Below are 144,179 nucleotides of genomic sequence, written 5' to 3'. Positions count from 1 at the left end.
GTTATTTCTAATTTTTTTTTTATTTTTAAGAAATATTTTAACTAAGTGTCAGTTATAAATAATTACCCACTTTATAAATATGTAGCAATGTGTGTAATCGAAATTAAAGTGTTTTTTATTATAAATTTTTAGATCCACTGAAAACATTTATAAGTGCGATTTCGATATCACCGTCCTTCTTGTACTTTACTTGCGGCTGTACTTAGTATTTAAAATGTCAAAAAATTTCTGTTTGAAGAAAAATTAAAAAAAAAAATGTAATAGTGTCTTACTGTTATTTACGCATAATGATAGATATAAGGTGCAATTCGATGGCTTGTTAAATAAGTTCCTTCTCAGCTGATTCTAAGTTGCTGGAACTAGCTTGTATTTTTTACATCCAAAAGTTATTCTTTTAGCAATCAAACCCCCAATGTAGTTCCCTGAGTGGTATATTAGTTTATGTTACTCTGGTAGATACTTGAGCCACGCGTATACCACTTTTGGCCATTAGCGATACCAGATGTACGCCCCTTATGTAATTCGAGAGAAGAAGTCATCCTTCAGGATGCCAGCACTTGCCGGGAATTATAATAGGTTCTGCAGCCATGCCATCGTTTCCTCTTTCATTATCCCAGACTGTGAACGCCCAAATGCTTGAAGCGTTTTCTTACTAATGCAACACAAGTGCGCAATATATATATGCTTTATTGTTTCCCGCTTTGAGAGTGACATTTCCTGCAGCCATCTCAATCGGTCAGAGCCATTCTGCAGGTGTCTGCCGTCACTAGACTGTAACCAGTGATTATTCCAATCATATTTCTGTAGTCTTCTCTACCAAGAGTGAGCAGGAACTTTGTGTATTTTTGGCCTACCGTTTTGCTCATGCATTTAACAGTTTTACATCCCTTTATATCATTCTATCGAATTTTAATCTTTCTTGCCATGATCTGGTCCATATTTTCGTAAACACAAAGCATGGATTTATCAAGCATTGCACAACAGCTTGGCGTATTTGGTTGACGGTTTGCGTAAATTCTTCTTCACTTAATTTCTTTGAAACACGATTAATTGTAGATTATGTAATAAAACTGAATACATCAGCAAAATTTGGAGAAAGTGGATAATGGTTTGGCAGCAGTACGTCCATCAATGATCATGGCAGCCAACGCGTGGTCACGCTGTTAATTGCTATTGTCACGCTTATGATTTTATCTCTTCCATGTTTAATATTTTATTTTATCTTCATCTTCAGTTTATAAGAATTATGATTAGTAACTCATGCGTGAATCCGGCGGCTGTATGGCACACCTTTATTCGTCATTATTTAACGGTGTACCAAATGCAAGGTTTTAATTAAGGGGCCTGGCCAACACATAGTTTACATTACACATGGTTTCGGCAGTATAATATTATTTATATATGTAAGTTTTCATTACTTTATATAATGGAGTGTTATACAAATATCTATAGTATATACATATAGCTAAAAGAAAGTTGTGTTAGTTATAATATTTATAACTCGAAAGTTAACGACTACGTTCGTGCAATCGGAAACAGTTTCCAAAACAATGTGGCGGCAGTTAATACATTCCAAAAGTCGTAAGTATTATGAATAGAGACTACTTTTGGGGGTACCGTTGACCTTACAACAAAATTTGTTTTTCTTTATTTCTCTTCAGAAATCATATATTTTGATCGCGTATAAATTATGATGTTAATTTCGCTATTCATTGATCAAAGTCGCACTGATGAAGAGAAGACGTACACCCCTGCGGTGTTTTGACAAATTAGAGGTTGTGGCCAATCACTTTGAATTTTGCACACTTGACGACACTTCACTTCGTTTTGTAACTTGACACCCATGATGCTTAGACAATGGAAAAAAACTTTTTGTATAAAATCATAAATATATAAAAATAACAAAAACGTCGCCTTGTTTGGAAATGAATTCACTGAACATACGAAGACATGGAGTTAATTGTTATTGAAATATGGGTAGACAACATACATTTTTATGTGGAAATTTAAACGTTTCCTTAGTTTTTCCAAATAAATTATCATATTTTTAATTTTTGTATACTCTTACAACATGTTGCTACAGAGTGTTTTGCTCACTAACGACTATCATATATCAACTATAACTAACCTTCAGTCGAGTTAATATCACATATCACATTTAAAGAGTATAAGTTAGTATAATTAGTTATTATAGTTAGTATAATTTTAGCTGACGCAAACTAAAATATAGCAATTTTGATGGCCTTGATTCCTGTAAGTTGCAAGAGTATAAAAAGTTGGGTTGCATCCAAATTTAGCTCTTCCTTATATGTTTTTTAATCTCTCTCGCTTTCGCTTTGAATATGAATAATGTGAGAATATTGCGGAAATTAAAAGTGTTTGTAGCCAGACAGTTATCTGGAATCGTGCCGAACACCATAATGCTCACGCTTGTTTGTTCGCCTGTCGTTATATGAGTGGTTGGTCATTTAACCCATTTTGAGTGCACTTGTCCGCTGAGCTAGGGGTAGCTCTGGGACGCATGACGTGTTGGCTTGCGGCAAAAGATGCGCGATTTTCATGCCAATGCCCACACGCCATACACAAAATGCTCTTCGTTTCATACGTTGGTGCACATGCCCAAAGAAAATATGGCAATTAACATGTCTGAAATACGTTTTGCATTTTAGGTCATCGAAATTTCAGTTTATATTTGCCAAATATGAAAATAATTTAATTATTTACATAATTTTCAGTTTCACTCTTTCGCCTTAACGTTAAATGAAAAAAACTATAACTTCGGCCGCATCGAAGCAATTATTACGTTCATTTTTAATAGGATGAAAAGATTTTTTCCGATTTTGATGGATTGGTATAAATAGTTATATGTGATCTAAACAATTTGTTCGTAGATTATAGTGATGTCGTGTATAATAATCTGTACCAAATTGTAGATTCCATATAAGCACTTGATTCCGATTATTCTGTTTATATGGCAACTACATTCTATAATGGTCCGATATCGGCAGCTTTTTGTTGAGAAAAAGGCTTCTGCAAAATTTTAGGTCTGTATCTCAAAATTTGAGGAACTATTTCGTGCATAAACAAACGGACAGATGGAGACGGCTTAATCGACAAAGCTGATCACACTGATCATTTATATACATATATTTAATAGAATATCTTATCTTTCCTGTTTGGTGTTAAAAACATCTGGGCAATCTTAATTACCCCTTTTCAGCGTATATAAAATATGAAAGGGATAGCATTTGTAGTATATGTAGGTGAGCATTTATAAACCCAACCAAGCTTTATTTGTGACTAAATTGTAGCATTTTATATTTTTTCGATAAACCGAATTTGTGTGAGTGGAAATGGCCCGATATTGTTTATTTGCAAAATTAACTTCCTCAAAATCTATTAATTTCTACAGACAAATCCCTTGAGATATGAAGCATAGTTCATGTAATTTGTGAATAATTTGGGTTCAAGGGGAGTATTTTTATAAATACTCTTGTTTTTGTAACTAGTTTTATTAAAGGGTTAAATTTATAGTTTTATTTATATTAATCTTAGTCAGAATGGAACGCATGCAATATCCAGTATCCAGAGAAGTATTTTCTGTCCTAACTTCGAGATCACTAGATACATGATGTTAATTATGATTGATTAAGGAATTAAGTATTGATAATTTTTCGGGATGGGATCGCTATAACATGCATTGAATTTGATTTATATCAAAGGCGGTTGATTCCTGCGCATAGCAAAATTAACCTTAATATTGGCCAATTTTACAATTTACTAACAAAAAACTGATAGATTGCTATGAAAAATAATTGAGATGACTTCGAGTTCAACACACAGCATAATTTGTTGCAGTGATTGATTGCCACATATTTTCATTGAATTGCCTGAGAAACGCAATCAATATCTACAAAGGAAAGTTTGGTGTACAAATGAGCAAATCATGCGCTCAAATTACAAATTGCTGATTTGCTCATAAAAAGTAGTGGCAGTACAACTAGTGCAGACGGAAAGGCTGGAAAGAAAAACTTCTAATAAATGATATAGTACACGGGTATTTTGCACCGAAATTTGTAGAGCATGCAAAAATTGTCGACACCTCGCCACTGCTGATTTTGCCACACCATGCCTATCTTCATTTGCATACAAGTAGTATGACCGTACATTAGCGACTCTTATGATGGATGTATGTGAATACATCAGTGCAAATGTGTGGCTGCGTGAACGAGTAATATGAACGTCTGTTAATTGCGCAGGAATTTGGCGTAAAAATTGAAATGATCTGATATTTGCAACGTAATTTGCTCGCACACTTTTCCACATTAGCACACACATTTTTGTAGATAATAGCACTATTTGTATTTTTATAGCACCATACATGTAATTTGGCATATGCATTAGCTCCGCAGTTTTACGCATGCGCAGATACTGGTAAATTGAATTTTAGCTAGTTGCTGTAAATTATTCAAATTACGGCAATTAACTGTGAAAAGCCACAACTTTAACGCTAAATTTCAATTTAAATTTAATAATAATATTATCATTTTCCATCTTTAATGCGATTACCTGTGACTTCGCAAATCTTCAAGTTGAAAGTTAGTTTTCCAATATCATTGGTTCCGCTAAATGGTTGGAGAATAGAAACAGTCGACATCTTTTATTGATCAACTCAACAATAATTTGGCTATGAAGCCGGTCAATGCCGACCAATTTCATCTAAAACTTCAAGTAGAAGAAAACTTTCTAAATAGCAATTTATTCAAATAACCCCACAAGAAATAGTCTAATGGTATTAAATCACAATTTCTTGGAAGCCATTCAATGCCACTGTTTCTAGAAATAATCGAATCTCCAAACATTTCTCGCAATAATTCGGATGTTGCACGTGCTGTGTGGCACGTAACTCCATCTTGTTGGAACCAGATCAAATTTTTCGGTTGCGTCCATATTAAGTTGGTTATCATTGATCTCTATAACTCTCCATTTACAGCAACGGTACCACCAACTTCAGTTCCAAAGAAGTAAGAACCCAAGATTTCCCCAGACTAAAAACCACACCAAACTGTCAATTTAGGTAAATTTAATAGTTGTCTGAACGAAATTTATTTATATTGTGTAGCCTCTAATTCATTAAAATGTTTGTCCTTATGTCATATTACTTGTTTATTTACTAATTTTTTCCATTTATTCCTTCCAGGAAATCGTAACGTTGCACCCGTTCACTAATTCGTTACCCAATAAAGTGATACAGAGGAAACATTGAAAGCTCAACTAATGTGGTAACCTTTGATCACCCAACGGACATAAAGAAGGAGCTCTTCGGTAGTTTTCTGCAGTTCTTGTCATTTTCACGAATGAGCGACTCACCTTTCAGCCATTGCATATTAAGAAAGTCCAAGTCTTCATCAATCATCGGCTATTCAAAATACTGGAAAAAGACTGCTCAGTCCGCGGCAATCACTGAGTAAGATGTTGGATGGGGACTATAACACACGTCAAAGCCGCGATTGTCTGCGAGTGACAAATGAGAAGTGGCACGAAGTGGGCGTTCGAAGAGGCACGGAAGCTGAAAGAAAATTCAATAATTAAATAATTCAATGTATTTAATTGTTTTTTAATATACCAAAAACTATTAATAAAGTAAAGATATCATAATTGATTAATTTTAATTTTGATATAATTCTTTTTTGTCGAATAGTCAAACAGTTAGTTTTTGTCGAATAGTCGAACAATTTGTTTGGAGATGGCTAGTGGACGCTAAAACAACTCATACTAAAATATTCCTGAACCGTCAATTTTTAGTGTTTGTTTTTCTGAATTTGGAGCTTAAACTTTGCGAATAACACATAATATATAATATGTGGTAAATCTTAAGTCTTAGTATAAGTCATTCTATAATATAATTGCGGTATCAGTCTTACATTGAGCTAAGAAACGTTGAATAACTCGTAAAAAGTTAAACTGGCAGACACTTATTCGTTCGAATACTTTCCTTCAGAAAAATACTGATCTTTCAGAAAGAAAGTACCTCTACTTAGATCACCCGTTATCTTTATAAAAAAAAAAAATTTAAAGCATATTTACGAGTTTTTCATCGATTAGGATGGCATATTGGTGCCGTGATCAATTTTTTGAGTCACTGTATTTCGGTGCATTCCACCAATTGGCAAACGTTAACAGCCGCCACACCGGCAATGTGCCATTTTGCACACTTCCACAGCTGGTCTATTACCGCGTTCACCGACATGAGTTGGTCGTGTCGTGTCGTGTTGTTGTCGACGATGACCTGTTTTGACACTTTTATACTCTCGCAACAAAGTTGCTAAAGAGAGTATTATAGTTTTGTTCACATAACGGTTGTTTGTAAGTCCTAAAACTAAAAGAGTTAGATATAGGGTTATATATACGAAAGTGATCAGGGTGACGAGTAGAGTTGAAATCCGGATGTCTGTCTGTCCGTCCGTCCGTGCAAGCTGTAACTTGAGTAAAAATTGAGATATCGTGATGAAACTTGGTACACGTATTTCTTGGCTCCATAAGAAGGTTAAGTTCGAAGATGGGCAAAATCGGCCCACTGCCACGCCCACAAAATGGCGGAAACCGAAAACCTATAAAGTGTCATAACTAAGCCATAAATAAAGATATTAAAGTGAAATTTGGCACAAAGGATCGCATTAGGGAGGGGCATATTTGGACGTAATTTTTTTGGAAAAGTGGGCGTGGCCCCGCCCCCTAATAAGTTTTTTGTACATATCTCGGAAACTACTACAGCTATGTCAACCAAACTCTATAGAGTCGTTTCCTTCAAGCATTTCCATATACAGTTCAAAAATGGAAGAAATCGGATAATAACCACGCCCACCTCCCATACAAAGGTTATGTTGAAAATCACTAAAAGTGCGTTAACCGACTAACAAAAAACGTCAGAAACACAAAATTTTACGGAAGAAATGGCAGAAGGAAGCTGCACCCAGCTTATTTTTAAAAATTGAAAATGGGCGTGGCGTCGCCCACTTATGGACCAAAAACCATATCTCAGGAACTACTCCACCGATTTCAATGAAATTCGGTATATAATATTTTTTTTAACACACTGATGACATGTACGAAATATGGGTGAAATCGGTTCACAACCACGCCTTCTTTCAATATAACGCTATTTTGAATTCCATCTGATGCCTTCTCTGTATAATATATACTTTAGGAACCAATGATCATAGCGGAATAAAACTTTACACAAATACGGAATTTGAGCTGAGGTATCCCTTGTGGAAAAATTGTCGTGATCGGAATATAACTTTTCAAGGTCCCTGATATCGAACACGAAGAACTCAGTGCCTAACCTAACCTAACCTAATTTTCCACCGAAAATATCGGTAAATCTCTCAGAATTTAATTCTAAATAATTTTACAGCAAAATAAAAAAATATGTAAAAGACGGATAATGAAATCTCGATTATCACTTTATCATGCGAGAGTATAAAATGTTCGGTGGCACCCGAACTTAGCCCTTCCTTACTTGTTACATTTTCATTTATTTTTTTTGTTTCGTAAGATAAGAAACGCAGTACCATCAATAGGAGGTTGGCATAAAGTTGTATGCCGCTTTTGCAAACATTTACTCTTCCTCTCCAACCTTTGACCGATGCTGACTTTCTCCATACTCATGCGACAAGTAATTACGCCTCATTGGGCTTGGCTTTGTTGAGTTCACAATCGGTCGTGGTCTCTTGTTAAATCATCTGTACTATAGATATATGTTTCTTTTCTGGTATTCACGTTAACAGTAACCAATTGTCTCGTAAACCTGCTTTACTGTTATGCCACATACATATGTATATAGAAATTTACGAAATAAATCATTCAAACACGTCCACACACGATCATCTCTAATATATTGAAATTCGCTACTTACAAAGCAATGCCTCCCGATAGCAGCAGGTATACATACTTCTGTTGTTTATTTTTTTTTTAAATAATGCAAAGCCAGTTACACCACTTGAGTCAAGTTTAGGCCAGATGACGCTCAAGAAGTAGCAATAGAAAAGTTGCCACAAAACTGTGATTGACCCTGGATGTCACCTCGGCGTAGTTTTACCATTTTGCACGTTATCCTCTGATTGAAATAAATTTCCCATTACGTGTTTTCATTATTCCGCTTTTTTACTGTGCTTTGTAAGTGTTTTCGCCGCATGCGCCTATGCGCATCTACAAACGGGAAATAGCATCAAAAGCGCTCAACAAATGACAATGACTACTAATAATAATCAAACGCAGCAGATGTAAGAAACAATTAAACCGGATTTATTGACATTACTTAAGGTTATGATTTAACGGGTAATCCAAGTAGAAGTACCTTTTTCAGTAGCTTTTTTCTTGAAAAATCTCGCATGAGTCGTGCCAAGATGTGACGTTAGTTTTGTTTAGTATTATTTGGAATTTCATCGTGGAACGTCTTACGCCTAAACAACGTTTACAAATCATTCAACTTTATTACGAAAATTCACGGTATGTAAAGAATGTATTTCGCGCGATTCGCTCAACTTATGGTCAACATAATCGGCCTTCTGAGCGTACAGTAAAGAAAATATAAGAAGCGTAGCTGAGAGTGTGCACGAAAACCTTTTAGAGTCTTCGCGCAGTTCGGAGCAACTTGGACTGATGTATGGCGCATTTAAATTCAAATCGCACAAAATACAGTTTTCGCAAGAACTGATTGCCGCGTTTGGGACGAAAAGCAACCTCTTCCATCCATCAGACGAAATGCTCGAACGAGTCACCGAAAATTGGACTCAACAGTGAACAATCTGAGACGTAGTTGGGGCTAACATTTGAAAGAAATAATATATTTAACAAGTAAGGAAGGGCTAAGTTCGGGTGCAACCGAACATTTCATACTCTTGCAACTTGCAAGATTCAAAGAAAAGGAAATACATTATGGTGTTAAACCAATCACATAGAATAAAGTCAGCCGGATGTTCGAAAATCCTGAAATTAGTTGTATAGAGGCTAAGTCAAGTTTTCACTCAAATTTATCTATTTTAGGCACAAAGGTACACTACGAAGCTCTCTTATTTTCAGTCGGATAGCCCGATATGTGCGGTACAAACTCACCTGGAAGTTCGAAAATCTTTATATTAAGTTTCAACCCATTTTTGGCATACGGACATATCATTATAAGAGAAGGTTATCCCTTAATTTCAGTTATATATTTCACACATTGACTGACATTTTCGACCAAAAGTAAACTGTAGACCGGGATCTAAAAGTACCCTGATAATTTATACATATATATATAATTTATATATACCGTTTAGTTTTCGGTGAAACATACAACCGTTAGCTGAACAAAACTATAACACTCTGTACCAACTGGTTGTCAGAGTACAAAAATGTACTGACTTTTAGGTCCACGATCACAACTTAGTCTTGAAAATAAAGTTCCACTCCCCAAGTCAACACTTAGAGCAGTAAGCAATGCAGTTATTGTGCACGGCGAGTATATACTCGTATGACATTGAAATCCTCCAAAGATATTAATCTAAAATTTTATGAAGTATTGTTAGTATTCCTTGGTATATAAGAAACTTCGAAATCCACAAAGACTTAAATGTACCTTTTGTTAAAGACGAAATCAGCAAAGCCTGTGGAAGATACCCGGACAGACTTCTTTTAATTTGACAATTTTTGTAAATTTATTTACCGTAGCATATATGTTCCGTTCATTATTTTTACAATAAACACAATTTTTTTCTCCATTTCGTTTTAGGATATAGACCTTTTTTGTATCACTCTCATTTACTCCATTGCCCACAACTGAGTGACTAAAGGATCAATACTCCACAAAGGTCAATGAAATATATAAAATAATGTCAACATTACGTGATATCACCGACAGCACCTCGAACAGCAGCTGAAATGTGTTTCCTGACTTCCAAGGGTGAAACCAATAGAGCTAAGGCGCACTAACTGCATACTTGTCTATCGTTTGATTGCTTGTTGGCATTGTCGAAAGGAAATTTGACGTGACCTTTACACCGATGAATGCAATGTCAACATGTTTCTGCCATTCTGGAGATGGCAGATAGTAGTTTTACTACAATTAATAATCGCTAAACCTGTAATAAGTTAGAGCGACAACGAACCGAGAGAATTCGGGATACCAAAATACTATTATTTTTAAAGATGTATAAGAATATGCAAAAGTGACAAAAAATAATTCGAAGTTCATAAAAGGAAGATTTCCAATAAATTTCAAATAGAAGATATAAAAATAATGATTTCCTATATGGCAAATGTTATTTATGAGAATTATTAAGGTTTACTTGAAGCTTTATGAATAAAGTACCTAAATCAATCGACTAGATTGGTACATAAAGTACTTTTGGGACTTGTTCGATTTTTGTTGCCATTCGACTTTTCAATAACTTGTTTTGTGTTTTTGTTTTGCAATTGCGTGCTTTACACTTCCTTATTTAATCTTTGAAGACTTGATAGGCATTCTGTTAGTCAAACTTCTAGTTTTGATACTCTTGCAACATGTCGCTACAGACTATAACAGTTTTGTTGACTTAATAGTTTTTTGTTCATCAAAACTAATCGAGTTAGATGTGGAGCTGTATATAAGTAAAAAAGTGATTAGGATGAAAAAACGATTTCAAATCCGAGTGAATGTCTGTCCGTCCACGCTGTATCTTTGTGCGTAAAATGGGAAAAATTGGTCGAAAACTTGACCTAGCTCCCATATAACATGCGATAGACTTTAGTCCATATGATTGGTAATGGAATTTGAGGTACCTTAGTGAAATAATTACATTCTTTCCTGGATTTTCTAATACAAAGAGACCCCTTAATCTATTTTGGCAAAAATTTAAACTGCATTGTTCCATGACTTGCAAAGCTTAAAAGAATTCCTGATATTCTTCTACATATAAGAGCACTTAACGCTGAGTTCGCTCACGGATATATGTAGATAGTTGTGTGCATAAGAGAAACCTATAAATGCCAACAGCCTCTGCAACGGTAGATTATCGATTTCGTATGCATCTTCAGTGTGTCTACTACCGAGTTAAAGAAGGCGATTTCAGCGTGCCGCATGCTATAAAGTCAAAACTCTGTCCTCTTAAGTACCATGTGTTTTTACTGCTTGTGTGGCAGGTTATCTTGTCTCTTGTTGCCGTCAACGACCGTTTTCGGTTTGTTTTTCAGTTTTGCGTCGCGTGGAATGATAGAAGCGTGATCAGCTACAATAGTTCGCTAGTATTGTTGTTGACAACAATTGTTTTTCTTCTCAGCTTTTGCCAAGCTAACGAAATAGGAAATTGCGCTTCAATTGGGGTTGGCTATGCGGTCTTCAAAGTTGATCATATTCGTTGATTATGTGTAATAAAACGCGACTGCTGTATAATTGTATTTGTTCCTTTCAATTTACTGGATAATACAAGTAGGTTTGGAAAGAAAACAATCGTATGCGAAACCTTGATTTACCCTTTTGTTTTGGAGCGCGGTACAATTGACTAGTCGTGGCAGGTGCCATCTTGCACAATTAATCAATGCGTCAACCAAGTTTCGTCGTCTGACTGTAAAGGAAGACGAATTTCCGTTAATTGTCACTTGAAAAATTGGCGGTTAGACCTGCTTTTCCTAGATCTGTCGTCTGATCTAGGCAACATATAAGTTTTTGTTTAAGAATTTTAATATAAGGAGATATAAAAGTGGATAAAATTATTTTCCGAAGCAGCGCTGTAGTTAACTTCATTGTCCCCAAGTTCGTTTCCAAAATCTTTTGTTTTCTTAAACATGGGCTTGCATAACTCCGTATTAACATTGGAGTGAATTAAGCGTGAACTAGTGAGCAAACACATCATTTATCTTGCTTACTTGAGGTTTGCATCATGCCAAGGACATTGTTATGCAGCAATAAAGAATAAATATGCGAATATGAAGAAATGATTGTGAGAAAATTAAGCATTACAAACTTTAGTGGCTTAAAAGAATAATAAATTATATATTTATTTAAATCATTTACTTTATTGCAAACATTATTCTATCTGATAACAAAGAAATTGAAGAAACCCATGAAGGCTACTTAAACTACTTTCAGAATATTTGTGACTAATATTAACAGTTGCTTTTGCGAAATTTCTTTCCAAGTAAATGTAGATAACTTAATGATAAGCCCAGAATAATTCTTGCGTCTAAAAAATTTCTTAAAGTTTGTCGAAAGCGTTAGCCCTTTGAATGTAAGCTAACATCTCATACTCTTGAAACATTTAAGAAGCAAAGGAAAGGAAATACCTTCAATCTTCTTTTTATTAAGATAATTGATATATTTGAATATATATGCGGTATAAAGTGGGGCTCTTAAAATTATTCCATTAACCTGAAAACTAATTATTCGAATAACCGCTTTGTAACCATTTGTAACTTTGCGATTATTTAAATAGTTGTTCAAATGCGAGTTTTTAAGAAAAGACAATTGTTTAGAATGCAAGCAGCCTTTGATTTTTGCTTCCTTTAAATTTGAGGAAATGTCAATTGCGCGCGGTTATACCACAAAGTTTCTATAACCTTATGTACGTAGAAAAAGTTTGAAGAAGTTCAAATAGTCGACGACTTGCGACTATCAGGATACGGCGAACCGATTATTACTATTAGAATAATACTCTATCCGGTTAACCTGGTTTTTAAGTAACCTTATAAATGAATATCACTCACACTGGCCGACATATTCGCCATAGGGTGTGTTACAAAAATATAACAGTTATATTAGGTTGTCAAAAAAGTCTTGCGGTATTTTCGCTAGTTGGCGCTGAAAGCGCGTAGTTCTAGTTTTAATCGTCGCACGCTATATATATATGAAAGCTCATTTCACGCGCTAACACGTGTTTGATTGATTGTCGTTTCTTTTAAGTCGTTCGTGAATTATAGCGTCGCAAACATGGAGCAAAATAAAGAGAAAATACGGCATATTTTACAGTACTACTACGATAAAGGCAAAAATGCATCTCAAGCCGCCAATAAAATTTGTGCAGTTTATGGACCCGATACAGTTTCCACTTCCACCGCACAACGATGGTTTCAACGTTTTCGTTCTGGTGTAGAGGTGGTCGAAGATGCGTCACGCTCCGGAAGGCCTGTCGTCGAAAATTGCGATGAAATCGCTGAATTGGTCGAAAAAGACCGGCATAGTAGTCATCAAACCGTTATATACCATTTGAAGAAGCTTGGAGTCACTAAGAAGCTCGATGTATGGGTGCCACACGAATTGATTCAATAAAAATACCGCAAGACCTTTTTGACAACCTAATATGTAATATGTGAGTGCAACAGGAGAGTAACAATCTCAATTGCCTCATTTGAGAGGAAGAGAAACCTGAAAAGATTCAAGAGCTGATATTTCATGCAGAAAATAATGGTTTGGTGTGGTTTACGGGCCGGAACATCGTTCTATATTTTTTCAAAAAATGATGTCGGTGAGAACGTATCCGTTAATAGCGACCGTTTTTGTGCCATGATAACCCTTTCTTTAATGCCTGAAATGGAAGCTCGTGATAAGACGGCTCTACTGCCCCCATAGCATATCAATCAATAAATTTATTGAGTGAACACTCCGGTTATCAGAAAATTTCATATTTTAACATCGTGCCTTCGAACAAAACGTGTGATACGTGTCATTCGCCAGTTATCACTCGAAATGCTCGAAGTAGTCATTGAAAATTGGACTTAACGGATGGGCCATCTGAGACGTTGCCGCGGACAATATTTTAAAAAATTAATCTTAAAAAAATAGATGCCAAGAAATATTCTGTATTATCATTACTAAACGTTTGCCATAAAATTTGGAGTTTATACGTTTTTTCTTTAAAATTGTAAGGAACCTCCAGATGGATCACCCTTTGGTATGATCTTTTCTTTCTAACGCCACAAAATGGTATCTTATCTCGTTTGTACAACATGAGATAAATATTTATAAATTAATCTATTGGAAAAAAATACATATTTACTTTAACGGAACTATACTCTGTTTCATCTTATAAACAATTTGGACCGTTTGATATTAAGAAGGATAGAGCCGTTGTTTGGAACTCCTTCAGTTGCAAACAGATCACCAAATTTTTTATTATTATAAATTAAATCACCTTTCTCATTATTTTTGTGACGCTATTTTGCAATTGTACTATTATGTTCCCTATATCTGTAATATCTTTCACTTATAGCAGAATAAGATATATCATTTGCTATGCTTACTAATTATTGTTGCGGCAAATAAAAAGTGTATTTGAATTTGCAATTCATGAAGAACATAAGGGGGTTCTAAATTTGGCTGTTGCCGAACATTAAACACCTTTACAATTTTTATAAATTAAAGACGGATGAATGGTACTAGTCTGCTAATGTGTAATTATTTCGATTATGACTATGCCCGCTTAATGGCACATTGATTTTAGAAAACTTCCATTGTGTATTGGCACAGGTTCATAGGGCTTAGTGCCGAGCAGAGTAATACTCTTTGAGTTTTTATACTCACTTTTTTTCTACAAATAAAACTTGAATGAAATAAGCGTATAGCTATTTATATAAACATGTTCGTTTCATTAAATAGTCATCAAACCAACACGCACGCCTGCTCTCATTCAAAATAACATTTTCTTAATTTTTTATGCTTGGCAGACCATTATTTTCAGACTTCGGCAAACCTCTGATATACCTTATAGTGTTTGTTACAAAAAGTCATCAAAAACCACTTTACGTCTATCCGTATAACAAGCTCATCATCTTATGTAATACCTAGGCGTATATGCGCGGTTGTCTAAAGAAAGGGAGGTGTACCTTTTGGTTTGCAAGCAGAACTAAATACCACATCGAAACGCTTATTTCTACAAGTATGTTTAAGGCGAAAAAAATTGTTGCTGAAGTACTAACATTGGTAGACATGTATATTGCGCTTTTTATCCAACCGGAGGCAACTTCATTTCAGTGATGTATATATACTTTTATATATATTTATTATACTATACTTTTTCAGTAGTCCTTTTTTGAAAGATATTACGAAAATTCACGTTCTGTAGAGAACTTACCTCAAGTTATGGTTAACATAATCGGTGTACTGAGTGTACTATTCACAACAACCTCTTCCATCTTGAGACTAAGTATTCATTATTGGATAATATTCCACCGAATAGACCACGCCCAGTACGCAGTGAAGAAAATCTAGCAGCAGTAGCTGAGAGTGTACACGAAGACCATAAAGAGTCGATTTGGCATGTTTTCAAGTCAAATTTGGTTAGGCGATGATTCCCATTTCTGGCTGAATGGGTATGTAAACAAGCGAAATTCCCGCATTTGGGATGAAGAACAACCTGAAGAGATTCAAGAGCCGATACTTCATCCAGAAAAAATAACGATTGGTAGTAATTTGTGGGCCGGTGAAATCATTAATCGTCAATGGCAACGGTGCCATTATAACCGATTTGATGCCTAAAATTTAGGCTCGGTTCCACTTTTCAAACGTCGCATCAATCAATGGATTTCTTGATAGAACACTTTGGTGAGCATATAATTTCATGTTTTGAAGAACTCCAAAACTGATACTGAAAACAGCGGTCACCTGGAAGATGTCTTAGTAGGTGAATCTCATTCAGGTCTTTTAATTATAAAGTTCCGAAAAAGAGATGAGATCGGCTCCCCTAGACCCCACCTTCCACATAATTTTGTAAATACTTACATGTTGGATTTATACCATGCTTATCGATCAAAATGTGGTATATTTTATTAAAATTAAGTTGATATTATCTCGATCTCGATGTATAAACCTCCAGAAAATGACCTAGCTGCACACATTCCAAAAACTATATTTTTCGACCTTTTAGTTGGCTGTAACATATATTCTCCATTTTCTCAAATTTGCTCCTTTGGTTGAGTTTACTTCGCAAATCTTTCAATAGAATTAACTGAGAATATTTCAGTTAGCGTTGGGTGTGCACATAATACGGGGTTATTATTATGATTACAGTGATTTTTGCTATTTACCCTGAGAATAGCTCGATCAACGAAAGTGTTTTAAGCAATATCTGTTTATTTCGCCACTTTTAGGTAAATAGGTTGATATTCGTGAGACAACGAAAAATCCCACTTGGACTGCTAGAGACTCTTGTCCATTGCGATGCAAAGGATTCCTAAGTACGGATCGAAACGACCGTCATATCAACAAGCACCTAGAACCAGACACAAGTTTATTGATCTAGCTGATATCTATTACAGCTAATTCGCCGGGTTCGTAGATAGAAAGTGTCTAAATGTTTCCATCTCATCTTCCTCCGTGCAATTGTGATAAGTTGCGTCGTCAAAAATCTCTAGTCTCCCCACGTTGGTGCCAATTCAATATTGTCCAGTTACGACATCTTACGGCCATGTGAACCGTGCTTAGTGCTGATAGTTTTATGGTTCTTTTTAGTTCCACTTTGGGCCAGAAGACTTTTGGAACATGCAAATGCTGGTTGCTGACCAACGGTTGCTGCATTCGTGCGAAGCGCAAGATCAAGAGTCCGAGTGTACCACGCCAGAGGCACACCTTTTTGTTCCCATCCTAATAGTACTTTTGTAAGGATGAAACTTATAGTGAGCTCATTGGCCTTACAGTTTCCGGCGATTCCGCTATGACACCCAGACATGTTTAATACGGAAGTGGCCTTATATCAAAGATATCGAGGTCATGTATTCCTTGACTATATTTGAGCTTACGGTCTAGTATAGTATCTCTACAATCGGAGTGGATGCAAGAAAATGGCAGGTCGTTTAATTACAGGGTTTGTCCGGAAAGTAATAGGACTGAATTTCTTTCGCCGCGACTATACTTCGAAGCGTGTGTGCATCGACTGTATTCGGTAGAGTTCCTAGTTAATGAACGAGCGGCTGGTCAGTTGTCTCCAAACACTTGAAGAGTCAGGACAAACCTTTTCGCGTGACTTGTTTTTGTGAGTGGTGCAAGCCAAAAATGCAGCGTTCGTTAGATCGGAGATAAAATTTGTGTGAAACTCGGTAAATCTTCGATAGAGACGTTTAATATGATCAAGCCCAAATGTTGCTTTAGCAAGAAGTGGTGTGTTTCGGTGGCGCCAGGCCTTTTTGGAGGGCCGGGAAGAGGTCGCTGATGAAAGAGTAAAAACAATGCTCATTGTATTTTTGGACATCAAAGGCATCGTCTACCATGAATTTGTTCCTCCTGGACAAACCGTCAACATAAAGTTTTACGTGGATGTCCTCAAGAGACTCAAACAAAGGGTTAATCAAGTCCGACAAGACATCGCTGCCAATTGGAAGTTGCACCACGAAAACGCCCCAGCTCTCACCGCCTTTCTTGTGAACAGCTTCCTAACCAAGACCAGCATCAGGAAAGAATCAACATCATCTGCATAGGCTATCACCCGTCAGTGTCGTCCCTGTGATTCTTTCAATAGGTCATTTGTCCCTAATATCGAGAGTAAAGACGACAGACCCCACCTTCTTGTGCAAATCTACTACCCTTTTCGTAGCTTGATTTGACCTCAAACCTCTGCAAAGCGCTAATGACCGCTTCTGGCCTGATATTATTGAATGCTCTCTCAATGTCGGGAAATGGTACCATCGCATATTCCTTATGCATAAGGGCTACTCCAGCCATGAGACAACGCTCGGGTAGAGGGGCGTCTACCAACCTACCTTTGATGTAGGCGTGCTGTGCTGTCTCTCAGCATGTTGCTCCTGTTATACAGCTTCATTAACCTCTCCAGCGGCTTTAACTAAAACAAAGAGAGGCTGATAGGCCTAGATGATAAGATCAGATCCCGGAGAGTCGAATTTAACGCCCATGTTTGGTGGCGCTTGCCCCGAAGATCTTGAATTCCTTCTAGGGAAATTCTTCAGTGGATCGTTTCCTTGAAAAGTGAATTTCAATGGGTTCTCGAAATGGGATCATTTTGTGTAACTTTCAGACTATATTTGAGTTTTCTCGATGAAAGTGGGGGAGCGTATATTGATTAAGACAATGTATGTAAATTTGAGCGAAAACTTTACCTAGCCCCCTTAAGATTATTACCAGGATTTTCGAACGTCCGGCTGACTTTGCTCCATATGATTGAACTTAACTTTTCCTTACTTATTTATTATAACGTTCTTCTATTCAAATATTTTCTTTCAATTTTGCATTTATACATATTTGCATTAGCATCTTGTTTTCGTGTACGCGTCAATGAGTATCTATCAGTTGACTTTTCTTTTGTCTGAAATGTGTTTCTGGATTTGTTTTCTCTTTATATCCAGCAACATTCTCTTCGGCATCTTTTGCTTCTCAACACTTGTTTCACCATTTGTTTCAGGGACATTTGCTTCAGAAACATTTGTATTGACAACATTTGCTTCGGCAACATCTTGCCAAATCATTGCAAAATTTGTTGCTTTTACTCATGCTCTTGCAACATTTGTTTCACAATGTTGCTGGTCGATCGCTCAACTCTTTCGTGTTGCTCGCAAACATTGGACTGCTGCGTCGCTGCAGCATAGCCGCTGCAAAGCGCTTGCGGCTGTTTGGCTGTTATCGCGTGCGTTTTCAGAGATGCGCTCGTCACCCAGTCAGTTTGCAACGGGTATTCATTTGGTCAAGACGTCTCTTTCGGTACAATGAGTCAAACGGCGTGGTTTCGCTGAAACATACTCTGTGACCTAAACGCTAAAGAGCTACTAAGTGCTATATCGGGTGCACTTAACATCGTGGTTTAACTGTTAATTGCATAGAGTGCTTAAATAAAATATTGGAATTTTTTGTTTTTGACTCAGGGGAATGTTGTGTATGGAAAAATATTAATTAAATACCAAAACAATTTGCAAAGCAGAAATTACAAACCAGCAAGTAAAAATATCTTTTTTATTTTTAATTTGTGTTAAATATTTAATTTCGTGTGAAGTTTATTCTTAATGGAAAAAATAAAAAGGACACCAATAAAATTTTGCTTTTTTATTAATGCAACGAAAAACTAATTGTTATAAAAAAAAACTTGTAATAGAAAGTATTACATAAACTGAATAAAACAATTCGTCAAAGGGCATTTTTTACCTTCTTGTCTTCATGTCTTCATTAAGGATAACTACATTTTGCAATTGGAATTCAATAAAATGAACTTGGTGAGTTTAGCAACCCTTTTCTGCTCACTATTTTACTGTAAAATAATTATATTTTTGTTCATTTGCTCATTCGTTTTAAGAAAATTATGGAAGTCCGTATTAAAATGCTTCTTTCTGAGTTCAAATTTCCAGAGTAATTGAATTCCATACACATTAATTCAACAAGATGGAGAAAAATAAACTATTTTCTTATATCAAGGTAGTGAGAAGTAGCCAAATCGCCGACTTTTTTGCTTTAAAGCTGTGTCTCTGAAAATATTTTGGAAAAGTTTGTCTAAATTGTGATAACAATAATATTATTTCCTCATATCGAAGATTGAAAATCGAAAACATTATTTACGGCATAATTTACTGTTTTACCATCAAAAGGTAAATTAAAAGCATAAGTTAATTGCATCACTTCGAATTGCAGCCAATTACTCAAATCACAAAAATTGTGTAAATTTACATTGGGAAACAAAACAAAATAAAGATCGCTGGAAAAGATATCCAAAGGAAAGATTACGCTAAAACTATTTTCCCATACCGATTAAATGAATTATTTCAATGGCTTAAAACAATGGCTGTAAATATTGGCAATATTTTTAAAATTTTGACAATTAATTTTACAAAGCAAAGAAAAGTCTCTCTTTAAAATTTTTTGCTTGAAAAGCGAAATGAAAAGAAATTTTTCATACAAAAGCACTGTTTGGCAAGTGTAAATGGCTGCCCTTGCCTAAAAAGAAGAAGGCAAAGAGTAGATTATATCTTAATAAAAAGGTGAATAAATTTACTTTCTTTATTCAACGACAGCCAAATTTCCTTTTCCACTTTTTAATTTCATGTAGGTTGAAACTCATATCTTAACAGATTTCATGTGCGACTGTTAGGATAATCAAAATTTTCTAGATTTACCAATAACAATAAGTAAATACATTGATTTTTTTCAGTATTTGCACTTTGATCACTCAAATGATACAGGGAAAATGGCGTGAGGCTTAAAGCTTAAATTAAATTAGCTTAGACACGCAAAGACCAAATCATACATATGAATGACATTGCTTAGTTTGCTCAATAAAATTAACGTAACTCCATTTGAAGCCTGTTGATCATCATTTCAAGGCACCGGGGTCATCTCACAGCAAGTTCGTTTCTTAAATCTTTTGTGTTGAAGTAAGATGTTTTTCAATAAGCCTAAACCAACAATAATGTATGTACAGATGTGAATATGTGTTTGAACTAGTGAGAAGTCAGATAATTTAACTTGCTTACTTAAAGCATATAATACAATGTTTATGCAATAAATGAAGAAGAAAATAAATTATTGTGAAAAAATATTCAAGACACAGTTCATTGTAATTTTTTATACGAACTTAAAAAAAGGACAAATATTATTTTTTTACTTATATCATTTTATACTTTATAGTTACACTTATTTATTGATGTGTTTTAACCCCAAATATCCAGTTATTCCACAGACATATATATTTGTATGAAAGAAAATACAAATTGCATAAGGAAAGATGTTAAACACATCTGCAATGCACATAACGGCAGAAGCTGCAAAAAAGACAGTAATGTCCGCAACCGGACAGGCATATGCACATTCGCACTCACATATGTACATATGTATATAAGTAATTTGAAGATGCACTGACAACCAGTCATTCAACTATGCCACACACAGACGAACTGTGAAACTGTGGAGTGGACATACAGTCAATTAAAAGACGTGTGGGTACTTACGTGCTCATGAGTTTACAGACAGACATATTTACAAATATTGCATAATAAGATAAGCTCTCAAAGAGTGAAAAAGCGTAAATACCAATTTCCACTTGCAAAAAGCTTGAAAAAGTAAATAAAATGAAGTGAAATCGGTAAAGACCTCAACACTTAAAACAAAAAAAATCAACTCAATAAAAAAACAAAAAAATTGATGAAAAGTGCAATAAAAACTAAAATAACTGAAATTTCCGTTGAAGATGCTGCCTCACAGATGAAAGTGACATTGCGCGCACTATTGTAATTGTTGTTGTTATTATCTCATTTATGCGGCGGTTGCCATTGACATTGGGTTGCATCAATTGGTGGCATAAACATACTTACGAACAAAAACCTCTTAATGCATATTAATACATATACATATGTATATGTATATTAAATAGTACATAGTATCGTCTGTGGTTTATTTCTTTCGTTTGGGTGTGTATGTGTAATGAAACATGGTGGTTCATTGACGATAACAAACAATGGACTGCAACTAACTGCTAACTGAACAACAAAAGACAAAATGAAAAAACTCGACGGAGTAGAAATATAAGCTATATTTAATGACAACAAACAACGTTAATTCCGGCTACATTGAAGCTATAGTACCCTTCCCTGATTTATTTGTGCAACATGAGAGGGTATACAAATATCTTTATTCTGATTTGGTCGGTTTGTTTGAATGATAATGAGATTAAAGCGTTGCCTTGGATAATAATCTGTACCAATTTCTTGAATAAACTACGTCCAGTTAAACAAATTGTTATGCACACACTTGATTCCGATCGCTCAATTCATATGGCAGCTGTATGCTATGATTGTCCGATATCGGCGTTTCGGATAAATTAGGAGTTCTCGGTGCGAAAAAAGTCAACGTTTGTTTTTGGGAATTACCAACATCATGGTAAACTTAATACAACCTGTTAATATAATAGTAAAGAAAATATTAGGTTGTCAAAAAAGTCTTGTTTATGGACCCGATACAGTTTCCACGACGATGGTTTCAACGTTTTCGTTGTGGTGTAGAGGTGGTCGACGATGCGCCACGCTCTGGAAGGCCTGTCGTCGAAAATTGCGATAAAATCGCTGAATTGGTCGAAAGTGAGTTATCAAAAATTCATTTCAATTTCAATAAAAGAAAAAAAATTCAATAGAAATACCGGAAGACTTTTTTGACAACCTAATATAAGAAACATTTGCAGTTTTTTGCCGTTGTAACCGAAAAATGTATAATAGTACATGAACCAAAGGTAATTGAAGCTTTTTATTTGGTGATCGTCTTCCTTTGAAAACATTTGAAGAAAGGTTTCAATGTTGGAACTATAGTGCAAGGTGAATTTATTAATCGTTACATCGTTTTGCAAAAGTGCTAATTTTGAGAAAAAATTAAATTCTTAAAAGAGGCTTATGCCTTAAATTTTGAACAGTTTGAGATACTTTTTTTCACCGCACATTCTTGTCGATGTGCCATACGTACTACTCTGTAGTTGCCACATCATTGTCGGAAGGCAAAAAATTACAACAAAACTTTGCAACAAATACACACAATGAAACGATTAAAAATTGCGAGACTTATCGCGCCATAAAAATTTGAATGCGAAACGAGCTTTAATGAGTGTATGCAACTTTTTGTCTTTGTAGTTAATAAGAGTGTTGTAAGCGTTCTTTGAATTGTTCACTTCGAAGACTTCAATGTGCATACCGTGGCGATAAGCGCTCTTAGCGCTTTGTTGCAAAACAGTCCGTTTCATATTTCGAGGCTGGCCAGTCTTTTGGACAATGGATGTAGAGCATAAAGCAACCGGATGAAAATCGCAATAACTCATATTTTGGAGATTTTTTCATTTACTTGCCCATCGAAACCCGAGGCCACATCTTACACCTCGAGTTACTTCATGTAGATAAAAGCATGGTTGCACTCACAAAAAAATACCGCAGAGTAGGAAATTGTAAAGTGGGTCAAAAGCGCTGCATCGTGACTGCAGCAATATCCATAGGCATATAAACACATATGGTCCGATGCATATAACAGTGTAGATATTAAGTTTTAATTTCTTGCAACTCACATCAAGCCTATGTGGCAATTGCTGTTGCTTAAGGCAGTGGCCTTTGCTAAAGCAATGAAAGCCGTCACCAGTCATACTCGTAGGTGCCTGAAAGAAGAGCTTCAATATTATTATAATTTTTTTTTTGTTTTTAGGAAATATTTTCACTGTTAGTTATAAATAATTACCCACTTGATAAATATGTTGCAATGTGTGTAATCGAAAATAAAATGTTTCTTATTACACATTTTTCAAAGCCAATGTTTACAAATAACGATAATATCTTATGTACTTGAAGTCCTTTAATTATGGCTGTACTTAGTAATTAAAATCCCAGCGATCAAGCTCTGTTAAGTTCCCTGAATAGTATATTAGGTTAGGTTAGATTACTGATGGCAGACTTTAAATTATGGGAGGATGGAGTCATGTGTAGAAGTTCACGCAAGTGAGGAAAGTTCTCTGATCGCCATTCACTTGGGAGTGGCCAGAAACGATTCTTTTACATATGACTCAAGCAGCTCACGACTTCTGGTCTTTGACCAAGTGTCCTCTGGGTAGCCTAAGAACATCCGTTTGAAGGCGAGCTAAAGTGAGAAGGTGAAACATCCCCTGCATAGGGTTGTGCGCTGGGTTTGGGACCCGCTACTTAAAAAAACACCCCCAATGAAAAACAACAAACAGCCTCGGATGAGAGACCCCCCTTTTGATGGCGACCATGGCAAACGAAATAAGGACTATGATTTGAGGGCATGCACCTGGAATGTCCGGTCCCTTAATTGGGAAGGTGCCGCTGCCCAGCTGGTAGATGTCCTCGTAAAGATAAAAGCTGACAACACCGCCGTCCAAGAAATGCGATGGACGGGACAAGGACAGAAACGAGTAGGTCCTTGTGACATTTACTACAGTGACCATATAAAGGAGCGCAAGTTTGGTGCTGGATTCGTGGTGGGAGAGAGACTCCGTCGCCGAGTACTATCATTCACTCCGGAGAATGAACGTCTAGCCACAGTCCGCATCACGGACGATGTGACCAAAGATGCTTTTTATGAGTGCTTGGAGCGCAGTTATGAGAGATGCCCCCGCCACGATGTCAAAATCGTGCTTGGCGACTTCAACGCCAGGGTGGGCAAAGAAGGTATCTTTGGTACTACGGTCGGTAAATTCAGCCTCCACGAGGAAACATCCCAAATGGGTTGAGGCTGATCGACTTCGCCGGGGCCCGAAATATGGTTATCTGTAGTACTAGATTCCAGCATAAGAAGATACATCAAGCCACCTGGCTGTCTCCGGATCGAAAAACCACCAACCAGATCGATCATGTTGTGATAGACGGAAGACACGTTTCCAGTGTTTTAGATGTGCGTGCGCTCCGAGGTCCTAAAATCGACTCGGACCACTCGTATTGTTGCAGCCAAAATTCGCACCCGCCTCTGTGCAGCAAAAAACGCACGCCAACAAACACAAGGAAGGTTCGACGTCGAGAAGCTGCAATCACAACAGACAGCCGAAAGATTTTCGACTCGGCTTGCACTCCTGCTCTCTGAGAGCACTCGTCAACAACTCGGTATAAGGGAACTGTGGGACGGCATTTCAAACTCCTTACGTACTGCTGCAACCGAAACCATTGGTTTTCGGAAAGTGCAAAAGAACAGCTGGTACGACGAGGAGTGCCGTGTCGCAGCGGAGAGAAAACAGGCTGGCTACCTCGCAACGTTACGATCGACCACAACACGAGCGGGATGGGATAGATACCGAGAGTTGAAGAGGGAAGCGAGACGCATTTGCAGACAGAAGAAGAAAGAGGCCGAAATGCGTGAGTACGAACAGCTCGATAAGCTGGCCGACAGGGGTAATGCTCGAAAAATCTACGAAAAAATGCGGCGGCTTACAGAAGGTTTCAAGACCGGAGCATACTCCTGTAGAACCCCCAAAGGTGATCTAGCCACCGATGCCCAGAGCATACTTAGATTATGGAGGGAACACTTCTCCAGCCTGCTGAATGGCAGTGAACACATAGCACCAGGAGAAGGCGAACCCGATACCCCAATCGATGACGATGGAGCAGACGTTCCATTGCCCGACCATGACGAAGTTCGAATAACAGTTGCCCGCCTGAAGAACAACAAAGCGGCAGGGGCCGACGGATTGCCGGCCGAGCTATTCAAACACGGCGGCGAAGAACTGATAAGGAGCATGCATCAGCTTCTTTGCAAAATATGGTCGGATGAGAGCATGCCCAACGATTGGAATTTAAGTGTGCTATGCCCAATCCATAAAAAAGGAGACCCCACAATCTGCGCCAACTACCGTGGGATTAGCCTCCTCAACATCGCGTACAAGGTTCTATCGAGCGTATTGTGTGAAAGATTAAAGCCCACCGTCAACAAACTGATTGGACCTTATCAGTGTGGCTTCAGACCTGGTAAATCAACAACCGACCAGATATTCACCATGCGCCAAATCTTGGAAAAGACCCGCTGCTTTCGACAGCACGAAAAGGAGCTGCCTTTATGCCGCGAAGTCTGAATTTGGTATCTCCGCAAAACTAATACGGCTGTGTAAACTGACGCTGAACAACACGAAAAGCTCCGTCAGGATCGGGAAGAACCTCTCCGAGCCGTTCGATACCAAACGAGGTTTCAGACAAGGCGACTCCCTATCGTGCGACTTTTTCAATCTGCTGCTGGAGAAAATAGTTCGAGCTGCAGAACTCAACAGAGAAGGTACCATCTTCTATAAGAGTGTACAACTGCTGGCGGATGCCGATGATATTGATTAGGATTACTCTTGCCAACAGGTGCTACTTCGGACTGAGTAGGCAATTGAAAAGTACTCGTAAAGTCCTCTCTCGTCGAATAAAAACCAAACTCTATAAGTCGCTCATAATTCCCGTCCTGCTATATGGTGCAGAGGCTGGGACGATGACAAAAACCGATGAGTCGACGTTGCGAGTTTTCGAGAGAAAAGTTCTGCGAAAGATTTATGATCCTTTGCGCGTTGGCCACGGCGAATATCGCATTCGATGGAACGATGAGCTGTACGAGATATACGACGACATTGACATAGTTCAGCGAATTAAAAGACAGCGGCTACGCTGGCTAGGTCATGTTGTCCGGATGGATGAAAACGCTCCAGCTCTGAAAGTATTCGACGCAGTACCCACCGCGGGAAGCAGAGGAAGAGGAAGACCTCCACTCCGGTGGAAGGACCAAGTGGAGAAGGACCTGGCCTCGCTTGGAATATCCAATTGGCGCCACGTAGCGAAGAGAAGAAACGACTGGCGCGCTGTTGTTGAGAAGAAGAAGACTTTAAATTATAAACAGAATTATTTGCTTATTTGACTGATGGTTTGCGTAAAATATTCTTCACTTAATACTGAGTTCCTCCTAAAGCATTTGAAAAATGGTTTTTTCTAAAAATGAGAAGATGGGATATTGAATCTTTAGACTACTTCCTAAAGATTCAAAATCTCACTATAATTACTTTCCACCTCCCAAAAATTGCTCGAAATACTCAAGGGAAACTTGAACTTATCAAAATTATGGCAATGACAAGTTCCGTGCAGCGAGAAATAGTTCCCACAAGGTTATTTTAGTGTCACCTATTCGATACAATTTTTCATTGACTTCTTGCGGGCCGCTTTGAACACTGTGACAGCAGCTTCTCTTTAGACATCACATATTTTTCTATCGCGTATGAATTACGATGTTAATTTTTCCATTCATTGATATTTTGATCAAAACCGCACTGATGAATAGAAAACGATCTGCACTGTGGTGTTTTGACAAATTATAGATTGTGGGCAATCACTTTGGATTTTGGACTCTGGTCGACACTTCATTTCGTTTTGAAACTTGACACCTATGATGCTTAGACAATGGAAAAAACTTTTTATATTTGCCTAGTTTGGAGATGAATTCATTGGATATATGAATACATAGAATTAATGGGTTGTATTGTTATGCGATTATGGGCAGATAATATAAATTTTTATGAGCAAATTTACATATGTATACCCTTTATACTTTCAAATAGAGTTGAACAAAAGTATTTTGCATTTTAAAAATTTTTTTGATTTACGCGTGTTAAAAAAAATTGGCGAATGAAATTGATATACATATGTAAATTGCATATCATAGTAAGATTTTGAAGGTTTTTCAGCAGATCCATCACGACTCTAGATATACCATATTCCCGAACCACTTATATTATACGCGGAAGAGGGTATAATAAGTTTGGGACGAAGTTCCGAACTATTGTTTAGATCGGACTAAAAGTATACGAGAGTTGACGATCAAAAGCAAAATTACGATCTTGTCATGCCTTTTTATGCAATACAAAGTAAGGAAGGGCTAAGTTCGGACGATATAATTGACTTTACTCCGTATGATTGGTAATAGTATGGGATGTACTTTAAGTAACAGAAGAACAATTTTTTAGTAAGTGGCATGTTAATAGGAGGTTATATTGCTCACGCTTGTTTGTTCGCTTATCGGTATATGAGTGGTTGGTCATTTAACGTGATTTGGCGCAAACACAACCTATTTTGTGTGCACTCGTTGAGCTAGCATCGCATAATAAGTCGACTTGCGGCAAAAGGTGCGCGATTTTGATGACAATGCTCACACGCCACAAAACAAATACTCTTCGTTTCATACGTTGGTGCACATTTCATCCAGATCATCCACTAGATCACCTCTGGGAGTTCTACAAAAATTTTACAATTTGTTACAAAAAACACGGATTGACTGCTATGTGGAATAATTGACGAGGCTTCGAGTTTTACCCTGTACCGCATAATTCATTGCAGCGAATGCTTGCCACACATTTTTATTGAATTATCCGAGGAACGTATTCAATATAGGAAAATATGGTCTACAAATGAGCAAATCATGCACCCAAATTACAAATTGTTCATCTGCACAGTGACAGTGCTAGTAGTTCAGAGAGAAAGGCTGGAAAAAAACCTCTAATAAATGATATAATACACGGGTATTTTGCATCGAAATCTGTAGAGCATGCAAAAATTGCCGACACCTCGCCACCGCCGGTCTTGCCACACCATGCCTATCTATGCCACATTCATATTTTCATTTGCATACAGTTAGTATGGCCGTACATTAGCGACTCTTATGGTGGATGTATGTGAATACATCCGTGCAAATGTGCGGCTGCGTGAACGAGTAATACGAGTGTCTGTTAATTGCGCAGGAATTTAGCGTGAAGATTGAAATTATCTGATATTTGCAACGTAATTTGTTCGCACACTTTTGCACATTAACACTCACATTTGCAGATAATATTTTTATTTGAATTTGGATACATATATAATAATTTAACATGTGCATTGGCTCCGCAGTTTTACGCATGCGCAGCTGCTGGCAAATAGAATTTTAGCTAGTTGCTGTAAATTATTCATATGACGGGAATTAACTATGAAAATATATATTTGGCGACGCACTAAGGCCTTTAGGAGAACCGCATTGTGATACCACCGCGACTAAGGTCCCTTCACTCTATTATGTTCGTCAATACAAAAACTTTTATGGCTGCAACTTCTGAAATCGATATTCTATAGCATTCACATTCACAGTCAGTGTCTGGTGTTCTTAGTCAGCTGGTATAAGATAGTGGCCTGTTAACACACCTAATAAAGTTCTTATGTCATCCCTTTCGAACTTTAGTAAATGTCATATCCGGTCCATATTCTATTCATGCTCGCTTGTCTGTTTGTTGAACAAGTTTGTGATAGTCTCCATTGAGAGCCAGATATATCTTTAACACGTAAGCAAGTAGACAGTGGCGTACAACAACTCTATATAAATTTAAAAAAATTTCTTCGGAGATTATAGGCTGGCTTGGATGAAAGCTAAATTAAATAAATATAGTCTTCCAATATCATCGGTTCCGATAAATGAACAGCTTTTTTGGAGAACTATTTTCAATACTGACTTCTAAAGACTGAAGGGGGTCACAACTTCTTGTAGAAAAAATGTCACAATTTCTTGAAATAATCGAATCTCTACATTTTACTTTTCGTTAATTGGATTAGCCTCAACTTGCTGAAACCAGATGTTGTCAAGATCAATTTCTTCAAATTGCGATATTGAAAAATTGGTTATCATCGATCTGTTTCTCTCTGTAGCGGTGTTACCAGTTTTATTTCGAAAGAAGTACGGACCGATGAATTTACCAGACCAAAAATCACATCAAACTGTAAATATAAGTGAATGTAATGGTTGTTCATAAACAATTTGTTGGGTTTCTTTGCACCAGAATCGACAGTGTTGAACAGCGTTCGACGGCCTGAACGGCAGCAATATTTCCATTACTTCGGGCGGTCTTTTGGTTTAATTTGGCAAAAGCGCACGAAACGTTGCAACTGGAGAACGATTATTTTGACAATAAAATTTAATGATTTGTAAATGTTATTGGTGCGTTTATCATTAAATGATGAAATTGTATACATTACTGAATACATTGGAAATAAATTACAGATCATGACATATCAAAAATGCCCGGACAAGACATAGAAGTCATATCATCCGTTTTGGAAAACTAGTTATAAGAGGCAACAAGCATTTAACTCTCGCATGAAATGTAATTTTTTTGTCTTGACTCTCATTTATTAAAATTTTTGTACTTATGACATATTTTGAAACATATTAAAATGAACTTAGCCTTTACTACTCCTATACTACTTATTTACTTTTTTTCCATTTAATAATTTCAGGAAATCGTAATATTGCTCCCGTTCACTATTTCATTACCACCGGGGTGCAGAGAATTAACTTTCTTCATAAATAAAAAAAAAAAACTCTGTTGCCCAAGCAAGGAAGAAATCGGAAACAGTCTTATACAGATAAATCACCAAAGGGATGCTCAAATGTAGTCACCATACATTCAATTGTATATTTTTGATGAAAAATATGCTCAGGAGAATAAATTTGCTTCAGCTATTGAGATACTACCAAGAGCATGGCAAACAACGGCAACTTGAGCCAAATTACGCTTAATCAATGGGAAAATTGAAAGTTCAACCAATGTGATAAGCTTTGTTCACCCAATTGACATAAATCTCTCGCTTTACCCAAATGCGGCTCCTCGATGGTTTGCTGCACCTCTCGTCATTTTCACGAATCAGCGCCTCATCTTGTGGGGACCATTATGCACGACGTAGCCGGGATTGTCAGCGAGTGACAAATGCGAAGTGACACCAAGCGTGCGTTAGAAGTGGGACTGAAGTTGAATTGAAGTCAATAATTCATTTGTTCAATGTATTTAATTTTTTCTAATATACCATACACTATCAATAAAGTAAAGATATCGTAATTGATTAATTTTAATTTTGAAAAATTCTTTTATAAATATAATAATTAGGGCAGTTATTTTGAAGATGACATTGTTCCCGAGGGCGATGAAATAACTCATACAAAAGAGAGGAGCTTAGAGTTTGTTATTACCACAATATTTCTGAGCTGTCAACTTATAGCGTTTGGTTTTCTGAATACGGAACTAAGAGTACAAGAATATGTCTTATTTAAATATCCTTAAACTTTGCAAATAACACAAAATATACATAATATATACATATGTAGTTGATAGATCTTTATTTTTAGTAAAAATATTTATAGAGTAGAATTGTGGGATCAATCTTACATTAAGCTATGAAACATAGAATTATTCGTAGAAAGTACAACTGGCAGACACGCTACCATTCGATACACTAGGAGTAGAAACGGACAATGCAGACCAAATATTAAAATAGAAGTGACAAAGTCTAAAAGAACGGTCGAGTCAGAATTTTTTTATTATATAAATCTATTGAGATACTAACTTCTTAAAAATCTAGCTTCATCAATTGTAAAGGAAAAACTAAATTTAGTAATACAAGTATTAATACAATTATATACTATATACAGTCTATCAAGTAACAGCGTGGTCGACTTTACCGACAGTTAATGAAAGATTTCGCTCTAAAATCACGTTGAACGCCATGAGTGCTAAGTACGCGTCGCGCTACGAAGCTGTGTTCCTTTATATCCACCCGAAAGGTCCCAAAATATCGCAATCATCGGCTGCTAAATATATGAGAAAGTCGAAGACATTTGTATAGAAGTGGATACAGCGATATATAGTGGCTAAAAATGTCGATGATTTACCAGAACGTGGTTCGATAGGAAAAGTGAACAAAAAAGATGAAAAAAGAATAGTTAATCTGTTTTCGCGGAATTCTGCTTTAACACTGCGGCAAGGACAAGCAAAATTATTTGCAAAAGGTTTAGACATATCCTACGAAACTATCTTAACCCTTATTCATACTCATGATCTGAAATGGCTGCTTCTCGAAGCAGGGGTTCAGCACTTTGTACCTCTTTACTGACAACCTAAATGCCGAGATAGGGCTTATGAAAACTTCCATCCTTTGATCACAACTAACACTGCTGCCCTTTTGAACTTAGAAATGCAAATATCCCTACTTATTTTTCTACCGCAAAACGATCTCTTCTAACTTATTTAGTACGAATAGCCCTGCCAATCAACCCAATGTCTTCTCGAGACCATTAGCACACGCAAATTAAGTGTCTTATACCCGAATAATCATAGAAATTATTCAGGAACGCACATTGTGCTCGTACTGCGCGTGAAACTTATGATCACTATTGTAATTAGTCAATGGCTTTGTGCAAGCATTTGCACTTTCTTCCATTCACAATAAAAGAAGAATATAACACAGCTCTACAAAAAAAGATTTTTTTTTGTTGCCCTGGATATCTGTGAAAATTTTTATGTTTTCAAGTGTCCAGATCACGAATATATATATGAAAGTACTGAATGTGCTCTTATTTTTATGATTTTCACAAATCTTATAATTTGAACAATAATCAGCTTTTTATTCGTAAAAATTGATTTTATCAGTCATGATTAGGCTTCTGCACAACTTTTTCGCGCATGCAAACATCACGTGATCCCAGCAAATTTTTGCTAAATTTCGCGAAAAGATACAAGACTTAGAATGTAAAGTACTGCGAGAAGATCCTGTGGTTGGACAAGACTAAAATAAATCGTTTGCAATCGAATGGATGGGACTGAACTTGAAGTAGCAAGAGTGCGAAATTACAGGTACAACTCGCCAATCCTACACTGTAGTTACGATTAAGAACGTATTGATACTATATGAATTTTGTTAGTCACTGTATTTGAGTGCATTAAACCAATTGGGAAACACCAACAGCCGCACACCAGTAATGTGCCATTTTGCACACTTCGGCAGCTGGTCTGTTAGCGCGTTCACCGACATGAGTTGGATATGGCAAATTGCGTCGTGTTTTTGTCGACGATGACCTTACCAACAACGACAATACCATCTTCGGACCCAATTGGTAATTGGCGTCAAGTATGGTGCCGCTTTTGTAAACATGTGCACTTCCTCTCCAATCCCTGACCGATGCTGACTTTCGCCACACTAATGCAATAGGAAGTTGCGCTTCATTTTGGCTTGGCTTTGTTGTTTTCACAATTGGCCGTCGTTTCTTGTTAAATTCACATTTATTGTTTTCTAATTATATACTGTAGTTGTTTTCTTTCTTTGCGGGTCTTTACGCAACAAATGATCTACATAACGTACGACTTGTTAACATTCCTCAAATTGTCATTAATGTAATTTTCCGAAGTTGTGCCGCAGGACGCAACTTAAGAAATTGTGGGATATGCCTGCTTTACTGTTATGCCACATATATAGAAATTCGCGAAATGAATCACTCACACACATCTACACATGATCATCTTTAAAAAATTGAAATTCGATATTTACAAAGCTGTACTTCCCGATGGCAACAGGTATACTTTCATTGTTTACTTTTGGAAAAATAATGAAAAGTTAGTTCACTTGAGTTAAGTTTATGCCAGATGATGCGCAAGAAGTAGCAATAGAAAAGTTGCCACAACACTACGGTTAACCCTGGATCACACCTCGGCGTAGCTTTACCGTTTTTCACATCCTCTTATTTGATTGAGAGAAATTTTCCATTACGTGTTTTCATTACTCTGCCTTTATATTGTACTTTGTCTGTGTATGTGTGATATTTTTTTTATTTTTTTTTTATAGTAGGAGGAAGCATCGAAAGCCGGAGTGCGGGACTTTAATCCGCTAAACCTAACCTACTCCCAACTCAAGACTCTCCCACGGAACCACCTGATAAGGTATTACTTCATGGGAGTGACAAGACATTTTACGTCTCCTCTATAGCACAGACGGACTGACGCCTATTCTGCTGTAACTGTCTTAATATTGTCATGATGGAAATAGCCGCTTCGTGAGCAGCTTTCCACTTCTCAGAGGACTGACACATATGTGCAGTCAAGCTTTCCACCGTTAAACTACCACATAGTGCTGTTTCTATCTTTCCCCTTATGGTTAGAAACCGAGGACAATAGAAGAACACGTGCTCAGAGTCTTCTGTTGACTCCGTACACATCGAACAATACGGACTGACGTCGTTTTGAAACTTATATAGATAGCCTCTGAAGCACCCATGCCCGCTTAATATTTGGGTCAGGTGGAAATCCAGGTCCCCATGTCGTTTACTTATTCACGTATGGATGTCAGGTATAAGTCTGTGGGTCCACCGTCCTTTAGTTAAGGTTTGCCACCTCGTATATATCGTGAGCTCGTCACCCTGGATGTCTATGGGCAGCATACTAGCTAGTACTTCAGATGCTTCGCTGGAGATAGTTCGGAAAGCACTTGTTACTCTTATTGCTGTAAGTCTATGCACCGCATTTATTGGTTTGGCATATGCTTTTATGTTTAGTGCCTGTATCCATACTGGAGCTGCATATAGTATAACTGAGCTCATAGCTTTTGCGATTAGAAGTCGGCGACTGGAGCGCACACAGCCTCTATTTGCCATCATTCTTGATAAGGCGTTATAAATCTTATTTGCTTTATTTGCTATGTTTTCCAAGTGCTGCTTGAATTTCAGTTTGGAGTCCAATATTACCCGTAAATACTTCAACTGTGGTTGTGAAGTGATTACGCACTCTCCTATAGTGAGAGTTATTTTTTCCTCAATTTTTCTGGTGCTTATGAGCAATACCTCTGTTTTGTGCTCAGCCAGTTCCAAACTCTTGGAAGAAAACCATTGGCGTAGACTAGTTATACATTCGTTACATTTATGTTGTAGGTCATCAAGTTGTTTACCTACTGCTACCACTATAAGGTCGTCCGCGTTTGCGATTAGCTTAACGTTTGTAGGCTGTGGAATTCTTAGCACCCCATCATAAACTAGATTCCATAAGAGAGGGCCTAAAACAGATCCTTGTGGTACTCCGCTTGTAATGGGGTAGCTCTTTATGCCTTCGGTGGTGTCATAGATCAACTTTCTATTTTTAAAATAACTCCTAATGATTTTTATGAGGTACTAAGGGGCGCGTATTCCATATAGGGCTTCGAATATATTTTCCCATTTGGCAGAGTTGAATGCATTCTTCACATCCAGGGTGATCAGCGCACAATATTTTTTTGTACCACCTTTCCATCTTTTGCCACTTACTGCTCTTTTCGCAGTGTCGACAACTTCTTTCAGTGCATCGATAGTAGACCTCTGTTTTCTGAAGCCGTATTGTCTTTCTGATAATCCGCCGGCTTCCTGGATTGCAATCTCCAAGCGGTTTCTTACTATGGTTTCGTACACTTTGCCCATTGTGTCGAGCATACACAGAGGTCGATACGAAGAAGGTTCATCTGGTGGTTTTTTGGGTTTTGGGATTAAGACCAGACGCTGGACTTTCCAGGGATCGGGGAACATCCGTTCTTTTATGCATGCGTTGTACATTTTTGTAAAAAGAGTGGCCTTCGAAATTATGGCTACCTTTAGAGCTCTGTTTGGTATTCCGTCGATACCAGGCGCTTTGTTGTTTTTGATTTTTTTGGCTATGGCCAATAGCTCTTCTTCTGTAACGAGTGGGGGTGATACAGCAGCTTCGTTTCGTTGTTCAGCGTTAGTAATCGGTTCGTGCGTCGGAAATAATGCCTCCACGACTTTCTTCATGAACGGAGCCCATTGGGTTTGCTGCCGCTTATTTTTGAATTTGGACATGCAGATTTTATAAGCAGTCCCCCAGGGGTCTATATTCGCTTCTTTACAGATCTTTTCAAAACAGTTTTTCTTGCTACGGATTATAAAGGGTGATTTTTTAAGAGCTTGATAACTTTTTAAAAAAAAAAAACGCATAAAATTTGCAAAATCTCATCGGTTCTTTATTTGAAACGTTAGATTGGTTCATGACATTTACTTTTTGAAGATAATTTCATTTAAATGTTGACCGCGGCTGCGTCTTAGGTGGTCCATTCGGAAAGTCCAATTTTGGGCAACTTTTTCGAGCATTTCGGCCGGAATAGCCCGAATTTCTTCGGAAATGTTGTCTTCCAAAGCTGGAATAGTTGCTGGCTTATTTCTGTAGACTTTAGACTTGACGTAGCCCCACAAAAAATAGTCTAAAGGCGTTAAATCGCATGATCTTGGTGGCCAACTTACGGGTCCATTTCTTGAGATGAATTGTTGTCCGAAGTTTTCCCTCAAAATGGCCATAGAATCGCGAGCTGTGTGGCATGTAGCGCCATCTTGTTGAAACCACATGTCAACCAAGTTCAGTTCTTCCATTTTTGGCAACAAAAAGTTTGTTAGCATCGAACGATAGCGATCGCCATTCACCGTAACGTTGCGTCCAACAGCATCTTTGAAAAAATACGGTCCAATGATTCCACCAGCGTACAAACCACACCAAACAGTGCATTTTTCGGGATGCATGGGCAGTTCTTGAACGGCTTCTGGTTGCTCTTCACCCCAAATGCGGCAATTTTGCTTATTTACGTAGCCATTCAACCAGAAATGAGCCTCATCGCTGAACAAAACACGCGCGCGAAACACATTTCGAACCGAACACTGATTTTGGTAATAAAATTCAATGATTTGCAAGCGTTGCTCGTTAGTAAGTCTATTCATGATGAAATGTCAAAGCATACTGAGCATCTTTCTCTTTGACACCATGTCTGAAATCCCACGTGATCTGTCAAATACTAATGCATGAAAATCCTAACCTCAAAAAAATCACCCGTTAGCTGACTTTAGAAGCTTCTTATGGTTTTTAAAAACTTCTTTAAGACGGTTTTCGTTTTCGCCACTTTGATTGCGTTGTAGGCGACGTCGGGCTGAGTGACAGAGCTTTCTCAGCGTGGCAATTTCTTCATTCCACCAGTATACCGGTTTTCGATTGTTATTGTATCTCGTTCTGCGCATAGTTGCGTCGCATGCTGCAACTAGTTCCTTTTGCACAGCGGATACTAAGTCGGTGGCGTCTTCGCCTGGTGCTATGGCTGCTCTCCAGGCTGTCTCAAAAACGTCAGTGTCAAAATCTGTTTGCTTCCAGCTTCGTTTATGTGTAGTGTTACTGCGTGGGGGTTCCTGGTCTCGCGAGAATAAAACTTCTGCGAAGATTGCCATATGGTCACTATTTGTGAACATGTCTGATACCTTCCACTTAATGTGCGTCATTTGCAAACATCGGGTCTATTACAGAGCCCTTATTTCCTTTTTGGTTAGTATTTTTTGTGCCACTGTTTATTATTGTGAGGTTGGTTTGGCTCAGGAATTCCAAAACTAGGCGTCCACGGTGGTTTGAACTTCTGCTTCCCCAGGCAGTAGACCATGCGTTAAAATCGCCTGCCATTATTATCGGTGATTTTCCTCTGCTTTCTAATGATAATTCCAGGAGGAAGTCTTCAAATTCTCTAACGGACACACTGGGACGAGCATAGCAGCTTACGTAATAAATTCCCCCAATTTGCGCCCATGTAAAGCCATTTTTTGCTTCTCTGCAGCAAGATGTGAATGTTTGTCCATTGCAGGACCGTATTGCTGCTTTGCCTCTTCTGTCTGTAATCCAAGTGCTTTCCGAACATTGGGAATATTGCTCACTCAGTAAGGCGACATCAATGTTTCTTTCTATTACGGTTTGTTGCAGCAGTGCTTGTGCTGCAGCGCAGTGGTTTAGGTTTAGCTGCAATATTCTCATTTCTCCATTGTCTTTAGCAACTCGACGTATTTGGGACAAGTCGTACTTAGAACCGAATGTTCTCCTTTGCAGAGCATGCAACTCGGTGTGTTAGTGCATGCTTTTGCAACATGTCCCGCGCTTCCACAACTTGTGCAAAGGGAGGTCCGGGGGGGGGGGGGGGAGGGAGGAAGCATCTGTAACAACGAGAAACAGGGGAGTACTCCCGGAGGCGACAGATCGACCACCCAATCTTTACTTTGCCAACTTTAAGGGCAGTCTTGGCATCTTGGGCACGCAGGGATATAAGGGCTATTTGAGTGCCGCTTCTTGTTTTCCTCATATTTTTAACATTTGCTGGTCCTATGTTTTGTATTCCGCACTCTTTTTGTAATGCGAAACAAATTTCTTCTGGAGTAGTTATCTCATCCAGATCTTTGCACATTATAGTGACGTTGTGTGTTTTTGGTTGTACTACTGCCATCTCGCCAACCACTCCCTCTAGGGCGCTCTGAAAAGTTTCAGCTTTTTTGTCTCGTTGACTTTTTAGCTCTATGAGTAGGTCTCCTTTGAGAGTTTTCCTGATGTAGGTCACGTTTGAACCCAATTCCTCGAGGCCACTGTCACCTTTAATTTTACGGAGGATGTTTGTTAGAATTATAGCATCTGGTTTCGACTTAATTCTCTTCTCCATGGGCCTCTTCTTTTTTCCCACTTCTACACATTTCTCGGGTGCTGGCTTATCTGCTGCAGTGTCTCTAATATTTGTTTTGATGACTTCACTAAAAGTTCCTTGCACTTTTTGAGTCATGTTTTTTGGCTTCTTCGTAGGTGGTAGAAAGCCTGATGTCTCCCGTGCTCTTTTTGGGGTATTTTGGGGCGATACTTGTGACGCTTTCCCTACCATCACTATTTTCGAATGGATTTCGAGATTTTCTGTTTTGCCATACAAGTATGTTATGCTGCTTACAAGCTCTCGCATGGCTTGGTTTATGTGTCTCTGTCCGGACATCATATTCTCGAGCTCCTTTATTTTTCTGCCCAATTTGCAAAAAATATTAGTAGATTCTCTACTTTGCGCTTTATCGGATTTGCCACTCTTGTTCTCATTGTCGGCAGATTCATCATTTTTTATTGGTCCAGCAACGGTGGACTCCTCTTTTTTGCCATTTGGTGGCGTTCTTACAATTTTTGAAATCCTCCGAAAAGGATTTTCTGGTGTACACCCAGAACTATTCTCAGAGGCCATACCTCACTCGAAAATAGTTGGGAACACCTCCGTTCAGTCTCTTCCTCTTAAGTCTGATTTAAATTCCCGATGGTTGGCAACGCCAAAACCGAAAGGGAATGCAAAAAACAAAACAAAAGGAGAAAGAAGAAAAAGAAAGGGGAAAAACAGCTGATGTCTCCAGCCACAACGGCAAAACAAAATTTTTTATAACCACGTTGTGCCTGGATTGCTGTTCTCAGGGGAAACAATTTTATTAAAAAACAAATTTTGCCGCCGAAAAAAATGGGCAGGTACGTAAAATAATTTAAAATAAGATACAAAAATTGTACTTATCTTTTTCGATTTTAATTGCCGACTTGCGTCCGTCGCCTGATTGTTATACGTGAAACCAAATTTAGCCAAAGCTGCCTCAAAACACTTGGAAAACTATGCAAAACATTGGACCGCACAAAAAACCTTACACAATCACAAAAAAAGTGTAGTATGTGTGATATGATTTCGCCGCATGCGCCTATGCGCATCTTCAAAACAGGAAATCGCAACAAAAGCGCAACATATGGGCAATGGAATAAAAAAAAACAACAATGGTATATTATTTATTTCCTATATCCCTCAAATACACGATATTACGATTTTCGGCCTTCTAGTGGAATTTGTATCGCTCATATCGATTGGTTAGTGTGACATTTCAATAAAATAAAGAGTGAATATTTTGCCCCAATGATATTTTCGAAACTCCTATCTTCTTACGGAAATATGCGCTAATTCAAAATTCAACATGTAAGGAAGGGCTTGCAGGAATCACAGCCAGGGAAATACTTTAAGGTGTAAAACCTATCACATAGAGTAAAGTCAGCCGGTCTAATATCCTTATATTAATTATATAGGGGCTAGGTCAAGTTTTCGCTCAAATTTATCTATTTTAGGCACAAAGATACACTCTTATGAGTAAAACACGCTCTTCTGTTTCTTTGGGATAACTCACAAATTGGCCGATATATGTATTCAGCATAAAGTCACCGGTGAATTTCGAAAATATTTATATGTCGATCCGATTCAATGCCTACCTTTTGGCCGATATATGTATTCAGCATAAAGTCACCGGTGAATTTCGAAAATATTTATATGTCGATCCGATTCAATGCCTACCTTTTCCTAGCAATGATATGTCTGTGTTTTAAAAATGGGTTTAATTGTGTTAATACTTAATACTTCGCTAAGCTCTCACATACCAAAAACAACGATTTTCGAACTTCCAGGTGATCTTTTACCGCCTACATCGGTCAATATATGAGTTATATCTATGAAAATTATGGAAATGAGAGAGCGTGTTTTACTATAACAGTGTATCTTTGTACGGAACGTATGTGTCCCGGTGTATTTTCAAAGATACCTAGCGTAACAAATAAGTAGTAAACACGTATTCTTTTGTCAAAATAGAGCGAACGTATTTCATAATTCGCAGAGAATTTTGTGATCATTATATGTTCACTGTTTCTAAATCGGCTGAAACCTTAATAAATACTTGTGTTAGTGTTCTCAACATATTGTGAAGTTGGTGAGTACTAATATTTTATTGTTTTTGTAATTATGGGTATGTATGTGTTTGTGGGATATATGCGTCCCCTCAGTATTCTTGTTGGGCTAAAAATATGCCAGTCAGGATCCGACGGACACATTTGTTGACAGTTAGTAATTTTATAACTTTTGTACGGACTAACTATGTCAAAACCAATAGATCGCAAAACCATTGCTAATATCTTGGAGTCTTGTGATGAGGGTGAAGATCTACAGATCGTGAGGAGTCTACTATTGAAAGCAGTGATGCTGAGCATATTGATCGTCAAGACGAGAATGTAGGAGATAAATAACTTACAATAGGTAAACTCTGCATGCAGTTTTCAGAACACCTGAATTATTTGGTCTGCACCCAATGTGAATTTTGTTCCCAGAAAAACTGTGAGCAGCCTTCCAATTCCAGATATAGGACAATGTTTTAAAAGGACTGATAATCTTTACGATTTATTTCATAAGAAGTAATCGCTGTAAGTAATTGTCATTCATCTGAAATGTCGACTATTGAAAAAAAACTAAAAAACGGCCAAAAAGCTAATGTAGACTGCCCCGAAATGACAGATAATGGGAGTTGATCGAGCTGACCAAACCGCAGGATAATACGAATTGGACTGGAAGTCTACCAAATGGTAGAAAAAAGTTTTTTATAGACTACTTATGATGTCTGTTGGAAATTCCTGGGTAATCAATTCTCAACGGGGACGAAGACAAAACCCGCTCATTGATTTTATGATAGTTTTGGCTGAAAACATGATAGAAGAGGGAAAGAAGAAGGCATCTTATCGTCGCAGTGGTACATCTGGTAGAAAAAGTAAAATAGTCGCTGGGCACCTACCGGTATAAATTCGCAATCAGAGGCGTTCTGCTGCGCAGAACAAAAGAACAAAAGAATGAGAGGCGTACAAAAGCAATATGCGAAGGTTACTTTCTGCAAGGACTGTTTTGTAGATTGTTTTGCACAAATAAATACTAATTTTCAAATATTTTCTTTCATTTCAAATTTATTTTATTTTATAGTTTAATATGAGATAAGTCTTTCACTTGTGTTTACCGAAAATGTTCATTGTATTCCAAATAAAACTAGATTTCATATAAAAACCAGTTGAAATAATACGTAAGCCTTAGGAGCATTAAGTACTGATCGGGATAAATATGTCCCATTCAAAAATACTGACGGGACATATTTGTCCGAACCGCTCTCTCCGCCTCTGATTCATTGAATCCTTTTTTTTTACGGAAAATACGTTTTTACTATGCCTGTTACCTCGATTGATTATGCGAAATATGTTTCTTTACTTCAACGGCTTTTCGTATCGAAAGGGTTAAGTGGACACAATTAGGCGAAAACTTGACGTAGCCTTCATACAACGAACATATAAGATCCGAGTGACGAATGACAGGGAATGGTATGTGAGGTACCTTAATGAATCTCAGGGAACATTTTATTAGTGTGTGACATATTCATGGTATGTAGTATTGGCTAAAATAGATAAAATCGGATCGAAACTACCCTCAACACCCATATACTAAATATATATAATTATTTCGTTTTTCTAACAAACCTTATGTCGAATATTTCGGTCAGTGTATGATTTATATAGAGTATACGTTGTCGTTTGATACTTTTTAGTTTTTTCTGGCTTTGATTCGTTTAAGTTGTAAGAGAATAAAATGTTCGGTAGCATCCGAACTTAGCCCTGCTTTATTTGTTTAATATAAAATACTATCTTCACAGGAAGAAGTTTGCATTTTTGTTAATAAATAATTCCATACATTCCCGCATTTTCTAATACAAGGAGTTCCCTTACCCTTTTTTGGCATAAATTGAAATTACGTTGTTTCTTGGCAGCTTTACAAAGCTTATAATTCATGACTTTCTGCAAGTTTGTGCACTTTCTTCCAAACATAAGAGCACTAAACAATGAGTTGGCTCACGGATATATTTATGTGCATAAAAGGAAAGCTTAAATGCCAAAAGCCTCTACAATGGCAAAGTATTGGTTTTGTTGCATCTTCAGTGTGTCCACTACAGAGTTCAAGAAGACGGTTTCAGCTTTCCACATGCAACAAAGTCAAAGCACTGTCCTATGAAGTGCAATGTGTATTTACTGCTTATGTGACAGGTTGTGTATAGCGCTCTGTCATTTTGTTTTACAGTTTTCTGACGCGTGGAATTACAGAAGCGTGATCGGCTACAATTGTTCGCTAGTATTGGTGCTGTCGACCATTGCTCCGCATCTCGGCCTTCATCAAGCTAACGAAAGAGGAAATTGCACTTCAATTGGGCTTGGCTATGCTGTCTTTGGATTGATCATCTTCAGTACATATCTTCGTTGATTGTTTTTAATGAAATACGACTACTTTATAATTATATCACTACACGAATGTTAACTAGAAACATATATAAGTTTAGAAAAATATCTGTTGTATACGAAAATTGTCTTTGGCTATTTATTTTGGAGCGTGGTGCGATATGCCCAGTCGTTACTGATGCCATCTTGCAAGGCTAAACGATGTGTCAAACAAGTTTTGTCGCTTGACTTTGTTTGAGTTGTCACTTGAAAAATTGGCGGTAAGACCTGCTTTATGGTTTTGCAATGCATGCGAAAGCCCACAAAAATAAAATGACACGTAAACATTACCAAATATGAATAAAACTGTGAATTCCTGTCTAATAGTGCGACTCCCTCCTGCCAATTTCCGAAAAAATTGCAAACATATTTTTCATGTGAAGAAACATTCCTTTAGGTTATCACATCCAGAGCTCTGACTAGGTTCATAGCTTAAGCTGGAGATTTGCGCATTTAAAGAGAAATTAAACCTTTAATTTTACAATTATTAGTTTTTGGTTCCTGAAAAGTTCACGATACAGATATCTAACACTGTATAAACTGATATAAAAGTGTATGATATTATTTCCAAAGCAGAGGTATAGTCAACTCCTACGTTCCCAAGTTCGTTTCTGAAGTCTTTTGTTTTCTTGAAGATGGGCTTGCATAACTCGGTATCAACATTGGAGTGAATTGAGCTTGAACTAGTAAGCGAACGCCTCATTAATCTTGCTTACTAGAGGTTTGCGTCACACCAAGGTTATTGTTATGAAAAAATAAAGAAAAAGTATGCGAATATGAATAAACAAGTGTGAGAAAAATAAGCGCCATACAGCTTTTTACAAATTTTATTGACTTCATAGAGCGATAAATTACTTTTTAATTTATATCTTTTACTTTATTTTACATTTATCAAGGAAAACAATACCAGCGTCAACACTCGTCCTCTAATGATAGCAAACATGGTTTTACGCTTAATTAAAACACTACTCATCGAGTATCACGAGTCTGGCTCTTTTGGTCTTTTGTACTATTTGGGTTTTGGGACTAGCCATTTTTTACTATATTTTCCGTTTCATTACATATCTGCTTTTGGATGTCCTCTCGCACTGCGCAACCTCGTGAAAACCAAAACGTGGCACTTTCAGTATAAAAATAAGAATGCGGAAAGATTTTTTTATTTCGAGACTAGAGGCTCTATCACTGTAATTTTTAAGAATCACCAACAAATATTCAGCTACCTTACGGAACCGTAGCAACAAGATACTGATTTACTACCCAATCAGCTTTAAATATCCATTTCAACAATTTATGATAAAAGGAAAGCATATTTGTATATTTTATGTGATAAGTCATAGAAAGAATTGCTTAAAATTTTAAATGTTAATTTAAGTTTATATTTCCTTGAACTTTTTTGAGGTACTGTGACCAAACAATCGCAAGCAACATACTGTGGATTCACTGCTACCGATAATCAAAGATAACTGAAATAATGACCTAATTTACTTTAATTAATTTTGAGTTTGCCGAATCTCAAAAAAACAAACAATGGAAACCGCAAGCAATAAGAAAACTTGGATGAATAGTGCAAAGTGCGAAAAACGTGTCCGTGGACAGTTCACTAGTATTGCTCGTTTCAGCGTGACTGTGTGAATGAACCGACCATCGCAAAGAAATTGAAGTGAAGCTAAATAGATATGCATTTGTACATACTTATTCCCATAACGCCTGGAATTGGAACATGGCGATATATATAATGCTATGGAATCGTAAAAGGGAATGTATCAGAAATGTGCAACAATTGTCGCTATTGTTGGAATAGTTCTTTCAATGGCAATGCAATCATAGCTGATAAATAAAAATTAATTAATAGATGATATTCTTTCATTAATCTATTTTCTCCTCTACTAATGCGTAACTTTTTCGATTATGACTGTGACTAAGCCGAACTATAGGCACATTGATTTTAGTAAACAATCACCATGTATTGCCACAAGCTTTAAGAACTTAGTGAAAAATATTACTGTGGTGAGTAATATGCTTTGGATTTATGTAATCATACGCACTTTCTCTCTACAAAAAGGAGTGATAAAAGTTACTACCAAAGACTTCAGCTCTTTAAAAACAGAAATGATGAATGAAATAAACACACACAGCACAGGTATTTAGTTACACATGTCCGTTTCATTAAATAGTCATCTAACCAATTGGCACGCCTGCTGTCAATCAAAATAACATTTTTATAATTTTTTATGCTTGTCAGACTATTATTTTCAAATTTCAACACACCTCTGACGCATCTCAAATTGTTTGTTACAAAAATTCATCAAAAGCCATTCATGTCTATCCATATAACAAGCTTGTCAGCTTATGAAAGACCTAGGTGTATACGCATAGTTGTCCATTGATTAATATTTGGTTTTACCCTAGAACTAAATACCATGTTGAAACGCTTACTTTATTCAGTATCATAAATGAAGTTATATAATGTGTAAAATAGTTTTAGCCAACTGCTCAGAAGTGGTAGAGGTACTTGTTTCAATAGCATCAAGCGTGAATCGTGTCAAGCTGTCATGTTATTTTTCTCCAGTATTGTATGGCATTTCTTCATGGAAAGTCTTCCCCCTGAACAAAGATTACAAATTGTTTAACTTTGCTATGAAAATATATGATCAGTAAAGAATGTGTTTCGGGCGCTTCGCTTAACTAATGGTCAACATAAGCGGCCTACTAAGCGTACTATTCACAACACCATCACCCATCTCGAGACCCAGTATTCATTATTGGATAATATTCAACCGAATAGATCACGTTCAGCACGCGGTGAAGAAAACATATCAAACGTTGCTGAGGGTGTATACGAAGACCATGGAGAGTCGATTCGATGCCGTTCGCAGCAGCTTTGAATGACCTATGGAACGACTTGGCGCAGTCACTGAAGCCGCTCGACCTTCTCAAGCGTCATCTCTTCGTTATATGGGCTCTTGAAAAGTTCCACGAACCAAATTTTGTTTAGCGATAAAGTATATTACTGGCTTAATGGGTATGCAAAAAAGCTTAATTGCATAACTGTTACATTTGACAGTTGAACAACCTGAATAAAGCTGCCATTTTATTAAAAAAAAACGGTTTGGTTTGGTTACTAGACTGGTGGCATCCTCGGTCTATAATGTGATCTCGGCGGCATTTGGTTTCACAAAGACGGCGCCACTTCTCACATCGCATCAATCAATGGATTTGTTGAGACAACACCTCAGCGAACAGATAATTTCGCGTTTTGGGCCGGTCGATAGGTCACCAAGATCGTATGATATCACACCGTTAGACTTTTTCCTGTGGAGATATGTAAAGTCTAATGTCCCTGCGAAAAATCCCGTTTCGATTCAGGCCTTGGAGCAAAAAACCATGCATATCATTCACTAGTTAACAGTCGAAATGTTCGAACGAGTCATCGAGAATTGGATCTGAGAACTAGCCACGGCCAACACTGCAAAGAGATAATCTTCAAAAAATAAATGCTAAAACATGTTTTTTAGAATAACAATAAAAATACCCCATTGATTTTAAAGGTTCTGTGCTTTTCCTTAAAAAAGGAAGTGAGCCTCGAAACGGAAAACCCTGTTCCAAATTTTGACTTAAAACTTGAAAGCGTGTCAAATATAATTCTCATAAAGCTTACAGTATACACCATCATTTTCTAGGTTTTAAAGAGTAGGTGCTATAAATGAAGACTTAATACAATAGGATACCGTTATGCGCATATATTTTCTTGTTCAGAAATCGAAAACTATCTGCTCAATATTGTGTATAGAAATTTTTATTAACGATTCCAGACATTATTTACACTTTCCTCCATTCATTAAAATACCCAACATATACTTGCAGACGGGTGTGTACAAAATAAAACGTAAATTCGAAAAGCCATTGCACCGGTAATATGCCGTTTTGCCACGTTTCTTCAGCAGGTCCATTACCTCTCAACGTGCCATATGCCAGAAAACTACAACAACAACTTATGAAGTTAGACGAGACAAGTAAGCACATATTTACCTATGTAAAAACTTGTGTGTAATTTCCGTTGATGATTGTGAGGCAGCACGACGATGTGCTGTTACCGTGGATGACGTTTTGACATTTGTCTTCGGCTCTATTTGCGTCTCCGCATGCTCGTTTTTACCTAAATGTGCTCTTCCTATTTCAGCCAATTTCAGTAGGCTCCTTTTGTGTCGATGCAGCGCTGCCAGCGCGATTTCCAAACATGGAAGATGTCACGGAAGACGTTCTCCGGAGTAGGAGCGTCTTGAGAAAAAAACACTTTGCAGTGTTCACCATTACTCCGCTGGAAATTATCGAAAAAACCAAGAAAAATTATCAAATTATAATCAAATCTTCCACCAATTTTGGCGCCTTCACTTTAAATGAAAACTGCTATTTTCCATTAAAAAATTCCGCCATTTTGTGGGTGAAAACACCCTTAACGTAAAAAAAATTTACTAAAGGATAGGGGAGGTATTTTATTTGTCAAAAATGTTTTCAAAGTTTGAAATGCTTGACCGACAGTTTTGAAGTAACAGTGAACACGAACTATGAAGTTTTGAAAAAAATGCTTCTAAAATTTATAAACTAAAAAAGTGACGAAAAAATTACTCTATATTGTTTAAAGTATGCTCAGTAATGTACAAAAGGTCCGAATAGAATAAGTCAATCCTTATTTAATAAATAAATTCGCAAAAAACGTTATTTTTTCCTTGAAAATCTTACCCCCCCGCCCCCTCTTCTTAAGCATTATCTAGCTCTTTATATAGCCACTTTGTGTAGGTTAAGAACTAGGCTGATATTTGTGAGATCACGAATAATAGTGATGCCCATAACTCTTAAGTATGTATCGAAATAACGGTAAGATTTCTAAAAAGCACCTTGAACAAATGTATTGCGCCGGCTGATATCTAATAAAGCCAATACACTAGAATCGAATATAGTGCCATATTGCAACCGAGAGGCTTTAACCTTAGTCCGGTGAAAGGTGGACAGTGACTGAGAAAGTGGCAATATGTTTTCACCTCAACTTCCTCTTTGCAACTTTGTCAAGTTGCGTCATAAAAAATCTCTCGAATCTCGTGGTCAAGCACTCATGATTAACTTTCACTGTCAGCGAACTCAAGATGTGTAAATCAAGGAAATCCAGAAATCAAGGAAAGGATCAACCATCCGTGAAAAATCTCGCTGAGTCTCTTTTCCAACGACTCCGTTTCAGTTCAGTTTTATTTTTATTGACATCTAAACCGCTCCTTCCCGCCCATTTAGATATCTCATTGTAGTTCTTTCAGTAGATAATTTATCACTAAGGTTCAGAGTAAAGAAGACAAACACTTGATTTTCGATTCAGAGAGTTAATGACCGCTTCCGGCCGTATATTATTGAATTCTCGCTCAATGTCGAGAAATGTCTCCACCACATTTTCCTTAAGCATGAGAGTTCCTCCAGGTATGACACAACAGCATGTAGAGCAGTGTTTACTTACCTACTTTTGCTGTAAGCGTGCTGTTGCGTGCGAGCTGAGGCTGAAATACTTGGCATTAACATGAGAGGTCTCTCCGGCCTTCGAAATGAATGAAATCCTTACCTGCCTCCAAGCTTTGGGGATGTGGCCTAATCTAACCTAGTTCTTGTAGATGGATGCCAACCTACTGACAACTTTTCTGTGCGCTGAAGTTGCGCAGATATGATGACATTAGGAGACTTGAATAGTTTGAACTCCCATGTTTGAGGAAGCTCGCTCAAAAGATCGTAAAATCTTTAGAGGAAACTTCTTCAGTGGACTGCTTCCTTGGCTTTTATGCTTTTATGACTCCTCGCTTGAAATCCAATCACCATTCTCATTTCTAAGATAAAGAGTCACTTTGTGTAACACTTGACCTAATTCTTTAACATAGTTTGATAATATTCAAATACATATTAAATTTCTAAGAAATATTGAACTTTAAAAGTCTTTCGATTCTTCTTCGTATGACAAAAACGCTTTTCCCATTACTTAAGTAAAAACTATTGAAAAATAGTGTTAGCAATTGTGAAAATACTGAACTGGTAGCCGAAGTAAAGCAAGCTTTGCCCTCTTTCAATAAAAGATCCTTCATTGGGTTTATAAAAAACAAGCAAAACTGATACCGCCATTATTGTTGACCCATTCGTAACCTTTTGAACAGTGTACTAATTGTGTAGACATTAATGCTTTATAACCCTGCAATAATGAAAACAAAACTTTAAGCCTTCCTGTTTAATTTGTTATGAAGACGAGGTACTGTATTTAACAGACGAAGTGCTGTGGCTGCCAGTCATTGACACTTAGATGTTGAGATATTTTGGGTATCTTCTTCATTTAGCTAGGAAGTTTCACATTTAGCTTAGCAAATTCTCTTGAAATATGTAAATCGAAAATTTTTAGTAAACACGGACAATTTATCTTATAAGAGACAACAAAAAGTAATAACTATTGTCTGATTCAGCAGTAGATAAAGCAAAATGAAGACAAAGCTCTCAACCAGTATAAGCACACAAGGTGTCACAAGTTAAGCCTGCTTTGTTGATGTCATTAACGGTTTTGGTTTAACTAAGCGGTTGACTTTTCATTTGTTGTAGCTGACCATGTCTGAAATGTGTTTCTCTCGTATGCAACAATATTCTCTCAGGCATCTTTTGCTTCTCAACACTTGTTTTACCATTTGTTGCAGAGACATTTGCTTCTGAAAAATTTGTGTCAGCAACATTGGCCTTAGCAACATTTTACCTAAACTATGCAACATTTGTTGCTTTTACTCATGCTCTTGCAACATTTGTTTCACAATGTTGCTGGTCGATCGCTCAACTCTTTCGTGTTGCTTACAAACATTGGACTGCTGCGTCGCTGCAGCGTATCCGCAAAGCGCTTGCGGCTGTTAGGCGGTTATCGCGTGCGTTTTCAGGGATGCGCTCGTCAACACCCAGTCAGTTTGCAACGGGTATTCATTTGGTCAAGACGTTTCTTTCGGTATAATGAGTCTTCGGCCTGGTTTTGTTGAAACATACTCAGTGACCTAAAAGTTAAAGAGCTACTAAAATACTGTACATTTCCAGCTTTATCCAACGGATGCACTCAACTCATAATTATTCTCTGGAAAATCAAATCAAACTTAAAATAGCAAATCAACAAAAAACTACTTGTAAAATTGTGCCAATTAACTCTTACATATGTGTGTGGGAAAGAGTTAACAATACTACGGTCATGGTCGTGGGTGAACTCTTAGTTGCATAGATTGTTTAAATAAAATATTGGAATTGTATTTTTTTTTATGAGAAAGTTGTGTACGGAAAAGTGTTAATTATTCATCAAAACAATTTATCAAGCACAAAATACAAACCAGCAAGTGGAAATGGTTTCTTGTTTTTAATTTGTGATAAGTATTTCATTTGATGTGAGGTTTAGTTATAACCAGAAAACTAAACAGAACCAAAATAAAGCTTAGCAATTATTATTAATGCAACAAAAAAGTAATTGTTAAAAATCTTGTTATAAAAAATATTACATAAAGTGAATAAAACAGTTCTTCAAAGGATACTTTTTGTCTTTTGCCCTGCATTAAGGATAACTAAATTTTTCATTTGGAATACAACAAAATGAACTTGGTGAGTATAGCAATTCTTTTCTGCTTACTATTTTCCTGAAAAATAAATTTAGTTTGGTTCGTTCGTTCAAGCAAAATCAATTCTTTTTTCCATATCAAAGTAGAGATAAGTTGCCAAAGCGCTCACTGTTTTTATTAAAATTTCAATAACTTTGTTTTGGAATTCGATTTTTGCTTTAAAAATGTATCTCTGAAATAATTTCTGAAAAAGCTTACTATATTTCGCCCTAAATAAGCAGGAAGATCGAGTTAAGATCAAGAATTTTAGACATATTTGACTACTTTACTATCGAATGATAATAATACAGTTCCAGAAGGTCAGAAATTATGTGACGACATGGAGAAGATGTGTTGAACGATGCGGCAATTGCGATCTTGAGGATGCACTAGGTTCTGCAAGGCCTCTTGAAGCCTATGTTCAACCACATAAGATCATTAGTCCATGCAAAACTTTGAATAATAACTCGAGAAATAATATATATACGTAATCTACTCATCTCTCTTATTTCAATAGTGTATAAAGTTTTGTCTGTCATGTGTATAGTACAAATATGTTATGACACCAAAGGTCTTCGAAGGAAACAAAAATTTCGTGTTTTAAAAAATGCTTCTCCTTTTTGTAATGTTTGCTTGTGCATATGTAGTTAATACGATAGTATTTTTTACTGCTAAATAAGATATGAATACTTATATAAATGTTAGCAATCATTTGCCCTTTCCATTTATATCCTATTTAATGCTATCAATTTATATAGGTAACATCTAGACATATTTAGGAAGTTACTAAATTAAATTTGTCCGTGCGAAGCCAGTGACTTAACTGCAAACAAAGATATTCACAAAGGAATGCCACTGACCTCAGAAGGCAAAATTGATTTAATTAACTGACCAAATATTTCTACAAAGGATTTGTAGTTATTTCTATAATCTGCGGAAACAAAGATTAATTGCTTTCCTTCAAATTAAAGCCTATTACTTCGATTACTCAAAAGCATAAACAATTGTGTGAATTTACATTGGTAAATAAAAGAGAAAAAAATCGTTACAAAAGAGACTTGAGGAAAGCTTATGCAAACGCTAATTTCCCATACCGATTAAATGAATTATTTCAATTGTCTAAAACAATGGCCATATTTTTTAAGTTTTTGACAAATAATTTTAATAAGCAAAGAAAAGTCACCTTTTAAATTTTTTGATTGCAAATACCAAAGACTTATTGTGTAACGAATTATGAGGGCGAATATCCAACAAAAAATATCAAAAAGCGAAATGAGAAGAAATTGAAATTTTGCATACCAATACACTCTAACTCAATCACTAAGTATTAATGGCTGCCTTTGCATACAAAGAGGAAGGTATAGAGCAGCTTCTTATTAGCTCTATTTATAGACTGAAAACCGATTTCTGACATATCGCATTATAAAAAATTAATTAATTTAGTTTTCCTGAAACAGCGCCTGGAAAATTTCCCCTTTTAATTTAAGACGCTTAGGTTAAAACCAAAAAAGAAAAAAGTAGAAATCACCCCATAAATCAGATATTTCAATAATAATATACACATATGGTCCCTGAGCAATAAACTTAAGGAAAACAAACAAAAACAATGATCCTTTTTGACTGAAAATACTTCTATCACTCAAATGGAATTCGTTTTTATTCGACTTTTACAGTACAGGCAAAATGGCGTGCGGCTTAAAGCTTAGATGAAATAAGCCTAGACACGCAAAGGTCAAGCCATCCGTACGTATAATGTAGTTGTGTTTGCTTGATAAAATTAACGTAAATACTTTTGAAGTCTGTTGATCTTCCTTTCAAGGCAGCAAAGTGTTCACCTTTCCACAAGTTCGTTTCTTAAGTCTTTTGTGTTGCTGGAAGATGCTTTTGCATAAGCCTAAACCAACAATTATGTTCATATGTGAATATGAGCTTGAACTAGTGAGAAAACATCAAACATCAAACCTTGGGATATTTTTGTGTGACACAAATCTTGCTTACTTGAAGCATATGTCAGAATGAGTTAATTTTTATGCAATAAATGAAGAAGAAAATAAATTACTGTGAAAAAATATTCAAGACACAGTTCATTGTAATTTTCATAAGGATTAGACGGATAAATATTATTTTTTTACTGATAGCGTTTATTTTATATTTATTTAATAATGCATATGGGCTTTAGCGTTTAAACCAAAAAAACCCGTTATTCAATACACATATGTTTTTGTATGAAGGAAAGGACAAATTGCATAAGGAGAAAAATTAAACACATCTGCAATGCACATAACCGGCAGAAGCTGCAAAAAAGACAGTAATGTTGACAAGCGGACAGGGAGCTACTCATTGGCGCACACATATGTACATATATAAGTAATTTGAAGATGCAATGACAACCAGTCTGTCAACTATGCCACACACTGACGCGCTGTGAAACTGTGCGGTGGACATACAGTCAATAAAAAACATGTGGGTACTTACGTGCTCATGCTTTTGCAGACAGACATATTTACAAATATTGCATAATAAGATAAGCTCTCAAAGAGTGAAAAAGCGTGAATACCAATTTTCACTTGCAAAAAAATTAAAAAAGCAACTGAAATGAAGTGAAATCTGTTAAGACCCCAACACTTAACCCTACAAACAAACACAATCAACTCAACGCAAATAAAAATTGATGAAAAATGCAATAAAAACAAAAATAACTGAAATTACCGTTGAAGATGCTGCCACACAGATGAAAGTGACTTTGCGCACACTAATGTGGTTGTTGTTTTTGTTATTATTTCATTTATGCGGCGGATGCCATTGACATTGGGTTGCATCAATTGGTGGCATAAACATGCTTACGAACACAAACCTCTTAATACATACTATTATATATACATATATGTACATATATTACATAGTACATATTGTAGTATCGTCTGTGGTTTGTCTTTTTTTGCGTTTGGGTGTGTATGTGTAATAAAACATGGTAGTTCATTGACGATAACAAACAATGGACTGCAACTAACTACTAACTGAACCACAAAAGACAAAGTGAAAAAACTCGACGGAGTAAAAGCATAAGCTATTTTTAATTACAAAAAAACAATGTCCATTCCGGCTACATTGAAGCTATAGTATTCTTCTCTGGTTCAATTGTGCAACATGAAAGGTATACAAATATCTTTATTCTGATTTGGTCGGTCTGTTTGAATGATAGTGAGAATAAAGCTTTGCCTCGGATAATAATCCATGCCAATTTCTTGAATAAACTACGTCAAGTTAAACAAATTGTTACGCACACACTTGGTTCCGATCGTTCAGTTTATATGGCAGCTATATGCTAAGATTGTCCGATATCGGCGTTTCGGGTAAATTAGGAGTTCTCGGTATGAAATAGAAGAGATAGCTAAGGCAACTTAGTTTCGATGCTTCCCTTTGGGAATTAGAAACAAAATTGAATGTAACCTGTCCAGGGTATGGTAAAAAGTAAAGTAAAGAAAATAGAAGAGGCATTTGCAGTTTATAATTTTGAGATGCTCTTCTATCATTGTAAATTATATAATAATAAGCCACAAGGTATATCAGCCAGAGGTAATTTAGGCTTTTTATTTGGTGATCATTTTCGCTTGGAAACATTTGCAGAAAGGTTTCAATGTTGCAACTATAGTGCAAGGTGAATTTATTAATCATTACATCGTTTTGCAAAATGCTGATTTTAAGAAGAATTAAAATTATTGTCGAAGTCTTTTGAAACAAAGCTATAAATTTTGAATTGTGAGATACTTTTTTACACCGCAGGTTCTTGTAGATGTGCCTTAAGTATTCCACTGTAGTTGCCACATAATTTTCGGAAGTTAAAAATTAAAAAAAACAAGTAAGGAAGGGCTAAGTTCGGGTGTCACCGAACATTTTATACTCTCGCACAATAAAGTGATAATCGAGATTTCATTATCCGTCATTTACATATTTTTTTATTTTGCTGTAAAATTATTTAGAATTAAATTCTGAGAGATTTACCGATATTTCCGGTGAAAAATTAGGTTAGGTTAGGTTAGGCACTGAGTTTTTCGTGTTCGATATAAGGGACCTTGAAAAATTATAGTCCGATCACGACAATTTTTCCACAAGGGATACCTCAGCTCAAATACCGTATTTGTGTAAAGTTTTATTCCGCTATCATCATTGGTTCCTAATGTATATATTATACAGAGAAGGCATCAGATGGAATTCAAAATAGCGTTATATGGGAAGAAGGCGTGGTTGTGAACCGATTTCACCCATATTTCGGACATGTCATCAGGGTGTTAAGAAAATATTATATACCGAATTTCATTGAAATCGGTCGAGCGGTTCCTGAGATATGCTTTTTGGTCCATAAGTGGGCGACGCCACGCCCATTTTCAATTTTTAAAAAAAGTCTGGGTGCAGCTTCCTTCTGCCATTTTGTCCGTAAAATTTAATGTTTCTGACGGTTTTTGTTAGTCGGTTAACGCACTTTTAGTGATTTTCAACATAACCTTTGTATGGGAGATGGGCGTGGTTATTATCCGATTTCTTCCATTTTTGAACTGTATATGGAAATGCCTGAAGGAAACGACACTATAGAGTTTGGTTGACATAGCTATGGTAGTTTCCGAGATATGTACAAAAAACTTAGTAGGGGGCGGGGCCACGCCCACTTTTCCAAAAAAACTACGTCCAAATATGCCCCTCCCTAATGCGATCCTATGTGCCAAATTTCACTTTAATATCTCTATCTATGGCTTAGTTATGACACTTTATAGGTTTTCGGTTTCCACCATTTTGTGGGCGTGGCAGTGGGCCGATTTTGTCCATCTTCGAACTTAACCTTCTTATGGAGCCAAGGAATACGTGTACCAAGTTTCATCATGATATCTCAATTTTTACTCAAGTTACAGCTTGCACGGACGGACGGACAGACGGACGGACGGACGGACGGACGGACAGACAGACATCCGGATTTCAACTCTACTCGTCACCCTGATCACTTTGGTATATATAACCCTATATCTGACTCTTTTAGTTTTAGGACTTACAAACAACCGTTATGTGAACAAAACTATAATACTCTCTTTAGCAACTTTGTTGCGAGAGTATAAAAACTTTGCAACAAATACATACAATGAAACGATAAAAAATTGCAAGACTTATCGCGTCTTGAAAAACGAAATAAGCTTGAATGAATGTGTGTGCAACGTAGTGCCTTTGTAATTATTAAGTGTGCTGGAAACGTTCTTTGAATTGCCAACTTTGAAGACTTTGATGTGCATACCGTGGCTACAAGCGCTCTTAGCTCATTGTTGCAGTTGCATATTTTGAAGCTGACCCGTCTATGGACAATGGACATTGAGCATAAAGCAACACGCCGAAAATCGCAATAACTCATATTTTGAAGATTTTTTCGTTTACTTGCCCATCGTAATCCGAAGCCACATCTTACACCTCGAGCTGCTTCATGTAGATAAAAGCATGGTTGCACTCACAAAAAAATGCCTCAGAGTATGCGGAAAGGAAATTGTAAAGTGGGTCAAAAGCACTGCATCGTGACTGCGGCACATAAACGCCTATGCTTCGGTGCATATACATAAGTGTGTAGATATTTAGTTTCAATATCATGCAACTCACATAAAGCATACATATATTATGGTAGTTGCTGTTACTTAAGGCTTTGGCCTCTGCTAAAGCAATGAAACCGGACATCAACCATACTCACAAGTGCCTGAATTTTGAGCTTCAATATTTTTTTATTTGTTTTTTTGATATTTTTTGAAATATTTTCCCTAAGTGTTAATTATAAGTAAGCTGAGCCGAAAAGTCTCCAACTTTTACCCTTTGTACAAATTCATATAGATATTTGTAGAGTATTCTATTACATAATGTACTGAAGACTTCAATTTAAAAACAGTTTTATACTAGCAAAGACATGTGTAATACAATATAACATAATATGTATTTGCCTGAGCCCTTAATTAAAGCCTTACAGCTAGTACACGGTTAACTTGTGTCGAATAAGGGTGTGTAATACAGCCGCCGGCTTCACGCGTGAGTTACTAATCATAATAAACTATAGGTAAAGATGAAGTAAAATACTAAAAATGAAGAAGATAATATTATGAGCATGTCAACAATTAACAGCGTGACCAATGGTTGGTTGCCTCTATCATTGATGGACGCACTGCTGCCAAGTTATTATCCACTTTCTCCGTTTCCAGTTTTATTGCGTAATCTATAATGAATGGTGTTCCCAAGAAAAAAGTAATAAAGAAGAATTTGCGTGAGCCATCAACCAAATACAGCCTGGTGTAGTACAGCCTGGTAGTTACAAATTTAGAAATAAGCGAATAGTTATATATGATATGACGTTTAGTCTTCTTTACAAATATTATGTATATATACATATAATATTATAATTATTTATAGGTGACTCCTATATATGCGTATATGGAAGTTTTTGTGCAGATTTTGTTGTTTGGCTTAAGCAATCTTTTTCATTTGTAAAGATGATGCTTACACAGCCAAGTGCCACTGAAGAAGACGCTTGCATCTGTTTAATTTGCTTCAAGCGAGTTGTCAGAAGATGACGATACGCTTTCATGTGAAGATCATCTCGAATAAGTGTGACGTTGATCTGATCGATCGACCAGTTTTGGTCCAAGTGCGCTTACGAACATTTTGTATGTCTTATCTGCTCGAACCACGAATACAATTTTCATTATCTTCCCATTCAAATATTATATTGAACAAGTACAGTACACAAAGGATACTCTAGGGCTTTAAAGTACATATCTTACGTATTGAACGATATTTTAAGTAACTTCAGTGGCCAGCTTTAGGCACTGAAGTCCTCATCTTCAATATATGGTGCTTGAAAAATAAGTTTGACAATTTTCAGAGTTTAGAGAGATGGTACGCCTAAGTATTTATTGGTGCCTCCATTAGGTATCCGATTTCATCCATTTTCACACTACGTCATAGGAATATCTTCTTATTATATCTTTTCACTTTCAAATATGGCTCGAAATACTCAAATGCAACTTGGATATTGGGTGTCGCCTGGCACGTTAAAATTATGACAATGACAACTTTCGTACAATGAGAAATAGTTTCCCACAAGGTTATCTTAATGTCACCTAATCGAGATACAATTCTTCATTGACTTATTGCGATCCAATTTAAACACTTTGACAGCAGCTGCGATTATTATATTCCAAAAATCGTAAATAATATGAATAAAGACTAACTTTGGCGCACCATTGACCTTATATCCAAATTTGTTTTTCTTCACTTCTCGTCAGACATCATAAATTTTTCTATCGCTAATGAATTATGATGTTAATTTTGCTATTCATTGATATTTTGATCAAAGCCGCACTGATGAATAGAAGACGATCTGCCCTGTGGCTTTTTGATAAATTAGAGGTTGTAGCCAATCACTTCGGATTTTGCACACTTGTCGACACTTCATTTCATTTTGAAGATCGATACTCATGTTGCTTAGACAATGGAAAGTTGCTTTTTTTTTCAAATCATAAAGCGTAAAAATAATAAAAAACGTCGCCTAGTTTGCAGATGAATTCACTGAATGAATATGAAGACATAGACTTAATGGATTATATTGTTATTCATTTGTGGGTAGACAACACAAGTTTAATAGGCAAATTTAAATGCTTCCTTTGCATTTTCAAATAAATTATCATACATTTAATTTTTTTATACTATAGTAACATGTTTTTACAGAGTATAATAATTTTGTGCATCGAACCCTTAATTTTAATACCTAAACCTAATCGAGAAAGATATAGAGTTATATATATAAATGATCAGGTTGACGAGGTGAGTTGAAATCATAATGACTGTCGGTCTATCTGTCCGTCTCTCCGTGCAAGCTGATAAAACTCAAAATATCATATATGATGAAACTTCGTACGCATAGAGTTCGTAGATGAGCATAATCGGTCCACTGTCCCGTCCACAAAACGCCACTAACCGAAAACTTTTAAAGTGCCATAACTAAGCACTAAAATAAGATATAAAACTCTAATGTGACAAACATGTGACCGCAGTGGCTAAGGGCACTTGTGGGCTAAAACTTAAAAAAATGAGCGTTAACCTGTCCTATAATAATTGTAATGTACATGTCTTCTAGATCTCTAATGCGCTATGGCCAACTTGCAAAGAACCATAAATCTTTCGCAGAACTTTTCTCTCAAAAACTCGTAACGTCGACCCTTCAAATGTTGTCATCGTCCATGCATCTGCACCATATAGCAGGGACTGGAATAATAAGCGACTTATAGAGGTTTGTTTTTGTTCGCCGAGAGAGAGCTTTACTTCTAAATTGCCTACTTAGTTCGAAATAGCAACTGTTGGCAAGAGATATCCTGCGTTGAATTTCGATGCTGACGTTATTGTTGGTGTTGATGCTGGTTCCAAGATAGACAAAATTATCAAACTTCAAAGTTATAACTATTTGTTTGAGGACAGGAGTTATTTCATCTTATCCTCGTTTTCTGCCAAAGCCATTTGCTTCCTTGTCCAGTCTGGAGAAAGAAGAACTAACGGCGCGGGTGTTGAGGCCGATAATATCAATATCATATCTAATATAAAGATTTTCGAACTTCCAAGTGACTTTATACCGCATGTCCTCCTGCCCAAAGTAGATACAGTTTGGAGAAAACTTGAGATATCAGCCATATAAATATTGTATCGCTGAATTAAAATGAAATTGGTGTAAACCTCATATCCCTAATATAATTATTACTTCTGGTTGACGTTTTTCACATCACATCACCAAGAGGTTTTTAGTATAATTTTAGCTGACGCAAACTAAAATATAGCAATTTTTATGGCCTTGATTCCTGTAAGTTGCAAGAGTATAAAAAGTTGGGTTGCACCCAAATTTAGCTCTTCCTTATATGTTTTTTTAATCTCTCTCGCTTTCGCTTTGAATATGAATAATGTGAGAATTAACGCGGAAATCAAAAGTGTTTGCAGCCAGACAGTTATCTGGAATCGTGGCGAGCACCATAATGCTCACGCTTGTTTGTTCGCCTGTCGTTATATGAGTGGTTGGTCATTTAACGTGACTTTGGCAAAAGCACAACCCATTTTATGAGCACTCGTTCGTTGAGCTAGCGGTACCTCTGCGGCGCTTAACGTGTCGGCTTGCGGCAAAAGATGCGCGATTTTCATGCCAATGCCCACACGCCACACACCAAATGCTCTTCGTTTCATACGTTGGTGCACATGCCAGTGGAAAATATAGCAATTAACATGTCTGAAATACGTTTTGCATTTTAGCTCATCGAAATTTTAGTTTTTGTTCGCTACATATGAAAACAATATGCTTATGGCATGTTTACATAATATTCGTTTTCACTCTTTCGCCACAAAGAGAAATTTAAGAAAAAACAAGACAAAAAAGTTTACTTTGGCTGCACCGAAGTAATTATACCGTACACAGATGCATTCTCATTATAATTAAAAGATCTTTATTTTGATTTTGATGGATTATTTTAATGGCAGCTATATGAGATCTGAACAATTTCTTTGAATATTATTTACTTGGATAGACTTGTGTGTGTTATAGAGAAAATAACAAAATACTCGTAATCGAAATACATAAACCCGGGTAACATTTCTTATAATTTTTCATTGGATTTTATAAACACTCTTGACTTACTGACTAGAGGTCAAAAATCACAATTGCATTAAATTTTTTTAAACGGTTAAAATTATACCTTCATATAAATCTTAGTCAGGATGGAACGAATGCAATATCTAGTATATATTGATTCAAAAGAAGAGAAGTATTTTGTGTCTTTATTCTGAAATCACTTGAGACGTGATGGTTAATTATGCTTGGTTAAGGGGTAATACATTGTTCAAAATAGTCTCCTTCTGCTTCACGACAGCTTTTTGACGATCCGAAAGCATGTCGAACGAGTGTTTTAGCTCGTTGGCCGGTATGACTGTCAGTATGCCGGTGCAAGTCTTTTGAATGGCCTCTTCGTCTGCATAAAGCTTTCCTTTCATAGGCAAATGCATTTTTCCGAAAAAGAAGAAGTCGCACGGTGCCATATCAGGTAAATACGGGGAGTGGTTAATGGCTAAAATGTGATTTTTGGTCAAATAATCGTCCTTCGAAAATTAGATTCTGAGCAATTTTTGCTCGTCATTTAATTTGTGCGGAACAAACCGTGCACACCCTTTCGTAAGCCCAAATCGATAAATCGATGTTTTGGAGATGTTCAATTCCATTGCCATGAATTTCAATGATGATTTCGGCTGATTTTAGATGAATTCACGCACAGTTTCAATGGAATTCCCGGTGTTCACTGATTTTGATTGGCTCACATGTTGATCGTCATTTATAATCTCACGACCACCTTCAAAAAGTTAAAAATCACTCGTGCACTCTCCCTACGGGATAGGCAATCATCGCAATAAACTTGTTTCATCAATTTAAACGTTTCGGTAAAAGTTTTATCAATTTTAAAACCTAATTTAATGTTGGCTCTTTTTTCGAAACTCATTTTCGCACCGATAACACAAAAACTGACACTTAAAACGCAATAACTTCACTACCAATATATGAAATGTCATGAAATTCTCACTGGACAATCGATAAAGATAGCAGATTCCAACGCACCAGTCAACATATAGATGGCGCCACCAGGGGGTGCTAGATTCAAAAAGTCCTGTTTACTTTGGAAAGCTCTTTGTATTTGAATCTTCTTCTTCTTTACTAGCGTTGATACCGCTTACGCGTACATCGTAGAATTTTCAAGCATTACCCCTGTCGACCAGCTTATCAAGCTCTTCGTACTCACGCATTTCGGCTTTTCACTGTTTTTGTCTGCAAATGTGTCTCGCTTTTCAAAATTGGTATAATCAAAACCGGATGGGCTCTGCGCACAGCACAATTTTTTAATTGATCCCTATGTAGACCTACAATATCACCTTAAAGTGAACAAGGAAACTGTTTTATAGAAAATTTACCTTAAGATTGGCCAATTTTACATTTTGCTAACGAAAAACCTAATTGATTGCTATGTGGAGTAATTGACTAATACGCTGCCTAACTTATTGCAGCGAATGATTTCCACATATTTTTATTGAATAATCTGAGAAACACAATCAATATCCACGAAGGAAAATATGATCTACAAATGAGCAAATCACGCGCTCAAATTACGAATTGTTGATTTACTCATAAAAAGTAGTGGCAGTATAAGTAGTGAAGAGAGAAAGGCTGCAAAGAAAAACATCTAATAAATGATATAATACACGGCTATTTTGCATCGAAATTTGTAGAGCATGCAAAATTGCCGACACCTCGCCACCGCCGGTCTTGCCACACTAAGTCTGTCTATGCTCCATTCATATCTTCATTTGCATACAGTTAGTATGGCCGTACATTAGCGACTCTTATGATGGATGTACATATGTGAATACATCAGTACAAATGTGCGGCTGGGTGAACGAGTAATACGAGTGTCTGTTAATTGCGCAGGAATTTGGCGTAAAGATGGAAATGATCTGATATTTGCAACGTAATTTGTTCGCACACTTTTCCACATTAGCACACACATTTTTGTAGATAATAGTAGTATTTGTATTTGTATAACATCATACATATAATTTGGCATATACATTAGCTACGCAGTTTTACGCATGCGCAGTTACTGGCAAATTGAATTTTAGATGGTTGCTGGTTGCGGCAATTGACTGTGGAACATCACAACTTTTACGCTAAATTGCAGTTCAAATTTAATAAAAATATTACAGGTTTAGATCATCAATGCAAATATTTGTCTTTTCGCAAATCTACTGCCCTATATAATTGAATTATTTTCTTCATCATCTCCGTAAACTTCTCAAATTTCATTTCATATTGTGAATTTCTTCAATATTTTCACTCATTTTTGCAGCTGTAACTTTTTTTTCAGCTTTCTCGAATTTAATATTTCTTTGGCTAAATGAAGCTTAAAATCTCACGTTTCCAACATTATATGGTACGATACAATGTGATTGGTAGCACTGGAGATATCAGACTGCAACGACATCTATTGACCAAATACGAAAATACTTTTTCGACTACTCAATATTATACCAAGTTGTTATGGAATAGAATAGTCCCACTCATACTTAAAGCAGATATTTTATGAGATGACGTGATTCTAAAATTAATTAAAATCCGTCTTTAATTTAATTTAGTCTCATAAACTCAATACACTCACATGTCGACCATAGTGCCATTCTCAACTAAATTTTGAGATGATTTTTCGCTTAAAAAGGTTTCAACAGGTCTTCTTTCTTCAAGCTTTTCATTCTCATGTTCCTTAAAACTTTTCATTTCATTTCAGAAAACCTTGACCTGCCTTATATTGCTCTCGCTCACCACTCTATTGCACATTACCGCGTGCGCAGAGGATGAAAGCTCCACAGAGACCAATGAAATAATTCCACGAGAAGCAATTGGAAAATTAGACTACTCCGTAAGACAAGCTCTGTTACGTGCCATAGATAAGTTGGAGCGAGAAGCGGCCAATGACGACTACGACGAAGAAGATGCTGAAGATCAGAATCCCATTGCCGAGGAATCGCCAACGGTAATAGATGACAACGAGCTTGCCTCGAATACCAGCAGCACTGTTTCTACCACCACTTCAAAGGATGAAATACTCGAGGAGAGCACCAACAAGGCCGACGTGCATCCAACTGTACAATTTTACACCGCCATTTTCGATGAGAAACACGCACACGAACAGTCACTGGCCTCGTTCATCGATCGGTCGCACTTCTGGAAGAAGGCAAACAAAGCAAAAGCTAATTCAGACACAGCGGCGATAGACAATGCTGACACCGTAGCGCACGCTTCCAGCACATTCGAGAGTAGTCGACAGAGTACGCGCAGTGTCAGCAACGGACACAGCTCAAATAACGCTGTGCGTTTGAATGAAATTTCTGGAGAAAATTCAGATGAAGTGAAGTTTGAGATACGTAAGACGCACGGACTTGCAGCGCCGTCAACATCATCTACGACTACAACGACGACGACCACAACAACAGCACGTCCTCGCACAACACGCCGTCCACGGCCAACCACCACCACTACAACAACAACAACCACGCCACGTCCCACGCACAATGAAGACGGTGAAAATATCGAAGTGGTGGAGAAAGATGACATACGCATACAGGAAGCGCCGCTAGTGACCGCATTCACCGTCGATCTGGATGAACGCGGCGCAGCCAAGAATGTTATACCCATTGTGGATCAACCGAAGATACAGCGACCACTCAATGCCCCTCAGTCATTCCCTGCTGGACCCACTATATCGAAGCTAAATGTTCTGCCCACAAATCCGTTGTCTGCTGTGCCACAGAGTGAGGCAGTGTACAGTAATGTGGGACTTGTGGCACCCACTCAAGCAACCAACATTCTAGCGGCTTCAACAACGCCGTTTACTAATATTCTGCCAGCGAACAGTTTTATTGCGGTAAGTATGAGAGGGACTATACCCATCGTCTGTTAGGTATGATGTGCTCAGAAACAGAAAAATTAATTCACAATGTTACTAATTGTGAAGTGTATTTAAATCGTGGAATAGTTTTTGCTCTCTTTGAATGGAGTTACTTCAAAACAGTAAGCTTATAACATTCCATTTTTTTGAGTAAAAAATGCAAAGGGCATCTGTGTGATAAACATCACTCGTAGTTAGAGACTGTACGCATTCCTCTTCCTTAAACTCCAATACGATTGATTTCTTACTACTGAAAATGATTAGTAAGAACTTGCTGATGAATGCTTGAAGGCCATAAGGGATGGAATTCAAGACCAACCATTTTTCACTTCCATACAACAGCGTTCATATTGTGCATACGGGAAATATTATGAGCCTTGTGTTTCAATAGATTTTAAAGCTTGCCCAGACGAATTGCAGTCCTCCAAACTCTTCTCCTGTTCATCTTTACATTGACATACTTCTCTGCTCGACCGTCATTTTCCGCAATCTTTTCGAGGGGCAAGAAAAAGTCGACGAACTCGATTTCAAGTAATTGTCAATATTTATTCGGCTTCTGCTGAAATAATTGACTCTTCTGAACTTTACTTTTGTGATGTTTATCTCAACTCCAACAGTGCGTGCCATTAACTACTAGTAACCCTTTGTAGTAGTAAGAAAATGATATCTGCAAAGAACAAATCGTGTTCGTGATGTCCTCTATAATGGTAACGAAGAGTAGAGAAGAGCGAGAGAGAGAAATCTTGCTGTAGTCTGTTGTTCGTGGTCAATAAATTGCAGATGCTGAATGTTTGTACACAGTTTGTGTTATGCAAATTATCGTGTGGAGGAGAAAAGCTTTCTTAAAACCGACGACCAGCATGTAAAGCGTGGAACAGTATTCCAAGAATTGTTCGACTTCAAGTATAAATCAAATAAAGGCTTTGAGAAACTCTGTTCTAGCGGCACAATGAGAGTCTTGTCGACCGTGACTATAAATAGAAGGAAGGCATCTTCACACTTTACTTTGCTCCCTCTGTGTAAATACTAAAACCAGAGACATTAACTATGAGTGCCCCAAAGTGTACCTTAATTCTGATAGAGTCTTTTAAAAGTCAAACTATGCGATTTATCGTCCACTTCAACATCGTTTAAGTATAAAAAATAAATAATTAATAATTTCCTTAAATATTCCTTTTTAGCACCCAACTTCCCAAACCGCCGTCGGCGCCAACGGCAATCCGAACCAAGAAGGTGTCAGCAATTACCTAATTGAACGACAACGACAACTCGAACAACAAATCTATCAGCTAAAACTACAAGCACAACAACAACAAGACCTAATATTGCGTCAATTAAAATTGCTGGAGGAGCAAACGAAATTGAATGGCGCGCCGAACCCCACCGTGCAATCATTGCCGTCGACGACTACACAGACTTTTACACAACCTATACAGCAACAACAACAACACCAAGCACAACCGCATTCGCAATTAGCTGTACAGCCAACACAATCTGTGCCACTCTCGCCACCCGCGGTGCAACAACTACAATCGCAAGTAGTCAGCTTCACCATACGCCCGTCCGTGGAATTCGTGCCGAACACGGTCGCCCAAAGTAGCCCATCATTTTTCAACACTTTCCCCGTCGATCAGCAATTACCGTTACGCGAGCGTGTTAATAACTTTGCGCACGGCGAGCAGCGCAACAATTACACGCCGAATATTTTGCCAGTGACACAACAACAATTGCCCATAAATGACCCGGTGCAAAAAGTTTTTCAAAATTTGCAAAACCTGCAGAGCCAAAATGGCAATCCGACGCAACCGCAAGCGACAAATGCTGCCACCTCGGTGCAAATACAGGCGTCCAATCAATTTAAATTCGCACCCACCTTTCCGACGGTGCAGACACCGTTAGAGGTGTCACTGTTCCAGGCGTTGCCGCAACACAATCCCCAGCAATTCCATCAGGCACAGCAGCAGCAGCAACAACAAGCGCCGCTAGTGCCAGGCTTTTTGAGTCAAGCGCTTTTGGAACAGCAACAACAACAACAACAACAGCAGCAGCAGCAACAACAACATCGCTCACGCTTGTTCCGCCAGGAGGCAGGCACGTCAAATTTTGGCCAAAAGCCGTCAATCACACAATTTTCATCAGTCCAATCTGTCATACCCGCGTCAATACTGAGCCAACAACAGCAGCAGCAGCAACAACAACAGCAGCAACAAACGCTAGATAATCAAAATTTCTATCGGCAACATTTGGATCCGCAAATTAGCAATCAACTGCAGCAGAATGCACAATTTTACCAACAACAGCAACAACAGCAGCAACAGCAACTGCAACAACCTCCAGGTAAAATCGCAAGCACAGTGAGTAGTAGCACTAACACCATCCTTAGCACCATTAGTAGTAGTCTTAGTAATAACATTATCCATAGTAGTCGCCTTAGCAGCTTAAATAACAGTAACAGAGGCTCCACACATTCTAGTTTTAGCACCTTAAGTAATTCGCCGAGTAGTCTTAGCGGCAATAAGCCGCCGCACATTTCTTCCGCACGTAGCTTAAGTAGTAAAGATAAATTTCACTATACAAATTTTGAAGAACTAAAATTAATCGGTAATGTTTTAGCACTAAACCGTGGTATTAACAACTTTGCACCGCCAACTTCACAAAACCTACCCTTCGCTGGACGCTTCTAAGTGTGGCACGTAGCCGTAGCCGTAACCGTAGCCGTAGCCGTAGCCGTAGCCGTACGAATGTACGATCCACAAACACCATCTAGCTAGCAATGCACCGAGCTTTTAACTTGCCACAGCAGTCAACCACATGACGATGTCCTTCTGATGAAATGGAGTCCCGCGCAGCCATCATATCACCAAGACAACGTAATAACAACTCAATGGCTTCAATATGAAAGTAAAATGCACATGTCTAATAGCAGCAAATTTTCAACACAACTAACAAAATGTTATTAACAAGCAAAATGCACTGCAATGAACTTGTGAAACACTTGTAAATAATTCGGTATATCTATGTATATACGTAGTAAAAAATACTTTGTTAATTATTTAATGCGCCACAATTCAAGGATTTTTGATTGAAAAGGAGAATATCGAGGAATATCAAAATATAAAATACAATATCATTATTTGATTTGGTTTAGTTGAGCTTGAAGCTTCCAGACCTTATACTTTTAGTTTGAATGTGAATGAATATAATTCTACTATACATATGTAATTAGTTTAGTAGTTGAGTACCATGTTCAAAATCCTAAGCCTAATCTCTAAATCTAAGAAAAAATTGAAACATGTTGTATTGAAAGTACTTGCCAACTTAGAACCTGTGAATTACTCAACTAAATCTAATACATGCAGAGAGGTTCGTTGTATTGCAAGCAACATTTCATGAGAAACATATTTTTAAAGATAGATTCTAAGCCATCCGAACAAATATAATTCGAAAGTTACCCTTTCATATGTTTGACAAAATCTATGAACCATTTGGGTATACGAGTTAAGAATGTTACTAGACTATGTGAGTATGAAAGTATCTGAAAATTGTAAATAAAACCAAAATATTTTACTATTCATCAATATTTATTTTGTCGCCATCAGATTTATTACTCTTATGCCAACGATTTTTCTTCCAAACACTTTTCATAAGCATTTTTTGGTATTGCCTTGAGCTCCTTTAGCCAATTTTGTTTTATCTCTTCGATCGATTGAAAAGGGTTCCAAGGTGCGGCAATTTTAGTTAGGGTAACAAGAAAAAAACACACTTTGCCTAATCTCATTGCGTTTTTGGCCTTAAATTCCTGTTAAATCAATGAATTGTGAATACATAATTCCGATCGGTTTCGACAGATGTTCTAAGTCAAACGCCTCAATATGGCTAAATAGAACTCCTTATTGACCGTCTGTCGCTCAGGAGCAAATTCACGATGCACCAAATATCGAAAGAAAACAATGAACATCACCTTGATTTTTGAGCGGACTTAGCGTGTTTTTTCCTCCATTCCGATGATTGTTGACTTGTTTACAGAAATATAACTCAGTTATAATACTTTCTATGAAAGTGCGAGTGGAATTCGCAAATCAAGCATGTTCAAAGAGCCCTGTTAACCATACTCTTTATGAAAAGAAATTGACGTTATTGGGATGAGTCGAACAAGAACGCATTTCATATCAAAAACATGTACCTTTATCACTCTAGCGGACTCGCGAGAGATGTCGAACTCTCTTGCCACTTACCTGACGATTATCAAGCACCATATCTTTAACTTTTTATATCTTCACCAGTTGAGGTCGCAGGTCGTCCAGAGCGAGGCATGTGTTCAATGGTCTTTCGACCGTTTTCCAAGTTGTTACCTTCATCATTAAGCTGAAATAAATAGCAATGATACATAGGTCATAGGAACTTGACTAGCTGAACAAATTGTACCTGAGAAAGTTTTCTATGAGTCCAATCAAGAAATTTCCAAATATTCTTTGGTTATTCTAAAATTAGTAAAGTTGGTGGCATTTATCAATATATATCTTTCACAAACGCATCAAAATAAATCGGAAGAATTTGCATATTTTAAAAATGTTAAGCTTTTATTGTATCGGAAGAGTATTATGCACGATTTATTAATTGCATGCTCTATTTTCAACAAATACTTTGGCAAATATTAAAAAATATCAGCAGAATACTTACATATCGTCAGCTAAACTGCAAAACAGCGTATCGGAAAAAAATCGAAACTCACTGCCAGATATAATAATAACCAATATATAACCATTTTATATCCAAAACTCAAAGCTGATGTCACGTTATTTTGCATTTTAGGTGACGATATATACGAAAAATAACAAGTGAGCAGGTAGCACCTTTGTACTCCCTTATATACTTACATATGTCCTCGATAATATCTGAGGAGTACTTGCCAAAAAAATTGTAAACCCAAAACAAATTATTCACGTTTTTGATTAGTTTTTAAATAAAGAAACTCTGAAAATAGTTTTGCTATTTAGGCAAATTTCGAAGATATAGAATGGTAACTCGAATGAAATTCTGAAGCAACTTTCATTGCCCTGCGAACAAGTAACTTTTGAAACCATCAATCATTTGGGTAAAGTGGTTTTTATAAAATAATTAAGTAAAATGTTGTTATTTTTCACTTTTTCTAAGTTTAAATTCAATGCGTAAGATTCTTTTGTTTTAATTTTGCTGTTTTATTTAAGCGCAAGAACAAAATAAATATTGTTACATTTTTCATAAGTGAAAATTTGCATTGACAGTAGAAGTGTTGAAAAGATTTGCTGCTTCTAGAAGCCAATAAATAAAAATAATAATGTAAAAAACAACATACAAAAATAAATATATAATTTAAACATTTCATAAATTTAGTAACTAATTTCGAAATCATTTCAAATTTAATTGTAAATTTGTTATCATTTTTTATTGTTCATTTAGTTTTAAGTTTTGTTTGTAAAATATCTTTCTACTTTATAAGTAATCAACAAACATTGTACAATTATGTCTAAAACGAAGGAGTTGAAAATTGCAGTTGCATTTGTTTTTGTTTTGTTAAATATGACTACGTCAGAGAGAACACTTTGTCTTTGCGCGACATTTCTCGTTCCTCGAGTAAGACCGAAGATCTGCGACGCGATGTGTGCTGGCCAAACTTGCCAATAAATTATTGTCTTTTGATAAATATGAACTTTTGCTTAATTAACATCGGCACATTTCAAGTAAGCAAAATGGGCCAGCAATCAAGTAATGACTTTTACCAACATAATTCCTAAATTTTAAAGTGCAAAGCAATGCGTTAATCACATAAATTTAAAAGCGATATGTATTTATTTTTTATAAATAAATCATTAGATAATAAAAAAAATAAACATTTTATATTCTTCACTGCTGAATTATTAAAAAAAAGTAAGTACACCAAATTTACATAAAAAAAACAACATTTGTTATCATTTGAAAGAACATTCTTCGACATTTATTTTATTATTTATTATCTCTTTTCTATGTCGACCAAGGCTACTTCTCAGATGGTCCAACCGTTGAGTCCAATTTTCGTTGACTCGTTTGAACATTTCGACTCGTAATATGTGATGTTCTGTTCCAAGGCCTGAATCGAAGCGGATTTATCCTCATAGACTTTGGACTTTACATATCTCCACAGGAAACAGTGGGTCACACGAGCTGGCCAATCGAACGACACAAAACGTTAATTATCTGTTCAGCGAAGTGTTCCTCAATAAATCTATTGATTGATCCGATGTGTAGCACCGTCTTGTTGAAACCAAATATCGCCGAGATCGTCCCAAATGCAGCAAATTTGCTTGTTTACGTACCCATTGAGCCAAAAATGGGCCTCACCGCTGAACAAATTTTGGCTCGAGAACTTCGAATCTTCTTGCAATTTTTGAAGAACCCAAAGAGCGATGCGATGTCGCTTAGGAAGGTCGAATATTGAAGAAAGTTATTTCACAGATTTACAAAAAAGCTGAGAATAAAATTACAATATATCGTAATAGTTTGTTCCGCAAATCATCGGAGCGCTGACATCGCTTTCCTGGGCCTTGGAAGACCCTATAATTTATATATATGTATATATAAATATCAGCATCGAATCGACTTACCCATGTCCTTTTTTCCGTCTGTAAAAAATGTTGGTAAGATATGGATCTACAATGTGAAGACGTCCTTTTCTCCACAAGACGCTGCTGAGCTGGCGTAACCGCCGATGTCGGTCGACCCCCCCCCCCCCCGGTTTTCTTATATCGGGGGGCCCATTCAGCTAGTGCCAAAAATGGGCAAATGGGATTGGTGATGCGAATATATAGCCTATCCCTCCCAAACGTCAACCTCACCTTCGCGCGCTATCCCCTGTTCACTACAAACAAGGCTCTGAAAAGGCCGAGTAAAGGCGGTATAACCTTAGCACCTGCTAGGAGGAAACTTGCCTGCCTAGAGGCGAACCCGGCAGCCCCGTAACTAGGCTCGGATGCAGAAGGCTAATCACCAACTCATCTTAAACTCTCTGATTATCGAAACTAAAGTAAACAAAGTTAAGATTAAGCACGATAAATTGATGACGCCCTTCTTCATGAAAAAGTGGATCTCTGTTGGAGACAAACCGTTGGCTGGGTACACTTTGAGGTTTAGTCACACACAAAATTCAGTGCAGCTGAAGTTAACTTCTTTACTTGTTCCCTTTTCCATTTCGATTTATTATTCTTTTATGAAATTAGGCGTATGTATATATTCTCCAATTATACATCATAATCATTAAAATCTAATACTTAAGATTTGGTGTCTCAGTTAAAACAAAAGGGCTGATTGGGTACACCTCCAGTACCAAATGGTTGTGGTATTTCAATAATATTGTACAATATTTTATGCATACCTAATGTCTCGAATGTAGCATACTTTTAGGCGTTAAATATTTGCGACTACAGATTTTCGGTTTGAAAATGTTTTAATATTCAAATGAGTTATAAATGTATTATTAAATATTTTTGGGAGTAAAATAATAAGAAATACTTAGAACTTTTAAATGAGTGATTGTTTGCAACTTATTCACCTCGACTCCAAATGATAAATGGAACCAAAGAATAGCTAGTACAGGGTGGCGCACGAATCACATAACTTCATTTAATTTGTTTTTATTGTAAAGCAAATTTTATTTATTTTTACATAATTAATTATTTTTAAATATTATTATTATTATTTAAATATTATTATTATGTCCTAATTTACTAGAATTTGTAGCACATTTACCACGGGGCTTTAGGCAGAATAAGCATACTGATGTTACATACACGGATTTTAGTAAAGCTTTTGAATAAACTTAGTCTTCTTGGTTTTATTTCTAAATATTAAATTAGGATACTTAGTAATAGAACTCAACAAGTTATATTTAACTTTTTCTGATTTAATTAATGTCCTTTCAAGCGTTCCTTGAAGTAAGATCTGGGTCCAATTCGGTTCTTGTTATTTATTAATGATATGTATATCATCTGTTGTTAAGTACTCAAGAGTCGACATATAACGACGATGTAAAACTTTTTAAATCATTTACTTTAAATAGTGAAAGATGTCAGTTACAAACAGACTTAAATATTTTAGTTTCTTGGAATGTTAGAACTGATATGCCATTGAACCTTCAAAAATGTAAAACGATGAGCTTTTCCCCGTAGATCTGTAGACCCTATTTCATACGTTTTACAAAACTTTAGCTTGGAGAAAGTATGAAGTTTTGTTGATCTGGGAATAACTATGGACCCCAAATTCAATTTTAATTTTCATGCATCTTCCATGGTTTTTAAAGCTAAAGGCCTTCTTAGTTTTGTTAAACGTTGGTGTAAAAAGTTTAGAGATCCGCTTACTACAAAAATAATTTTTATATCTCTGGAGAGGCCTATACTAGAGTATGCTTCTGTGATATGGAACCCTAGTTATCAAGTCCATTCGGAAAAGTTAGATTCCGTTCAAAACAAAAGTGTACTTTTTGCCTTAAGTCATTTTCATTGGGATTTCAGATTAAATATCCCCATATACTATTCGTTTAACACTTTTAAATCTACATACACTCGCTAGTCGTAGGGAAAGCTTGGTAAAATATTTTTGATAAAACTTATGAATGGGTCAATCTGTAGTCCATCTCTGTTGTCTGATATTAATTTTAACGCTCTCGTTCGCTCAACCAGACAGTTTATAGCTTTACTTTAAAATTTTCTTGAACAAATTTTGAAATGTTGTAATCTCAATCAATCCTCCAAAAAATTAATGGTTCGAAATTAACCTAGCATTTATTTCTATTTCTTCTGTTACCAGCCAATGATGTTTTTTCCTGTTCTTCATAAAAAGTGTTTTTTTAGACATGTCGTTTTCAAGAAGAAGTAAAAGAGAAGAACTTAGTTTTATGTTTAAAAAATGTTTTTGAGCAAGTGGCCGCTGTGGCTGATTCGAATAAATACCTACCAGGAGACTAAATGTTCGACCACTTTTTCTGTTCACAGTTGCCAATCCTATCGAGCATAACCGCGTAGACAAGCGATTTGACATAATCGACGATCTTAACGGCCGTGTCACAGGCTACGAGAATGCGCTCACCAAAAATTTACTTCATGATTGTTTCATGGGCTGTATGGCATGTAGCGCCATAGTATTGGAACCATAGGTTATCAAACAACATTCTCCAATTCAGGCATGAAAAAGGCTTATTTTTTGAAGAAATATTGATCTTAATAGTGAGGTTTATCATTATTCTAAATACGAAAATTTTGCTTATTAGCGTACCTCTTCAACCAAAAGTGAGCTTCATCGCTGGACAAAATTTTCTTGAGAAAATCGAGATCGTTAGGGTTCTGGCTTTGTGGCCATTTACCGAAGCAGCGAAGCACTTTATGCAATAATTGTTTTTTTTTTTTTCAATTAACTTAGTAGCAATATAGTGCGATACACTGTTTTTAGCGTTTTTCGAACTTTCCGTTACAATTTATGTAATACTATTCTGTCTAGTATTGACATATATGTAGTTCTGTATAGCTTCATATATGAAAGAAGAGTAACGTTGAAATATGCTATACTGCTTTTCATTAACTACCGACTTCGATTTGTGGACTTTGCCGCATTAATCGCTATACTGGTTTCTCTTTGACACATACATAGGATACCTTTTTTATTTCGGGATTAGAGAACTTAAACAATTTTTGAATAATCGAAATTCGCTTTATCGTTTTTCAAAATATTCTGCATTAAGATCTATACACTTTTGCATGCATTTTAAATAATTGTCGAATTATAATTTTATTGAAGTATCTCCAAAACATTCATGCTGATCTCATTAACCGCCTCTTCAGGTGTCAAAAAACCTTGACCAACTATGGGGAACGTATTTTTTACGAACGGGAATAAAACGAAGTCATTCGGTCCCATGTTAGGACTATACGGTGGATGATTCATCAAATTGATGTTCTGAATATTCAAAAATGCAAACCTTTTTTTCGGTTGGGTTTCCTAACTTCTTGAAAGACAACTGGCAAAAAAATTTATGAACCACTCAGAATGTTCTGACTTGTTCTAGTAGTATGATTACGACATGTTCAGTTTTCTTAAAAAAAAGCCTAGCAAGTAGTGGAAGTACTTCGTGTGCGAGCAACTTTTGTTGGATTCCGCTCAATGTGAAACATCTACAAGTAAACAGTCAACTGCTGTTCGAACGGATACGCGTCAATCCACTTTTCACAATCTGTCACGATTTCATAGAAATGTTTCGCAGCACCACTATCGTATTTTGAAACACTTCTCTTGACCAATTGACACGAGCCCTTTTTTGAAACAACAATCTTAGAGTATCTACGACCTCGATTGTAATCAAAATGCCAACAAAAACACTGGTTGTCAAAACGATCTAAGTATTTACCGTCAAAGGTGTCAAACTTTCCAATGTTCCATGGGTTTCCACGGGTAAGAAACAGACTTTTTTCATCAATTTTTTCTCATATAAAAAATGAAAAATTTTATTCGAATTTTTTTAATATTACAAACCTACACCATTAATTCTGTAATTTTTGTAAAAAAAAAAAATATTTTAAACCTGGACAATTCGACGCCATTTCCGGTGATCCCTCGGAAACAATGCGCCCACGTTGCAGAATAACTCCTTACAGGATCATTTAAAGTGAAAAAATACCTGTTTTAATTAAAACTTTAAGTTATAATTTGGACAAAGGTAAAAAAAATGGATTTTTAGCAGACATTTTTTCAAAAAAATTAAAATTTCAGGAATTTTTTTTTTCAAATAGTAGTAATCGAATAAAAATCCTTCGCCTAAGTCTTTAAAAATTGTATGTCGATATTACCAAACGACTACAGATACAAAGTTACGAGAAAAACGCGTTTAAAGAGGCGCACTTAACCCAGCTATCCTCGAGCGCTCAAGTTCTCAACGCCGTATCTCCGAAACTATTACTCGGATCAACTTAAAAAGACAATATTCGGTAAACAAAATTAGATTTTTTGAAACAGTAAGCCTATGAACCCCTGGAGCATTTTGACGACAAGAAATAAAACGAATTGGATTTTTATTTAGATTTTTTCAATTTCATTTTGGTTTATTGCACAAATACTCGTACAATGTACATTACTAAATTTGTTTATTTTTGTTGTTTAATTATTTGAGTAGTAATTTGTGGGTAGTTAATCTAATAAATGAGAGAATTTAATAGAATTAGTTAGAATTACAGTTTACGATTAAACTAAATTTAGTTATGAACATAAAGTGCCGTTAGCACTTAACACTTTACAAAGCACTCCCATTATATGTATATATATATATTAGTCACATATTTTTTTCATTTTTTAATTGTTAATATTACTTTTGTTGTTTTTTTTTTGTTTTATTTTCATTCGCTAATTACAAACATACATACATTTTCACTTACAATATTAACCCACTATATATAAAATAGCATATGAATCAAACAATATACATACATTGGTAAATATTCTGCAAGTCGAAACGATTCAACACGCAAACACAAGCATAAGGTCCACCAAAAATTAAAAAATAAATTACAATGCAACTTTTATACATACATTACACTTAAACTAGTCTGACAATTTCACAAAATACTCAAAAAAAAAACTCGCAAACTCAAATCAAGCAAAGAGCAAACCAAACACAACAGCGCGGCGCAGCAACAAAACACGATTTGGAAATGATTTCATTTTTGACTAACAGAAAGTTGAGAGTTTTCAAAAAAATATAACAGCGGCACGCACACATACATATATGTACATATATTTGTTGGTATGCGTTGCAGCTCATTTCATACGCATTTCACTTGCATTTTTTACACTTACTATATTTACAGTTATTATTTATGCACACTACTGCTTTTTTTAAATATTATCTATAACTAAAACAACAAAATATTTGCTCCTTTGCTTGTTTGCTTGCAAACTCAAATTGTAGCTAATTCAGGCAGACTTAACAACAATAATTTGTTTCCCTCTTTCTTCTATACAGATTCTAACGGTTTTGCAGTTTTCAAGTGAAATCAGTTTCGCACAATTTATGTAAATATAAATATGTGTATATCGTACATAAATAAGTAGCGAAATTGTGTATAAATATTTATATGTATGTAAATCATATTTCAATATGCAATATTTTTATAGTAACTACTAATAATATTTATGTGGATTGCCATCATTCAATATAAATTACAACAAAACATTATAAAATCGAGCTCAACAAAAACGCAAGCCTTCCAATATATTAAAATATAATAATAATGTATAAAAAATTAAATAAATAAGAAATAATGTAAATGTTTTAGCAAAATAAATCGCATGCGATAAATTTCCCGCTTGTAGCATATACAAGAGCTGCTGCTTAACTAGTTTACATTTAGTTATGTTTTTAACAAAAATAAAACGAGTTTTATTTACAACTAAGATCGCTACAACATCTAGCGTCTAATTTGGGTATTTTTGTTTGTTTTTGCTATTTTCGCTGGTGTGTCAAAAAAACTATTATAGCTTGGTTACAATGCAATCAATAAAGTCTTGGGTGTGTGAAACCCCTTTCAGGTCCAAATTCAATTTCTAAAAAAAATTTTTATGCGATTTTAACATGAACGCCAGCATGCGTTTTTCGGCGACTTAAAACAATATTCATAATATAATATCTAGTTTCCTTTGCAATTATGCAAATACTCAAGTTTGTACAGCATATTCATTTAACAACTAAAATAGAAAAAGCTAAAAGGTATCTTAAACACTTCGTGATACCTTCTAAACCTTGATAAAACTACGAGTAAGGCACAATTTTTGTTTCTCTTGGTTATGTGTTATCCTAGAGCGGATATTCAATGTACAATGCATAAATATGTATAAACGACGAACTAAAGTAAAAAACGAAAATAATATATACATACAACTATAAAATATACAGTTAAGCAACGCGGTGTGGCTTCAAACTTCCACACCGTAATTGCGATCGACCACGTAGTCGTAGCGGTCGTCTTTCTGCTCGCCATTTGCGCCATTGCTGTTGTTGCTGTTTAGATGCGCCTTTGCAGCCACGGCACTTGTGCTCGGCATTGGCATGTCCGTATTGGCGACGTTCGCTTTTGCCGCTGCCGCTGCTGCTGCTGCGGCCGCAGCTGCTGTGCTCTTGGCCGCGTTCAGTTCCCGACGACTGACTGCGATGCCCAAATGATTCTCACTGAGATTCTTATTTCGATTATTGCTGGCCACGAGCGCTGTATTGATAGCGATCGCTGTTTCGCGTGCCTTGTCCTCTTCGTCGTCCTCCTCTTCGTCTTCCTCTTCGATCAGATCGGCATCGGGCAAAACGTAGTCGGCGCGATCTGGTAAGTCGGGCACTGGTAGGCCCTTGCGTGTGAAGAAGGTCATTTTCTCTCTGCGAAAAGGAGAATATGAATTGCAATTTAGTATTGTTTTCAAACGGGCTGCTAATTGTATAAATGCGTTTAATGCGATAGAACAAATTTTTCACTCACTTGAAGGACAACAAATCGGGTGATCCCTTCGGCACCTTGGTTTTGCGCAGCTTATGAATTTCTTTGGCAGTTTTCATCAAAAGCTTATGCAATTGCTTCTCCTCAGGGCATTTGGCCGGATCAGCACGCTCGACCAAGCGTTGGAACTCCTCGTTCTCAATAGCCCAGGCGGCAATTAAGGGATCGCGATTATCACGACCCTTCTCCAGACTAAAGTAGTAAAGAAAGAAAATGAACACGTTGAGTACACTGTCTTGCTCTCAACTGACGTAAACTTTTACTTACACTTGTTTCAAGTTCTGCAATTTGGCAATTTGATCATTTAGGAAATCTAATTTGCTATGCTGCGCTTGCAGATCCAGCTCCAAGTCCAAGCTAGTTCTCGGTATATGTGTATGACGGAGTTCTGTAATAAAAATACCGTTAAAAGTATTATTAAATGTACTGAACGGCAATTTTAAGAGCTTTCGATATTCCACTTACTCGTCATTTGCTTTGGCGCTTTGGTGTGGAAGCGTAGCGAACGTCGCTCGACGGCACCGCGATGGAAGGGATGCGGCGTTACGCCGAAATGCATTGCCGAATCCGAGTCGGAGCGATTAAGTCGACAAATGTAACGGTTCTTATTTACGGCCGCTGAGGGCGTGAATGTCTGCGAACGCTTTACCGGCCTATCGTCGGCCATTTGCTGTTGCTGTTGTGAAGCACGCAATTTTTCGGGTGCAAACGCGCACTCGGTGTTTGTTTCCTTGTCCGCATATTCTTGCTTAATCAGATCGATGCAATTATAGGCCTCCAGCATTTTCTTTGTGAAGTCTGTCAAGGTGCGAGAAAATAAGTATGTAAGTACAAGTCTCGACGTTTTATCCTACTTTCTTTCGAACTTACCAGCTGTCAGTTCCTCCAACTCATTGTCGTCATCGTCGTCCTCATCATCATCCTCCTCATCTTCATCATCCTCATCGTTTACACTCAGTTGCTCTATTTCCTCAGTGATTTGTGCCTGCATCTCGAAGGGCGGCACTTGGTTGCGTGTCAGCGTTGAGGTTTGTGACGAGGTAATTGTCGATTCATCGGACGACTCCTCCTTGGCGACATTTGGTGCATTTGCGCCGGCAGCATTGGCTGCGGACGCATGTGGCGCTGCAGCCGTAGAAGTTGTGGCTGCGGCAGTAACGCCAGCAGCGGCTGCGGCAGCGGCTGCCGCACTCGTTGAGGGCATATCTAGTGGCTCAAATGTTGGCATAAATTTAGAGCTGAGCACATTGTACCACTTGAGCGTGGAATCGTCGGCATTGAATTCGGCCATGCTGATCTGTACGGTGCCCTGTGTGTAGCAAAAATTGTAATTGTTATTGAAGAACAGATATTTATGTGACCAGCTTGATAACTTACGATAATCTCCTCTTTCTGGCCGGTCATGCTGACCACAGTGACCTGCAAACTCTTCGTCTGCAGTTTGCTGAGCGTTATCGGCACGGCAAAGGTGTCACTGAAGACAGGTTTCTGGAAGTCTGACATGGGTTTTGTGCGAATCGAAGTAAGCGAATTGGGCAACAAAGCGGCGCGTAAATAACTATTAAAGTAGAGGAATGTCTGTTAAATGATTATTGTCATAATATTTGTAAAGTTAACTTACACTTGTGAATTGTCCGCGGTCGCAGTCCACAGCGCTGAGAGATTGTTCGCACGTTCTAGCGATACGACTAGTAGACCCTTATCCTTCAGATATTTCAGCCCGATCTGCACTTGCGCCAGCTCCTTACGCGGGAAATGTGCGCGCGAAGCTTCAAAAACGCCAGAGTCGCCGGCGACTGATTCATTGCTTACCGCCGCAGATACAGAACGTGTATTCGAGGACGATGACGAACGGCTGAGCATCTCTTGCGGCAGATCCAGCAAAGATGGTTTTTCGGAAATTGGCGACAACGGCGCAGCGGGCAGATTAAGTGGTGCGGATAAGTTAAGTTTCTGCAGTTTGGCCTCCAACACCATACAATCCAGCAGTGTTGAGTCCAAGTCCTGTGCATGTGTACGTGCCATTGCAGCAGCCAATGCTGGATTTGGCTGGTAGAGTGGTGGCAAAGCGGCACCTGTAGGTGTGTTGGCATAGGTCGGCTCCTCCTTGAGCCGCTGGCTGCTGATCGCTACTTGATCGGCACTTGCATTGTATTTCATAGGCGAGGCGGGTGGTGTTTCCATAGACAGGCTGCTACGCGGCGATAGCGACAACTCCGATGAGGGTTGCTGTTGTAGCTGTGGATGCGCATGCGTAACCGTATGCATTTGTGACTGGTGCTGTTGTTGTAGCTGCATCTGCGCTTGTGCGGCTTGCAGTTGTTGCTGTTGGTAGAAACGCTGTGAGCGACGCTGCAAATCGATCACATCGATTTGTGAATCGACAGCGAATGGATCGATGTAGATGTCGGTGAAGCTGAGCGCGCTCTTGCTGCTCGCCGTCGACAATGAACCCAGACTAGAACCACTGCTAATGGAGAATGTGCTCTCCGATGAGAATGACTTGAGACGTTCCTCCAGTTTCTTTGTAGATTTGAGCGCTTCCTGCAGCTCTCCAACCAGCAACTGCTTTTCTTCATGGAAACGCAAACGTTTCGCTATGCATTGATTTGTAGCCTCGTACGCCTCTTTCAGATCTTCCTCAAGTTTGCGGCGTGTTTGCTGTATAACGTGCACTTCTTCATGTGGACGCGACTCCATCGAAATGCTATTCAAATCGGTCAGTAGTTTCTCCTTTTCTTGTATCAGCAAAATGCGGTCCTTGTCAGACTCCAACTGGCCGGGATCGATACGTTCCACATGATCCACCAACTGCTGTTGCAATTTCTTAATATGTTTGCGCCATTCGGAGTACTGCAATTTCGTCTTGGCCATCTCGGCGAAACGTGCGCCACTATTCATATCGCCCGCGCCACACAGATCTGTCTGTGAGGCGACGCATACGCGATCAAACGGTGAGGCGGCATTCATTAGCTCAGCATTCTCATCGTTGATCTGTTGGCGGCTCAGCTCATTCTTAATCTCCACCAAACTGCGCATCAGCTCTTCGCGCACCTTCTCACCGGACACCAGCGACTTGTGCACCTTAAGCATCTCCTCGCGTATGGCCTGCACTTCAGCGATGTCATAGCAACCATTCTGTCGTGCATTGATCTTCTCGCCCACCGAGTACAGCGTATTCATGCCGCGTTGCGTGTGCGTTATGTCGTGTGTGATGTGCTTCAGTTCCTGCCGCAGCAGACGTACACGCTCCCACGATGAGGCGACCTCGGCACGCAACAAATCGGGATCGTGTCGACTCATTGAGCTCGAAGAGGAACACACTGCAATAAGAAAAGCGATTGTTAGCAAAATAATTAGTAAATTGGAATAAACTTGTACTACACTAAAGACACTTACAACTACTTCGACTGGTCGCCAATTTATTCAGCTGATTATACTCTTCCTGCGCTATCTGCAAACGCTGCTTCTTAATATCATACAGTTCACGCTTGTTCTCCAATTGATCTTGTGCGGCCGACAGGTAATCGCTTAGCATTTGCTCTTGCACGCTCTTCCATTCTTGGCGCGGATCCTCCAGCTGTGTCGACTGCTCTATGTGATTGATGTAGTAGCGTCCTATATGTGGATCGTAGGCTTCCTCCCAGCCATGCGGCAGCTCATCGCCGACACAATCTTCGAACGACTGTGGTTTGGTATAACTGCAAGTAGCGGAAAACGGAAATACCACGTAAATACAAAATATATAAAAGGTGAGTTGTATACAGGTGTTGTTGTTGGTGTGTTGCTGTGTGAATATGTAAATATTTGCCTGCGTTTCTAATCTATGGCCTAGTATCTATAATAATCACCGACTTCCTGTTCAAAGCGCGCCACAGTGATGAGTGTGCTTTGTTGGTCTTCGGAAATACTTTGGCGCTGTGACAATCGCGACGATACCAGTAATCAAACCGCTAAGTGGCTGGCTACTTGTACGCCAGCATACTTGATTAGCTATTAGGCGGCGGCGTTAGCGCGTTGTAGTTGCGCGTGGGGAAACAAGTTTCCATTAAACGCTTGACTCATAATCACCCATTTCCCACGCTATTTAAAGTACACACAGTTTTACGTACCAAAGCATATGTGTGTCTGTTCATAGCTAAGCGGTCTTTAATGTTTGCTGGAAACTGTTTAATCATGCAAATCAATGCGAGCCACTGGACAAACAAGTGCATATATGTCTATATATGTGATATTTTTAATTCAAACAGATATTTATTTGATAATGAGTAGAATAAATAAATACTTTTCTCAAATACCTTGCGCGCTATCTGCTTATACCTATGAAGTCATATCCGCCTAAGAATAAAAACAAAATGCTTCGGGTGTGATAGATTTTTTGGCATAAATTGGTATATATATTCATAGTTAAATTAGATCAGCACTAAATGCTAACTCAGGTCATCCAAATCCATCAAAGTTTAGTTAAGTGTGAAAACTGTAGACGGGAGTAACTTAAAAAGTGTGAAGACGGTGTGTAGTGTACTAATAACAGAACCAATTAATATTTTAGCTTTTCAATATAATAAGTACAATTATTGTACGAGATATTAGAACAGCGTTAAAGTCAACGCTGATATACATAATATTTTATTACTACTGCCTCCATAAATTAATTTTAAAAGTTTTTATAACAAATTTAAATAATTTATTGTGTAATAAAAGAGTCAAATTTTGGTAGGCGAATGAAGCTGAGACATATTATATTTTGAACTAGATATAAAAAAATTTTGTTCTTAATATGACAAATTGAAATTGAGATTCGCAGTTCAAGTTGTTGTGGGTGATCATGAGATTTAATGAAAATTTCGAACTACCACTTCGATGTATGAAAGAATGTTTATTGACTATTACTATTTTTTTTTTTTTAATTTCATCAATTTTATTTGTTTCTTGTTATGTTTTTTGTTTTATTTTGAACTTTATTTTTGTTTTAATTTAATTTTGATAAATTTTAAATTAATATAAATTGTATTCTCAATAAAGATTAATATAAAAAGATTATATAAAAAATAAAATAATAACATAAAAACATAAAAACATACACAATTATATAAACTAAGAAAAACATAAAAAATATAAAACTAAGTAAATTGAGAGAATTAGAAAAATAAATTAGAAAAAATTAAAGATTAAAACAGAAATATTTAATTTAATAATATTTATAACGTATATGTATATTTTTAGTTTTTTTCTAATATTATTAATTAATTTAATTTTATAATTTTTGTTTTTTATATTTTATTATTTAATATATTTCTTTTTGCATTAACCTTTTTTGAGAAATTTTATTTTTTTGTATAATTTTATATGTATATATACAAGTATTATTATTTATTTATTAGCTTAGACTCTTTTTAAACTTATTTGTCAAATTTTCTTAATTTATTTTTTTTTATACATTTTCTAATTTTTATTTTTTGTTATTTATAATAATAACTTTTAAGAAGAATAATAACCGCAAATCAACTTTGCTGGAAATGCCTTCAAAATTAAATTTAATGATTTAATTTTCCAGCATGTGGTTGTATTTTTTTAATTAATTTTTTCTTAGAAATAATTTTTTCTTTAATAATTAATTTTTTTGTCTTATTACATTTTTAAGGTTGTTTTTAGTTATTATTATTTTCTTTTTCTTTTTTCTCTTTAACCTTACAATATTATTTTTTTTAACATAATTTGTATTGATAGTAAGTAAAGCAAACTTTACTTAGCTAGAAATACCTTCAAAATTATATTTAGTTTTTTTTTTGTATAAATTTGTTTTTACTTATTTTTTTATTTATACCTTTTTTATATTGTTTTGACATTTTAATTATTTTCTTTTCCAATTAATTATTTTTTTTTTAATTTTTTTTTATTTTTTATTATTTTTACTTTTTATATTTTATAACTTTTATTTTAAATAAAATTATTAACTTTGCCAGAAATGCCTTTAAACATATATTTATTATTTTTTTTGTCATTTTGTTTTTACTAATTTTTTTTATTATTTATTTTTTTTTTTTTTATTTTTTATATTTTATAATTTTTATTTTAAATAAAATTATTAACTTTGCCAGGAATTGATTCGAAATTTCATATTACAAATTCATTATTTAATAATATATCCATCCGCTCTTTCATGAACTCATCACAATTATCTCGAACTCAATGTTCTCCTATTATTTCTCTTTTTCTCTTTTATTTTAGTTTGTTGTTTAAACAAGTTATGCTCTGTTACTGGGCTGTTAAGTACGCCTTTGTATTCTTTATAAATCATAAGTACCGTTACTTAATTATGTCAAAAAGAGCTTTGTTCAGTTTTGATATGCTGACAAATTTGTGACGGAGTGTCATTGATTAAAATTTGAGCTTTCCAGGAATAACGCTGAGTCACAAGGTGCACTCATATATTTTACATATACTACATATATATAGGAATATATGTATATGGTGAGTAAACACGCCTGTTTATGTACATACTTACTTATGTATGTGTACATAACCATATATGCGAAGATTTATGTTCCTTATGCCTTGCTTAGCAACAGGAAAGTAAAAGTTAAAAAAATAAATGATGAATAATAAAAATTTATTTTCAGGAAATTAATTACAAAATTATGAAGTTTGCTTATATATTTACATATTTTAGATTTAAGTACCCATATATGAACATTTATAACAGTTCTTTCACCCATAGATGTTCTATATACACAAATGTTTAGATATATGTATATGCATTAGAGAGGACAAAAAAAAAAGAAAATCTATAAAAGGGAATATTTTTTTAAGTAGAATTGCGCGAGTTACACATTTTTCTATTTGATAATAAAAAAAATAGAAAACCATTAGGTGGAAGATCTAAACGTTAAGAACTCATACAGATTCCCCGATTTCCCGATTAACAACTCATACTTGGAGAGCCTTTTTTAGAGGTGTCTAACAACCAAATTTTTCAGAGTATCAAGCGAAAAAATTCGCTTTTTTGTTCCACTCTAACGTATATACATATATATGTAACGGGTGATTTTTTTGAGGTTAGGATTTTCATGCATTAGTATTTGACAGATCACGTGGGATTTCAGACATGGTGTCAAAGAGAAAGATGCTCAGTATGCTTTGACATTTCATCATGAATAGACTTACTAACGAGCAACGCTTGCAAATCATTGAATTTTATTACCAAAATCAGTGTTCGGTTCGAAATGTGTTTCGCGCGCGTGTTTTGTTCAGCGATGAGGCTCATTTCTGGTTGAATGGCTACGTAAATAAGCAAAATTGCCGCATTTGGGGTGAAGAGCAACCAGAAGCCGTTCAAGAACTGCCCATGCATCCCGAAAAATGCACTGTTTGGTGTGGTTTGTACGCTGGTGGAATCATTGGACCGTATTTTTTCAAAGATGCTGTTGGACGCAACGTTACGGTGAATGGCGATCGCTATCGTTCGATGCTAACAAACTTTTTGTTGCCAAAAATGGAAGAACTGAACTTGGTTGACATGCGGTTTCAACAAGATGGCGCTACATGCCTCACAGCTCGCGATTCTATGGCCATTTTGAGGGAAAACTTCGGACAACAATTCATCTCAAGAAATGGACCCGTAAGTTGGCCACCAAGATCATGCGATTTAACGCCTTTAGACTATTTTTTGTGGGGCTACGTCAAGTCTAAAGTCTACAGAAATAAGCCAGCAACTATTCCAGCTTTGGAAGACAACATTTCCGAAGAAATTCGGGCTATTCCGGCCGAAATGCTCGAAAAAGTTGCCCAAAATTGGACTTTCCGAATGGACCACCTAAGACGCAGCCGCGGTCAACATTTAAATGAAATTATCTTCAAAAAGTAAATGTCATGAACCAATCTAACGTTTCAAATAAAGAACCGATGAGATTTTGCAAATTTTATGCGTTTTTTTTTAAAAAAAAGTTATCAAGCTCTTAAAAAATCACCCTATACATCCCTACATACATATGTGTATGCTTCCTTCAACTTTTGTGCATGTAAAGCTACTGTCATTATGACTTTTACATAACACCAGCGCGGCAAGTCGCTTCGTCAATGAACTAGAATTTGACCAACCGCAAAAAGCATACACACACACATCCAAAAATAAATTAGTCAGCAACTTTTTCGCAAGCTTCGCTGGAATTATGCTTCACGTTTGCTTACATGGAAAACATATTCGCAAATATTGCAAATTGCAGCAGTTTTCCTTATTTCATTTTATATTTATTTACAAGTAATGATTACTTAATATTCATTTTCGCGAATTAAAAAGCAACAGCATACAAAATATGTGCTAATTGACCAAGAAAGTTCTAATAATTCCAAGCTATTAGAATTGCTGCAACAACTTTCATATGAATGAAGAATTGCACAGCGCCATTAGAGTGGAGGGCGTGCTACACACACACATATGTAGAAAAAAAATATTTGCACTTAACTCAAGCGCTAATCTCTGCATACCTCAAACCGTTTTTTTTTTTTGCCTGTTCTCCGAACACTTAATAGCGTCTCAGGGCGATTAAATTTAATTGCTTATTTTTATTGCACTTTATGTCTTATTGCCGCTTATTTATTATTCACACTTTGGCTTTGGTGACTTATTTCTCTTTTTTTTAGCTTTTCGCTTGTCATTTTAAGCAATCAGCACAATTATTTACGTCACTGCATAGCGCTAACCGCAGCGCCTTGCTGGGTGTCATGTATGCGGGCACGTTCGCCCACCGCGGCGCGGCGGCAATGCGGTTTGTCGCACGGGCGGGTGGCGGCACGAGCGCTAGGCGGTCGAAGCGAAGCGCGGCGGCGACATGAGGAGATGCGCCACTTATTGCGAACGCGCTCAAGATTAATTGATTTCAGTGTAGCCACAAAGTCTCCGCAATCGCCGCCAATGGATCACGATTGCCAGCCTTTATATATGTGCGCGCGTGTGTTAGTATATCAGGCAACATTTTTGGCTGCTAGCCGCTTTGGCTAGTCAATCACTTGGCAACGCGAGCGGCGAGCTATCAGCAGTTATACTTGCTAATATAAGTGTGTGTATGTATGTGTAGACGTAGGTATGTACATATGTAGTATGCAGTGCGCTTTGCCGCCGCTTTGACTTAATGCACTATAATGCGCTTCAACGCCACCTCCGCGCCGCTTAATAGCAATTTAACTGTTGCTTTTCGCATTGCTTAATTTTTCTAGCGAAAAATTCGCTCAAGCTTTGACAGCTGTTAGTAATCAAAACTGTATTTCTGTACACATTCTGTTCGTAGCGCATGTTTATCAACGACATTCCTTATTCATCAGACTTCAATAAAAACGCACACACACATACAACAGCGTATATGAGTATGCGTGTGTGTTATGCATTTGTGTATTTTATAAGTCTAGAAATAGACAAATAAAATTTGCTAGATAAAGCAATTCTGCGAATCGCTCTAAATACCCGCACCGCATTCCTTAAGCTTTTATGCGCTTGTCTGCTTTTGTTGTTGGTTTTAGCTTTATTTTTTGTATTCTGTATAAATTTTTGCTCGCTTTCTTTATGTGCATATATTCGACGTGCGCGATAAAAATTTCTGGCCTCATACAACCGTTACAAGTGGAGAATTTAAGAAAAAATTAATTTACAGAAAATTAAAAAAAACTGAGCTAATTTTTTTTATTTTTCGAAAATTAAAAAAAAACACGAGCGATAATTTTTTAAACAGAAACCTTGAGCTCTAATTCAACTTGAGGTTACATCAACACCGACTTTCGAATCAGAAGTAATTTTTAAGTTCCAAAACGCAACTATTTAGAGAGTGGCGAATCGAACAAGTGTTTGGTATAAATTTAACATACTGTCATAATGGCATAGAAGCTTTTTTTTGAGTCTCCAAGCGTAGAAGACTATCGAATCGAAGAAATTATACTTTCTTGCGCAACAAATAACAATTAGCACCTTTTCCTGTCGAGCAGAGTTTGAATTTTAAGTGTTCTATTAACATAAAAAAGGCAAACGAGTCGCCATTTTTAAAGTGTTATGTATGTATAACTATCATCCATTACCAGTCTTGTAGTTCTTGCAAAATATCCAAACTTTTTTTTTTTAATCTCTTCACAAGCATTCCTATCTGAATAACTGAACAAAATTTACCTCGAAAATGTCTTTCTTCAAATACTTAGTGAAAGTATTTTCAGATATTTCGTTACAAAGTTTCGCAACACAACTAAACTGGTCTAAAAATTATGAAAAAATACAAAATTTGGTATAAAGCAGTAATGACCTTTCTATGCTCTCTTGTAGCGAATTTTACGCACAAACATAGTTGCTGCTTTCAGATAAATTTTTATATGAGTGCTACATTGAAAGATAAAGAGCAGAGAAATAGTGAATCTAGAGAATGATGAATCGAACATGCAACCAACGTAAAGCATATATGCGAGCATGCTGAAATATATGTGAATGGAATAGAGATAAAAAATAACCCTTTAACAGACTCTGTTTTTATTGAATATAGCAGCACAACTTTACTTCGGTTTTTTACATCTAAAGAAAGTATGAAAAAAAAGCTAACCTAACAAGTAGATATGCAGCCAGTCTGTAAGAAGTACTACTTAATCTCTCTACTATCTAGAAGTAGAGTATAAGAACTACTTTCAACTAATCTCTCTACTATCTAGAAGTACTTCTATTCTATTCTAGAAATATTTCTCAATGAGTTTTCAGTGCCTCACAATTTAAAACTATAAAAGCAGTTCGATTGTCTACACAGAGGATTGTACGAGGTTCTGCTTGAAAAGGCGCTGTAATTTGATATATGTATTTGTAAGATATTTTTATAACTGCATAAGCACACATATATACCAAACATAAGTTAGTTATTGGTGCAGCTACATTATCATGAGCCACCCACTATGCTTGTCGGGCAGCCGCAATCAACGTCGCCACCCTTTGTATTGCCAGTTGCGAATGCTACGGGGCTTCTACATAGTTAGTGGCAGAGACACCTGAACTCAAGTCGCTTGTATGTATGTATAGTTGCAAAAAATGCTGAGACAAATCACTCAGACTACAGTAAAACCGTAAATACTCACAAGCACACACACACACAAACTGTATGTGTAAACCGCAAACGACTAAGTTACGCTGGTTGACTTTTAAAGTTTTTTTTTTTGTATTTTTGATGTTTTTCTTTATTTGTTGTCACAGAAGTAATACGGCTTCCTTAAGTTGCAATGCAACACTCAAACTTAAATTAATTCTTATTGATTTTTCTTCTTCCTCGTTGCTTGTCAACAAGCCCTTGTACACTTGTACGCTTCATGCAGCTTACAATACACACTGCTCAAAATAAGCATGTAAATATGTATGCACGTGTGTTTGTGTGCAGCATGTTTGCGCAAATTTAACTTGAATGGCAGTTAATTAGTAGTAATCAGTTAAATTGTCAGTAGACTTCTTACAAATTAAAGTGTCACTTCAGCGCTTTTTCTTTTTTTTCCTTTTAGACGAGTGAATTTTTTTCACAAATTGGCTTGGGTGAATTAGTGCAATGGCTCAAAAGTAATTTTTTTGGTTTTTTATTGAATTAATTTAGGGTGCATACAATTGGTAAATTGGGTTATTGAAAGAAAAGAGTCAACGAATTCACTTTTATTTGAGAAGCTATATTTTTGTGGAGCGACCAAAAGTTGACACAGACTGTGCGGAACCAGTCGTTTGAGTGCTGTTACATGGTATACAATTTTGAAAAGTTTTAAAGTCCATACTGAGATTGATTTCTGCTCTAATGGTTGGACTCTGATGAAAGTGACTGTCAAATGTTTACTATAATTGTAATTAAAATCGGCCCTCTCTTCGTTAATGACGTCACATACCTGTCAAATGTGCGCCAAAAAAGAATACCAAGTCAAAGTTGACGTAATATCAACTATTCTTATTTATAAGGGAAAATAGCGGTAATCCTCACTGTAAGCGCTCTCAGAGCCCAACTTCAATTGACACCTGACAGCATGTGCTCCAAGGTGTGCGCATCATGATCTTACATCGAACCCAACCTAATAAAAACATAACCTAAACTTCTCATCAAATGTAACTTCCATAAAAATATTTCATTTGCAAAATTTAAACGCTCTTAGACCACAAAAATATTTGATTTTAATATAAAAAAAAATCGTTTAAAAAAATTTATTATTTTAACAGACTTTTCAACTTTATTAGCTTAGCGCCGCTGCCAGCAAACACCAATTAGAACAACACAAATTACCTCAAATTATAATATAAACAAAGTACAATAGCAGAAGAGCAAACAATAATAAAAATGCAGATTTTCTGTAGCGGCAGAAATGTCCGCGTGTGTTGGTAATTAAATCACATACAAAATAATTGCACAGGCGGCAGGGGCAGGCATGGAAGAAACGAGTTATTTCAGCAAATTCCACACAAATACAATGACGGTTGTGCCATATGTGTGTGTGTGTGTACATGTGTGTTTTGAACAAATATGACAAAGAGTTTACACTGTTATACATTCCACATGCTCGTCATATAATAAATATATTTGAGTGTTTGAGTAAAAGTTAGTCTGAGCCGTTGTCATTTACGTGTGTACATGTGTGTGTGTGTGTTGGTAGCAGCGATTATTATTGTAAACGTATTGTTGTTGTTTTCAACTCATATATGGTCGTATTATTCAACTGGTGGCGTTGTTGTTGACGTTGAAGAAAGTTATTATTGCTGTTATTGTAACTTTTAGTTGGCCATTAGCTGCTGCCGCCATTGCCATTTTGACGCCACTAACAATTTATGCTAATTTGTGGTCATAAATATTTTTTATAAGTCTACGTGTTTTTTAAATGTGTTTGGACGTAATGTGTGATTGTTCATATGTAAATTATTAAGTAAGGCGGCTTATAAGCGTTTCTTGGCATATTTGTGAGTTAATTAGGTAGGCAGTCCGTATTAAAATAAAATATTCCAAAAACAATGTTTTGTTGATTAAAGTTCATTAAAGTCATTGACAACTCAAAAAATATACAATGAAAAATTAGAATATATAATACAAGCTTTAGTTAATAATTTTTCTAACAGAATATACATATGTACATATATAATACAATTTTTTTTATATTTTTCAACCTCTGAGCTTACGCCGAGATTTTTATACCCCGAAAAGGTTATATTAAGTTTGTTTTCAAGATTTCTGCACTCAAAAGCAAACGTCGGAGACTCTAAAAAATATATATGTATATAAGTGATGGATCTGAGTCGCTTTAGCCATCAGCCCGTATAACTGCATATACTCGAACTCGAGAGTTAGCGATCTGAATATTTTCGCGTACATCCCTTTTACCCCAAGAAGCTAACCGTTTGTCGGAACCATCGATAATGAATCACTATTGCATATAGCTGCCATATAAGCTAAACGATCGGAATCAAATGCTTTAGTCTACAACTTTTTCATTTGAAGAGATATCTTCACTCAAATTGACATAGAACAGATCTTTTGTATATGTTAAGAATATTAAGAGTTGAAGTTAACGTTTTTTATTGTTTACAGAAATTAAGTAATAGATTTCAATCAATTTTTACTGATTAATAAGTTCTTCAAAAATTAAATTTTTTTGTAAATACATATATATGCTTATGTATTATATATTTTTTTTTTATAATTTTTGGTTAAATTTAATTAAATCATCGTTTTACATTTTATATACATATGTAGAAAATACTACTTTTTAACTTTCTACTAAAAAGTTGACAATTATAGCCTTTGTTGTATGACTTCGCTAAAATAAGCCTGAATGTAGGCAACAAATATGTCTTCGGTGTGTGACTCCGCTAAATTATGCCTGAATATAGGCATCATACATATTTCTGGCCTTCTCTTAATACATCTGTAATATTGCCAACATATAGGGAAATATACAAAAGATAGAGATTCTCTACAAATTCCTATATGGTAAGTATATATAGTTCCATGTGAAAAGCACTTCATCATAGAATCTAGGGCCAAAGATGTTTTATATACATATATAAGACTCATCTATAAACAATTAAGATCGCACTGAAACTTTAGTGAACCACAATTTGTTTGACTTTTATAGTAGACCGTCTGCTAATTGCCTACGCAACTTTTATAAGACAAATATTGACAAAGTTTCTCCAAAACCTCACAGTGTGGTAAAAAGACTTTGAATATGAAAGCATTAATTGACATGAAAAAATTAATTATTTTCAAATGTCATAAATCATTTGAATTAAATATTTTGACCACCTGGAGACACTCTAATACATTTTATATACTCGTATATACATATACATACGTCAGCATTTAACAAAATAAATATGAATAAATTCACAATTCTTTGCCGCGTGAGGTTAGCGCTGTCAAGCCAAAATGCCAGTTGTCTATGTCAATAATAACGATAAGCGTAAATCCGCAAGAAAAATACTCAAAAATATCTATGTAAATAAAAACAACATAAAGGCGAGCTCAGTCGAAAACACGCAGCCAGCTTTATTGTCCAGTCCGTTTGGTTCGCCGATTCTAATCACGTCTAAAAATAATATGAAAGAATATGTCTACACAGACAACATATGTACATACATACGTACACACATTCAAGACCGCGCAGCACTAAAAAAAACGATTCAAAAGCCCTCAGTGCTGGAAAACACGCCACCACGCGGTAAGAAGAAGAAGAAATAAATAAATTTAAAAAATCAAAAAAAATCGCATTGGCACATTATGCGAGTCGGTATAGAAATTCCTGAACGTTAGCACACATGTGGGGACATATACACCTACTGTTGGTATGTGCTGTGCTATGTGCATTAGGGTGCGGCCATACGTATGCAAATGAATTCATAGCATTTTGTAAACAAAAAATATTTTTAAAAAACTTGTATTTTTAAAAAGCCGCTAGGTACTAAGTAGAATTATTATTTCTTACAATTACTGAAATTATTATTGTATGATTTCAAAAATTGACTTGAATTTCAGCTCAGTGCACCTTTTGATGCCATTCTTTTGCGCTCTCTATGCAAATATATTTGTAGGCATATACATATGCTTTACGGTATTTAGCCATATTTACGCTAAGTTTTGTGCGTGTGTGTATGACTGTCTATTTGCTTGTCTATCTCTCTTGAAAATATACGTGTGCGAGTGTTGATTTTGACCGATTGTTTATATGCAAGTTTTTGGAATTTTTTGTTTTTTTTCTAAACTTATTTCATATTTCTTTATGTGTGTAGGTTGCTGTGATTTCATGAAATTATTCGCAGTGGCGTGTGCGCGTGTGCTCATAAAGTCAAAGTTTATTTGTCGACTAAATGCTTTTGGCTATTGGATATTTTTTGCCAGTATTAAAAATTCTTATAATTTATTTTTTTTATTTCAAATTTTAATATTTTTTTTTGGTTTCCTGTGCTTAGAAGAGCTTTGCATATCCATGAATATAAGCAGTGAAATCAACTGGTTTTTTTTCGGTATTAGATACTACGCTACAGCCACAAGAGAAGCAAGTAAAGTAGCAGCAAAGTAATGTACATAAATATTTTTTGTTTAAGAATTAAATTTTTTTTAAGAATTTAAATGAATATATAAAAAAAAATATTTTTTTGTGCCAGAAAAACATGAGAGAACTCCATATTCACATTTTTAATAAATTTAATCCGGCCCTAAATGTAGGCCAAGATGATAGCGTGGTCTACATTTAGGCGTATATATAAAAATGTGATTGGTTTGTTCGTATTTTGGCGAAATCATATTGAGTAAGCAATAGAAGTATACTTTATATGTTTTTATTTTTTTGTTTTTATTAATATGAAATCAACAAAAACTTCATTATATACATTTTTATCAATCAATTTCAGGCCTTCGCACCCAGCCTGCTTATCTAATCATTTCCCATAACAAAGTCTTGCTAAGTTTATGTTGCAAGTAATTTCCGACAATGAACGCTCATTGTTTTTAAAAATTTCTGTGCTTGTAAATTATCCAGTTAAGCAGCTAGAAGTTTAGCTGGAATTTGACAGAAAATTCAAAACAATAGCACCACCCACGAGCATTCACCTTGACACACCAATTCAGTTAAATTTAGTTACAGAGCAGCACGCCCTAGAGAGATTATTGTGTAAATACTTAAATTTACGCATAAATCCCGCTAATTACATGTGACCTTACAAATTTAAAAATATAGAAAAATTATAATAATTTTATTTTTGTTTTTGTTATTTTGGGGCAACAAGAGTTTTTAGTTGCTCGTTGTGGATATTGAAACTCAAGTGCAAGCGAAAAACTTCTTGCTTTCAATTTCCATGGTGCTTTTTCACTGGCATTGAAATAGCGCTTTCGTTCGATTTTTATGCTCTTCAGAAACCAAAAGTAAGAAAAATAATTTTGGCGCGTGCAATGAGAAATTACAATTGTTTAGCCCAAACAACCTTGACTATTGAGCGAGTTAAAAAAATATTCAAGTGAGCGTTCGTTTTGAAAACGAAGAAATGATTTTGGAAGGTATGTATGGCTGCTCGATTATTAGTCATAGCAGCAGCAAGTCTTTTAAGTTTTATTTCAAAAATGCGAAAATAAAACATTTTCTTATTTATAGATGCAGATAGATGCACATAATGATATATCTTTAAATATTTAATGTATCTATTTTTCTTTGCGATTTTTTTAACTTTAATTAGTACTGCCACTATCGCAGATAGTCAGAATAAGCGCTATTTTGAGATTTTTTGTACACAAAAAAAAACTCATATATTAAGTAAAAAAATACGCGGACAAAATCCGCACTTGCCTTGTGTAATGTTGTTGTTGCATGCGGTTGTTTGCCAATTAAAGTGCGTAGCCACAATATATGACACGACTTAGTTAACGCATCTAATCTTATCGCTTTTTTTACAGCCTCTACAATTTCAGCTAAGACTATCTCTGCCAAGAGAATGAATAATACAATATAAAAACGCGCCAAAATGAAGAAGCAAAATATTTACAGAGTGTTTTTGCTGGGCGCAAAGAAAATAGCAAAATTACGAAATCAACTTGCTTGCCGCATACTTCCTGCGCTGGCACACACACACGCATACATAAATCATATTTTTATGTGTTTATGACAGTTAGACTTATGCTTTTTTCCAGAAATTACAACTCACTTGTAAATATTGGCATTGACTATGACATTTTAAAGGGAAAACCATAAAAAAGCGTAGATAAATGTATTGAGTCCATGTGTTGGTGGCAACAACAACTAAACACCCACGTAATTTTTTTCCAAAGCTAAGCATTAGTGGCAAGCTGACAAGCTGGCAAGCATGCGCAGGCACAACGCTAACGTATGCGCATAGCTTTGCATGCATTTATTTTTCGAAATTCCAGAAAAGATGCACACACACATACATACATACGCATAGCTGTATTTATGTAAATTATAGCAGCATTTGCTTGAGTCGCATACATTCATAGGCGCTTATGTAAATCTGCCGAAACGGAAACGCTTCCTCTGCTACTCTGCGAATAGACGAAGTTGTGTTATGGCTTTTGAACTTCCTTAGAGGCTTTTGAAAACATGACAGCTTTTCATTGAAATTTAATGGAGTCCAACTTTGCTAGCTTTTAGCATGTTTTGGTCGTTGTTTTCGGCATTTCCCGTTGGCGCAGTTCATTGCTTTTCGTCAAATAGAATTTCCGATTTATTGTAATTATTCTGCGTTCTTTTTGCTCGCTCTGTTTCGTCGTGTGTTTTTGTTTAATTATTCATTTCGTTTTTATTTAAAGCCTGGTGACGTTTACGGGCGATGTCATTGAACCGCTATGCACTTAATATGCGCATATAAATGTGTGTCTGTACATGTGCCCAAAATGCGTATGCAAGCACCGTTATACGGCAAAGCAACGCATAGGTGCTCTTAAAAGCTTTTTACCCGCGAGATAAGCGAACTTTTTATTGTCTTCTATTTCTGCTACATTTTTATGGCACAGCGCTGATTACAATTTCGGTTGAGTGCGTGTGTTCGACATTCTCTTCGAACTTGCTAATCTTGAAAAATGTATTATGAAAAATATTTTTTTTTAAGGCATTTCACCACAATAGCTCGTATCAATTAAGTTCTCTATGGATTATAGCCTAATTTGGTGTTGTAGCTGCTATCAGCGGTGGGCGTAGAAATTCGTAGAAAAGAGACACTCATAAAATTCGTTTATCTGGCATTTTTTCAGGCTATAAAGGCGCGTTTGCTCATAAACATACTCGTACATAATACATGACAGCGCACAGAAAATACCAAATATTTTTTGTATTGGTTTATGTGGGCGTTGTAGCTGTTGAAGTTTCGAACTATTTCGAAAGTGTTAAATGAAGCTGAATTTTTTCAAACCAAATATGGCGGCACTTAAAATGGAAATTTTGCACAGAAGCATACATATTTGGCGATAGATATACATTTGCTAATTGCTAAATTAATTTTGTTGATTTGCCTAACTGATATGAGCTTTCGAGGTTATGTCTTTTCGATTATATTGAAGAAATATATTTTTTAAACCAAATGCATAATCTCAATTAAAGTTGTATGATATTTTTTCGTAAATAACTTTTTGAAATACAATAGCTTTTAAGAAGTTGCGTAATTGAACTCTCCACTGTAAATGAAATAACCTTTTAACACATAACACTTTTTAGGTATATGGAACGAAACTATATTGAAAAAAAAATATATATACAAGATAAAAATTAAAGAAATATATATGTATATATTAGTAAAAAAATTACAAAAAAACTTAAATATGTATATAATAATATTAAAGTAATTTTATAAATTTTTACTTTAATTTTTTAAATTTTATTTTATAAAAAAAAATTGCAAAAAATTATTTATAAATATGTCTTGTAATATAAATTTTCTAATTTATATTTTTTTTTTAATAAAATATGAAATTTTTTTTATTAATTAAATTAAATGTTATTTAAAACAAAAAAATAATAAAAACGGATTTATAATTAAATTAAAAAATAAAAATTTAAAAATTTCATGTTTTTTAAATAAATTTTAATAATAAAGTCATTTTTATAGTTATTATATGTATAAAAAAAAATTGTACAAAAAAAAAATATTTTAACATTATCAAAGCAATTTTTATAAAATTATATTTATAAAAAACGTATACAAACGAATTTGTAAATAAAGTATGTAATATTTTTAAATTTCGATTTGCTTTTTTTAATAAATAATAAAAATAAAGTAGTTTTTATAATTCTTTTTTTAATTTTTTTTTTTAATTTTAATTAATAGTTTTTAAAAATTATATTTTTATTTTTTTTTTTTTATTTTAATTCATAAAAAATTAGTAAAAAAAAATATTTATAAAGAAGTCTTTTATTAAAAAATTTATATTTATTTACAAAAAAATTAAATATTGTAACGAAACAATTTTTTTTTAAACTTTATTAAAAAAATTATATAAATAAAGTTATGTTTTTTTTAAATAAATGTTAATAATAAAGTATTTTTTATAAAATTTAGTTTTTATTATTTTTTAATTTATTTTATAAAAAAAATTAGTAAAAGATATTTATAAAGTTACAAATTTTAAAACTTTTAATTTTATTTAAATAAAATTAAAATTTTTTTAATTTTTAAAATTAATATTTATTAATATTAGTTTGATGTAAGTCATTACTTTGCATTTTTTTAATTATGGGATACAGATACACAATTTGTTTTTGTTGTTGGCAATTTATTTGACTCCCAAAATACCATATTTCTAAATACCTGACCGTAGTGCAGACCGGAAGCCAATTAAAGCAAAAATATACGTGTATGTGTGTACTTGTAGGCATTTAGTACAGTTAATTAAAAAAATCCTCAAATTTATTAGCTTAGAACTGTTTGTGCCTATATTACATATTTTAAATTTCTACCAAAAAATGCCAAACATTTTCGAGATTGTCACCTTCAAAATTTCTTCAACCGTCATTTGACGCTTCATTTCCTCAAATAAAACACACACTTAATTACATGTGTATGTACAAAAGCTGGTGCGGACGTATGTGGCTATTTGGGAAGCGCGCTTGTTGACGTACTGTCAAAAATAATTTGTCTTTGAAAAATTCCACAAATTTCAAGCGCCTAACGTAGCCAATCAGCAAATCTATGAAAACAAGCCAGAAACACAAAATAAACGCCGTCAATGACACACACACGCCTAATTTCCTACTTTCGTATGCACATAAGCACTTGAAAAGCTATGTGTGAGTGTCGTGTTGAGAGTTTGCATATTATTATACACACACATGCACACACATACATATATGTAGGTATACGCAGCTAATGACCGACATAGCTACATGATAACGAACAGCTAATAACGAGCTGCCTAATTGACCGACAGACGGTGTGTCCAACTGTCAGTTGTGGTCATTGATCGATGTTTTGCCGGTGCTGCTGGTAGCCGAGTCAAATAAAGTGACAAAACAAAGAATACGCCAGCACACACACAAGCACACACACTTTTCGATTCACAGACTTAAGAAACCAAAATAGCGCATAATAAAATACATTTTTGTACATTTCTTCGACATTGTTGCTGTCTTTCTTTTAATTTTTTACATTTTCTATATTTATTTTGCATAAAAATGTCTTTAACATTTTTTCTGCGTTACTTTTTGCTAACAAAAAATTACACTCCGCTGGACGAGCGAACACAAAGCGCGCTAATCGGCTCTTTATAAAATGCTTACAGACACACACATACACACTTACATATGAAAAAGCGCAAATATAGGCATGTGCATGCATAACTTCAGAGTTGTCTGTCCATATTTGATTGCGGCCGGCCCGAGCCAGCAGCGGCTTTAGTCCGCACCTGAGTCAAGCTAGCTGCCGCGTTGTGGCGGCTGCGTGAGTTTGGTGTCGAAAACAAGTCACAACGGAGACAATAGTCGAAAGGTGTCATTGCTGAAAAATTGCTCCAAAGAAATGAAAACAAAAACTCCAAAAAAAAAAATCATAGTAAATGAATGCAAACAAGCACAGAGAAATGTGGCCGTTGGACTAACAGAGAATCGCTGGTGTCTTTAAAATTAGCATACAAGTTGACTTTAGCGTGCTGAAGACACACAAATGCTATGCAAAAGAAAAAAAAAAAAAAAGTAAAAAATGCGCAAAATAAAAAACGATAAATAAACAAATCAAGCAGGCGTTTGTATGTGCGTGTGTGCTTTGGCGACTGGCAGATGCCGGCACCGCGTGAACGGAACAAACAGCCAGCTGAATTAGCCAAAAACGTCAATTGACCGCAGCCGCAGTGTTGTTAGTGTGTTTTTGCTTCACAAAACCAATCAAAAACGGTTAGAAATTACACACTGACACACGCTCATACAGAAAAAACATGATTTAAATTTTAGTAGCTAATACAGCTAATACTTAGCAGCTGTGTGTATACAAAAATAAAAATCAAAGATTATTAAAATATTTTTTTTGTTTTCAAATAATAAAAAAAATATCAAAAGAATTTAAAACATGAAAAAGCCTGAAAGATTATAAACAAAAGACAAAAATATCAAAAAAAGATAAAAAGACTAAAAATACCTAAAACAAAAAAAGTCATATTTAAAAATTGTTTAATCTTTTTTTTATAAAAAATCTTATTTTAAAAATACCAAAAAAAAAAATAAAAAAATACATGATTCGAAAAATGCACAAAACATTCAAGATTAGCTGCAGCAACAGCAATTTAGTGACAAGCGCACACTCTCACACACATACGCGCACAATACACGAAATGTTGTCTAAAATTGGCAAACAGGAAGAGCGTAGTCGAAAGCAAAAAATGCCGGTTAAATTAAGTAAATGTTGTTTTGGCGAACTGTAGCTTTGTTTGTTGTTTTTACGATTTGTTTTTATACTATATTTGCTTCGAACTCTTTCAGACAACATTTTTCGTTTGACTGCGGTTGGGTTTTTCAAATAGCTTCCAGATATTTCGGCATTTGGCTTTTGTTTCTTCTGTGTCTAAGTGTCTGAGTCCAGACATCGTTTTGATTATGCGGTGAATAACAGTAAACAAGCACTAGAACGTCTTTGAAGATCTGCTTGCAAGAACATAGGTAAATTGGAACCCAAAAAATTATCTTCGCTGCTGTAGTCAGTAGACAGGTCTTTTAGGATAATGTTTTACTCTTTCATAGGCACTATAGATAAACCATCTGCTCGCAAACCAAGCCGAGCTTAGTAATTTGAACTCAGACTTTCTAGGTGAAAGATTTTTTTCATTGCTCTCATATGTAAATATAAGATCAAATGCTAGTATTAGATATAGAAGTGTTCGACAAAGTGTTTAGTACAAATCTTGTCTGTAAAGAATGAGATAGAACATATACTATACCAAATCCAATTTGGTAGAAAGCTCAACAATTTACGGCAAGCTTGCGGATAGACTGCGCTTTGTGGTGCAGCATAGCACTGCTATTTTTGAACTGTGTACATAAAAAACGCAGCAGAACTTCTAGTATGTGCCAGAAATAAAATAAAAAGGAGTTACTCAGATAAATACCCATTTTTTAAATTTTAAATAAACTACATTTTCTGCAGCTAAATTGTCGCTCCAGCTGAAAAAGTCTTTTCAAAGAACTGTGTCAAGACTGTGTCAAAGGAGCGACTATGCCAAAGATGAGACCAAAACAATTTTCTCCATAACTAAACTTGCTTAGAGCGTTATTAAAGCTCAGTTGGTATAAGCGGTTCCAAAATGTTATTTTTACATGAATAACCGTGTTATTAGGCTTTATTTCAGTGAACTCAAGCTTTAACTTGACTCAATATTAATGATAATCTATAGTGATTCGTGACATACCCACAGAGGTTCGGTTTCAAAAAATTTTAGTCTATGAAACCATTTTCTCAGTCCAATTTTATATTCATATGTCTTTAAAAAAAAGCTTATTCTATACTTATATGCTAAGCGGAAAGCTTGAGAGTTAATGGTCTACAAATAAATATCTGTTTGTTGTGTGGATTGGCTACCGGAATAAATGTATGGTATATAGCATGAACCAGCTACCAGACGACTTAATATGCTTTCAATATTTTTTGAAATTTTTGTATTTTTTTTCGTTTGTTTTGCGCGCAACGCATTTGCATGCAAAATATGTTATGTTTTGTATTTATTATTTTGTTTTTTCACATTTTCATTCGCTGTTCATTTTCGCCGAAATGTCGTTTCAATTGCTTCGACGTGATTGTTGGGCCGGAATTGTCTGTTTTGAAGGCGCGAAACTTCAGTGCGTGCATACATAAATATGTATAAGTTTGTATACAAATATTTTGCTTTAAAAATATTTTCACACACTGGCCCAAATATGTATGTAAATTAAATATGCGCTGAACACATGTCTCAGTGGCTACTTAGCATTGGATAAAATTAAATTCATCTTTGAGGACGCACTCGTGCAACATTTCAGTAGGCATGAAAGTGGCCAAACGTACATTCATACATACATACATACATATATTTGTTTGTTAATGTAAATATGATTTTCGTGGGTAAATAATATCTGTGCCGTTTGTAGGTCTGCATTTTTAGTACTTGTGTGATTTATATGCCAAAAATTAAAATTTTTCATATTTGTTTGTATGTATGTTTTCATACAATTATCGCATGCAAACAAACCCAAAAACACTTAAATCAATGTACGGCACTGAGAAGGCTACGTTATACGTAGTAGGCACTTTACGTTTACGTGGGAGGACGACCTTGTGTGCAAGTGGCAATGAAAGTATGAATTTAGGTATTTAATGAATTTATATGCGTTTGTGTAAACCTTTTTGCTAGAAAATTTGGAAAAAAAATTAAAATGAAAATTAAAAAAAAATTATATTGAAAATTTAGAAAAGTAAAAAAAGGTTAAAAAATTTTAAATTAAAAAAAATTCACATAAATTATATCGGAAAGAATTTTTTTGCTAAATATTAAAAAAAATATTTTGAGCATTTAGAAAAAAAAAAATTTCTTTTAATTCAATATTTTGATAATTTAGAAAAATAAAATTGAATTAAAAAATTATTTTTTTTTCTAAATTTCCAATATATTTTTTTTTAATATTTAGTAAAAAGAGATAATTTTTTTTCCTAAATATTCAAAATATTTATTTTAATAAATAAAATCATAACTCATGTTAAAAACTATTTTTTTTTTTTAATATTTCTAATTTTCAATATTATTTTTTTTATAGTAAAAAAAAATTATTGTAATTGTTTTAAAAAATTATTTTTTTTTCTAAATTTCCAATATATTTTTTTTTAATATTTAGCAAAAAGAGATAATTTTTTTTCCTAAATATTCAAAATATTTATTTTAATAAATAAAATCATAACTCATGTTAAAAACTATTTTTTTTTTAATATTTCTAATTTTCAATACTATTTTTTTTATTTTTAGTAAAAAAAATTATTGTAATTGTTTTTTTTTTTTTTTTTAATTTTAGTAAGATTTCAGCAATGTAATCAAACGTATATAAAAAATTCTTAAAATTAATTTTTGTTCTTAAAAATAGAAAAAAATCTGAAGTAGTTTAGTTTTTTTTTGAGTTTTTAAAATATTTATTCCCAAACGAATTAAAAAAAATTCGGCAAGCATTGTGCTCAAATTTATATAAATTTCAAAAATTAAAAAAAAAAAACAAATAAAAACTAAATAATTAAAAAAAAACCAAAAATAAAAAAAATCTAAGTTTTTTAATTTTAAAAATATTTATTCCCAAAAACTTAAAAAAAGGAAATAGTTCCGACAGCTTTGTGGCTAATTTCATGCCTTACCGAGGCCTTACCTATATTTAAAGACAATCTACATATGTATAAGCCTTCTTTTGTGCCATTTTAATAGATTTTTTTCATATTCGTGCCAAAAAAATTCACAAGGCAAAAATAAATATTTAATAATTTTCACAAGAATTTCTGGTATGTTAATGTGCCATATTTTTTCTTTCATTTCACTTCTACATTTTATTTTGTTTTGTTTTTTTTTCGCATTTTTAGACATTTATAACGTGCACATATGCTTATAGCCAGGCTGCCAAGTGTTCGCCGCTGCTGACCCGCTTTGTATTGCTTCGCGTTTCGCCCACTTGAAATTCTTTGTACGTTTAAATATTTTCGCAAAAACCAGAAATCACTTCAGCAACAATAATAATAATTCTCGTATTAATAATAATATAGAATTATTTTCATAGCTTTTGCGCTTTTTTTCTACTTTTCAAACACACACACACATACGTACATTTGCTTGTATGTGCATACTCCTGGCATGAGTTTGTGAGATATTCGAAAATATTTCAACAACCGACGTAAGAAACTAAAATTAAAATAGCCGCGAACAGCAACAACAACACTAACAACAGCAACACTCATTTGTCGAAACGGCAACCGTGTGTGAATGTGCGACTACGACGCGCATTGAAACCTTGCCACATTCCGCGCATTCAACGACAGCAACGCTGGCAACAACAAGAATGTACGACAATAATGGCGGTTTCATATAGCGTCACTGAGCAAATTATGTTGTGATAAATGAATTCAATAAAATTGTCCACCTGTGCGGCTGCCAGTCTACCCAACAAGCGCGCTAAAACAAAAAAAAAACTAAAAAATAAAAGAATATAAAAAAGTCAAAATTAAAAAAAAATTAAAAAATTTAGAAAAAAAAAACTAAAAATAAAAATTATGAAAAAAGTAACAACCAAAATGTGCGAAGAATTCAAGACACCGTCTTGGCGAAATAACTCAAGGAATTTTTGGATTTTACGAAAATAGCGAAAATATTTTTATAGGCAGATGTGCATAGTTAGCGCAAATTATGGATGCCTAGATATTTTTTTCTCTTAATTCTGGGCGCTAATTGTTTAAATGGCTATATTTTTCATTGTATTTTATTTAATAATAATACGTTAAGGAAACTAAGTCAAAGCAAAACTGGAAAAACTTAAATGTTTTGATAATTTTGTATGCATATTGCGGCTCTTAAAGACCCAGAGATCTTATGAAAGCAAGCTCCAGACTACTGAAAATAACTTCCACTGCATTAAAGTTCTGAGTACAAGCTAAAGCTTGTGAAAGCTCGTGAAAGCTTGCATGAAAGTATAAAGCCAGCAGATTTGGTATTTTACAAGTGTAAGTGCTCTAATTCCTCAGTCAAATTATATTATCAAAGTGTATATATTCAAAGTATATAATAAAGCTTTTGAGTAGAAAGTGATCAAGAAGAAATAAATTGGAATTTATCGAATTTATATATTTTTTTTATTGAACTGAGCTACAGTTCCTATATAGATAGTATATAGGGAATATATTGCAGCAAATTCACATTCATATCTTTTTAGTTAATTGACAGTATTGTCACCTAATCAGTGCTTTTTCAGTAAACAAGCCGATAAGATTTAAGTGTTTTAGGTATGGACACTAGAAATAAAATTAATTGCGTATGGTCAGGTATGAAAAGGCTCGTGCCTTGTAAAGTATACCTATAAAGTCCTGTTTTATAGAGAAAATTCTTAAAAAGCTTCAGAGCAAACAAAAGACACTAATTGAAAATAATACAAAAACACTAAAATATTCAAAGCTCAAAAGCTGTCGTCTTTAAATGTTTACAGTTGGTCGCTGTGGTATAAAAAATATGTGTCAAAGTTCTGCGACTTTTGGGAAGTTTAATCACTAAGTTTAACTATTTAATATGCAAAAAATAATATTTCAATAGAAATTATTGACCAGAACAAAATATGAACTTCGAAGAATCAAAACTTGGCTTCAATACACCCTTTACTTTTGTGGCAGCTGATAGGAATACATTTCAGTTACCGTGCCGCAAACATAATGCGACTTTTTTCATCACACATGCTTTTTTGTTGTGTTTGCTGTTCTCAACACACTAAAATCTTTAGCTTTCGGCTGTTAAGCACGAAAAAATCCAGTAAAGCCAAGTTGAAGAGTATTTAATGCTATCAGTCTTGTTTTTGTAATTGTTAGTGTTGTTGTTGACATAATTATTTTTTGTTATTGTCAGTGTTGTTGTTGTTAATGTTGTTGCTTGCTGCCGCCGCCATCATTTTCGAGCCAATGTTGCTTATAGTCGTTGTTGTTGGTGTTGCTATGGTTAGTTTGTTTTTGTTTTTGTGCGCTGGGCTGTCATTAAAAAAAACAACTGTTGCGACCTTCGCATACCAGAGCAGACAGACACGGCTGTTGGCTGTTGGCCGTTGATTGTGACTGTTGACGGTTTACGCTTGACGATTGGCGTTTTAGTACTGTTGGTGGATTTTTTGTTGTGCTTGTTGTTAGCCAGTCAAAGTTGTTGGTGGCGCACACCGCGACCAAGCGAATTCGCTACGATGGCTGAGTAACTGACGCCCCGAGTCACACATATTTGAACATTACTCCACTGTGTACATGTATATACATATGTATATGGGTATATATATACACATATGTATGTATGAATTTATTTGTAATTATGTGCTTATATAAGTATATATTATTCATGAACACTTACAGTCATAAATGACGCGCTATCAATATCTACAAAAGTAAATATTTTCATATTTCATATGTGCCTCTACTTATGTAAATGTACATATGTGTGTGTTATCGCACCTATTCATTGCCTCATGCATAACATCATTAACTGCACAAACATTGTAGCTTCGACGTCGTTTAATAACAGAATTTGCTGATAAGCAACGCGTCGATAGCAAACAACGCTTTACTATTTATACGTCAAACAGACAACAATAAAACGTAGAAAACAAAATCAAATCAAATAAAATAAAATACGGTAAACAATAGCGTGACAATGACGAATGTACAACAACAACATTGATAAAACAGAATATTTAGCAAACACGTCAAAACATTTAGATTTGAAAATTTCGAAATTTATTGGTATTATATACATACATATGTGCATATATGTACATATATATACATAATCGCTGTCTATGTACATATGTATGTACGTCCTTAATATTAGTATTGACATTGTGTGATAACGTTAATAGTTTGTGGTATGTTGGGTGCACATGTACCTTATTGCCATAGTTTCGAGAACAGCATTGCCCGACGTACGTGATTTGCGAAACACATTCAAACAAGAAAAAAAAACAGAAATAATGTTTACTTTGATTGCACTGAAGTTAGCATATCATTCACAAATGAAATACCAATTTAAAGATTTGCTTTTGATGGGTCAATTCGTATGGCAGCTATATGAAATAGGGGTCCGATCGCAACATCTCTTTAAATTTTATAGCACTATCGTGGATAATAATTCATGCTTCATTTTGTGAGTGTATCTTGTCAAATCAAAAAGTTTTTTATATAAGAACTTAAATGCGATCGTTCAGTTTGTATGGTAACTATATCAAATAGTTGTCCGATCCAGAAAATTTCTTCGAATATTGCGTCATTGTCGTAGGGAATAATTTATGACAAATATCTTGAAGATATTTTGTCAAATGCAAAATATTTCCATACAAGCACCTGATTCCAATCACTGAATGAATGATTCAGTTCAGACCTCTATAGCTTAGAGCTGTCATACATATTGGCCTACCAAAATCAAAATAAAGTACATACATATATAGCTTCTGAGCAGTCGAAGTTATTTTAATTCACATTATTACTTTTATTTGTTGCTATTTTTGACAACGCAATACACCCACTTCAGCTCAGACTCACACAATAAGCATAATAAATACAATAATCAAATAAATACACAAACAACAAGCAATTTGCTTAATATATTCACCACCTCCAATAAATTCCATGCTTCATGGCATTACTTAAACTCCAGATATGAATCCATTTGTCTACTCGCATTGCAAAATTGGTTATTCACCTCGAAAAGTGCGAACATTTTTCAACGTAAATGCATTATTGAACTTGTAAGTACGCCCAATTGCAATTAAAAGTCGAATCGTGCACCAACACAAACAAACTCTGACAACTTTACATACAAACATAGAAATAACGCAACTGTAATGCCGCGCACGCAGCCAGCATACAAATGAAAATGCATAATTATATGTACATATGTATGTGAGTAGGAGACACCCGCTAACTTGCACAAAAATTTGCAACATTTACTTTATATGTATATATTACATATATTTTTACATATATATACATATATATAAGTATGTATGTATATATATATATATTGGCATTACAATAAACACACGTACAAATCAAATCGCGCCACATTTTCCAACGCCAACGTAAGCAATTACAAACGTCAACTGCAACGCAGCAAAGCGCAACAGCAATAGCAACAACAACACAAGCACGGCAACGACCGCGGCAGCGACAGCGACAGCGACTGTGGAATGCGGTTTTGACAAGTTCTACTAAATTGTACAGGCCAACAACTCCTTGCCTGCCGCAACGCAACCCATGTTTGCCTGCACAAACACACACATACATATGCGCATACGTATAGGTGCATACGTGCAGGCTCGAGTTGTCTAGTATAAATGCAGCCAATATATGCAGCTGCATGTACGCACCTTCCGCCAGCTCGAAAGAGGTAAATGAATTGAAAATAGGCAGCGTGCTAGCGCGCTCAAACACAACAACACACACATATGTATATAATTCAACATCACATAGAAGTAGAGGCTGCACGACTGCAATATAACTCAATTGGAGGCTGGCCAAATACTCACACTGCCAACTTTAGAATACATGTACTATACATACATATGTACATATATATGTGTGTGTTTGCTGGTAGCCAGCAATGGGTGCAGCAGCTGCAATAACAACAAACAACATTTATTTATTGTATAAAAGATAAAAGTATTTGATAGAAAATATATGTACTAAATACGAAAAACAAAATCTAGAAATATTTTCATATGCAGCATTTGGCATTTGTTGGGCACTGCGCGGTTGTGTTCGCTGCCGCGCGACGTGTGTTCGTATAAGTACATCGGTATGCACATAGTTGTCGTTACAAATGTGCAATGCGCAAGTAGGTGTATCGGCATGTTTATAAGGAATGTGAAAATGCAATGCGTATACAGGGTGCTGCGGTGACTTTTTGATAATTGAAAATTGGAGGTTAAATGGAATATTTTTAGAGAGTTATAGAAAATTATATGGGAACACTTAGGAGCGAGGATATCACTTTTTTGTGTACAGTTTTGATGGAAGGCGGGTTACAAAGTTATTATTTTTTCTTTAAAATACAAAAAGAAATACACCAAACAATAAAATATGTAAATTTGCTATAAAACACTTTACAAATATGGCAAGTTCCATACAATAACTTAATTTTGATCGTTCAGTTTGTATGGCAGCTATATGCTATAGTAGTCCGATTATGAAAATTTTTTCAGAGATTGTACCATTGTTTTGCATAATAATTTGTGCCAAATTTTGTGGAGTTATATTGACAAATGAAAAAGTTTCCCATACAATAACTTAATTTTAATCATTCAGTTTGTATGGCAGCTATATGCTGTAGTAGTCCGATTTTGAAAATTTCTTCAGGAATTATACCATTAATCATTATAATCATTTGACACAAAATTCATGAAGATATCTTCTCAAATGAAAAAACTTTCCCACGCAATAACTTGATTTTGATCGTTCATTTTGTATGGCAGCTATATGCTATAGTAGTCCGATTTTGATAATTTCTTCAGAAATTATACCTTTGCTCTAAATAATAATATGAGTCAAATTTTGTGAAGATATCTTTGTCAAATAAAAAATTTACCATACAAGAACTTGAGTTTGATCGTTCAGTTTGTATGGCAGCTATATGTTATAGTGGTCCTAAATCCGCAAAACAAAGAGTCTCCAGCGTTTCCTTCGGAACATTACTAACTTCCCACAAAACTTGAGACATTCTCTTGAACGTATAATGTTCTTTATATATTCACTACTTCACCGCAACCCTGAAGACCTGGAGTTCCCTGCAGGGATTCGCAAAGCCCCTTGAGCTACAAGTACATATTTTTATGTGTAATGAACCAAGGGCAGCTATGTATATATCACAGTAGTAACGCATTGCTTCTTCGTGCAGCGTTTAATGCTAGCCTTTCTTTCAAACGCTTAATGCATGCCACAGACTTTTCTTGCAACCTATGCGAGCGCCTGAGTGGATATAGAGAAAAGTCCGCAACAATTCTATGCCACAAGACGCCTTCACTTCTCGCGGGCTACATATGCAATACACATATCTACACCTACAGGTACATACATACATACACAATGTTTGTTGTTTGTGCCAATTGGCATTCTCCATAAAATTGCTATGTCGATGCTTTGTTGCAGCATCATTCTAAGCAACAACAACTGGCTGCATAGCCACAAAAGTGCAATGAAATGCCTGTGTAGACTGCTGCGCGGTTGCCATGCGTGTGTGTAGTATGTATGTGATGTGGCAACAAAGTCGGTAAATGCTGCAAATGCAACCGTGGGCCGACGCATGCAGCATCTAAAGTGGGCTGGTGCGATTGTCAGGCAATTGGAACGTTTGCGTTTTTTCTTTGGTATGTGCATTCTTTTACAATGCTAGAATTTTTTCATTTCCGCTTTCGCTTAACCGCTTATTGGTTAATCTCACCTTTCGCGAGCAAACATTTTTTTTATGATTTTTATAAAAATTTTCTAGCATTGCTAAGATTTTTACAATTTTTTTACTGTATTATGTATGTTTATTGAGTGTGTTTGTGTGTGGATGTACATGTGTATAGCTTTAGTAACTCTTATTTTGCTTTGATCGTGTTGCTTTTGTTTTTGTAGCATATTTGCCTCATTGCTGTTGTGGCTTCTGCCAATTTTTGTTGCTGTAAAAGCAGTAACTGCTTATTTCTTGCATTTTATTCTGCTGCTTACAATGTACTACTATCGCTGTTGTTGTTGTTGTTGTTGCCGCTAGCTAATGCAACTTTAGTAGCCCATAAACAAGCGCTGAAGCCGGTTTAGCTGCGTTGTTGTCACATTTAGCAACAGCAGCAACAACAACAATAAAAATAACAACAACAAAAACCACAATAAAAATAACAATAACACCAGCAACATGCGATACAACATCAGGAGCTGCACTCACAATAGCAACAACATGCGCTCGCTAGTCGTGGCTGCTGGCAGTTCGATTCTTATTGCCAGCATTTGCTTTTCTGCTTATTTTTTACAGTTGCAATATATTGCATTGCAAGTTCTTTGCGACTTGATATTATCGAATTTAGCTTTTAGGTTTTTTTTGCTCTTGCGTTGCTGCCTTTGTTGTTTTTGTATAATACGATTCTATAACCCGGCAGGCATTGCTGTCATAGTCGTCTGGCTGGCGCAGCAGCAGCAGCAGTTAGTTGCGAAAAGTCTACGAGTATAATGTTGTTGTTATAGTGGGTTTTACTCTTAGCCTATCCAATGAGTTCACAGCAAGCTCGGCACTGTAAGCGTGTGGGTTTGCTTAATGCCATTTTGATTGGAGCGAATGGTCGATGCAAGCGTGGCTGGTAAGGCAAACAGGGTGTTAGGATGTTATATTTTATATATAAAAAAAATTATAAAAATAATAATTAGTTAAAAATTAAAAAAAAAAAATTTTAATGGTAATTTTAAAAAATTTTCAAAGATTTTTTAAAAAGTGAAGTTGGGAACACGTGTGTAAAAAAACTTTTTTTTGTGACATATAAATTTCAGATTTTGTATTAGAATCATGTAAACTTTAGTTGCTTTTAAAATTTAAAAATAAATTTAAAATCCCCAATTTTGAATTTAAATTCGAAATAGGCACTAAATAGGTTTTCAGTGCGTTGAGAAACTATTTTAAAGCTACTCCTAAGTTAATTACAGACTGAACGTTAACTAGTTACTAACTGGACCTAACCTAGTTAATAACCAGATTAAATTGAAATTCAATATTTGTAATTAAATCGGCTTATGGTTGAGAAACTGTTTTCATAGTAATCCTAAACTAGTTATTGACTAGTTCGAGTCTAGTTACCAACTGGTCCGGCGCTTGCCAGTGACTAAATTTTACTTACATTCAAATATAGGCACTAAATAAATGTTCAATGCGTTAAGTCTGTAATTTCCGACTAGAACTCAACTAGTTACCGACCAGTTCCGCTTAGTTTAAATTCTTGTTTAGCAAATTTTTAATACAAATTAGATGTTAAGAACGAAAAAAGAAGAAATACAAAAAATACAAACCAAAAATAGTTAAAAAAAAGCATTAAATATTAACTAGAAATTCTAAAATAAAATAAAAAATATACATTTGTATATACATAAATATTAGTATCATATTTAATATTACAACATTGAGCAGCTTTCAACACAAGTAATTAAAATGTATGGCGATTTCGAAATACTCATAACTTCAATTTGGAAACTGTCATATTTCATTGTCACTTGAGCCTCTTTTAACACTAAAAAATTATTGCTCAAGCATACATTCTTTGGTAAGGGCAAACCACATAACACCACACACACTATACCAACCGTATATGGCCACTCAACAACGACTACAACAATGTAAGCAATATCGCAACGCGTTCAGCTTATGAAAAATAACGCTTGTCTTGAGTATCGATTTATAATAACTCTGCTGTCATACTTTTGGCATTTTTTCCAGCAAACGTGAGCAGAAAATTAAGTTTTCTGTGGGCAAACAGCAGAAAAACCACCATAACAACAACAACTGCAAGAATAAAGCGATGTTTTTCGCTGGCCGTCGCACTCTTGTGGCTATTGTGCATTGTCCACCGTCGAAGCACTCAGCCAAACACTACTAGAACTTGCATACCACACGCACACACACACATATATATATGTACATACAATACTCATAGCACATACTTAAGTGCAGCATTAATGCTTATAAGCGCTGATAGCAGCATATGTAGAGTGCTTCATAAATACGCATACATACAAACACATTCGCATAGTATGTCCTATGCATATATATGTATGGCAATATATATGTATGTATGTAATTTATGCACATAGCGTTATTTATGCTTATAGTAAACGCGCATAATCGAGTCATTCACATTCTCGGCCATGGCTCTCTGCATATGTGCACGTCCGCATAAGATTTGTGGTCAGTCAAAGCCCGGCTTGACCAAACATAACTAGACAACTATATAGATGTGTATAAGTGTGTGTCAGTCAGCGATAGTAGTGGCGGGTGGCGATCGGCGGGGTGGTCACTGTAACCGCGCCTGCGTGCCGCAATCAATTGCTGTAAATCCATAAGCTCCGCTCGGCGATATGGCGGGCAAGATTAGCAGCGAATTGAGTTGAGCGCCGAGTTCAACTAGGCGGTGGCTTAAGCAACATGCAAACATATTCGCAAAAATATATATTCAAGTTTTTTCAATCACATACTTCAGACATATTTCGACGCAGTGCGGCTTTCCGATTTTCTATTGATATTTTTTTTTTGAAGTGGCAAAAATTTCTTTAAAGAATAATTTTATTTCGACTTTTTTGATAAAAAAAAATAATCTGGATATGTATTTAAAATAATCTTAAAAAATAGGAAATAAATGTAAAAAATAATTTTGATGTATCTTAAAACAAAAAAATTTATATAGGAGAAGCTTTTAAAAATATGAAAAATGAAAAGCAAAAATAAAGTAGAAAGAAAACCATTGGAAAGGACAATAAAATAGCACAATTTAAAGGAAATATAATATACGCCATGAAGAGTAAAGCGAGGGGATGTGGCTGAATTGCACAAATAAAAAAGTGCCCAGACAAGAACTTGATTTTAAGCGTTTAGTTTCCATGGGAGCTATTTGATATAATGTTGATATATTTTGACGTTACTTTGGACAATAATCTCTGACGAGTTTCATGAAGATATCTTTCCAAATAAAAAAGTTTTTCATTCAACAACTTGATTTTGGTCGCTTAGTTTGTATGTAAAAGGGTTTTCAATGGGGACGCTACAAAAGTAGGCCAATAGGGACCGCAATCCACACGTACTCCATGAGTCATCATTGCATTCCGAAAACGGTTACGTTTTGGTGCGGTTTATGGGCCGGCGAATATTTTTGGCCCGAATTGGATGATGTGGACTTGGACAATGAGTAGTTCCAACAGGACGGCGCCACAAGTCACACAGCATATGACACAATCGACTTATCGAAAACCAAGTTTGGTGAACGTGTTATCTCACGATTTGACGCCATTAGACTATTTTCTGTGGGACTACGTCAAGTCTATGCCAACAACCCAGAGACGATTGATGAACTCTGTACGAATATCGAACGTGAAATTGCATTAGTGTGGGCCGATTTATGCTTGATATCACAAACAGTTTTCATTTTTGAATTTTTGAATTGAAAACTCTCTAGACAATGGATTATCCCCTTTTTCCAACAGAAATCAAAAATATGTTTTAACTTAAGTCGAATTGAGTCACTTCATGGTAACACATAAGCACTGTCGCAGAGTAAATTTTTTCCTTTTTTTCATTTTCTTACTAAATGCCATTTTGTCTCGATATACCGCTGCAGCTGCATTCCATTGTGGCAACATCATGCCATAAAAATGCCAGCAACGAAGCCAAAAATACGAAGAAGCAAAATACAAAAAAAAAAACAAAAAATAAAATAAAATCCAAAAGGGGAAACGTAAAAATGCAAAACAAAAGCGGCAGCAAATTGCTGTTGCCGCGCTGTAGCATGCCACCGTTGCATTTGCTGTCTTAAGTGCTGAATTTGGTTGTTGTTGCTTATATACAGCTATGTGCTGGCTGACTGTTGCCATCAGCGCAGCGCTAACATCAACAGCTGCAATCAAAACACTGAAAAGGCAACTTGCAACACGTTACTTGTTGCAATTTCTTTGTAATGCAAAATGAATGGCGGTTGCCTGACATGCTGCCACTTTAATTTTCACTCATTCGCTCGCTGAGTTGTTGTTTTTTTTTTTATTTAAGTTTTGTTTTTCGTTTTGCACATTTAGTTTTGAAATATTTTTTAAATGATTTTTGCATGCGATTTATTGATGTCATTTTCGCTTTGTCTTCCATTCCACAAATTGTGCTGCACCACGCCACACACACACACACACACACATAAGTCGTCAATTTGTTAAGTGTGTAGAGACCTACATACATATGTACATATATGTATATGTATGAATATAAGCATATATATATTTTTGTATATGCATAAGCATGTATGTGTGTGTATGACTGTCGCATTTGCATGTGTCATCTAGCGTGCGGCACACTCATCTTACTGCAGTCTGTGTGTCTGGCAGGTCAGCAAAAGCCTCTTTCACTTGTCTCTCTGCGGTCAGTTGAGCGTCTTGACTGCAGCCAAGAAGCCCACAATTTATTTGCGCATACGCACGAAAGCACTGTTATACGTATGTAGGTGTATTTATACATATGTTTGTATGTGTTTGTAATGACAGCAGACTCACCGCAATCGGTAGCAGACATATTCTTTTCGATAATTTATTGCCATGTGTTTTCAGAAATATTTTGCTCTGCCACTAATGTCTCCTCGCATATACATATGTACGTACATATATGTATATAAATATGTATGTGCTGACGAAGCATACTTTACAGCGGTGTGCAGCAGAATTTCAAGTAAAAGTATACAGACATATATTTTTTGGAATTTCGTTATTTGCTTGCATCCAGCTGCTTAACTTACGAAAATATTATTTTATAGCTGAAATTCTTCATGGCTTTTAAGCGGAATTCTTCATTTTTTTATTTATTGGCTTGCCGTTATGGATGGTCGGCACTAAAGCACTCATTCACCCACACACACACACGACTCAACAATTAAGTGATAAGACACTTATAAATATTAACGAAAAGGCATTTGAATACATTGGGCCAGCGGAAATATGGCAGCAAGTTCAATGAAAACGCGCTGATAAAAACCGAAATTCTTTCGATTTATGGCATTCCTGTGGCATTAACTTTTGTTATTATTGCTGTAGTTTTCTTTTATGAGCTTTTGGGTTTATCTTTTTCTATTCCAGTGCAGTTTTACCCATTTATAAAGCATTTATTGCTTGCTTTCTTTCACAAATAACTAAATTCCTTTGGCTTATTGTAGCCACAATGTTGCGCAGGAATTTTAATGTGGGGGATTTTTGGCGCTATAAAGTAATAGCAGCAGCCATTCACACGCCTTGTTGGTGTCTGTAAAATTTGTTTAAGTGTGTGTGTGGGTTTATGCGTGTGTAAACAAATAGATTAAATTGTGAAATAACATTCAATCGAAGGAATGTGCGGCTATCAAGAATTATTTGGACACCTACACACATACCTCTATGTGTAAAAATTCACACCGGCCTTAGATAAATAAATAATTTGCATAGATTCTTGGAAATTCGCTGAATAATAATTGGCAAAACGGTTTTCTGGTGAATAGAGTGCTTAAAGTTTTGACCTAATAAGTTTGTGTACTGGTTGCTAAAAATGGAAATATATAATTATTACTAGTTTTAATTGATTTTGCTGCAATTAATTACGACTAATGTACAAACGATTTTATATTTTTTTGAAAGTCAATTCTACTTGTTGACAAAAAATATAGTACTTTCGAGCTGCAATCTCAGAACAAAATTTTGGTAGACTTTGAAATAAGCAATTTTTGGAAAAAGTAGGCTCCGATAAAAGTTAAGACAAATTAAGTTGTATGAAAACTAAATTTTGTATGGAATAATTTTTGCGGAATTTTTTTTTCTGCAAAAAAGGATTTATTTTACAAAATTATTTTTTATATATTTTTTTATTTTTTTTTTTAAATTAATTATTAAGCGTTATCACTATTGTAAATATTTTGTTTTTACAAAATTATTTTTTATAACACAATTTTATGTCGCAATAGTAAAATTTTTATCAAAACTACAAGAAATCTATATACACGGTGTTTGCCAAAGTAAGCAGGACTTTTCGAATCTAGCACCCCTGGTAGCGCCATCTATATGTCGACCAATGCGTTAGAATCTGCTATTTTTATTGATTTTCCAGTGAGAATTTCATAACATTTCATTGATTGGAAGTGAAGTTATTGCGTTTTAAGTGTCAGTATGTTTGTGCTATCGGTGCGAAAATGAGCTTCGAACAAAGAGCCAACATTTTGTTTTAAAATTGGTAAAACTTTTACCGAAACGTTTCAATAGATGAAACCAGTTTATGACGATGATTGCGTATCCCGTAGCAGAGTACACGAGTGGTTGCAACGTTTTCAAAGCGATCGTGAGGACATAAATGACGATCAACATGTGGGCCAATCAAAATCCGTGATCATCGGAAATTCCATCGAAACTGTGCGTGAATTTATCAAAAATCAAACGAAATCATCATTGAAATTCATGGAAATGGAATTGAATATCTCCAAAACATCGATTTATCGCATTTTGACTGAACATTTGGGCTTACGAAAGGTGTGTGCACGGTTTGTTCCGCACAAATTGACTGACGACCAAAAATTGCTCAGAATCCAACATTCGATCGACGCTTGTGGCCGATTACTTGACCAAAAATCACATTTTAACCATTAACAACTTCCCGTATTCACCTGATATGGCACCGTGCAACTTATTCCTTTTCGAAAAAATGTATTTTTCCATGAAAGGAGAGCGTTATGCAGACTTAGAGGCCATTCAAAAGGCTTGCATACTGGCGGCCATACTGTCCAAACGCTCGTTCGACATGCTTTTGGACCGTGCAAAAAGCTGTATTGAAGCAGAAGGAGACTATTTTGAATAAAATAAATTGATTTTGCCGAAAAAAACATTTGTTCTGTTTAACTTGGAAAGCAGCTTGTAAATGTACATGTGTTTATGTCTGTAATTTTTCTCCATAAATTTCTTCATCTTGAAGACCAAACTATTCGCAAATATTTGAATATTTTTAAACAATTTGGCATCAACTTTTATGTTCTAAATAAATGAGTGTCCACATGCCGCCGAAAGAGAGCGCAAGAGCGAAACAATTCAGAGAGGAAAATCAAAATTTTGGAAAAAAAGTAAATGGAAAATTACAGGTTTTCCGTCAGTCGACAATGACTATGCATATGTGTATACACATATACATACATACACACATTATAAAAGCATGCAACAAGTGCTTACAACAAATGCAACGACGATATGAGTGCAAGCATGTCGATAAGTAACTGTGTGTATGTTTAATTTTGAGTGTTTTAACATACCCAAAGGCATGCTTTTTTCTTTAAATAAACTCTAACACTCAATCACAGCTTTGTTTGTGTGACTGTTTGAGTCAAAAATGCCACGCGCTAGCAGACTTTTAAGCAAATATATGAATGCCCCCGTTTGCTGTACACATGCATACATACATACATATGTATCTCTCCGGCTAGTTGGCGGAAAATTTTGCTAGACTCCGATTTGCCGATTGCCACGTGGAGATTTTTCGCAACTGAGTAAAATGGCGAGTGGCAAGCATACACAAGCGAGTATAACAAAGTGTGGCAGCTAGACAAGTGTACGAAAATGAGAGAGTCTGTAAGCATTTTTAAATATTTACATGGAATATAAAAATTTATGGACTCTGAGTGAATATATATATATATTTATTTTTTTTTTTTTTGCAAAAGTAGTAGCAAACTTATGAAAATATTCAAAATAAAATTGATTGCCGCATATTCGCATAAATTATATACATATAGATATTCTATAGCTACTTACTATCACATCTGCCGGTGTGGGAGAGAAATTCTTAAAAATTTGCAAACAGAAATCCTACGCAATAAAATCGCATAAAGTGGCTACCCATCAAAACAAACATATATGCATGTACATATATATTCTTATTGAGAAATCTCCAAGCATTGTGATGAACACATGTTTATAAAATTTACTTATATATTTATATCTGTTTGTGGTTAAATCAACCAAAATGCCTTCACTACTGGTAATTTCTTAGAAGCGCTCAATTAATTGACTTCGCCTTGAGTAACCGTGGCCGCCTTTTTTCCGCTTAAACCCACAATTAGAACATTTCCTGCTGGGTCTTCCTACTACGAGTATAGTCGGCTGCTCACACGACTAATGTAGCGCATATGAAAGTGTGCAGTAGTACAGGGTAGGCCATTTAAAGTTGACCCATTTCTTTCTAAAAAAAAAGAACAAAAGAAAACAATGTTTTTTGTTCATTTCAAAAATAATTTATTATGGTCCAAGGGGATTTGTTTCAGCTAATATTTAAAAATTAGATCGCGTAAATGGGCACCTTTAGCTTTGACAGCTAAATGCACTCTTTTTCGACATTTTCCATGACTTTGGCCAATGTTTCGGATGATATGGCGGCTGTTTCACGTCGAATGTTGGCTTTCAGTTGAGCTAAGGTCTTTGGCTTATTAGCGTATACCTTGGATTTCAAATAACCCCACAAATAAAAGTCTGGTGGCGTCAAATCTGGTGATCTCGGTGGCCAGTCGACATCACCATTTTTCGATATCAATCGCCCGGGGAAAAATGGTCGCAATAAATTGATTGTTGGTCGAGCTGTATGGCATGTAGCCCCGTCCTGTTGAAACCAGAAGTTATCCATGTCATTTTCGCGAATAATGGGTATCACAAAATCCGTTATCATGGCTCGATAACGCTCACCATTGACTGTTGTCGTGGCTCCATCATCGTCTTCGAAAAAATACGGTCCGATGATCATATTCGCGCAAACACCGCACCAAACTGTTACTTTTTGGTCGTAAAGAGGCTGTTCTTCAATTAATTGAGGATTTTCGGTGGCATAAAATCGGCAATTTTGCTTGTTTACGCCTCCATTCAACGAGAAATGTGCCTCGTCTGACATGATGAGTTTTCGCCAAAAGTCAAGTTCGTTTTCAGCCATTTCGATGGCCCATTTGCCAAAATTAAGGCGTCGCGGATAATCAGCTGGGTTTAGTTTTTGTGCCATTTGAATTTTATATGGAAACATCTTCAAATCTTTATGAATTATGCGTCGGAGAGTGGTGCGAGAGATGTCTAATTCCTGAGAGCGGCGATAACTCGATGTCGATGGAGTCTCCTCAATACTGGCTCGTACAGCTTCGATATTTTCATCAGAACGTCTTGTGCGTTGTCTGGATGCATGACTGGCATTACTGAGATTACCGGTGTTCACAAATTTTGCGTATAAAGACTTAATTGTGTTCTTAACTGGAGCACTTTTCACTTTATTTTTTTTGCGAAACGCACGTTGAGTTAACACAATTGAAAAGTTATTTTGAATATAAAGCTGAACAATTTCAGCGCGTTCTTTTGGAGTGTACTGTTCCATGGTATAAATTGTCTTCGAATGACGCTTCTAACGCGGTATGACATTAGCCGATTTGTCAGCGCTGTTAAAAGTTACAGCGTTGCCAGATGGATCAACTTTAAATGGCCTACCCTGTACATACATGCATATGTTCTTCACTTTACATATAGATAATATACATATATTTGTATTTATGTATTTGCGCATGTGTGCCTTTTGCTTTGCAATTGAGCCGCAGCAGTCGCAAATGCCACGAGAAAAACTGCAAAGTCTTTGTAACGAGATGAAAATGGAAAATTTATTTCATAAACATATATACATACATATGTATATATGGTATACATATGAATTTACTTAATTTTTTATATAAATTTATAGATACAAGATATATTGAAGAAACAATAAAAGTTTTTTCAATTTATCGAATGTTAACTGAGACTGTGGAAATGGAAGATAAGTTTTATACACTTTTAAGCCTTGGAAATTATTAAAAATTGAACATGTAATAAAATATGATCGAAGGAAGCTATGATCAAAAGTAATATAAAAATTATCGTTAAAACGAAGCCTTAGAGAAATAAAGAAGTTTTCATACAAGAACTTGATTCTGATTGTTCAGTTTGTATGGCAGCTATATGCTATAATAAGCCGATCGGGTAAATTTCTTCAGATATTTCAGCATTGACTAAGAAAATAATGTATGCTAAATTTCGTAAATATATCTCATTAAATAAAAAAGTTATACAAGAACTCGATTTTTATTGTTCAGTTTGTTTGGCAGACATATGCTACAGTGTATCGACAATGGCAATTCTTTTAAGTGCGCAGCTTCGTGAAAAGAAAAAGGCGTATGCAAAATTTCACATCGATATCTCGAAAACTTAGTGACTATTGCAAGTATATAAAGACGTTCCAATATAAAAAAATACAAATTCAGACCAAATCAATTTCCTTTAACTATTTACTTATGTATATACATACTATAAAAAGAAGCACTCGCCTGCATAGCTATTCAAATACATTTCGAATCACACATAGTATATACATTACATATGATACTATTTGCACAAAGTATGTTTCAATATGCTAACAACTGTTTGCTGGCAAAATATTTGCGGCAATCGCTACTCGCAGCGTTTTATCCGCGAACCAGTTCAAACTAGTAAAGCCATTATTTGCCGAGACTTAGTGATATGAGCCACAAGTGATACTCTACGCCGAATGCACCGTCATATTCTCAGGCTTTCGGATACCATTTCCCACCAAGTATGCACTGACAAAGGCACATACGCACACATACATATGTATGTATGTATGTATCGCTAAAGCTTTCCTGTAGATCTGCTCGTTTTTCACATGCTCACATGAAGACTCGTATACATACATACACACATACATACCTAAATACATGTATAAGCATTTGTATTGCTACGTATGTACATAAGCATGTGTGTATGTGTATGTGAGTAAGTATAAAATTGTAAATGCAGCAAGACTGCATTGAATTGCCACAGTTGCAATTGTAGACTTGCTTGAATGCAAGTTTGTTTAATTGAAGCACAGCAGCTACTCGCGTATTCGCTTTTTTCCTTTTTCGCTAGCTTGCATTTCCTTTTTGGCTCCCTTTTTCTACTGCTGCTAGCGATTTATGGGCGCGCATATGTGTTTGTGTGTTTATTACAATTTCAATTGCACTTTAGGTCATTTCGCCATTACACTTTGTGCTATGTTCTATGCTGGCAGTGAGGGGGAAAATACAAATAAAGAAGTTGTATGCAACAACTACAACAATCGTAATATGGATAAGAAATGGAGCAGCGATAAAGTGGTGCAACAGCGACTGTAATAAGAACTTGCCAATATCAACTGTAAGTGCCACGTTGCTTTGCGCTGCTTTGTGTGGCAATCAGCATCGTCGCGGCGGGAGCAATGCATCCGTTCGACGTTGATATGAAAGTAGCTGCAGATACGCACTTATATGTGCAAATATGTAACGGGTGATTTTTTTGAGGTTAGGATTTTCATGCATTAGTATTTGACAGATCACGTGGGATTTCAGACATGGTGTCAAAGAGAAAGATGCTCAGTATGCTTTGACATTTCATCATGAATAGACTTACTAACGAGCAACGCTTGCAAATCAATTTTTTGTGGGGCTACGTCAAGTCTAAAGTCTACAGAAATAAGGACAACATTTCCGAAGAATCGGGCTATTAAATGCTCGAAAAAGTTGTTCCGAATGGACCACCTAAGACGCAGCCTTTTTTTTTTAAAAAATCACCCTATTGCCACATAGTGTATGTTTGTGTTTGCGAAAGAATACTCTCATGTTCTTATGTGGCTTGTATTAAAATGCGCGTGAAAGCATATAAGATTAGATAGTTATAGGAATATGTGTAGGTAGATGTGTTTGGTGTATACTTAGTTGCATTCATGTAAATTTGTTGGGATACATTAATTTAATATATATGCTATAATAAATCTTTTACATTACTATTTTTCCTATTTATTCTATATATGTATATCTATATATTTTTTATAATATTATTATTTTTTTTAAATTTATTTCATTTCAATTAATTTGATATTATTTCCTTTCATCTTATTTTATTTCATTTTACATTATTTTATTTTATTCTATTACCTTAAAAATTGTTTTATTGTTTATTTCATTTTAATATTTATTTTTATTATTAAACATTTTTTATTACTTTTTTTCGTTGATATTATTTTTTTCTTGTTTAATTTAATTTAATATTATTTTAACATTTTATTGAATTTCACATTAAATAATTTGAATTTGTTTTACTTCCTTATACTTTAATTCATTTTGTTTTATATATTTTTTTTGAAATGTAAATAAATATTATTCAATTTATATATTTATATATGTATATACAGTATTTATATATCTTTTAATTAAATTTAATTTTATAGCATTTTATTTTATTTTAATTATTACTTTTTTATTTATTTTTCATTCTACTCGAATTCATTTAATTTTTGGTTTAGTATTTCTTCTTCTTAATTGGCGTAGACACCGCTTACGCGATTATAGCCGATTATAGCCGAGCTAACAACCGCTGGTTTAGTATTTACATGAAAATAATTTAGTATACTTTTATTTAAATTTACATTTTTTTATTTTTTTTTATGACGTTATTGCTGTTTTTCATAATTTTCAATAACGCTTAACGCCAGTCACAGATAATACAAATATGTCGTGCAAATATTTTGCCATCGAAATGTCAATGAATAAAAAAAAACAATAAATAATGAAAGAGAGACGACTGTGAATGGAAGGCAAAAGCAGAAATGGCAACAAATTGCACGTCAGTCCACTGGCGGAGACATAAAATATTTGTAAATTTACTTATACACGTACACGAAACAATTAACGTCACATACAGCTGCATATTTTAAATGAATATAATTTTTTTTCTACATATTTAGCAAATGTTATATCATCATTTAATTAGGAGGAAATAAACGTCAACATTTGAGTAAAATGGCAGAAAAAGACAAATAATAATATAAATATATTACAAAAAGTATATATCATTGGTTACAGCGTCAACAATTGGCGTCATTTATTGCTGTAATGCAAATTGTCTTGAGGAAATACATATGTATTTAAATATATTTTTACTCCAAGTATTTCGAGCTAAAAATTTTAATATTAAAATCCACAGTTAAGAAATATTAGAATCACTAACTTTATAAATTTTTATTTAATATCCATTTTTATATACTTACATATGTATATATATATTTTTTTTAATTTGAAAAATAATTTATTTTCTAAAAACTCACAATGCCACTTGTGTGCAAAAATATGAAAAAGCAAAAAAAAAAAAAATTATTTCAAATTGACTGCGTCAGCGAAAGCTGAGACAGTCTCGCCGGCTAGCTGCAGTGAGTGCTCGAATTTAAGGCAAATGCTCACTTAAATTTTTATTTATACGAACCTCTTGAAAATATATAAATACATATGCAGTGCTTTTTTCCTCCGCTAAATATCAATGCAATATGAAATACGTAAAGCAACTTCATTAAATATTTTGCGAAAACTAAACTGCAAATAAATATGGAGAATATGCACAGCCGCGTAAGAAGTTGAGAAATGTACGCTGGCAAATTTATATAAATTCGTAAAGCAATAAAAATGAAACTTTAAACGCAGCCGTGAACAAAGCCCGGCGATCTACACAAAAACGATAGTGACACTCATACGCACCGGCGAACCTGAAGCGCGGCAAATGTGAGTTCGTATTACAAACTACAACACACACAAGCACTTCTCAAGTTTGCATGTGATTATCGCAGATAAGCAAATAAATAAAATAATTCACTCTTTATTAACTTTTTATTGTTGTATTTTTTTATTCGTTAATTTTTTATTTTTGTATTCTTGTTTTGTTGTTCGTCAGCGTTATAAATGCCTAAGGAATTTTTATGGCATTTTCGACGATCAATAAAGTCGCGCACAATTGACAAATGCCAATTAGCAACAACAGTGAACCGCAAAGCCGTTATCAACAATCTCGCTAGACGACAATGGCCGACACTGCCTACGATTAAACACGATTGATTGCCGTACAAGGGCGATAATGCACGAAAAAAGTTAAACTATGCGCTCAGCATTTGACATATATAGCATATACTATATATACATATACAAGTATGTATATAGCGTGCTGATAATATAGACGTCTGCATTGTTTGGTCTGCCATTGCAGCTGGGCGTCTAATTTAATGTTATTATTTGCTGATTTTATTGTGCTTTCTGCTTTTGTTGCGCTAGCTATGCCTGAAAGCAGTTTAGTTATGCTATGAGTGTCAATTAACACACTGAAAGGCACACAGTAAACAAACAAAATGCGAGCAATCATGATTTTCGTTGGGGGAATAACTTTTATTATTGATCGCATAAGCTTCAAAATTTATTATATTTTTCAAAGATTCAAGTGAAATTGATTGTACATAGATAGAATACGCTGCATTATGACAAATACAAAGGCCACAATATTGATGGCTGCGTTTTTATACACTTGTACTTATGTATGTACTTATATACATATGTACGTATCGTGATCGAAAGTGTGTCCAAAGTGTGTTTGAGGTGTGAAAATGAAGAATTACTCACTCAAGTGTGTAATTAGTGAATAAAACTGAAAGTGTGCGCTTATCTATTTGCTTTCTCTCGCGTTTCGAGATTAAGTATACAAACAGATGTTTGTACCTGCATTTGTTTATATATACATACATACTCGTAAATATATATACATATATATTATATAGGCGCATTTTTTCTCAAAAAATCTTTCAGCAACGGTCAGTGAGTAAGCGCTCATTCCACACTTTTTTGTTTAACTAAGAAGTTTCAGTGTTTCATATTCAAAGATTTCATTTTATAAAGCTTTTCAGGAAATATTTTATAATATTTATCATTAGTGACTGTGATTTTTGCTTATTAATCAACATAAAAAAACATAAATTGAAAATCTTTTTTTCAACTTTTGATAAATTTATGGATCTCCAACATCAGTATTAAAAGTTTATCACGTCTTTGGAAAACTAAGTTGAGCTCAACTTAGAAATAGTAATTTTTTCCACTAAGCAAAATGTTTCATTTATATAAATAATATTGCTTTTAATCAGAATTTAATAATCCTCCAGCAGAGCTTGCCTTCGCTATGTAAAAACTACCTTCATTTGAATAGTTCTTTGTTTCTGAACTGGTAGTACTATTGTCTTGTTGCTGTTTGAGTATTGTCTCTCAAGTATAGCGAAATAGAGTTGTCATATTAAGCATTTCTCGATTTTTGAAAGAGTCTTTTAGCAGATTTTATTCTTAAAAAGCGATTTTTAATTTGAAGGAGTATTTTAGTAAAATTATTCTTAATGAGTTTGAAGCACGCATGCTTAATAGTGTACACAGATAAATGAATGAGGATTGCACCGCGACCTAGGGTCTATTGTACAGTATACATAAATTTAACTATATTTTGTTGAACAAATAATTTCTAAAGCAGTAAAAATGTGTTTTTATTTTGTACAACAATTAACGTCTATGGTAAAAGAAATGTATGCGTGCTTAATCAAAATTAAAAAAAAAAATGATATTTTTATACCATGTGTAAAATTTGAAAGCTACCACAAAATATAATAGAAGCTGTACAGTTACTTTTCTTGTGGCATAAATTAACGAACTATTTTTAAAAATTCCATATAAAAGCTGACAAATTCAGAAACTTCAGCAAAAGAACCATGTCAATTTTTGTTTTTAATGAAAAAAGTTAAGTACTACGAGTTAAAAAAATATTTACGATTTCCATGGCTAAATATAATATAAAGCATAGTGTTAAAATAAAAAAAAAATTTAACCGAAAAAGTTGGTTTGTAAATGCAAATATTTTGAAAATCAAATAACCCATTTACAAATTTCTTAATAATTAGTTTCCAACTATTTGCATGCAAAACATATGTTCCAAAGAATCAACCAAAATTAATTTTAATGAATATTGACATAAATTGGTAAGCGTTTTTTATGTTTCATGCGCTAACATAAGCTCCTTGTTTTAACCATAAGTCATACCTTTCTAGAATATGTCCTAGCATTTAGTTAACTAAGTTTCTCTACATCCAAATGGGGCTACAAATTACCTATAAATGCATACTTCATACTTAATTAAGCGACAATTATATTCAAACGCTTAAAGAGAAAAAAAAATTCCGCTTCATTTTAATTTTTGCTTTAACCCTCTTTGAACTCTACATGAAAGTGCGCTAAAAGCGAGCAGCGGAAAAATTCTGAATTCCAAAAACTAAAATTTTTCAATGCATGAGTGCACATTCCAATCTATTTACAAGTACTGCTGTTTCCACGAACAACACAGCGCATACACCAACACACACATGCAGCGGTAGCAGCCGGAGAGGCGTGAAGAGCGCAGCCAAAAAGCGATTTCGATTTATTTGCCGAAGAAAACTCGTAGGCTGTTTGGCAGACAAGACAGACGAGCGTTTAGGCGGTGCGGCAGTTTTAGTGCATGTGCATTTGTGTGTGTGTGTGCATTTGAGTGACTTTGTGTGTGTTGGTTGTGGAATGTCTACAAACTTGTATGGGGTTACAAATTTTCAAACTAATATGTATATTCATATAAAATTGTATTTTCTGATGTACATATATACATACATATGTTGTATTTAAAGTCAAATGTCGGCTTGAAGAAGTGTGTGCTCTGTGATTGCACACACGCATACACGCGCATTAGTCACGCGTATGTGTGAGTGTCTGCTTTTACGGCGAACAACATGTTGGAAAAGTTGAAATAAATGAAAATGAAATGAAGCCAAAACGTAAACGAAAACGAAAACAGAAATAATAAATAAATGGAAAAAGGAAAAAATAACAACAACAACCAAAAAGCCGACAACTCGCAAGAAGAAGAGAATTAAGCAAAACATTCCAATGCGATGATTAAGAGTCCAAGTATAGTTGAACTCGAATGTGGATTCGTGTGGAGGCATTTACAGCAACAACAAGCAACAGTACAACAAGTACAAGCAATTTTGAACAGTTGTTGCAGGCAATGAGCACACGCGTGTGGCGGTCGCACACAGATTATTGTGGATATGTATGCGATAGAGCGGCAAACAAGTGGAGAAAAATTTTGCGAGAAAATCGCGAAAACTGAAAATTGAAAAACAGTGTGCGCACATACTATGTAATTAGCAACAACAACTACTATATACACACGCAGCAGTTGCAAATGAGCTGAGTAAACGCATAGCAACGCAGCAGTGGCATTAAGAAAAAATGTTTTTATAACATATTTTTGGAATTTTTTCTAAACGCAACTAACGGTGCCTCATCTAACGCCATTGGTGCGCATGAAATGCTGGTCACACGCACACAGCTGTACGCATTTTGCAACAAGCGCGCGTACGCAACAAATTTGTACATAAATAAGTTTATATATAACCATATACATATGTGTACAGGTATGTGCGCAAGTTAATTATAAACAATTGCGAATATTTGTGCTATGTGTTGTTACTTTTAAATCGTGTGCACGCACTGGCTAAAGCGATTTTCTCCGCTGCCAGCATGTGAATATGAAACTAGACTATACATACATATATATATTGTATGTATGTAAAGCGTAAAGTTGCGTGTGTGTTATATAAATTGTGCGTGCGCTCGAGTTGCTTCCGATTTTCATAAAAGAAAAAAAAACTTTTTAATATTTTGTACATAACACTTCTGTGTTGAAAGTGCGCACACTTGCGAAATATTTTTTCCATTTAAGCGTTGCTGCAAAGTGGAAAGACGGGCACTTTTTACATGCATATTTGCTGACACTACATACATACAAGTACATATGTATAGCCTCATTGTAGAAATTTAAATTGCCTCATAAATCCATATATGCAACATGTGTATGAGTTGCTTAACAGTTTCATAAATATTTATATTTACATATTTTCACACGCTCATGCGAAGGAATATTTTTTTCAAAACATATTTCGAAATTTTTTAACACCAAATCTACAAACAAGTGTAAATTAAAGGTGCTGCAGGGACGTTGACAGTTTGACATTCTTTTGCGGCAGGACGTACTAAAGTCGAGTAAAAATCAAAGCTTAAAGGCGTAACAACGAAGTTTTGAAGAGATTGACTAGATTTTTTTAATTTAAGGGGGTATTCTACTCCAGAATTTTGAAAAAATAGATTTTTTGCATATATTTAAAGATAGACCCTTAAGAACATATCCTCTGTAGTAGGGACTATAACAACATCCTTACTGATTAAGAATTTCTTTTGATTTTTTTTTCAGACCACCAGGAGAGTCAGGATCAAGGTCGCCAGGAAGCGGGATTTTTTTTTTACACCTGTCTCTCCGCCCCCCTCAAATTATTTTAATTTTTAATATTTTTTTTTTAATTTTTTTTCTGTGTTCTTAAGGTATCAATAAAAACACCATAAAAAATGGATAGTAAAAATATTTTTTGGTTTTTTTTTCAATAAAATTCAAAGAACTGCCCAAAATTTGATTTCTAGACTAGAATACCCTCTTAAGCTCAATAGCGTAAAAAATAGCGGATCATACTAGACTTAACTTTTTTAATATTTTACTCAGTTGAAGCGGTCGAAGGTCGTCCAGAATGAGGCATGTCTTCAACGATCTTTCGACCGTCTTTAATATCGAAGTTTCAAACCAATTGCCTATAATTGCTCTCTTATTGTGTCGAAATTTGCGTACTATGATACAGTCTACTATTAGAGCAACTTTGCTGAGACATTTTGTTTGATTCTTTTAACTATTATCTGTCTAGAAACAGAACATTTATACTTATCCAAGATGAAGTGTGAAGTGTTTTTCTTATGCTAAATTTTGTAAAGTAGTGAATCGAACAAACAACCCACATATACCAACCTCACTGAATTCAAACGGAGACGAAACACACTCAAGTTACAGCACTTTAATATTCACGTACTGCGCTAGGTTCATTCAAGATTTTAGTAAGGGAGTAAATTTCAAACAGTGTAGATAGGTATAGCACCGAAGATGATTATAATTTCTGACTTCAACGACTTGCTATGTTGGCATAATGACTGCAAAAATCTGCGGTTTTATTACGAATTGGATGCAAGTTCTTTAAGTATAATTTTAAAAATACAATCAATGACAAAACCTTTCGAAAGTTTTTCCACGATCAGCAGTTAAATTTACGAGAACTCGGTCATTAACTGAGTAAAGTCAAATGTTTTATAAATGAAAGCGAGAGCTGACGTCAGAAGCTTTCAGTGCAAAAATAAGAGTAGTGTGCAAATGTTACTCCAATAAAATACAGTTCAGTTCGGTGCTGAGTAATAATTCAGCAGGATCGTCTGCTTTTCTTGCTAAAACCATAATAAGAATGATCGTACGATTGTCACAAAAACTTGCGTAGACCTAACAGCTAATGACGGAAAATAGATTAACAAGCTTTGAGTAGACAAAAGAGTATGGAAACTTTTCGAATGGTGTAAATATCTCGAACTATTTAATGATTTTTTGAAAAACCATAAATATGCGAAAAATATTATATGATTAAATTGTTGTAAAAAATACTTTAGACAAAAAATCACGCAAGAAATAGATAAATATATATAGAATAAATATGTACGTATATAAATATATATCTGTCTGTATGTAACTAGTTTCGCAAAATCGCAAATAAACTCGATTATGTACATACATATATACAAACATATGTGTATGTATGTATAGGTTGTGAATTTTCTGGTGTCTAGCTCACGGCGCAAGTGATTTTATGCAATTAAGCATATATGTATACAACTACACTTATATACACATGTGTTTGTATGTGTTTACTTTTGGTGTCAATTTGGCTACATACCGATCGCGCGGATCCAGCCACGTTGTCTTCTTCGTATTATGATCGATGTAGTAGGTTTTCCCATCGAAATCGGTGGCGATGTCCCAACCATCTGGCAGCGGATACTCGCCATGATGTGTCGTCGTGTGATTGTGCTGCTGATGGTGAATGTGCTGTTGCTGTTGGTGTTGCTGTTGTTGTTGTTGGAGATGGTGGTGGTGGTGGTATTGTGGCTGTTGTTTTGGCATAATTTCAATTTGAAATTCCTGCACGTTGTCGACGAGTAAATTTTTATGATTGCCAAGAAAAACGGTGGCACCGGCTGCTGAAGCGGTTCTGCGCGCCTCCACCACTAAGCTGTGGCTGTTGGTGTATGCAACCTGGTGCGAGGCGTCACTTTAACTATAAATGTGGTAATGTATATGCAGCAGCAACAACAACAAAAAAGCGGCGAAGCCAAAAGGCGTTTGTTGCGCGCAAAATTTTGTTGCTAATAACTTGTTGTTGTTCGCTTGGCTTGAAAGCGCTTATTTTTGTTGCAAATGCTGTCTGAAATTGTCACTAAGCGCGTTACCGCTGCGCTTGTTGTTGCTAGTGGTTGCTATTGCTGGCGTTATTAACGAATATGACTGTCAAATGCAGGCAATTTACGACAGCGCCGTAGACTAGCACAACAGCAATGCGCGCGCTGACGTTGATGGCAACGACTGTGGTGATGACGTTGTGAACGCGTTTACTGTTGTTGCTTTTGGTGTTTGTGCTGGCGTTTGGCTTGGCGCTGGCGACAACATATTCGCCGCGCTAATAATTTCGCTGTTGTTTGTCTTTTTGCTTGCACTGGCTGTTATCTATTTTATCGGTTGTTGGCAGACGCAAACGCGCGCTGGCGCATAACTACTGGCTGCAAGTGGTATTTACGTGCAGATGTAGGGCAGCGCTAGAGACGCGGCACATACAGCTCGGTGAAATGTACAGTGTTTATGTGAGCGCGTGTGTTTGCTGTTGCTTCTGGGGCGTTGCTGTTGCGCTACTGCAATTTGCAATCGCGAGCGCTAATCAGCGTGCTGCGCGGCGCGGTATGCTATTTGATGAATGGGCAATTAAGTTGTGGGGCGGCAACGGCGCGCTATATGTTTTTTATGCGGTATATCACTATTTTTTCACAAACTTTCAATTAATTTTCACGATTTTCGCTTGTACGCTTGCACTGTTTTCACTTTATAATGGCTGGCTGGCGCACTTTACTTCCAATTATTTGCAATTCAGCACAGTTGTTTGCAAACTATTTAAAACAAATTTTTCTAAGCGATCTTTACACTCAATTCACTTGTGATTTACGACATTGCGTTATTATAACAAAATTATATATTTATTTTTCGTTCACTCAAGACACGCGCGTATCGCTAGATGCTATGTACACTTGTATATATATATATTTATATGTATATGTATGTATGGTAGCTATGCAAATTGCAAATGTAACACACCATCCATTAGATACACAGCGCTACATAATCAAAACACAACGCATACATATAAATATGTACGGCACACTAGATAAATATATTAATTTATTTAAGTACGTGAGACGCGCACAAAAATTCCTCACCTTGTACACGACGCGCTCGCTCCAAACGATACTAATCAGAGTAAAGGCGCGTACGCGCTACTTGCTATAGTTCGTGCGTGTGTATGTACAAGCAGTTCGATCGCGTTGCGGGCGTTAGCGCGCTAGCTAGCTATAGCTGACTGGCTGCTAGATAGCTGTACGTATGTAACTTGGCCGCGGTGACTGCTCGGCGCTGACTGCTGTTGGTGGCTGCTCTTGGTTGTTTGGTGGCGATTGAGCAGACAAGCATGTGCGGCTGTGTGTGTATGTGTGGTAGGCGCGGGCGGTTGGGGCGTTGTTTTGGTGGCGCGCTCTGCGCGTTGCTACACCGCGCTCAATATGAAATGTGCTTACACACTAACGCAGTCGGTTAGTCAGTTGTTGGTCGCGCTCCACGTTGATCGCGTCGATTTCACGTCACTTTGCCGCACTATGAACGCGCGCTGCTACAACAGACGTTGAGCGTCTCTCACTCTCTCATATAAACACACAAACGTAGGCATACATGGACACCATACTTTCGTGCTTCCCCACTGCGCGCGCGTGTGCTTAGCGTTGCTGCTTATTATACGACGATGTTCGCTGTACACTGTTGGATCGTTTCAAAATTGAATTCGTGCGCTGCTCCAACTTGTCGGCGTCTCGTTTACGCGCACGGCCCCCAGGCGTCGGCAGCTAGCGCTATCTCTCTTGCTGCATTCCATTCCATAAAAAATTAATTATTTATTATTTTTTCATTTCAAAAATGTGTATGTGTGAGTGTGTGTGTGTAGGTGTGTATGCAGTCAATTGTGCGCTGGTCGGTACGTTTTCTCGCGGTGCTGTCTATTTGGTGGAGGGCAAATTCCTGTTGCTCTGGTATTTTTCTTTAACAGTTGTATATAATTTTTGATGTGCGCTTTATACAAATGATTACAATTTTATTCATTTATTTTTTTTTTTAATTTTCCAATTTCGATTTACTGTTGATTTGTATACACTTTTGGGTGGTTTTTGCGAAACAATTTTATTTTTACTGCGCTTACTCAATATTTATTTCGAATTCACTGTTTTGGTACGACTTTTAGTTAGAAATTATTGGCGTTTTTATTTTGTACACAACTTTGTTGTTTCTGCTTTATATTTTTCTGCAGTTCACTTGTTGGTTAAATTTCTAAACTAAACTGTATTTATGTTATTTCTTTCACTTTCTTCTCATATCTATAACTCCCTTCGTATTGTTGTATCTTACAGATATCTATATTTTTTTTTGTTGTTGCTCAAGTCCGCGAGCACTTTCCGCAACGAAACACGAGTCGTTTATATTACGAGCTACGAACACGGTGTGATCGCATTGATCGTGCCCATTTGCTATGGAGGCAACGAATTCCGTTGCGTTTAGCTGGAGCAGGCCTCTTTGAGTGTGGTAGTGAGTATTTGCACTTGCGATAGTGGTGAGTGAGCGCGCAAGTAATCAAAATAAAATTTTGCGTTGCCACATTGGTTAAAAACTGTTTTAATACTTTCAAAAAAGGTAAAAGTGCGATAGGGTCATGCATGAGTTTGTTAATTAAAGGTTTTAAAGTCAAAAAAATTGGAAAAAGTCGGTGCTTGGTAGATTGATATATTATTTTTTTGGATGTTACCATGATGTTCTGTACCTCATTCCATTGCTTATTTACATTCTTTCAGCAACAGTATTATTTTTTATATATAATTCAAGGGTTTTCAGAAAAGAAAAATTACCTCAGTAAACATTTTCTTAAAACAAGACAAAACGTTAACTTCGGCTGTATCGAAGCTAATATACCCTTCACAGGTGCATTTCTTTTAGTAACTAATGTATCCAGTTTGTATGGAAGCTATATGCTATAGTAATCCGATCTGAAAATTTTTTCGGATATTATGTTATTACCTTAAGCAGTAATCCATGTCAAATTTCGTGAAGATACCACGTCAAATGCGAAAGTTTTCCATACAAGCCCTTGATTCCGATCGTTCGGTTTGTATGGCAGCTATATGCTATAGTTAACCAATTTGAACTATTTCTGCGGAAATTACATTACTATCTTAGAAAATAATCTCTGCCAACGTTTATGAAGATACATTGTTAAATGTGAAAGTTTTCCATAAAAGAACTTGATTCGAGCGTAAATAAGTCTTTGGGAGGTTGACTAGTTAATACCGATTGAATTTTAATGAAACAAATGAATGGTATATTTCTCTATATTTTTAGTTTTAGCAGTACCACCAAATTTGATCCGAATTTTTCCACATAAATCCAATCGATTTATATATTTTTTTTCCTCGATTGCTAAACTTGTTTTCCATGTTGTTTTCGAACATGTTTTCTATTTCCATCTGAAACTTGATCTACATTATGTCAATTAATGTGTAATGCTAAAAATTTGTCTCCCAATTTTTGGCTTGGAAAGAAAGTAAAATTTTTGAAAGTAAATGAAAGTAAAGTTGCTTGAAATTTTATGTTTTGATGTTCCAGAAATGGTTTCGGGAGCCTACTTTATCACGAACGCAAGTTTTTAGTGACGCAAACATTCATTGAAATCTTTGAAAACTTGACTGATGAGAGCCGTCCTTTCGGCTCTATTGATAACGATAATGTAAAAGAAATAGAGTTTGCAATTCACCTAGCAGGAACTTTTATGGACCGACTCAACACATTTTGGTTAATTTTTGATTATGAAACATGCCAATACTAGACAATAAGTCTTGAATCTTTTGCAAAAACGTCATCGAGCAGAGGACGCAAAAGATGTATTTGACATCATAGCTGAGAACTCTACATTCATCAAATGCTACAAAATTAAACCGAAAGCGAAGAAACCGAAACCGGCTGAGGGCACTGAAGGCCAACCCAGACAATGTTTGTTAGAAGTTTATTGAAAACTGGATTAAGAGTTGTTATGTTTGTATTGTGTTTTGTTTTAAATCCATATTCGATACTGATAGTGTCTACAGGGGTCCACAAATTATTTTCATCCCATAATTTTTGTACAATTTACAATACGGGAAATATAAAATTCCTTCTCGCTTCACATTGTAAGTCTTCAGCGCTGTACAGTGTCTATCCATACAAAAAACGTGTCTACATTTAAGTTTATGTGGCAACATTTTCATATACTCTCTTGACACTCACTTAAAATACTCATTCCAATAAAAATTTAGTAATTGCATAGTCTAGCACGAAAGAGTACGCTTCTTTTAACCTTTAACTCAATAGATAAACAAATTATGCACATACGAGGACTTTTATCTATGTGTGTAAATTGTTTACTTGAACCCCTTTCTCACTGAGTTTGCGAATTTTCTCCGACTATTTCAGATCTCCGTTGCAATTCGCAAGTAAACTTATGCGTCGAAATTGTAATATTATCTTTCCTCACTTGAATAAAGTCGCGTATGCCCATCTTTTATACAACTCTTCTATAAAAAAAGGGGCAACGAATGCAATATTTAAATTAGCTCATTTCAGTCACTGAATAACGATAATACAATCAATTCATTTACTCATTTCGCATTCCAATCTTGTTGCACATTGACGCCGCGTGGTGGCGTCGCTGCAGAAAGAGTGCCGAATACTGTTGAGTAGAGCGTATGAGCGAATAATGGTCGAGAGAATGTGAGAGTATTGTTGCTAGTTGTAAAAACAAAAACAATCTATGAGATACTTTTTATTGGCCTAACCGGGAGTATCTGTGTGTACTCGTATGTATGCAGAAATTGGCTGCCCTGTAGGAAAACACTTTGGCAGCCACATGCATTTCTTCCAAAGCGAGATAAAGATAATATATTATAACAAATAATGAGTATTTCTATACGATTGCAAATTCTGTTATTTAAGTTAGCCACTGGAGAGCAAAGGAGGGGTTAACAAGTTTAATTTTAAAAAAGAAAAAATCTTCTTAAAAGCAATTGTGGTTTTTATTAATATACGCATATACTACTTAGTTGATAGCAATATAATTGTATTATCCGTCCACCAAATATGGATTATAGTTCCTTTGCCGTATAATTTTTATTAGCGACATTACAATGGATTTGACTTTTTACTTCTACAAAGGGAAATTCCTTACTAGTTGGCTTGATTCATTTAACAACTTTAATAAATCATGCTAGATTTCAAATAAACATTTTAACTACTTAATCTAATGTACCTACCTACTAAAAATGATTTACTGGCAATCTGTGGTCGGAAAGAGGATGGGAAAGCGTGTTGAGTTTTTATACTCTCGCAACAAAGTTGCTAAGGAGAGTATTATAGTTTTGTACAATATGGGTGAAATCGGTTCACAACCACGCCTTCTTCCAATATAACGCTATTTTGAATTCCATCTGATGCCTTCTCTGTATAATATATACATTAGGAACCAATGATGATAGCGGAATAAAACTTTACACAAATACGGTATTTGAGCTGAGGTATCCCTTGTGGAAAAATTGTCGGGATCGGACTATAACTTTTCAAGGTTCCTGATATCGAACACGAAGAACTCTGTGCCTAACCTAACCTAACCTAATTTTTCACCGAAAATATCGGTAAATCTCTCAGAATTTAATTCTTATTAATTTTACAGCAAAATAAAAAAATATGTAAATGACGGATAATGAAATCTCGATTATCACTTTATCATGCGAGAGTATAAAATGTTCGGTGACACCCGAACTTAGCCCTTTTTTGAACTGTATATGGAAATTCCTGAAGGAAACGACTCTATAAAGTTTGGTTGACATAGCTATAGTAGTTTCCAAGATATGTACCATAAACTTAGTAGGGGGCGGGGCCACGTCCACTTTTCCAAAAAAAATTACGTCCAAATATGCCCCTCCCTAATGCGATCCTTTGTGCCAAATTTCACTTTAATATCTTTATTTATGGCTTAGTTATGACACTTTATAGGTTTTCGGTTTTCGCCATTTTGTGGGCGTGGCAGTGGGCCGATTTTGCCCATCTTCGAACTTAACCTTCTTATGGAGCCAAGAAATACGTGTACCAAGTTTCATCATGATATCTCAATTTTTACTCAAATTACAGCTTGCACGGACGGACGGGCGGACGGAGAGTATAAAAAATTGTTCGAATCGTTTGTCTGTTTAGCTATTTTTAGTCTGTTCGAGCAGCTGTCATAAAGCGTTCTATTCGCTACTCTCGAAAACATGGTGAAACGAAGACAACTGATCAGGCAATCCATCCACGGTGCAGAGGAGTCGTTTTCCAGCAGGCCACGTTGACTTCAGAGTAACGCCTCAGCGCACCTACATACTCTCACATGCTCTCACATACATATACGAATGAAATATCTCTGCTTATGTAGAACACACACATACACACATATGCGACTCAAATAAGGCGGTAGGTATGTGGTAACAGCGCCTGAGTGGCGAATCGCCGCTGATCGCGCATTCACTACGATCACTTACTAAGCAGCTAAATATGTATTTTAAGACTGTCGAAAAGCGTTGCGGGCGTAGGACGCAGGTGTGCTGTGCGCCCCGAACAACAGGCGACCGACGACTCCTCTGAGTGACGTTGACTATTGCTGTCGCTACTGTCGTTTGCGCTGTACTATATACATAGCTGTAATATTTTTGTACGAATTCTTGTTGTTGGCTTAGTGTGTGCAAGATAGCATGCTTGTGTGCGTGTGTGTGTGTGTGTGTTTGTGTGCCCGTGCGGCCACATTCCAATCGCCAACAACAAAATGCACTGGCTTTGCAATGAGCGGTGTTTATAATATGTTCGTGTATGTGTGTGTGTGTGAGTGTGTATGTTTGTTGGTGTATCTGCTGAAAATATTTTTACTCGAGGTTTTTTGTATTTATTTCTCGTAGTTAACTTTTTGTCTTTATTGCTTGGCGGTTTGTGTGTTTATGTGCAGACATACATATGTATGTGTAGCGGCAGTTATATATATTTACATATGTATGTGTGCATGTGTGTGAGCGCTCATTTATTTAATACACCTCTTGTTGGTCGACTTAATCAGGCAATATTCTTATTTAACTCGCACTCAAGCGCTGCGTGGTGGCTGCCAGCGCATGTATGTATATGTATGTATGTTTGTATGTACCATATGTGTATGAGTATGTAAGTTTGTATGTAATATGAATGTGTAAATGAATGCCGTAGCGCGCTGTCAGGCAGCCAGCAGTAAACAGAAGCGTAAAGTATCTTTGTAAACAAAACAATCAACATTTTATCTGACATTTATGTGGCCCCGCATTCCTTAGTTGAATTGCTTTGCTTTTTTGCTTCTGCTGCTGCTGCTTCTTCTTCATCGCCGCTCTTGCCTTTGGCTGGTCTTGCTGTTTTTATTGTTGCTCTTGCTGTTACGGTTTTTCTTTCCTATTTTGCTGACTTGCTGTCGTTGCTGTCGTTGTTAGCGTAGTTGTTGTTATTGTTGCTGTAACTTGGTATTTTTGCTGCTGTTGTTGCTTGCTCATATTGATTCGAAATTTATACGTAATACGCGGCATTTTGGCGAGCAAGCAGCGCAGCTTATCGCCACCACCGTCTCCCCGCCGCATCGCCGCACCGGGGGCACTCGTTCGCCGTCTGACTGGTTGGCTGACCGGCCAGCATTTGGCAAATACGAACAATGCAGCGTTTTTGTATGCAATTCTATATAAGAAATGTTGCAATTGAAACCCGAGAAAAAGTCAACTGCACATTTACAACACATGTGCGCGCACACAATTGCCCGCACAAACACACATGTATATACATATAGATACTGCACATAATTGAATGTGTGTGCGCTTGAAGATATTTGCCTACTCAGTGTCAAATTTGCGCCGGAAGAAGTCAACGCAGTCATTGCATTTAATGCGGTTCACTCCAAGAAGAACTTATGCACGCATACGTGAGCACATACATTCATACATATGTACATATATACATTTATGTATGTTTAAAACTAGCAAATTAATACATGTATATTTGTTGTTGCAAAACTGCATGCGTATGGCGGTATGACTCTAGCGAGAAGGGAGGCTAATAACCCCAAGACATGCAGTAAATGCATTAATCCACACACACATACATATGTACATATACAGACACATATACTTTTATATACATATATATGCGCATTCCTAGTTACTTACATCTGTTAGCCTGTTTGGTTAATTAAGTGCTTATATGTTCTTTGGTATATCTATTGCCGTTGTGTTAATCACCCCTCTGAGGTTACTCGGTAACCTTTAAGTTAGCGGGCCAACGGAAAAGTTTTGATGCCTTTTGCGGAAATGAATAAAAAATTAAGAAAGCAATGACGGTTAACAGTTGTTGAATCTGTAAAAATTTGTATGTATACATACGAGTACATAGCTGCATAGTTTTTTTTTAATTCTCCTGGAATTTAATCAAGCGCCATTTACCTGTACCTGCCAGAACTTGGAATCCCCGCAAAGGAAATACGGGTGAGTAAGCCGACCTTGGGCAATACCAAAAGCTCCGTCAGAATCGGGAAGGATCTCTCCGTGCCGTTCGATACCGAACAAGATTTTATAAAAAGAGACTCTCTATGGTGTGACTTTTTCAATCTAATGCTGAAGAAAATAATTCGAGCTGCAGAACTAAACAGAGAAGGTACAATCTTCTATAAGAGTGTACTGCTTCTCAGGTACGCCGATGATATTCATAACATTGGCTTCAATAAACACACCCTTAGTTCTTCTTTCTCCAGAATGGATAAGGAAACGAAGTAAAGGGTTAGGTAGTGAATTAGGGCAAGACGAAGTACATGTCTCCTGTCATCAAGCAAACAGTCGTCGCACTCATGACTAGGAACCCACGTCATTGTTAACAGTCATAACTGCGAAGTCGTAGATGATTTCGTCTATTTTGGAACCAGTTTTAAAACTAACAACAACGTTAAGCTCGAAATCCATCGGTCATGTCTTCCGAATGGATGAAAACACTGAATCTGTGAGAGTATTCGACGCAATACCCGCCGGAGAAAGCAGAGGAAAAGATAGACTTCCACTCCGTTACAAAGAACAGATAAACTGATTAAGTAGATTAAAATGAGCGGTTTTATACTCCTATAACCCAAAAACTATTTATACCTAAATATGGTTTTCTAGTCTAAAGGCATGAGAGGTAATTTTGAAGTGTCGCAAAAAAGGCAATTAATATTTTTACTGCCCATCTGCTGATAAATTTGTGGGTCTCAATAAATTGACACGTGACCAGGCACAAAACATTGTCATATCGTTTTTCTCCCTTTAAAAATATCCTGTGCGGCCAATGCTCCCCTTTCGATGGTGTTTGTTAAACAATGTTTAAAATGTTTGATCCACTAAGGGTTTATCCAACGATCTTTCGATTCTAATCATCGACGAAATCCGTGTAGCGAGTTTCTCCACCGAAAGTTGTCGGCTAAAAACTAATGTTATATTAGATTCCCCGATTCGCCAAGAGTTGGTGAGTAATGAATTGAAAAAACTTGTACGAGTTGTTCAAAGAAACTAGCAACACTAGCGTTGAAATCTTGCACCCCTGAGGTATGCGAAATTACTGTTTTATTTGGTGGCGAATTTTGAATTTTTTAAGACAACAAAAATTTTCTCTTTAGTTTCTAGCCTCTTGTTTTTTCTAAGCAAGTACAACTGATGTTAAGTCTTAAGTTTTCAAGAGTAAAAAACAAGTATTGTTTGTATTTTCACATTTGAGAGAAATGTATCCCTTGAGCCATTTCAGCAAAAACTCGTATAGGGATTGAAGGTGGTGGTTTACAGCTTTACTAAGGTATCAGTTAAATTTGTATTTGCCTTCATATATAAACTTTTAGAAAAGAGAGCAGCGCATAAAGATTGCGAGGAGAGAAATAGTAAATCGAAAACAGCTTTTAAATGTCATACGCGGGTGAAGTTCTCTCCAGAAACATTGCCAAGGTATATAGCAATTGTAGAACCAAAATAAATTTTTTAAAATAGCGGTTCCATTGTCCCAATTGATACTCTTCAAAAATGTTTTAACCGGAAAATCTTTTCAAATAAGAGATATGATTTAGGTGTGGAAAGTTTTATCATTGAATAATGGATTTGACTTTTTACATAATATTTTAAATTGATTTCGCTACGCTCTATGTCGTGTGGGTCTTGAATAGTTCTAAAAAGATCCGACCTTTTCGAGCCACTTTTGTTCAGCGATGAATCCCGTTTCTAGCTCAATACGAGACGAAGAGCAACCTGAAAAGATTCAAGAGCTTGCATTTATTCAGAAAAAAAACAATGGTTAGGTGTGATTTGGGGGCCGGTGGAATCATCGGTCCATATTTCTTAAAAAATGATTTTAGTGAGAACGTAATCCTCAATGCTGCCCAGTATCGCGGCATGAAAGTGAAGCTCTTAGTTTCGGCGACATTTGGTTTCATCACATTAATCAATGGATTTATTGAAAGAACAATTCGGTGAGCAGATCACTTCACGTATAGGGGCGGTCGATTGGCCAGCAAAATCATGTCATATACCATTCGAATTTTTCCTGTGGCGACGTACAAAGTCTAAAGTCTATGCAGATAATCCCGTTTCGACTGACATCACGCGTATCATTCGCCGGTTACTAGCTCGAACGAGTCATCGAAAATTTAACTCAATGGCTGGACCATCTGAGGCGTAGCTTTGGTCAACATTTGAAAGAGATAATCTTCAAAAAATAAATGCCAAAGAATGTTGTTTTGAATGATAATAAACAATGTCCATTTAATTTGAAGTTTCTGTATTTTTTCTTTAAAAAGTAAAGAGCCCTCAAATCGATCACCCTCTATAAACAATATATCAACATATTTGAAAAATGATAGGTGGCGAGAAATGGGACATTGATGGAGACATCTATTCGGCACTATTTGACTGTAATTAAATTAATTCCGAAAAAATATTTCACGTTAGCCACACATAGGGACCCTGACTTGCATTAGTATATAATCTCCTAGGTCGTTTGAACAAAACTGTTTTACAAGAAGAAAATATTTTACTATTTCATAAGGCGTTTTTTTGTCAAATCAATAGATTTTTTGATTGCAGAAATTCCGGCTATCTGTCTTAGTACATAAATAGATTTTGAATATTATTGTAAAACTTTTACTATAGTTTGCTTCAATACCGTTTAATGGAGTATTTAATCAAATAATATTAGTACAATTAAAATATTCTAACAATTTTTAATTCTTCACACCACTTAGCTCTTAGTTTCAGCTAAACTTTCTGTTTTTAGCAAAATAATTCTAATCGCCATATTCATTCGCGAGGAAACATTGCAATTATGGATTCTACCATATCAAGCACTTTTATGGTTTCACCGCACTTGTTAATATCTAATGGCTTTTCGAATTAGGCACAATTTACTTATTAAAACATCTGAAATATGTTGCACATGGATTTTTATTCATCTATGTTTTGATACGAATATTAATTAATTATTTATTTATTTACTGAATATCCGTACTTTGAACGCGAAACTCAACTAGTTTTGACACTTCCGAATGGTTAAATATAACTGTAAGTTGGGCACAAAATTGGACGCAGTGTTAAAAAATTCAACATGCAATACTGGCAGCTATTGCAACTGCGCACTGGTCACCGTGTGACCATATTGAAATGACGGAGTTCTCTGGCATTTACGTTGCTAGTTGTACCTCGAAATGTTGTTTCAAATGTTACTAAAGCCAGGAACACTTAATTCCATTTAAACCTTAAAATTAAAATATTTAGTTAAAGGTAGAACAATTAAATATTGTGAATTACATGAATATCTTGTTTTTGATATTTTTGGTGTGTTTCCGGAATAAATAGCGTTCACTTGCGACATCTGGCGCGCTGTAGTGTAGGAGGCGCTGTAAATATACAGTTTTAGTAACACTGTAGTTTTCAAGCAGAGATTTTTATCAGACACGCCTACTGTGAGAAACTAAAAAAGTTTGAGCAAAGTACATTGTAAAGTGTTTTTGTATAAAAAAGTATTGTATTAAATGCTTTAAAATTTTAAAGAAATATTTATATAAATTTAAATACACACTAAAATTTTTGAGGAAAAAATTAAAATTTTTTCCAGTTATAGCCGATCTCCATAAGCCTAAAAATTTGTTATTTTTAAAGACATACAGTCTGTTAAATAAGAGCGTGGTTGACTTTACCGACAGTTAATGAAAGATTTCCCTCTAATTCCTTCACGAGCCGATAGAGGGAAGCTTTGTCCTTGATGCATCGTCAACAAAGGTTCAGTTGTCGTTGATCTTTTGAAAGGGAACCACGTTAAGCGCCCTGAGTGCTAAAATGTGTACCTTTGCATCCACCCGAAAGGTCCCAAAATGTCGCAATCAGCGGCTACTAAATATATAAGAAAGTCGTAGACATTTGTACAGAAGTGAATACAGCGATATATAGTGGCTAAAAATGTTGATGATTTACCAGAACGTGGTTCGATAGGAAAAGTGAACAAAAAAGATGAAATAAGAAAAGAGAATCCTTTTTCGCGGAATCCTACTTTAACACTGCGGCAAAGACAAGCAAAATTAATGGCCAAGGTTTAGACTCTACGAAACTATCCGAACCCTTCTTCATACTCATGATTTGAAATGGCGCAAAACAATGAAGGGGCCTCTGTTGACTGAAAAACTTGTGACAAAGCGACTCGCTTGGGCGCATGAGAATATTGATAGAGATTTTGAAAATGGAACTTTTACTGATAAATGTTCTATATGGGCACGTTCTGTCCTCACGCGAGCCTGGTCAACTTCCACCTATAGGCTTGTTCAGCGGACCGTAAAACATGGAATAAAAGTGCATCTTTGGGGCTACTTCTCAAAGCAGGAATTCGGCACTTTGTACCTCTTTACTGACAACCTAAATGCCGAGAAAATGATAAAATCTACAAAAAGGCTTTACTGCTATCTGCCAAACGATGGTTCATCAGAAAAAATGAAGATTGGATTCTGTATGAGGACAACGAAGCAGCAAGCTCTGTACTCAGTGGAAAACTCTATCTGACATCGTTACATTGGATTGGCCATCACAGTCGCCCTAAACCCTATTGAAAATGTGTGGGCATATATTAAACAGAAGCTTCGTGGAAGACGCACATACACTTGAACTTAAAGCAGTTGTCTTACAAGATTCGTCGGATCTGGAGATCCTTACCACTAGAATACGCCGTCAAATTAGTAGAAAGCATGCCTCGGAGATGCCAGGAAATTATCGACGCCGGTGGTGACTGGACTTATTATTGACAAATTGCATCATTGTTTGTAATGTGTACAATGTATACATATATAAATATGAAAGTTTCATAAAATATTTTTTTTTTATAAATTAACACGACCACGCTCTTACTTGACAGACTGAAAGGAACAGCGATATCCATAAATTTTTCAAAATAGTAGGTATTTGTTGAATCGATAAAATTGCACATCATACTTTTTCTGGCTGAATCCACACATTGATCAAAGGTTCTGTTGAATTGTAACTGGTTAACCACACGGTATTAATGAAAAGTAGGAGTCTCATTATGATCAACATATATTTGAGACAATAGAGGTTCAATTCACAAAGCTAATGCACAGCTATATCAGTTCTTTAATCTGAAGAAATTATGCCATCAATTGCAATTGAAACCAACTTATTGCCTTTCAAACTAAGCCGAAATATGAGCGAAAAGCACATACTAGTTATATTATAATATAATTCGACATAAAGTTCAAAATGTAAAATAAAATTTAATATTTTTTTTAAATTAGTGCTATATTATGTAATGGGTGGTCCATTTCGAGGTTACCTACAGACTATTTTAAAGAAAAAACACAAAAACTTCAAATTTTATGGGAAAGGCTTATTATCACCCGAAAGAACATTTTTGGGATTTATTTTTTGAAGATTATCATTTTGAATGTTGACCGCGGCTACGTCTCCGTTGCAACGCGTTGTTCCGTTGAGTACAATTTTCGATGACTTGGTCGAGAATTTCGACCGGTAACTGGCGAATAACACGCGTGATGTTTTACACTAAGTCCTGAACCGAATCTGAAAAAGAAGAAATATGGACCGGAAACAAATTCTTTTCAGAACGTGAATTTTCGTAATAAAGTTGAACGATTTGTAAACGTCGTTCAGACGTAAGTCTTTTCATGATGAAATGCCTAACAATACTGAACAAAATAAAATATAACAGCTTTACACGATCCACGCGTGTTCTGTAAAAAAAAGGCTATTGAAAAAAGTAAACAAGTTTAAGAAGCTCTTAATACATAATTCCTTTTGAGTCCACCAAATACGGGGTATTACCTTAGAGTTATATACATTCGGATTGACCTAGTTTCACATATGATTTCTTTTTGTGTTTTGTAACAATCTTAATCGAGTTCCTCATCTTTAAACTTCATCTTCTTTTGACCGCCCTGGACGTTTTTTGTCTTCCAAGTCAAAATCATCACTTTTAAATCATGCAGGTCACTTTTAACACATTCGCTTAGCTAGCTCATGTTCACCATTAATCTTCACCAAAATACGAAACTTTCGGCCGAAGTTTTCTTCGCGATAAAGTAATGACTCCCACAAAAACATTATTTAGGCACAAAGTTCAATATGCTACTGTAAGTAAGAAAGACTTTTTATTTGAATTTCGCGCAAAAACCCATTTGTCGAAATATTTTTTTCTTCGTTGGTATGACCGTCAGAGCGATCTGTGCCAAATGTCATATCAAAATAATTATAAATGTTTAGTATACGCTTGTCTCCCTGAAGTACACAAAGTGCATTCTGCAATTTTTTCGACGAGGGATATTATTCAACAAAAAAGTTAATTAAACTTTCTTAACTGAATCAAATTTCAGGTGCCGTGATATTCAAAATGTTGGAAAAGGCCTTCTGTGATAGTGTCGCGAACAAGTATTTTTGATTGGTACAAAGGGTTCAAAGGGGGTCAAGAACTCGGTGGCGATGAACCACGTCAAGGACGGGCATCAACACGCCAATAAAATAAAATAATTGGTGCTTGAGAGTCGAAGATTAACAGTCAGAGATATTACTGGCATT

The 144,179-nt window shown here is 35.7% G+C and overlaps 2 protein-coding genes across 3 annotated transcripts; one reads left to right on the top strand and one right to left on the bottom strand.

Annotated features, from left to right (window-relative positions):
• The first annotated feature begins 49,102 nt into the window (after positions 1-49,102).
• Positions 49,103-66,050, top strand: LOC105224609 (transcription factor SPT20 homolog). 2 transcript variants are annotated; one of them, XM_049448654.1, is made up of 4 exons: positions 49,111-49,805; positions 62,176-63,312; positions 64,518-65,673; positions 65,950-66,050. In XM_049448654.1, the coding sequence occupies exons 1-4, from the start codon at positions 49,797-49,799 to the stop codon at positions 66,018-66,020; spliced, it is 2,373 nt and encodes a 790-aa protein (XP_049304611.1). In that variant the 5' UTR covers positions 49,111-49,796; the 3' UTR covers positions 66,021-66,050. The 2 variants fall into 2 exon arrangements, with proteins under 2 accessions (XP_049304610.1, XP_049304611.1); XM_049448653.1 differs by having other exon boundaries at positions 49,103-49,805; positions 64,518-66,044.
• An 8,364-nt stretch (positions 66,051-74,414) lies between these two features.
• On the bottom strand, positions 74,415-131,513 carry LOC105224608 (protein kibra). The gene is made up of 9 exons (XM_011202752.4): positions 128,564-131,513; positions 80,271-80,572; positions 78,493-80,194; positions 78,249-78,429; positions 77,742-78,180; positions 77,337-77,669; positions 77,139-77,259; positions 76,854-77,063; positions 74,415-76,753 (listed from the first exon to the last, which is right to left on the bottom strand). The coding sequence occupies exons 1-9, from the start codon at positions 128,788-128,790 to the stop codon at positions 76,303-76,305; spliced, it is 3,966 nt and encodes a 1,321-aa protein (XP_011201054.2). The 5' UTR covers positions 128,791-131,513; the 3' UTR covers positions 74,415-76,302.
• Positions 131,514-144,179: the final 12,666 nt, after the last annotated feature.

Source organism: Bactrocera dorsalis, chromosome 2 (assembly GCF_023373825.1).
Source record: "Bactrocera dorsalis isolate Fly_Bdor chromosome 2, ASM2337382v1, whole genome shotgun sequence".
NCBI lineage: Eukaryota > Metazoa > Arthropoda > Insecta > Diptera > Tephritidae > Bactrocera > Bactrocera dorsalis.
The sequence above is the reverse complement of the archived record's forward strand: the minus strand, read 5'-3'. Positions and strand labels throughout refer to the sequence as shown.

Coding starts and splice junctions, on each gene's coding strand:
- LOC105224609 (XM_049448653.1), top strand. Junction 63,313..64,517: donor CAGCGAACAGTTTTATTGCG/GTAAGTATGAGA, acceptor ATTCCTTTTTAG/CACCCAACTTCCCAAACCGC.
- LOC105224608 (XM_011202752.4), bottom strand. CDS start 128,790: ATGCCAAAACAACAGCCACAATACCACCACCACCACCATCTCCAACAA. Junction 80,573..128,563: donor TGGCTGGATCCGCGCGATCG/GTATGTAGCCAA, acceptor CGCTACTTGCAG/TTATACCAAACCACAGTCGT. Junction 78,430..78,492: donor ACCGCGGACAATTCACAAGT/GTAAGTTAACTT, acceptor CTACTTTAATAG/TTATTTACGCGCCGCTTTGT.